The sequence below is a fragment of the Periplaneta americana genome, chromosome 12, assembly GCF_040183065.1.
Source record: "Periplaneta americana isolate PAMFEO1 chromosome 12, P.americana_PAMFEO1_priV1, whole genome shotgun sequence".
Classification (NCBI taxonomy): Eukaryota; Metazoa; Arthropoda; class Insecta; order Blattodea; family Blattidae; genus Periplaneta; species Periplaneta americana.
In genome coordinates, this window is record NC_091128.1 from 49,999,785 (window position 1) to 50,143,963 (window position 144,179).

General features: G+C 35.2%; 1 protein-coding gene across 1 annotated transcript; it reads right to left on the bottom strand.

Moving 5' to 3' along the window:
* Positions 1-6,023: 6,023 nt before the first annotated feature.
* LOC138710396 (fatty acid synthase-like) lies at positions 6,024-113,202 on the bottom strand. Its single transcript, XM_069841286.1, has 32 exons — positions 113,062-113,202; positions 101,899-102,139; positions 96,293-96,442; positions 92,120-92,293; positions 89,421-89,621; positions 85,392-85,630; positions 81,262-81,492; positions 77,166-77,357; positions 76,821-76,949; positions 74,946-75,176; positions 70,184-70,373; positions 68,323-68,558; positions 64,203-64,507; positions 63,908-64,061; positions 61,652-61,768; positions 56,131-56,239; positions 54,908-55,168; positions 53,022-53,198; positions 48,229-48,389; positions 42,806-42,985; positions 40,177-40,467; positions 37,955-38,151; positions 34,421-34,666; positions 31,649-31,748; positions 30,639-30,815; positions 25,905-26,280; positions 24,464-24,641; positions 22,378-22,523; positions 18,728-18,975; positions 15,240-15,372; positions 11,483-11,833; positions 6,024-8,643 (listed from the first exon to the last, which is right to left on the bottom strand). Exons 2-32 carry the CDS (start codon positions 102,113-102,115, stop codon positions 8,471-8,473), a joined length of 6,270 nt encoding a protein of 2,089 aa, XP_069697387.1. The 5' UTR covers positions 102,116-102,139; positions 113,062-113,202; the 3' UTR covers positions 6,024-8,470.
* Between the last annotated feature and the right edge of the window lie 30,977 nt (positions 113,203-144,179).

A 144,179-nucleotide genomic window follows, 5' to 3' on the forward strand; every position in this document is an offset into this window, starting at 1 on the left:
GACGAAACATGTGGCTCTTGAAATAAATCACTCATCAGCAATCGAGTACGAGGTGCTGTCGGAATGTTTCTTACAAGACGATTCGGACAGTTGTATTTTAAATGCTCAGTACTACCACATAAAAAACACGTCTGTTCTTGTCCATGATACGATATATATGGTCATATGCCTCATAGTTTGCTATCAGTAACGTAACTGGAATATGTTTGTCCATTGACATTTTCACTATTCTAATTCCGGTTTCAACTTGAAATCTATACCGTGAAGACCATCTTTCATTTTCAATACTGTGTATTTTGCCATAGTTTGTAAGTACATTTTTGATCCGGTCGTTAGATATTTCCGGCGGCACATTCATTACCCACAATGTAACATAATCTTGTTCTGCTGGACCTATATTAACTCGAACTGTTGAACCATTCATTAATTCGAAGTTAGATTCATCACTGTGTTGTTGTAAATATTGTTCGTAAAGGATAGCACACTTAAATTTTATATATAATTACTGCATACGGGCTATTCCATATGAAATCGATCAGTAAAAAATCTCGCATTTTTTATACTCTAATTTTTTCCCTACTTATACAAGATGCTGAGGGGAGTGCATTTTCAAAAATATACTATCGAAAGTCAAACGGTTTTCGTACCATTGAGCGACAAATTTAGCGCATTTTATAAAAACAAGCTTCTTTAAGCGCTCAGAACTCTGGAACCATTTACTGCAGAACATTGAACGAGAGCTTATTTTGAAGCTGACATTTGGTAAGTTATGTTAAGAAGTAATCCTTATTTTTGTTGTACACAGAGAGACAGATAATATGATTTTACTTGCTTTTAGGCTTTTTGGCCATTTGTAAAAATATAAAAAAATATTGAGAAGAAAACCTTGCATTATTAAGAGGGATTCGGCATTGTTTTCTTAGTGGCTCGGCAATAAGTTTCGAGGGTATTAAATATATTATTTTCACACGCCTGGACTTGAACGGCGCAATACCGCACGCACTGACCGAGAGCTGAAGATAAGCGAGCGTTGGGCGTCATTTTACTCCTGTGTTTATGAAAACCTGTGATAAAGCTAGCCCAGCCATGACTGTTAGACGACACACCACGTGTTTGTCTCCTGGCCTTCCTTGTCTCGACTACCTCCCGTCTCACAGTCAGCTGGTTAGTTCACGCGCGTACTATTTATTTTCTTTATTTGACATTTTCAATACGTTCTTATCAACGGACCACCAGTAAAAAATATGTGTTTATTTGTACTTTCAATGCGGAATCTAACCATATATTTTAAAAATATTTTTTCGTGGCCAAAGGCGTCTTAATGAAGAAAAATCTAAAATTTCTCCATTTGCATAAAAAGTAAGAAAACTGTTTACATGTCAATATAAACTTTAACTTCTCAGCTTAAAAATAAACCATGATTTTGATCATTGGGTGAAAGGGTTTCGGAGCCACAACAGTTTAAAGTTGCTAATTTTATGAAAATACGATAAATTGAAAATATTTTTAATTTAAACACTATGAAATTCTGATGCCTCAAACTTTGCACAAAGCATTATATCACAGTTGTCTATGGACAGAAAAAGTTTCATTGTATTTAAAAATTGCAAGGTCAATTTTTTTATATTTCGGTCGATTTGAGATGGAATAGCCCATTCTGTTTCGAGACCAATTGCAAAGTTTGTATATCACTTTCACATACCTTAAGCTTCTCATCCAACCACGTATGAATTTCCACAGCAGATGGTCTTGGATCTTCTTTATTAAACACCACTTGTATTGTATTCGTACGTATAAGCTTGGTTATGTTATTCATTGTTCCTAATAGAGTATACACTCACTGATGCAATCAAACCGTAGAGACCAGCTGAGTTCCTCGCAACAACCTTCCGCTACGGCTGCCAAACAACTACTCGTCCACTAGGGATAGAGAAGGATAGACGATTCACCACCAGCAATTTAAACACTGGAATACTCCCCAACTCCACAGCGGATTATGCAACGATCCGTATTTTATTTAAGTCTGAGCCACAATTATAAGAATTTTACGCCAGCTTTATTCACAGGTTTTCTTTTAGTGAACTTTTGTTACAGCTTCATCATTATTCTTTAATATTTCCTTATAGATCCCGAGTAAATGATTTTGTAATTTCTTTCATTGCTAATGGACAGGTGTCTAAATAAATGTAAACTGAGCCAGTATATTAGCGTTTTTACTGCAGAACTATATGTTTTTGTAGATATTAATTGTGCCAGGTCGACCACCTCGGAACAGATTCATTATACCAGGCATGTCAATTGATGCCCACAGGAGCAAGCGCGCGCTTTAGAGACCAGGAGAGCCTGAGCGCTTAGAGCGGAAAGGAAAGAGATAGACGGAAGAGGTGGTATATGCCGCTTGGTCGAGCAATATTCAGGGATGGCCAGCACTGATAGATAAAGGGAAGAGAACTTATTAAAACTGTATCCATGTTAATTTTTAGATTTGCCTGAGAAGTATAAGTGCATTATAAGAATATAAGTTTTAATTTTAATGCTCATTTTTCGCAAGTTTGATTTTTTTATTCAAAAGAAATATTTTCTCAACTTTTCATATAGAAAAGTGAAATTTTCAGGTATGAGCCTAGGCCTCTTTATTTAGTAGCCTTACAGAATGTTTTCGTAAATCTAATATACCGTATACTGTATACGTATTACTGAAGATAGTGTATTGAAAATTTTGAAAATATTCGCATGGAAATTGTTTGTAAGGAAATGAATTAACAAAGCAACTACTGTACTACTGTTACATCATAAGCAAAATATACGTGCCCATGTGTTGTAAAAACGTCAGCTCTATAGCTTCAGCAGATTTCGAGAAAATAATTTAATATTCTGATGATAGGAAGTTGCTCACAAATATCACCTTAAAAGCATAATGCCATAAGAGTTTTGTTATGTAATATTAGTTACACTTAAAACAGATACAGTACCTAGGTAACTTTGCTTTGTATTGTAATATTGTTTTGATTAGTTTATTGATTACTTTTGTAAGGCTAAAGATACCATCAATATAACTTCCAACTTATGTAATACTCAATCTCTTTCTTTGGAATATCACTTTCTTTATGAATGATGTGTTTCATCCACTTAATACAGTATAATATTATACTACTATGGAATTTAAGTGAATATTCCTTCTTAACTCTCTATTATGTTATTAAGATTTAAAACACAAGTGCAATATTAAGAAATCAATGTTAGTACTTTTGTTTTACAGACAATATAGATAATATCAATCAGAAAGAAGCCATATAAAAATAACGACATAAATTCACGTTCCGTTTGAAGTTTGTGCACCACTGTTTTCTTAATCCAACAGGTTGGTTATTCATATACACAACCCTTCCTCTTTCCGTACTTAGCGCTTGCTGCTCGCGCACGACGTCAAGGTCAGAAAAATGCGCTTGCTTTGACATCACTGCCTTATACGTTCAAAATATTTAACCGCCATTCAGTATGTGCTGTCTTTCCCGTCTGATGACCCGCTTGCGCTAAGAACCTAGGAGCTTTTCCAGACTTCTAACATCTAATTTCGAAATTGGATGTGTGTGGATTGCAGGCATGCTACAATCTTGGTAAAGAGTACGAGGCGCATCCTGCACCGGGGACGGTGTTGTGAATGTCACACGGGTATATTGGCGTGAGATATGAAAGTATATCAGACATTTTTAAGGAATTGTATTTAGTGGCAATGGGAAGGAGAAGATCTGCGCAAGAGGGAAATTAATCACGAAGCATAAAGAATACTGTATGAGTTTCGGACTCGTCCACAGGAGCTTCACGATGCGAAGAAACTTTGCTTTGGCTATTGCCGTCTGACATACGATCGCCTTTTGTTTGGCGAAGCTTCCCAGGAATATGACATAATATCATGTTCCACTTACAGTGCAACATATTTCATTAGATTAGTCAAAATATGATCGAGTTCGTCGGCAATATGTAAATAGGCCCATACTATTGTTCCGGCTAGGAAACCGTCGTTGGTATTCTCAAACAGCAGTGCTACAAAGATGCTAACGCACTCTATTAAACATCACTATCACTAACTATAGCTCGACCAACTACAAAAACACCTTCAACTTTTCCAATACTCACGTGGCCATGGAGGGTGAAACGTCATCACTATGCCAGCAGGTTGCTAGGCCAGGTTACACTAATCCCCCATTTCAGTTTGGTTGATAGGCTTTCCTCTCTACTCACACTCTTTATCATCTGTGAAGGGGAAGATGCTACTGTCCATCTTACTAACGTTCGACTAACTGACTTTGAACTTAGTGAAAATCCTTATTGTTGAAAAGGTTTACCGGTAATCTATATTTCGAAAATCTATACTAAGCGTTTGTATTTAATTTTATTGTTCTTTATATCAACTAGCACATTAAAAAGCTACTGACAGCAAAAGATAAATGTTTTTTTTTTTCACCGCTAGTTGCTACTCTACAGCACACACAATGGGACAATCTGCACTGTGTCTCTTTCCCCTGACTTCATAATACAAACTTACATTCCTTAATTTAATTAATTATTAGTTGAAAATATTGAAAAAATATACTCAAACATGTAATTGTCAAACATCTGTGTCACTGTATTTTATATCCATTTATGTACTTCATTTAAAATTTTATTTTCTTGTGTGTACAACTTGGGGGGTGCAGGTATAAGAGGTAACAGCTACTGGTCTGTTACAGACGGACTCAGGGACAGTAGAAGGGGAAAGAAATACCTTAGCATCCTCTCAACTTGCATGAAATGTCGTTTAGTCAGACTCCAATTGTGAATCCGATTCAAAAGCTGTGTCTGTAGCGGAGCTTTCACTTTTCAAGGGCCTGCCGCGCACATTTGGTTTCCCTTCCATTATTATAAATTACAATCTGTTTTAACTATATACAATACGTCGAAATGGAATATTAATAATTGATTGAAAAGTGAAAGAATGGACGCGAAGACGACTGTTGTTTCGAATAGTTTAAAACGCACTCGCTGCGAGACGTCGATCAGGGACCGCATCTACAACACGACTGACCCCCACTACGACAACCTTGCGCACGAACGAACACTGGTCTCTGGCGCAGGTTTTAATGTCAGTGGTCAGGCTATATCACTTTCATTTTCTCCAACTGTAAGGCAAATACAAAGATGCTGACGCACTCTATTAAACATCACTATCACTATTACTATCACTTTCATTTTCTCCAACTGTAAGGCAAATATCAGATTAATCTCATGGAATTTTTTTTACGACGCTGTATCAACATCTAGGTTATTTAGCGTCGGAATGAAATGAAGGTGATAATGCTGGTGAAATGAGTCTGGGGTCCAGCACGGAAAGTTATCCAACATTTGCTCGTATTGGGTTGAGGGAAAACCCCGGAAAAAACCTCAACCAGATAACTTGCCCCGACCGGGATTCGAACCCGGGCGACCTGGTTTCGCCACCAGACGCGCTGACCGTTACTCCACAGGTGTGGCTCATGGAAAATCCTCGGCCTCACCTCCCCAATGCCGTACAGCTATTATCTTTACATTCGACGCTATCCAGTAGTTGATTTTTTTACTTGATTATTTAACGACGCTGTATCAACTACGAGGTTATTTAGCGTCGATGGAATTGGTGATAGCGAGATGATATTTGGCGAGATGAGGTCGAAGATTCGCCATAGATTACCTGACTGTTGCCTTACGGTTGGGTAAAATCTCGGAAAAAACCCAACCAGGTAATCAAGCGGGAATCGAACCCACGCCCGAGCGCAACTCCGGATCGGCAGGCAAGCGCCTTAACCGACCGAGCTACGCCGGTGGCTTCTAGTAGTTGATACTGCGTCGTTAAATAAACTGAGAGAAAAAAAAGGAGTTGGAAAATTCATGGCGCACCCCGCTGCCTTGTTCCCTCATTAGAATAGTATTCCAGTTGTGTTTGTAATGCCAGTTCTTATGGATTACTAACTCTAATAAGTATGTAACGGATTAATAATTCATAGGAATGAAATCAAAATCATATCATTTTATTTTCTACTTTCTTACAACATGTAGTACAGTAAATGTTTATTTACAATTGTCTGTTTGTTTAGATAATAATAATTAAGCATAGTCAATTAATCATAAAGGAAGAAGATACCCACTTATTTCATTGAGCTATCAGAACAGGAATATAAAAAATTCTGAAATTATATCTAAAGAAGGCTATTTCTGCGAAACCTACCATTAAATAAATGTCTATTAGACATTACATATACATTTAATTAATATTAGCTGGGAACATAAACCCGCCATTACTACTATCGTTTGTATTATTATCTTTATTTTCATCGTTTGGAAAGTTAATTGAAAATAATGAGAAGAGAGTTAATACCATACAATGTTTTATGACAATTTCTCATTCTATTATATGAGTCAAAGAACAAAGAAGAAATATTTTTGTAATAAAGAAGCTGTTTTAGAAAAAAAATATGCATTAGGCCTACTGTCACATCACAGAGAAGTAAAAATAACATAATCATTACACTACAGAGTGATCACAAAGTGGGCGTACCCCCAATGTATTCTAATTTAATTGACTTTGATAATGTCGAATGTGAATGTTGGTACCACCATGTTTACGTTAGTACCACAGTCTACTATATACAGTCACGAAGCTTGAGTTTTGAGGGTGCTAGAAAGAATATACTGTGGCGGTACTATTTTGCATTGCCTGTAATGAGGCGATATTAGCGATCCTAGTGGTGAGCAACTATCTAATGTTTGCATATTTACTACGTATTGAGCTTCGAGACTGTATATAGTAGACTGTGTTAGTACCATACTATCACAGTGTAGTATATGAAGTTACGAAACTCAATACTTAGGAAATATGCATCCATAGAAAGTTGCTAACCACTAGGATCGCTACTATGACCTCATCACAGAAAATTCGAAATAGTACCGGTACAGTCTATTGTTCCTAGTACCTTCAACAACTCAAGCTTCGTGACTGTACTAGGCTGTGATGCTACTATGGTAACCATGCAGTTATAAACAAGCATGGCTGACCAGAGTCCGTTTACCATCGAACAAAAATTAGTGACAGCGGTTTGGCTTCATGAAAGACGTCATACTGGCGACGCCGTGGAAACAGTGAAGATAAAATTTCGTGATCGCTTTGGTGTGGAACCGCCAAGGAAAGCAACAATGTTGAGGTGGGAAAAACGTGCATTCGTAACGTGTAGCGTGAATGACCGTTCCAGAAGTGGAAGGCCAACAACGAGGGAAAAATGCCACGCTGTTGAGGCATCTGTGGAAAGGTCTCTTCTGAAATCCACTCGGAAAACATCTACAGACTTGACATTCCTCATACGACCATGACGGAACACATGAAAGTTGATTTGAAGCTCAAGCATTTCCATCCATTCCACGTCAGTGAATTACGCGATGCTGATATGGATGCACGTAAAGTGGCATGTGGGACGCTTCTTAAAACGTTCCATACGCAACGTTCCTGTGATAATGTCCTCTCCACAGACGAAAGTACTATCTACCGGAGCATGCATTCACGAAACATCGTTTTTTGGGGTAAACAAAACCTATTATTTTATGAAGCAGTGTAGAGAAATCCACCCCGAGTCACGGTATGGGCTGAACTAGTGAAACACACATTTTCGGCCCTTTCGCCTTCCAAGGCTCCGTTAATGGGAATTGCAACAAGCTGATATCTAAGACACTGTACCAGCACACTTCGCATTGCAAGTGTGCCGATACCTGAATACGACCTTTCCAAACTGGTGGATTGGAAGAGGATGTACGGATGATCAAGCTTCTTTTGCCTGGCCTCCAAGAAGTCCCGACCTCACAACAGCTGATAATGTTCTCTGGGGGCTCATAAACGACAAAGTGCGAAATCACAGCTATAACACAACGGCACAATAATTACGAGCAGATGGAAGATGTCTTCAACGAAGTGAACCTTGATTATCTCCACGAAACATCCGACAGGACATGGCGCAGGATTCAGCTGTGCTATGAAAATGAAGGTCTTCATACCGATGTCTTGGATCGTTAAACAGTCAGCTACATGTCCATATCAATCAATCAACCAAACCCATCGTAGTGTCGTAATACATGGGGGTACGCCCACTTTGTGATCTCACTATACTATAGGGGAAATAATGGGAATTTCAGTGGGGTAATCTATTTTGGAATGGTAACTTTACAATTTCATTCTTATATTTAGATAAACTTAAAGTATATGAAAACACTTTTTGCAATACTACTACAATAATACTACAATTATCTTGACTTTGAAGCTGTGTACAGAGATCAACAGAGTGTGTGTATGTTCCTAATATTAATGTAAAGTGATATAATATGAGAGCATTTCAACAAAGTTGAAATTATTTTTTACAGGATTTATACTTTAAGCTCAGCTTTTATTACTGCTTCATCTTGAGCGAATGAATTACACAGATTGTTCTTTCATGGTTGAAGCCATGAGATCAAATATCTCCTGTGGACTAAGTTTCATATTGTACTGGTTCTCAAAAGTGTTCATTAATTCTGTGCTTGTAATAGAGTCAATACCAAAATCGTCAGTGCCTGCGGGGCTGTACACGGATGAAATGTTGTCAATACCTGAAACAACAATATAAGTGGCATTAAGTATTGTGCACTAGTTGTAAAAAGAAATCAGACAATATTTTTTATGCAAAAATATTTTTTGCTGAGACATATGGTACGAAATTAAAATATGAATAGCTATTATTACTGCTGCACTCCTGAATCTTATGCAAGCATATCCAATTCATTATTCACCGAATATAGCCTACAAAGTGATTGTGTGGAGATTAACAGCTCTTGCAAAATTTCTGTTACTGACAAGTTAGCAATAGTTTCGTGCATTAGGGTAGGGGAGTAGTGGGTACAGTGAGACACAAAATATTAAGACATATGTATGCAAGTGAAATTTCAAGTATTTTTAAAATCAAGTGCAACAGAAATATATATTAAAACATGGAGTGCAATAATACATAAAAAGAAATTTTAATAGATAAATGACATAATATACAATGCGTGTTTGTCAAAAAAAACCCAAATGTCTCACTGTTCCCATTCAGGAGGGTACAGTGAGACACCACAGTGTCTATTAATGGACATTGAAATGATTTACATTTATTTCAAAAGAAAAGAAAGCTTGCCATCTCTTTATCTTGACATGTTCTGTAGACTTATTTAGAATCATTTTGATATCTGACTTCGAAACCATTGAAACATCTGGAAAATTTGGAAAAGTGAATTTTCCATGACTTTTCAAACTTTTGCTAAAAAATAAAATGAATTTTTGGTGACAACAAAGCTTGTAATTATAAGAATTTAATTTAATTCTTGATTATTTTTAATATTTTTTAAAATTTTGTGAATAATTTTTTATTTAAGAAACCATTAAAATGTAATGTAGCCATTATTTTAAGCTATAGTTTCTAAATTGGTTACTAGTATGTTCATTTTTAATGTTAGTTACTGGTAAATGTAATATAATTACAGTTTGTTTTTGCAAATCATTGGTAAATGGGAACAGTGAGACGTCTCAGTGTACCTTCAATGGCATGTCTCACTGTTCCCTTTACGCATAGTTTGTTTAAAAATGGCGCCATCACTTCAAAATCAAAACAAGAAATACGAAACTTTGCAAAACGTAACGTCAAATACCATAGTATTAGGTAACAGAACATTCATATTTCTATTTAATTTGTATATCCAATATAACCTTCATTAAACACAAGCCAAAATTTTACTTCTAGAATGAAAAATTACTAATTATTTTTTCATCATTCACCTTTATAACTAGAATCAAATCGAGTATTAAAATACTGTTACTTTACTCATGCAACATACAACTCCACTGTTACAAACATTTCAACATCAAAATTTACCATCTAATTAAAAATGTCTCACTGTTCTCCCTGTCTTACTGTACCCACTTCTCCCCTACTGTCCTGGGAACTGCCTGGGAAGGAGCGGACAGCAAAAACGTGTGCTATCATTGTATTAAGTTCCTTCCATTCTGAGCAGGGAAGACCTCGATGATGTTGAGTCCATTGATTGTGTATATTACTCACAAGCAGTTACTTTATTAAAATTTTACAGAGTTATGGTTCTACCAGCATTCCTTTATGGCAGTGAGAGTTGGATATTAAGAAAAGATCAAGAACATAGAATTGTAGCCAGTGAAATGAAGTTCTTAAGGGGAGAGGATGGTATTTTTTTTAATTTTTCCTATTTGGTGTAAAATATTAATTTTTTGTATGCAGAGAGCTCATAGCTGTAGCAACTCAACCATATATATATATATATATATATATATACATATATATAATTGGGGGCCCAAATTTGAAAAAAAAATATACCCAATGCAGGATTGTATTAAAACCGATATATCTAAACCGTTTTTAAAGATAGGTTCAAACGGTTTTTTGCAATGTATTTGCAAAAGCATGTTCTACAAACTGTCTGTAACAGAATTTTGATATTAGTCCCTACGTTTGTAAAATAAACAATTAAAATTTAATAACAATTTTCTGATTTCCTTTCTTGCAAACAAACGGACGTAATTTTAAAATGAAATCAATTAACAAAATTCTGTTACAGAGAAAAGTTTCCTAATAGTCTAAAGAATGTGTTTTCTAAATTTTATGCATGTATAGCCTACAATGACGACTTAGATATTTACAGCAAAACTGATTTGATCGGTTTAATCTGGCCTACCAGAGCCTAAATTCTAAATTCCAAATCTCAAAATGTTCATGAGAACATCCTCTACCTTCTGTTTAATTTTGCATGCATTTACTGAATAACTTTGTATATTAGCCTATATTTATAATCGGGTGAACGAAGGCAGAAATGGAGAGGATATGGCAAATTAAAGTTTCATAATGACATTATACCATAGTCTAGTAGATACAGTCACGAAGCTTGAGTTGATGAGAGTACTAGGAGCAATAGACTATTTCGCATTGTCTGTGATGAGACGATAGTAGCGATCCTAGTAGTTAGCAACTATCTATGGATGCATATCCCCTACGTATTGAGCTTCGTGACTGTATATACTAGACTGTGATTATACTGTAACTTACAAGCCAACAGATATTTTATATTTCTTAAATGTCCTTAGGTTTTTTTTTTTCTTTGGGAGTCGAAATATGTCTAAAGTAATCCGCGGAAAAAGAAATAGAAGTTAGAAGGTAGGAAACAAGGAAACAAAGAAAGGAATAAAGCAGGAAAGAAAGAAAGGAAGAAAGAAGGAAGGCAGGCAGGCAGGAAAGAGAGAAAGAAAGAAACAAAGGAAAAAGAATGAATGAATGAATGAAAAGAAAAAATAGACTTAGATCTAGGCCTATAGTTATCTTAATATAGCCCTTTTATAGGCTAGGAAAACTGTAAGAATAAATTTTCATGAAATGGTATGTTGGCATACCTAACACATTTGCTACAGTGCTCATGAAGTCCTCTGTTCCAACCCCAGAACTGCTTTTGACTTCTTTGTCTGGAATGACGTGAGATGCCATCACTGCATGGGGATGTCTCAGAATCTTCTCTAGAGACGTTAGGACAGACCTTATGTGTTGAGGTACTGCACCCATGAGTTCAGACTCGTTTCCAATTGTGTTAAATATAACTCCCACATCGGCGATTGGGCCCCATTGTATAGCTGTTGCAGGTAGACCGGCGGCTCGCCGTGCCTCACACATACGTTCCATAACAGAGTTTGCCATTCCGTAAGGTGTCTGTCCAGAATTGCCTCTGCCACATGTCATACTTGAAAACACTACAAACGAAGGAGCAAAACAACGTTTTAGTATAATAATAATAATTATTATTATTTATTTATTTATTGATATTTATGTGCTGGACAACAGCCATAGGCCAATAAAAGTCCAGCACAGTGATACAAATAATGCAATAAAATGAACAACTATCGTACACATTACATAACAGAGATAACAACAAAAAAAGAACATAGATTACAATAACTAGTTTACAAGAATTAATACTATTATATTTTATGGAAAGGAGTTGATTCATACAAAAGTATTACCAAAATGTGTAGAAAGATAATGCAATTAATATTAGCAAAGACATTGCCATGTTCTAATACTTATATACATTGAATGGATCGAAATCGCCTACATGTAAGTTAGCATGTTTAATATACCTGGAGACCGACGAGGAAGATTTAGAATTTCTAATATAGAAGAGTTTATGATGTCTCATGTCCTTCATAGGAATACGAAGGCTGACACTGTTTAAGAAAGATTGACAATTAATGTCACCTTCAAGGACCTTGCATAAGAATAAGTAATCGAGATCATGACGTCTGGCATACAGGTTTAGATATTTAAAGTGCTCGCATTTGTTATCATAGTTATACTCAGAGCTATTAAGCAGGAATCGGTAAGAACATAATGAAATAAATTTCCTTTGAATATTTTCAAGTTTTGCGGAATCAGAACTAGTAATAGAGTTCCAAACTACAGACGCATATTCCAGTTTCGATCTCACAAATGTATAGTATAGTATTAAAAGAGAGTCAGGTGTTGAATAATAATAATAATAATAATAATAATAATAATAATAATAATAATAATGATGATTTATAATAATAATAATAATTTATAATAAAAATAATAATAATGATTTATTATAATAATAATAATAATAATAATAATAATAATAATAATAATAATAATAATAATGATTTATAATAAAAATAATAATAGTGATTTATAATAATAATAATAATAATAATAATAATAATAATAATAATAATGATTTATTTTTGCTGGCAGAGTTAAGGCCGTTAGGCTACATGTATACAAGAGTTATTTACGAATTAAACAAGAAAATACTATGAACTATTAATTAAACACTGAAATACAAACTATGTATGCTAAAATACATAGAATGTTAATATATTTCAAATAATGCTAGATAATAGAAAGAGATTATTATGACACAATTTTGAAAATACAGCACTATCAGGATGCATGTCTAAAGAAAGGAGTAACAATGTAGACAGTGATAATTTAAGTCAGTATGGTTGGAGTGAAATGCTAAGAAGGTTATCTTTTAAGCTGTTTTTAAAAGTGTTTATTGTCTTGCAGCCCCTAATACTATGTGACAGGGAATTCCATTGTCGCGAGGTGGATACTGTAAAAGATGATGAATAACGAGATGTTCTATGAAGAGGTATACTTAACGCACCACAGATAAGTGATCTGGTATTTACGTCGTGGTTAGAGTATAGATAAGAGAAACGAGACGAAAGGTAATTTGGTGTTGGAGTGTGCAGAATTCGAAAGAGTAAAGACAAAGAGTGTAAAGTTCTACGATCTTTAAGTCGGAGCCACGAAAAACTTGCGAAAGACGGTGATATGTGATCATATCGTCGGATGTTGCATACGTATCTGACGCACATATTCTGAGCACGCTGTAACTTGACTGACAGTTCAGAACTTAGGTCACTTAACAAACCGTCACAATAATCGAAGTGCGGCATTATAAGCACCATTCTGAACTATAAACAATGTTATAAGGAAACTATTTTCAGAAAAACGAAATACGATCTTAAGGAATTACTGAAGTGTAAATTACATAAGTTACAGTACAAAAATATGCGTAGTCTTATGTTATATGATTTCATGAATTCCTAAACATAGTTGGCAATTATTTATTCTTTATTTGTAGTCGTATCTTGTACTAACACACAACATCTGTTAAGATGACCATATTTCACACTCATTCAATGTAGTATGCATCTGCTTAAGGTTTTTCAAAATTCAGCTGTTCTTATAACATCTATACTGTCAGAATTTACATTAAATAAAATAGTGACAGGGGATTTGAGGAACTCCCATGGAACGCGTATACAGCAATTGGGGTATAGGGTAATGGAATTAGGAAAGTAAAATTTTCTGTAATATATGTTGTCTAATTAATGGAATGAAAAAGTGGGCCTATAACAGCTAATAATAATAATAATAATAATAATAATAATAATAATAATAATAATAATAATAATAATAATAATAATAATAATAATAATAATAATAATAATAACAACAATAATGCATTAAAACAGTATGCACTATTAAGAGAAGACGCAAAGAACTGTTTTGTCAGCCATACACAATTAACTACTATATTGTATATAAGCACATGAGAATATCCTACAAGTATTCTTATTGTTTATCCATCTGTATATAATTCTAACCTTATATTATCTTCATATATGATGAAGGATGAGTGGAACGGAGAAAAATTCTCTCCGGCACCGGGATTTGAATCCAGGTTTTCAGCTCTACGTGCTGACGCTCTGTCCACTAAGCCACACCGGATTCCCTCCCGATGTCGGATTGAATCCTCTCAGTTTAAGTTCCACCTCTTGGGTTCCCTCTAGTGGCCTACCCTCATGCACTGCGTCATAAATGTATGACAGTGGCACAAAGTCCACACATGTGCAGAGGTGCACTCGTTATGAGTGACTAAGTGGCCGGGATCCGACGGAATAAGCGCCGTCTTAAATCACTAAGGGTGCTATTCATAGACATTTCGCAGCACGCGCTACGAGCGCACTAAGCTAGCCCCGGCTATCCACTGGTTACTTGTACAGAAGTCAAATCATATCCTATCGCTAACACTGGTTTATGAATACGAAAAACGCTGATCATCCACCGGAAACTCGCGCTAAAAAGTCTATGAATACGGCCCTTAAGTGATTATTTTTCGCATATCATATATTATTATGATGTACCGAAGTACATATGATATTTCCGTGGCTTACTGGATAGCGCGTCAGCACGTAGATCTGAAAACCCGGGTTCAAATCCCGGTGCTAGAGAGAATTTTTCTCCGTTCCACTCATCCTTCATCATATGATGACGCAGAATTTCTGCACGGAAATATCATATGTACTTCGATACATAGTCTAATAATAATAATAATAATAATAATAATAATAATAATAATATATTATCTTTTTAATATATTTACGAATGCACTGTACATACGGTGCACACGACCTTTACGCGTCCATGTCCAAGCATAAAAATGGCTTATTCTCATATTATTTACTCAAAAGTTCAACAATAATTTCAATATCAACATGAGTACCGGTGTGTTCGTTTTAATATATCATACATAGGCCTATATTATAATATAACAATCTCTCTTACCCACAAAATGCCGCAGGTCTGGGCATAGCCTCTGAGATGCTACATCAAGACTTCTTGTTACATCAACTTTTGCTTTGCACACTTCTTTGAAGTTCTCTTCCGTCTGATTATGAAATAGTGCATCTCTCAGTACCTATAAAATATATACATGTATATACAGTACATACAGGCTACAGTAAGCAGTATGGGATGAAGAAAATATCCAAACAAGACGAAGACCATGGTTATCGAAAGAAAAGTAAAGAAAGTGGAATTTCGAATTCGAAATCAGACAGTGGAACAAGTGGACAAATATGCTATTTAGGGTGTGCTCCTCGTGGGCTATAAGTAGTAACATGAGCTGCTGCCAGGAAGTCAAAAAGAGGACGGCAATGACAGGAAAGGAGCATCTTCTGTGGACCTCTGGAAAAATAACTAAGGAAGAGACTGGTGAAGTGTTTTTTGTGGAGTTTGCATGGTATGGGGCAGAAACGTGGATATTACGACGAAGTGAAGAGAAATGACTAGAAACATTTGAAATGTGAATATGGAGGAGAATGGAGCGTGTGAAACGGGCAGACAGAATAAGAAATGAAGCTGTGCTAGAAAGAATGGATGATGAAAAAATAATGCTGAAACTGATCACAAAGAGAAAAAGGATTGCCTGGGTCACTGGCTGAGAAGAAATTGCCTGCTGAAGGATGCACTGGAAGGAATTGTAAATGGAAGAAAAGTTCGGGGCAGAAGAAGATATCAGATTATACACAACATTAAGATACATTGATCATATGTGGAAACTAAGGCGGAAAGTAGGGGAGATTGGAGAATTCTGAGTTTGCAGCGCAAGACCTGTCCTTGGGCAGTTCAATATGCATGAATGAATAAACATCTATAGGCCTATATATATATATATATATATATATATATATAATTTGAACTGGTGATGGAATTTACGGGAAAACGGCTGAACGGATTTTAATAAATGACCCCTCATTTTGAAGCTTGGAACCCAACGTTCTTCAGAAAAATGGTAGTTTTCAGTAAAATGTCAATCTTCCTACATCATTTCCCTATTCTCCAAAATCCATCTGTCGTCAGTTTTGAGAACTAATTGCATTTTAGCACATTTTAGAATAAAACAAAACACACATTACAATAAACAATAGGCTATTACACGAAGGCCATGATGACCTGCAGGATCGCTGACATATTTAGAGCTAATTCAATTGGTTATTAAATCTTCAAGACGGATGATTTGAAATACATCTTAGTAGTAAAATAATTTACAGGTCTGATTTTGCTCTGTGTAATTTTCTGAGTACAGCTGAGTACAAACCTTGAGGTGGTTTGATGACATTATTACAATTAGAAATGAAATATTATTATAGTTAATGCCATGATGTGACTATTTTTCATTAATTATACATATTAATGTTATATTGATGATATGAAAGTGAAACGTTTTGGGGGGTTATATAAGTAGATGTAGAGAATATGTTAAAATAGATTTTCATTTCTATAATTTACTGAGTAGCGGCTATATAGTGTGTGTGTGTGTATGTGTGTGTGTGTATATATATATATAACTGCAAAACTTACGTAAGATGATAATATTGTTATTAAAAATCAAATGTTTTTATAGTTATTAATCAAGTGGGGTTGGGTCTTTTTCATGCATTTAATGGCGGTGTGGTGTAGATATTTATGAGTCATTCTCTTCAGTATTGGCTCAAGAGAGCGTAGAAATTACAGTTAATCAGAAAAGACCAAAAGGTGTTACTGATAAAATAAGAGACCTACAAAATTTTGTAACTGATAAAATAAGAGACCTACAAAATTTTGTAGTCTCTCGATCATTTCAGCAAGATCTCTTAGCAGGATACATTTCAAGGTAGTTCACGAAACATGCAGCAGCTATACCAAGATGCTATGTCTATTGTTCGAAAGCACAGCAAACCTGATTTTTTTTTTAACTTTCACCTATAATCCACAATGATCTGAAACAGCTATTGCTTTACTCCCACATGAAAAACCCACTGATCGTTCTGACATTGTTACTTGCGTTTTCGCGTTGAAACTCAAAAACTGAAGGTGGACAGGTTCAAGAAAAAATATTAGGCATAAAAAACCATTCAGAGGGAGTATGTTTCATTATTATGGAAGCAAATAACTTTCAAAATGTCTGGTATTCTTCATTGAAAATAAGTCTGAAAAACATTTTTTTGGACGTCTAATGAACTTAGTTTGCAGCATTTGCTGCACAAGCCACTAGTATTTATATAATTATATGAAAGGGATAACACAGATGTGACACACTAAATTTGTGCATATATATATACGTACGTACGTTGAAACAGTATAAATTTGTCTTACCTCGGATATATATGTGCAAAGTATATAATTACACCAGTGACAAAGATCATTACGATAAACAAAGGATTAATATCACTGTTAGGGTGATGCATTGTTATTATTCGGAAATATTATTACATCCAACAGAGAACGCATCATGAAAGAGAATGTCCGGTATATTTCAAGGTTCCATCAGATCAGATCTTTTAAAATTATCTTTTATACATACTTAATATTATGTCATATTGGTTAAATGGAATATATAAATAATAAACAACGAAATCATGATTACACTAGTTTTATAGGCGAACTTGTGATTAATGTGTCCTCAATCAGCTGTTAATTGGATAATGTCATTATGTCATAATATGTTAAAACACAAAACAATAATTGAGTAAAACAGATCTATAAGACATTAAAACATTAAAAGTTGACACTTGATATAATTCTTAATAGAACAGATGTCATTTTCGTCGTTCGTTTTTTGCTTACATATTGTGATTAAACAAGTTAGAAACAATTAGATAGCTTTGTTGGATGGTAGATTGTTTGACTATTATATCAAGTGTTGCATTACTAGTATTAACAATCAAGTTGAGATACGATGATATTAATATTAGATAACAGCTTGAAGAAGGTAGTTACTCTCTCACTTGCACACAGTGTAGACATGGCTATTTTATAAGGAATGAGGGAGACGAATCCCAGAAAAGTATGTATTTCATATGATAGGAAAATGAGCTGACAACAAGGTGGAAGTTTTCTTGGAAAACCATAAAACTTAATAAGGGTTTCGCATTGTGTTTCAACTTTCAATAGAGGTAGACTAGGTCACTGTCCTCATATCTCCATCTCTTTCTGAAGTGTTTGGGCAAAGATTTTTCCTACGCTACATGATTTACAGTTAGAAAATAACAGTACTATTGTGCTTTTAAGTAAGCAATTTCAGTGAGAGAAATATTATCGGAATTTTAGTGTGAGTTTGTATTAACAAAATAATAATTAATATCAACTACAACCGATTAATTTTAATCGACTCGATTATTCGATTAAATATTTTTGATCGATAATCTTACAAAAGAAATTGATCGATTAATCGATTAAATCCCACAACACTAGTCATAATGCTATTCATTTTAGATGTATTGGTTACTGACCATTGTAAGAACGAGAATTCCTTCTACTGATCCAAGCTTATTGGCCTCCTGGAGGAGTTTGTTGGCTCCTTCTTCAGTGGTAATATCTTGTGTGCTAGTGACAACTGACACGCCAGAGTCACGCCAACGTCGTATTAACATGGACTTATACCCCACGGTGACAGCTCTTCGAGAGGTTAGCAGAAGCTTCCTAACTCCACGTTGCACCAACCATTGAGCAACCTCCATGCCCACATTACCTAGTCCACCTGCAAAACAAAAGTTTGCCGTTAACCACCAAACTTACAAAGCGTTATTAAATGCGCATCCAGGGAGTAATTAGTAATCTAATGCAGTGAAATAAATGAAGCATCAATATTTCAGTATACAGTAACAAAACCTGTGTAATATTTAATTACTATCTCGTTCAATAAACAGAAAATTATATATAAAAAATAAAATGTTGAAAATTGAAATGTAATGTGATACAAATTCATATTTTGGATATACCGAGTCATCATTTTGTTTTTACTAACATTTCTAATATTAACCTAGCTATACCTTTGGATTAACGGTTGAGAACCGCAAACACTATGTTACCCACTTCCACCACCGAAGTTTGATGATATTAGAGTGAAATACAAACAAATCACTTTACTATAGTCCCGTCGCTCTAATTTCCGGCAGCCAATCACGTTGCAGGTCGGCTACATTTAAACGTGTGCGTCTTGTGATTCGTTGATGAAGATGTAAAGCATTTCTTAAGGCTGGATAAATATTAATATATAATCGCCCGCCATTTTGGCTCTTCGTTGGCGTTCGTAGAAAGCACACGAGGACGTTATTTGCCGCTCAAATATTTGCTGAATTACAGTGCGTTTGATTTATTATCATAGGAGCTACGATATGATAATGTTTAACGGTGTGGCAAATAGGTCCCTCGTCTGGTAGCTCGGCAACGAAAGAACAAAAATGGCGAACGATACTACCTACCTAGACTTTATAGAGCCTTGACTTCCTAAGACGTAAGCAAAAAGGAGGAGTCACGCCGGGAATAACAGCGTCGCGACTTATAGGTATACGAGGGAAGAAAAGTAGTGCATCCAATTTACGTAAACTAGGAACTATTACGATTTTCAATTTGATAATTTTCGTTAGGTTTTTATTTACTCAAAATACAGTACAGTATTAATAAGTGTTTTTACTCACTAACTGAACTATCCAGGCGGACGTATCCAGTATGCAGTGTATAATACACTGTCTACAGCATATTAGCATACAATATGAAGAGTGCATTTAAATTGAAAGATAATCAAAATCTAGATATTTAAACAAATTCTTGGAAATGATTGCCGTCCATGTGTACATATTATCGAAAACGTTTTTAAGCATAACTTCTCAAATTGAATGTATTGTTTCTGGAATGTAATTCTTTAATTCTTCTATTGTTGTCGGATGTTTAACAAACAGAATTGTTTTGAAATAATGCAAAGCATCAGTCGGCATGGGCGGAACAATCCTGTGCCTCTTGAAATAATTCTTTACCTACCCTATAAGAGTAACTTACGTAGGCTACTGTAAATTCAATCTTCACCTCTGCTCGATTCTCACACAGATAAATTTACTCAGATGCTATCTACTGTCCGTTCAAGTTGTTATGTCGCGTATCGTAGAAAGATGGGAAATCACGTGACAATTACTTAACGAGGCCCTTTTATTTAAATTATTTTAAACAGTTGTATAATATTACGTAGACGTCCAATTCCTGACAGCAAATGTTTTCAGAAAAGAGCTGACAGCCCAGTCACTAGCCTTTACAGAGGGGCCAGCAGAAACGTGTGGGGGAAACCGGGAAGCGACGTAACCAAACGGATACAGTACCTGTGCGAAAATATGATTCAATAATGAATGCACTTTATTTACTGGAAAATACGACCATATTTCTGGAACGTACTATGTTCACTCAGTACTGGTGGTGTATGGGTGGAAGTTTACTAGTAGAAGGGGTGAGAGGGAAGTACATACTAAAACTTAGGTACAATAAAAGTTGAAGTAAAAATAAAATGATGTCCCTGTACTATATTCTTAAATTAATTTTCTAATAAAAATATCTGATATGAAAATTATACGTAGCAATACTCTAATGACAAAGGACAAAGCGGAAGAAGAACTATTACGATCTTATTTCTAACATAATTCAAGCTGTGGCACATCTGAAAATTCTAGAGTACTCCGCAATCATGTTTCGGGTCTCTTAAACTTGTTAAGAAGCAGGTATCCTAAGTCGCCTTTTTGCTATACAGGGTGATTCAGACCACCCGTAACAGTAATTTATTTCGGAAACTAATGCATTAAAATTTTCGAGACAAAAATATTTATGACTAAACCACAAGTGAACTTTCACTTGAGCTTGGTTCCTCACTCCGCCCTAACAGGAAGTAGGGTCAGTGGCGTATGACTTTAAAATTTCAAATGGGAGTCGGGGACAAATAGGTACCATTTGATATAACTCTTCAAAACAAACAACTTTCATAGGAAACGTTTTTATTAATTCCTACTCTTTCAATGAGAAAGTGTACGAAAAGGCAATGGATAATTCGGACCACACGTGTCATTTCTTTCGGAAACTAGTGCATTAACATTTTTGAGACAAAAATATTTATAACCAAGGTACATGTGAACTTTCACTTGAGCTTGAGTTCATCAATCAGCCCTAATAGGAAGTAGGGTCAGTGGCGTATCACTTTCAAATTTCAAATGGGACGCGGGTTAAATATGGTACCCATTTGATAGAGCTCTTCAAAACAAACAATTTTCATAGCAAAAGTTTTGATTAATTTCTAATCTTTCAATAAGAAAACATACGAAAAACAATGGGTAATTCGGACCACTCTTAAGTAATTTATTTCGAAAATTAGTGCATTAAAATTTTCGAGACAAAAATATTTGTAACTAAGGCACATGTGAACTTTCACTTGAGCTTGGTTTCGTCCAGTCTTTCAGTAACATAGCAACATTAATTGTCTTGTAACATTTCTCAATATTGATGGCATTGTCTTTTAGTACGTTTTCTCATTGAAAGAGTAGGAATTAATAAAAAACGTTCCCTATGAAAGTTGTTTGTTTTGAAGAGCTCTATTATATGGTACCCTATTTGACCCCGATTCCCATTTGAAATTTTAAAGTGATACGCCACTGACCCTATTTCCTGTTATGGCCGATTGTTGAAATAAATCTCAAGTGAAAGTTCACATGCGGTTATGTTATAAATATTTTTGTCTCGAAAATTTTAATGCACTAATTTCAAAAATAAATTACTGTTACGGGTGGTCTGAATCACCCTGTATGATACAAGATAGATTAAGAACACAAAAATATGATTAAATTAAGAGATATCTGAAATCTTGAAGCTCCCAGTCCTATGCGGAGCCCATCGTGACACCACTGAATGTAAGAAGTTATTACTGATGCGTCATTATCATTTTTCTTCTTGGCAGTTAACAGAATAAGCTTATTCTGTTAACTGCCATTGTTTGTTTGTTTACTTGTTTGTCATTTTTCTCACTCTGTTATCTTTCATCATCTATTTGTTCTTGTATTGTTTTGTATGCTTTGTCTAATGGCAGCCTCTAATTTGAGGAAGCTGTATCAATAAATAAATAAATACTAACCTGCAATAACGTAAACTTTCTCAGGATTGACAATAAACTTGGAAATCGCTGACACCAATTTTACTTCTGGGCTCATCAATTTATCAGGTCCCTCTGTCTGGATTTTTACAAGAACTTTGCCTGCATGTCTACTTGAACTGACAAACCTGTCAACAATTTATAACTATGTTAATTTATTTCAGATAACATAGTTCATCAACAGAATTATAAGAATATTAATGCTACATCATTCAACAGAAAGTTTTTTAAGATTGGAGTATGTATTGTGTATCTGTATTAATCTTTTTAATTATACTTTAGTTTCTTATACCATGGTAAAATATTTTCTTCTAATCTACACAGTACCTCATGACATGATATGATATATTTAGTATAGTTCACAGGCAAAAAAAGAAAAATATTCATACATATAATCATTGAAGTCTTACATTACATAACTTATAATTTGCATATAGATATACAATTTTTAATATAATTTCTAAACTTTACTATTTAATATAAGATGTTTTATGCTCGACCATGCCGAAATGTAGTAATTACACACCTGGTAGCAGCCCTTTAATGGACCTCATTAAAGTACACCTATTCATTAAAGTTCAGGTGTTCCACCAATCAGAAAATACCATTGTAGCGATATGAAAGCGCAAGTGTCGATTATTCTATTCTATTCATTCTATTCTATTCATTGAAACGTCACGGAGGCTGGAAATCCAATACTGTCGCAGAAGGTTATGTTGAAGAATCGATCCAAAATAAAATTGAAATCTCAAATACAATATTAAACTCAGTCGAAAAAAACAACACACAAATTAACATCAATTCATCGTCATCTTTCAGTCTTTCACAAAGCACATTCCCGCAAATTCATTTCACCAATTGCACAATAAATCAATATTAAAGTCAATGTCGACATTTGTTTCTCGGAAAGAATCAATACTTTCGCGTCTGCACACATCTCACAATTTACGAGGTATTGCACAAGGTCAGTTCCGCTCCTCAGTCAGATAAGAATAACATGAATACTTATGAATAATTTCAAGTTAGAAATATGGTCGAGCATAAAAAAGTCGAATGAAACTTGACTATAATGGCAATTAAGATGCTCGTATGAAAATTATGAAACTCGCTTGCGCTCGTTTCATAAACATACTCGCGTCTTAATTACTACCATTGTAGGCTCGTTGCATAATGTACTATTATCTTGCACTTTCGACTAGTTTTGTGCAAAACTCAACTCATTTTAATATGTTGATACAATTAGTTTTTTCTCACTTGGCTAAGATGCACTTCACGTTTCAATCTGCAATGTGTAGCTAGCATATATAAATCTTTCATTATTCTAGTATATTTAAAACATTTGAATATATGTTTTATTTTGTTTATTGATAGTACTACTGAAAAAACTAAACCTTTTTTCTTATCCATTTTTTTCTCATTCAATTCTACCTATTTCATTTATCTTTCCAATCTAATTTTTTTTACCAAAAAAAGATATAGATCTATTTGCCTTTGTAACTTTACAGTATGTTATTATTATTATTATTATTATTATTATTATTATTATTATTATTATTATTATTATTATTATTATTATTTATAAGTTTTCTTATAGCTATTTCTTTATTCATTTGTAGGAACTTTTCATTTATGAATTTCATCTGTATTTCTTTTGTATATGGGCATTCAAAAACAATATACACAATATTTAAGACTTAATCTACATAATTGGAGTATTAGGACCAGTGATAAATAAAGAACTAAAATGATTAGGCCTACACGTAGTTTCTCAGTCAGAAAATTGCATATGTTTCATAGTTAGAATTTACTCACAAATTATCTTTAAAAAGTATTGTTAGATGACAGTTTTCCTGTTTCTCTTATGTTGAAGTACGGTTATAAAAATCACTGGTTACTGCACACAGAAAGTAATGAATATTTCCAATGAATTCATTAGTTTAAAATATATTTAAAAACGTAACTGAAAATAAGACAACACATAACACGTGTAAGTGGAAAACAAAAGTTATAAAATAATAATAATTCCACAATATACAATTTCAGCAGAACATATTGAAAAAACAGTTACCTGAAAGCTTCTTTCACGTTATTTTCCGGGTATACTTTAGCAGGTAATGGTGTTACAATCCCCGACTCAAGTGCAGTCTTCATCAGCCGTGTTACTTCATGTCTGTCTTGGTTTTGGGAGTTAAATAAATTATCCACCTGTATACTGTGGTACGATTTGTTTTTCAAAGTCGACACACCTGCACAAAATAAAACACAATCTTAATAGAAAAGTGCGACTTCGTGTGCGTATATAATCCATTTTCAACCGGTGTGCCGCCAACTATCCATTGTTGTGCCGAGATAAAATGAAAATTGTGAAGGTTGTAGTAAATTGGAAGAATAAAAGTGAAAAGAGTGGTAAAATAGTGAGTTCACAAGAGTCAACAATCAGCGAACGTAGCACAAGTCAGCATTCAGTAAACACGTTCCTTCTGAAACCCTCAAAATTCCTCCCTGGTTGAGAACCACTAGTTTAGATTATATAGAAATAATTTATTTATTTAATCTGGTAGAGCTAAGGTCAGTAGGCCTTCTCTTCCGCCCAGCCAGACTCTAATTCTAATTGAACACAATTGGTTACATAGTTATTACATTAATATCTAGACCAGGCATGTCAATTGATGCCCACAGGAGTAAGCGCGCTTTAGAGCCCAGGAGAGCCTGAGCGCTTTACAGCGGAAAGGAAAGAGACAGAAGAAACAGGTGGTATATGCCGCTTGGTCGAGCTATATTCAGGGATGGCCAGCACTGATTCAATAGATAAAGGGAAGAGAACTTATTAAGATCAACAAGCGGATGCATAATTGATCCAACTGTAAGGATGGAAACATATGAAAATCAACCTACTGTGGTACATCAGGAAAAATGCGACAAATACGATGCCAATATACCATATTATAAGGAAAAATATCATCTAACGTCGATCGAAGTTATTGGATTACTGATTGAGGCTAGAGGGACCATCACAAAAAGATTCGCGCATTTTTGCAAGCAGTTTGGTCTAGGACTAACTCTTGTCACTGAAATATCTCTGTCTGCAGTGAAGGGATCTATAAAAGTCTTAAGAAACCATCTCTACACTTAAATAGATTGATCTCTTTCCTATGGCGATCTGCTCACTTAAGTTAGGTCTTGCAACTAATACTAAATAGACGACTGTGATCACTTGATAGCAAATAGATACCGTACTAGGAAATTTTATGTTTCTTCTGGAATTAATTAGGTTTTGTTTAGTCGTCTTCAATTATTTATAATTGTGTTATTTCTTTTTCTTTTCCTTCCCTATTATTTTCTTTTTTCCATTATAATTGTTTTCCTACCATTTACTAAACAACAATTTTTTGGTAAGCTTTGTCTTCTAGGCAGCCTTCACTTGGAGGAAGCTGAATAAAATTTATTCAAAATAAATGTAAATATAGACAATACATTATTACTTAGTTCGTAGATCATTCGATTCTTACCTAACTTCTTACTAAGTGGGACGTCTGACAGTGCCACATCCAGAAATCGGCCACCATGAGCAAGACAGCGGAAGAGAACTTGATCTTGATCACTGGACGGCAGAGTATTGAAGACCACATCTACTCCTCGACCCCCAGTTAGGGTCAGCACCTGTTCCTCAGCTGCGCTGATATGAACGACTCTAGATTCACTCAGATGTTGAAAGAGTAATTTCAAGCGATCGTGTTCTTCTTCATTACATACAGTAACGATCACATGACAGCCCATATGCTTACAGACAGCAATGGCAGCTTGACCTATTGCACTTCCTTCTGAGTGAATGAGCACCCATTCCCCCGACCGAATGTGATCTCGGATGAGAAGGGCGTAGAAGCTCTGGAAGGAAAAGATCATAATATTGTCATGAAAATGTATATGTAAATTCATGAACACACACTTAAGAGGTATAAAAAGCGTCCACACCAGTATCTAAATATGATTATGTTCTGATAATTCATTTTTTTTTTATTTTAGTAGGTTATTTTACGACGCTTTATCAAAATCTTAGGTTATTTAGCGTTTGAATGAGATGAAGGTGATAATGCCTGTGAAATGAGTCCGGGGTCCAGCATCGAAAGTTACCCAGCATTTACTCACATTGGGTTGAGGGAAAACCCCGGAAAAACCTCAACCAGGTAACTTGCACCGAACGGGAATCGAACCCGCGCCACCTGGTTTCGCGGCCAGACAAGCTAACCGTTACTCCACAGGTGTGGACTACATTCATTAATAAATGTTAATAAAACATATATCTTTAGATTATTACACTATAATCTAATACTAAGTTAAACAGGTTTCGATCCCAGGTAGTCCATTGAGAGTTGAAAGAGAAGATAAAAGAGACAAATAAGAAGAAAGAAAGGTAATCATGTGTAACGACGAAGGTAACGACTAATAAACGTTTACAATATTCTTCGCTATTTTGTACTATACAATAATTCCAGAAATAGCTGAAGATCAGAATTCCTGCGGCTGATATTGACAGGTACTAATTGATTAAGGAGGCGACGAAATATTTTTGGTTGAAGTGTTTAATTCCAATGCCATTTTCATTACATGAGCATGTGTATATTAATCAGTGGCGGTTCCTCGGGGGAGGGAAGGGAGGAATGTCCTCCTCACATTTTTCTTCTTTTGAAAGTAAATACCAAATGAAATATATGCCTTGAAATTCGTGGAAGATTCGATAATTTTTAAGTTCACAGCTATAAGAAAACCCCGGTTGATTGAGTTTTAAACCACGCGCATTCATGTGCTGCTAGAAAACTGTGAGAAAGATGCGAGATTGTTTGTGTGGAGGAAAGTCAATCCTTTCCTCCTTTACTGCTGTTAACTCACATAGACAACAGCGCACTAGCGGCCAGAGAAAGAAGCAGAGTTTTAAAGCAAGTAAATGAACGGACAGGGAGGAGATCCTCCTCTGAATCAGCGCATGGGCGGGAAATAGAAGCAAGCTCGCTACCGCTGCCATCTAACGATCTTGCATTCAATCAGACTATAACACATCTAGGAGGAGGCACAATAAAAACAGTTTTAACGCAAAGCTCTGAAAGACACTATGTAATTTTTTTTTTAATTATAAATCAAAATATATTATTCATTACACTTTATATAAGCTATATTCGTGGTTTGAAACTTTCGAGGATATCTGAAAGTTGAAGTTAGATTTATATAAAACAAAGAGGAAGTAGTTCTAAGTTAGTATCGCAGATCTTTTTGGCTTCTGAAATTCACTTCCATTCATTGTCTACTAGACAGGAAAACAGCCAAGTTATCAGTTTTGTACAAATATATTTGAAATTGAAGGTACTACAAACTACATTATTTTTAACATAAAAAATTTAATCGGCCACCGGCAGCTTTGAACAATAATGGTATGGTTTTACAAGAACTGATATTCTTCAAAAGCATGTGATGCTGAACTTGTAAAATGTACATGTGGCAACACAGACCACGTGGGTGGGTGCAGTGTTCTCGCTTTCCTAACAGATTATTTCTCATTCCCACTTCCATAAAACGGTTCCGGTTACGTGTTAGTAGCTGGTGTCTTCCAACACGTGCGATGCTGTAGTGTGCGTGAAAAATGCTGCGAGGTTGTGAATTTCCTTGTAATATTGTTAATTTGTGCAATTATTAAACAATGAATAGAAGTGAAAACATATTATATTTTGGACAATTTAGGAAACTCAGTTTACAAAAACAGATTATTGCTATACAAAAGAGAAGGCCAACCCCAACACTATCTGGTCTTACATGTATGCATGTAGGCTAATTTGTAGCATGTTTCTCTCAAGAAGGTGTCATTTTGCGCTGTTAACTTCTTTCCTCCTCTCAAGAAATATACAGGAGCCGCCACTGGTATATTTACAATAGTTACATAAAATACAGAAAATCTTGTGCGAAAACGCGACGCAAGTTCCGATAGAAACTTCCTAACAAATTACTTGCCCGTACCTTGTGTAAAAGCAATAAAACCTAGTTAAAAAACTCAAAGAAACATGTTCAATAAATGATCGTAAGAGATTATATAAGAGTTGAAATGGAGTCAATCAGTGCCGCTGAACTTGTGAAAGTTAATAATAATTTTATAAAAAGGTGTCAGCAATGTGTAGCAGTCAACGGGGGACATTCTGAATATAAAATATGAGCTGGGTAAGAACAAATAACTGTACATTGCTTGCCTGCCAGGCGAACAGCGGGATACAGTCGTTGTGCGTCAGCGACCGGGCAATTACAACTCTCCAGGACAGTTAAAAGATATTCCCTATATAATACAATGGGTCTTACAGAGCTATCAACTATAACCAAATATAGCTCGAATGTTGAATCACCACTTTATATTTTACTGGTTTGTCCAGGCTTAAGCCAAATGAGGCTTGGAATTCCTCGGGAAACACATCTTGTCTCCCGAGGTCATACCAAATTAAATTTGGCATCATTGTGAAGCTGGTCATCAACTACGGTCTCATATGATAATTTCTACTTTATGGAAAGTACAATGGCCATTCGTGTCAAAGTTTATCGTATTTATCTACACTTGCATTAAAGAAGAAGAAGAAGAAGAAGAAGAAGAAGAAAAAGAAGAAACTGAAAAAAGTTAAGAGGTGAGATTGTACCGGGACATCATTTTCTTTTTACTTCAATTTTTATTGTACCTGAGTTTTTGAATGTACTTCACTCCCACCCCCTCTACTAGTAAACTTCCAACCGTCCACCGAGGCCGCGTATGCAGTACTGAGTTAGTGAGTATAGTACGTTCCAGAAATATGTTCGCGTTTTCCAGAGACGAAAGAGCTTTCAATATTGAATCATATTTTCGCACAGGTACTGCCCGTTTCCCTACATCGCATCCCGATTTCCCCCACCTGCATCTATTCGCCCCTCTGTAAAAGCAGGGCTGTCTTAGCTCTTTTCTGAAAACATTAATTTCTGTTAGGAATTGGACGTCTACGTAATATTATACAACTGTTTAAAATAACTTAAATAAAAGGGCATCGTTAAATAATTACCTGTCACGTGATTTCCCCCCCCCTTTCTACGATCCTACGGCATAAACACTTGGACGGACAGTAGATAGCATGTCTGAGTAATTTTATCTGTGCGGGTCGGGCAGAAGTGAAGATTGAATTTACAGTACGTAAGGTAGTACTCTTTTATGAAGTAGGTACGGTACATAATTATTTCAACATGAGTTACTAGTACAAAGGACGAAACTGGTACAGAAATTGGAAATAGGTACAATAGTCTATAGTGCGATAATATGCACAAAAGAACTGAAGCCTGTATCGAAATGAACGGCCACCATTTTCAAAAATGTGTTTAAATATCCATATTATGATTATTTTTCAATTAAACTTCATTCTCTTTATTGTACGCTAATGTGCTGTAACTGTACAATATACACTGCATAATGAATACGTCCGAATGGATACCTCAATTCGTGAGTAAAAACACTAAGTGTTAATACAGTACTGTATTTTGATTAAACAAAAACGTAATGAAAATTATCAAATTCAAAATTGCGATATTTCCTAGTTTACATAAATGGATGAACTACTTTTCTTCCCTCCTATACCTAGTAAAGTGATTTGTATTTTACGCCAGTATCATCGAACTCCAGTCTTGGAAGGGGGAGCAAGCGGTGTTTCCGGTTCTAGACATTTAATCCGAAGGTATAGCCAGGTTAATATTAGAAATGTTGGTAAAAATAAAATGATGTCCCTGTACAAGAAGACCCAAGGCTATTGGTCTTTTCGATCCGAAAAATATTATGTATAAGAAGAGAATGAGTAAAAGAAAATGAAACGATTACATCATAACCATTTAATAACATAGAAATAATGTCAAAAAATAGCCATCTAAAGTGATATTTCCTTAAAAACGAGTAGGGATAAAAGAAGACTAAGAAAGAAAGTGATACACTCTGAAAATGGAAGAGACACGCGTTTGAACCATAGAATGTACAGTAGATAAGAAAGATGTTAGATAAAATGTCAAACAGACGAATACAAGGTACCTATGTTGAATGGGAGCTGTTACATGACACAGTATTATAAAGGCTATTTTAATAAGCAATATGATAGACATTATGTAGAAACAAATACTTTCAAAACAAACAGGCATGCTTTCATTTATCTACTCTGGCCATGCAATGGGTAATAATTACAAACGTGATTAATTAAGACGAAACTTACCGTAATGTAGGCAGACGGAATGGTAGCAGCCTGTTCAAGACTTAAGTGATCGGGAACTTTCCACAAAAAGTCGCTGAGCACAGACACATGAGTAGCTAACGCCCCAAACGGTACAAAACCCATTACCCGCTGCCCAGAGGAATTATATCCTGAAAACTCCTTCCCCGGCAGCAAATTCTGAAACAAACAACATTATATTTAATACAGTATTAAGGTGGACACAGAATTTGAAGGCGGGTGTACTTCATAAACGATAAGACTTCAGTCTATAGGAAGCCTCCGCCGTTCCCGAGTTAGATTCGGCCACGCTCTAGCTGTATTAAGGTAAGCGTTCATTACATCGTATCGCACGCATCGGCTCTCGGTAAATCCGTCCACGTTTCTCGGATGAGCAACTTTTCCGATGCGTGCGATCATGGCCGTCTCTAATAAATCAATTTTAATTGCTCAACTGTTACTATTATCAAATACCTAAGTGGCCACGATGAGACGGAAACGTCAGATAATCCTGGTGTGTTCATAGGTCTTACTAATCTGATAAGCAGCGTGGACAGTGTAGTGAGAGAACACATTGGAAATAACAAAGTGTTTAAAGGCATTTTTAAGTCGATTCAAAATGTCGACGGATGGATTTCATCTCCAAAAATTAGGAGAGTCTAAAAATATTTTTAGCACACTATTATTGAACAGCGACAGAAACAAGCGAACAATATCAAAACAATGCAGAATGTGAATCAAGTGAACAATTTCAAGCATGTAAACACCTCTTACGCGGAGTAGCTCACCGCGTGAGACAAATAGAGCTCTCCCTCTATGTCCCTTCACGGGACATTTTTAGGCTAATAATTTCATTTCATTATTTTCAGGTACAAGCCGTCACTGATAGTAAGGAACAAAAAGGAGTATTTGTATTTGTACGACATTATAGCTTATAATAATTGTGCCTTAATTTAACCCTTAAGTTAAGAACATTCCAAAATTATGTTCATTATGAAGTCTTTCCCACCTACCTGTTGGGTGTCCAGCCTGACGTCACCTTTAATAAGAAGGACATCTGTAAGATCCACAGATGCATAATGAACATTACATAACTCCTTGCAGTCTTCAGTCCTAGAACAAAAATCATTAACCACTTAGAAGTTAAAAAAATATACGAGTTAATTTCTATTTCAGTGTCTTTATGTAAAGTATATTGAGAAAGTACTGTGACGCCAAATTCAACATTTCTTATATCTAAAAGTATTTCGGTATGCGGTTTGTTCGTACAGTATATAGTGATTTCTTCTCTATTGGTCACATTTTATTAATATCAATTCAATATCCGCAAATTGTTCTCAACAGTAATAAATACGGCGACAACAAGATAATTTTAGTAAATGAAACTACTGAAAGTGATAACATCACTGTGGACTATTGCGCATGTCTGGTGCACGACTGTGTGTAGTAATAGCTTAGAGGAAAAATGGAACACGATGATTTAAATTAACTTTGCATAGATGCAGATATATGTAAAAAGAACATATAATCACAGTCTAGTATATACAGTCACGAAGCTCGAGTTTTGAGGGTGCTAAAAACAATAGACTGTGCCGGTACTATTTCGCATTGTCTGTAATGGGGCGATAGTAGCGATCCTAGTGGTGAGCAACTATCTATGGATGCATATTTACTACGTATAGAGCTTAGTGACTGTATATACTAGACTGTGATATAATGTTAATGATTACATAGTTGACCGTTACAGGCTAAGCTGTTTGCTACGCTGTGCGATGAAATGAGCGTCAACAACAAAACGCTCTCTTTTCACGCAGAGATCAGGTGGATACCGCGGAGATAAATTTTAGCTAGACCAATTGAATTGCGATATGAAGTCATATTTTTGCAGCATCAACAAATTTCATTCATTGATTTTAACAAGCTAAGAAGTTATATTGCTGTTGACTCAGTTGATTGTTATCGTATTTCAATGAACTGAATTTGAATTTACGAAGTCAATACCGTAATTTCCCATAACTATGGTCCAGGCACCCAACTATGGTCCAAAACGCATTATGTTCTACTTAGTCCCCCAAGAGTTCGGTGTTTGCCATTTGAAGCGCCACTGTGATGGAATTATGTTCCCCATAGATGCTTCTATCTACCATACATGTGGCAATGATATGGATGCTTAACAAGGTCAGTGTGCATCGTTCTATTGAATGTGTGAAGACAAGAAAACATTCATTTTGTGTCTGTCTATTTTATTAAGCTCTCCTCTGTAGAACTGGTAGGTTATAGATACATTATCGTTTGTACAATTAAACCTGGCTATTTAGTGTTTACTTTCACGTAATAATTAGACTGGCAGAGGTTAGGGACTCTTCGTGAAAAATGTTTAACCTCAAGGCTAGAAGTCAGTCCTCAACTATGTACCATAATTTTTCGTGGACCATAGTTGTATTTCATTTTGAAATATTTGTTTTAATAAAATGTGATCAATGTGATTATTTACTTCTTCAAATACGGTATCTCAGTATATTCTAAAACACAATTTAACATTATAATCCAGTAAATAAAGAAACAGGCTGTTCTAGCATCAATGGTACTAGCACGAATGATGGTCCGGTAAAACGAAAACTTCAGGGTAGAAGGAAAACAACCTCCCTGTAAGTGACTATGAGAGCGATGAAATTGAATTGGATATAGATTATGATGTTTCCGGTGTTCTCTCCATGTTTACAGACAGTGAGTCAGATGTGGAAAAGAAGACGAAATCTGTTAAATTAATGCTAAAGGCACATAGTTATATGGTAGTTACTTATGAGGAGGAATTGTGGCCAGGGAAAGTTTTGGAAGTGAAGAACAATGGAGCTGTTGTTTCATGTATGGTAAGAAGGGCAATTACTGAGGTGGCGAGAAATGGAAGACATTTTATTCTATAGAAAGGAAAACATAATAAAACAAATTGAAGACCCCAAATGCGTCTCGAAAAAGAGAGATCTATTTTCAATTTCAGAATTACAAGAGAAGTGGAGATTCGAAGGATCGAAATAAGCCTACTGAATGTAGTTCTCAGTATGGTAAATAAACATTATCAGTGAATTTATGTGCATAATATTTTGTTAAGAATGTGTTGGTTTATTTTGATACCGTACTTTCATTCTTTAATATATTGTAGTTGTTCATTATTGCAGGAAAATGACTTTCAGATTCCACTTGTTTATTGTCTGTTTATGTAATGTGTACTAATAAAAAGAATCCATGTACTTTTCATTTATTTTTAATATTTCTGTGCTAGATTATGTTTCTACCCTTAAATTAGAAACTCAATGTATTGATTTACGAATAATTACAGCTCCAGCTATAGTCCATTCATGCTTTCAAGCGTGAATATATGAGTGGACCATAGTTGGGCAACTCAGAATACAACTATGTACCAATGCTTATTATTTTTTTAACACTTGTAATTAAATAATTTCAAACACATATATCAATATTTATTCAATATACACTTAGAAGAGTCCGAACCCAAGATTTCACTTAATCTGGATGAATAGTACTGAATATACAAAGAAAAATGTGAAAAATGTGGACCATAGTTAGGGGAAACTACGGTAATTAGAAAGCTTCGTATTTGGATTATCCGCTACATTGAAAGCTCTTTGTAGGCCTACATAAAAACTCACATATGCAATGTCGCAGCTCAAAACTTCGTTGACAAGCATTATTGATTTTTGAAAGTAGGCAGCATTCTAGATTCTACTTTGATTCAAGTTACTTAAAACAAAGGTAGCACAACTTACTTGTAAAATTTAAGTGGCGACTCGACCCAGGAGATGGATGACAGGTCACCTGTGTTTAGAACTTCCATTTGTGCAAACTCTACCAGATCATTCGCGCCATTCTGCAGATGAAGCTCGATGTGTCTCATAGAGCCCCATGTTCCATTTCGATACACATTTGTTCGCAGTTGTTTGTCGATCTGAGAGGCGTACATTGGTTCTTGTAGTGAAAAGAGAGGCGCCTTTGGGTCTTGTATAAACACACAGCTGCGAAAGACATTATCAACCTTGATCATCTGTTAAGTACCTTGGAAATACAATACGAACTTTTCAATGTGGAAAAGCGAATTAATTACGTATATTTTAGAATACTTTCTGTAAACAATAATCTATAGCAGGCATGTCAGAAATCAGACTCTAAATGTGCAGTTATGTGCGCGGATCGCCGGTCTGTGCAGGTTGCATCAATCAAGTGTTGCTCTTACCCCTTCTTAGCTGGAGGGGTGTACAATAATCTATTCTGCGCTTCTAGGGTTGGATTAAATAGACATTTGGACATTATAAACATAGTTAGCAGAACGAAAAAAACACAGTTATTATCAGTGTCTTGTAATACAAGAAACTTTAGGCTTAGACTTACTCAGTTATAGGCCTACTTCACAAAGTAATGTTTTGTAAAGCATAATTTATTACTATGATTTTTTTACAGTATTTGAAGAAAAAAATTGCAGTAATTTCCAAACAACAAGAAACGAACAAGTATTTCATTTTACGTAGTAGTAGGTATTCATTATTTTAAAGTATAGACCCTACTATTTCATTGTTCGTCAAGCATTATTATTTACTGTGATCATTGGTGCACAAATGTTGAAGAAAATAATATACTCCCAATTAATTACATGCAGTAGGACATTGTGAAGTTTTTACACTGAAATAATTTCCTTGTTGTATGTCAATATAAATTAACATTAATATTAATAAATGTTATAAATTAAGCTTAGAATTTAAATTGACATATAGTTTATTTAGAAAACGTTGAGAGCAAGTATCGACAAGTTGGAAGCGTTATTGAAAGAAATTAAAAGTGTAGTTCACAAGCTGTGAAGCGACGATATTCTATTTATGTCAGGTTTAAAGATTTATTAATGTAAGTATATTGGCATAATATAGTGATGTGAGACGGAAAATTTGCCATTATATATTTTTCCAGAAAATTTTTCCGCCTTGCAAATACTGTAGTTGCTTTCTTCGCTCCTCACATGTATTCCTCACTATATTCACATCACTTACCAGCTTATGAAATGACAGTAAGTCGTCTAATCTCTGATGGCTGTGTTAGTACAGACTCTAAAACAACGCCATTGTCAAGTACGCTTTGCCGTGAGAGTACTGGTTAACTTTACTAATCTGATCTAAACTGTCACAACACTATTACCTCGATATCGGCTGATGAAAGCCTTTCTTTTTAAAATAATTATTGTTGGCTAAGGAAAACATTATAACAATCATGTTATAAGATTCATAATTTCCCTTCTTCGTTATCTGTGAACTCCTCACTTTATTTATCAAACTCATTCACAGACAGCCAAATCAGTACCCGTCCTGAAACTGAGTTACTGAAACAAAAGCTGATACGCTGCTGCAGGTCTGTACAGCCCTGTCGCGTTCCCCTCCAAGGCGATTCACTCCCTCCAGGTAGGGGAATAGAAAGTGCACACCGCACAGAGACTACTGTACAATGTGCGCGACTGCTTAATGTGCAGGGTTTTGAAATGCCTGCACTAGGAGAAAAGTTTTCCGGGCTATGAGGCCGTGGTCCGTTGGTTGTGTGACCAAACGTTTCGTTCACTGCTGCGGTGAACATCTTCAGTGGTGTGGAGTGCTGGTGCGGCTGGTCCTGCTGCGCGTGCCGATGGCAGTCTGCGCTGGCTGCACCGTCACTATAAATACGATGCAGCCACTTCGCAGGTTGAGGAAGGCTATCTTTTACCGAAAACCGCATTCCTGTATCTAGTGTAGTTTTTGTAGTAACAGATGTTTATAATTAGGGAAAGACTATCAGTCTTACTAATAAAGCGTGTATAGTTTTTAAACGAGATTTATGCAGAGTTGAGACAGAAAACATTACTAATAAACTGTGAATAAGCTATGGACGTATAAACAGGCTGTAACCACAGTCTACTATATACAGTCGCGAAGCTCAATATGTAGTAAAAATGCAAACATGGATAGTTGCCCACCACTAGGATCGCTACTATCGCCTCATCATCGCAGATCTCACTCCTAGCAGCCGACAAAATATGTTACACTTACGTTGTGTTCTTTTGGAAAAATTAACACCTTCCTTCCACTATTGAAATATTAAATGCATAAAGTTAATTTATTATTTTAATGAAGTATATTAAATTCCACCATAAACTCGAAGATACCTGCAAGAAATAGGTTAATATAATTTTTGTTTGTGCAAAACGAACTGAAATTTACTATAATCGCTTCACTCATTCAAGATTATAGCGATAATTAACTATGAAACCAATAAATATTAATTTGCATTTCCCTTTACAACAATAATAATGGAAATATGAATTAATGGATTAACTTATGTACGTGTACCGGTACTTGTAGTGTAGGCTTACGTAGTTTAGGTTAAGCAATAATAATCACACCAGAATTGGAAATAAAACGTGATTAATAAATTTTATTGTAACAGACTTTTTCTACGTCTCTAGTAAAGTAACAAATAAAAATAACAACAAAATTAACAGTTATAATTAAAAACATATCCTTTGAAAAAAAAAAGTAGGCCTAAGCAATAATAATCCCACCAGAATTGAAAATAAAACGTGAGCAATAAATTTCATTAAAACAAACTTAATTTTTCTACGTCTCTAGTAAAATATTATTATTTCAATTATTGTATTTTAGCCATTAGCATTTTCATTACAACCAATAACGAACATTTCACAAGCATCAATGTGAAATACGCAACGAGATAGCACTCGATGGAAATACGATTCAGTCCAAAGTCGACCGTGGACAGTCTATTGTTTCTAGTTGCTAACAGCTTGGAGCGCTTTATCACGAGATTTGCAAAAAATCACCTCAAGCTTCGCGACTGTATATAGTAGACTGTGCTACAGCAATATTATTCTATTTATTCTGTGCTCTTTAGTTTGTTCTTCTGTGGTTACAAGGCATCTATCATCATAAAAATGGCAGTCGATACGAACAGCTGTTAGAGAGGCGGCCATTTTTTTCTCTATATACAACGCTTAAACAAGGGGTTTCGTGTATATAACTACTACAAAGCAATTCCCATTGTATAGTTACAGACTGTTTATACATGGTTTATTAGTAACGTTTTCTGTCTCAACTCTGCATAAGTCTCGTATAAAAACTATACACGGTTTATTAGTAAGACCGTTTGCATTTTAGGTCTACATATCCTATACCTGAATTCTATGCAAAGTTAATTTAAATTACCGTCTTCCATTATTCCTCTAAGCTGATGTTCCTCTTTCTTTCTCTATACAACGTGACAACATTCTAACGTACCTGATATGATTACTGATTGTCTCGCGCATCAGACACGTAGTTAAGCCCAGTAGTCCACACTGATTGTCATCTTCTGCTACTAGAATTATCTTGCTGTCGCTATATTTATTATTGTTGATAGCTGTTTGCAGTTTCTTCACCCAATTGAAGTTTTGACTTGTGACTTTAATCACGATAGAATTTGAATTTCTCTGATCCTGCAAGAAATATACAAATAAATTTGTTGCAAATGATAGGTGGACAATAATTATTTTACCATTTAATACAGCAACACTTAGAGTGTTGAATCCTTCTTTTAAAGTTTGAGCGTTCTGGCGCAATTATCAGTAATTAATTTTTTTCAGTGGTGGGGAACCCTGTAGTGTTGCGGCAACTGTTCCATGATTGGCTTAACAGGAAAAAAACATTCATAGAACGAGGAAGTTTTTAATCCACTGTGTGAGTGTTTTAGGTCTGCAAAATTATTCACATGACATCGAACGTCAGGTTAAAAATATATACTGGACGCATTTTTATCTAACCTTAACAAACGCACCGTGGATCTGAACGCAAATATAGTAGCTGAACAGAATTAATAATTTCTCTCCATTTTAACGAATTGTTATAAAACTTTGTATAGGCCTTACAGGTGGCACAATTTTTTTGTGTACAAACTATGTTTTTAAATGAAAAACTACCCCTTTATAACTGGTGCATTTAGACAAAATTAATAACTTCTCTCCTATAACAGATTTTTATTAAATATTGTACGGAAGTTAAGCGTAGCATATATTTGTTGTGTACAATAATTATCGCGAGAAGTGATTAAAGGTGTCTTAACCAAAGGAACTCAATTTGACAACAATGTGACCGGTACCAGTTGTGTAAGGCGCAAGTGACATGCATGGATTATAGCAACCAAACGAGACAAACCGGTATTTTGTACAGGGACATCATTTTATTTTTAGTAATATTTTTAATATTAACCTGGCTATACCTTCAGAGAACAGGAAACACAGTTTCCTATCCCCTTCCACGACTGTAGTTCGATGATACTGGCGTAAAATACAAACAAATCACTCTACTAGGTATAGGAGGGAAGAAAAGTAGTTCATCCATTTACGTAAACTAGGAAATATCGCGCTTTTGAGTTTGATCATTTTCATTAGGTTTTTATTTAATCACAATACACTACATTATTAACAATGAGCGTTTTTACTCACGGAGCTGTCCATGAGGACGTATTTATTTTGCAGTGTATATTATACTGTCTACAGTACATTAGCATACAATTGAATTGAAAAATAATCATAATATGAATATTTAAACACATTTTTTTTAAAACGGTGGTCGTTCATTTCGATACAGGCTTCAGTTCTTTTGTGCATATTATCGCACTATAGACTATTGTACCTTATTCCAATTACCAGTTTCGTTCTTCGTACTAGTAACTCATGTTGAAATAATTCTGTATCTACTCTATAAAAGAGTACCTTACGTATTGTAAATTCAATCTTCACTTCTGCCCGATCCGAAAAGATAAAATTACTCAGACATGCTATCTACTGTCCGTCCAAGTGCTTATGCCGTAGGATCGTAGAAAGGGGGGGGGGAATCACGTGACAGTTAATTATTTAATGAGGCCCTTTTACTTAAGTTATTTTAAACAGTTGTATAATATTACGTAGACGTCCAATTCCTAACAGAAATTAATGTTTTCAGAAAAGAACTAAGACAGCCCAGCTTTTACAGAGGGGCGTACAGATGCAGGTGGGGGAAATCGGGATGCGACGTAGGTAAACGGGCAGTACCTGTGCGAAAATATGATTCAATATTAAAAGTTTTTTCGTCACTGGAAAACGCGAACATATTTCTCGAACGTACTATACTCACTAACTCAGTGCTGTTTACTGTATGCGGCCTTGATTTTGTGTGGAGGACGGTTGAACTTCATTAGTAGAAGGGGTGGGAGTGAAGTACATTCAAAAACTCAGGTACAATAAAAATTGAAGTAAAAATAAAATGATGTCCCTGTATAACTCACCCCTTATTCACTCACTCACTTGTTCGTGTATTTCTTTAAGGATGTGGTTTTCAACATGTTAAATTCTATAAAAAACTCATACACGACTTAATTCGAATTACATATCACGCTCTTTGACGTACAGTGCATGCTGCATGTACGTTTATTTACACTAACATGTTATTGCTAACAGATCAGTTTAATAATAATTTCTCTTTACCTTGCGTAATAGAAGAAAAGCGCTGCTTCCAGTACATTGTTTAGCCACTAATGAAAAGTGTGACATTTGTGTTTCCTCGTTGAACACATTCCTTTCTAGTAAAAGGAAGCTTCCACTCTTCAGATGGTTGACAGCTTGCGGTAAAAATTCGCTTGAAGACCCAAGTAGGAGATGGCATTCCATATCGCGAAGAGTACTACTATTCACATCTTCCACTTTAATACCTAATGACTCCAGTGAAGCACTTTGCTGGAGAGCTTGTGGATCGTCCGTCACCACCGTAACATTTGCCTAATGGATAATACATACGATAAATAAGAATATATTGAATTAAATGACGAGGCTGAGACATGATATGTCAACAATATACAGGGTGTCCGGGAAAGACCTGACGAAAAAGAAATAACTATATCTCTGAAACTATTGCATTTATTATCGTGCTGTTTTCACAGATAGAAAGAGAAACACGATAAGTTTTAATTTGTCTCTATATGAGCACCATTTGTGGCCCGGGCTATGCCCAGGCGATACTCAATCTCCTGCCACACACGCGAAAGCATCCCGGTGTTACTAGTCCTATTGCTTCGTAGATTCGGCCACGTAATTATGTAATATCGGTCACAGGCTTGCGATACTGTTTATCCTTCACGAAACCCCACAGAAAGAAATCCAGTGGGGTCATGTCCGGCGACCGTGGTGGCCATGGTGTAGGTTTGCCTCTCCTAATGCAACGGTCAGGGAACGTGTCATCGAGGAAAGCGCGCACATGGTTAGCATAGTGTGGGGGGGGGGGAGAGCTCCGTTCTGTTGAAACACGGTTTCTGGTGGTAGTTGTGGGACAGCATAATCTCGCAGCATATCCAGGTTTGTGTTACCTGTCACTGTGAGTTCTTGTTCGTTTGAAAACGACGTTGTACACGCTTGACTGACTTAAATTCAGCCAGCCATAAAACGCATTTCTGCTTTCTGTACTATGGTAAATATTGTTCGGCTGTTTACTTGGTACACTCACAACTTGCATTCCCAGCTCTCAGAGCAAGACTGACTACATACGCTGCGCAGAACGAGCTTTTTCTCGTTTTCTCCTCGCGCAATTGTATGCGCACGCGCGTAACATGCTGGTAAGTAACAAAACTTATTGAGCTTCTCTTTCTAACTGTGAAAACAATGAGGTAATAATTGTAATAGTTTCAGATATATAATTACTCCTTTTTCATAAGGTCTTTCTCGGACACCCTGTATATTACATAATTTATGCAGGAAATAATTCAATTACTACTTTCCATATGTGAAATGAGACATACACGACCCCTAAGCCTACTTCACAGATTATTTTGTATTAGCAAATTCATAATAGGCCTACTTGTTCTCGTTCACTTCATAACTACTAAAAGAAACAAATTATTGAAAATCATTACACACTATTTCGGATATTCCTCAAGTAGTTTTCAATTCAGCTAAATTCAGAGAAAAAGTAAATGTAATATCCTTAAACATACGACTTTCTCTTTGTTCTCTATTATTTTCATAAGTGTACGCTGAAAATATTCTTAAATAGAAGCTTGATATTATTGCTCTCATATCCTTTAAACTTAATAAAATCGTATCTTAATGACAGAATTCAAATAATGAAAATTGACAATTATTCAAGTGAACCTTCAATTGTTAATATAATATAGATGTTCCCCAAGGCACAGTTCTAGGCCCTATTCTATTTTTTAAATATATATTAATGACTTATTAAAAATTGACTTACAACAATACAATGGTGTTCACTATTCTTATGCAGATGACACAGTTTTACTTTTTGGTGGAAAAATCTGGTACGATGCATATAATAATTCAAATAATTGACTTAAATTAATAAAAATGGTTTGACATAAACTATCTTTCTATCAACGAAAATAAAACCATAATTATTCCATTCTCATTATCTGAAAAATGTAACAAACCTCCTACATCTATATTAAGTATTAAATTACATAATTCTGATTGTTGTCTTATACAGTGTAAATGTCCGATTATTAAAGAGTCCTCTGAAGTTAAGTATTTAGGCATAATTTTCGATAATAATTTAAAATGGAACCAACACATTAATTACCTTTGTAATGAATTACGTAAAATAGTATATTATTTTGTTTTATTGAGGAATTACTTGTCAATAAGTTTATTACGCACAATATATTTAACTTTATTTCAATCGGTAATTATGTATGGAATTATAGGATGGGGTAGCTCATTTAAAGCCAATTTTAATCCACTTTATTTATTACAGAAGAAAATAATTAAAATATTTCTTCATAAACCTATTGATTTTCCATCTCAAAAATTATTTTTTAGACTTTAATGTGCTTAACATAAGACAAATTTATTATATTGTATTAATCAAATTCATATATAAAAATCGAAATAATTTTGAATTGTATTCTCATAGTTGTGAAACAAAAGGTATGAATTCTTTAAAATTGTTTGAACCAAAATGCAACACTGTTACAATATTTAATCATAGTACTAATTTAGGCAATTTACTCAATTTTCGACACAACACTTTTTCGCTGGATAGCTCATGCAGTGAATGGGATTACGAAGAAAAAAAAGGTGGATAATGTAAAAGTAAAAATGAACTCACGTTCAACATTGGCTCTCTCATCAACAGTGGAACCAGTTCCGGAGCAAGCAGAGAGTATTCCCTGCTCTTATCAGTTAATTCCACGATATTCTTGATGGGGATTTGAGGCAGGTTCTCATGGACAATTTGTACCATCACACTCAGTGCATTGACCCGTGAAATCTCCGTGGTGTCACCTAGCTGTTTGATTGCGAAATTTCATTAAGATTAATATACAACATTACTTTATAATATAGGCCTCCTTAAACAAGTAATTCTGATGTCAATATGTAAATCATATAACCTAATTGCATACCATACTCATTTAGTATTTTTAGTGTACATAAACCTTTCTGTAAATTATCCTCAGAAGTAGCAATCACAAATTGATTGTCATCAAATAATTTGTTGTTAATTTTTGTATTCGAACATAAAAATTAACACCAAGTTATTTATTTGCTGACGATCAGTTTGTAATTGCTACTTCTAAGGATAATTTACAGAAAGGTTTTTTTTTTATCTTAAATACGAATAATATAATAAATGAATATGGTATGAACATTTTTCAAGTAAAACTAAAGTTGTGGCATTCAGAGGCACAGATCCAATGCGTAGTAAAATAGTAATCGAAAATAATATTTTAGAACAAGTTAATAACTTCTGCTGTCTAGGATGCAGTATCTCTTATGAAGGTGAAAAATGACAAACAGGAAAATCACAAATTTTCTGCAAATATTAGGACTCTTAAATTATACACTAAAAGATACACCTATAGTCCCGACGCTGTTATTTTCGGCGTGACTCCGCCTCTTTGCTTACGTCTTAGAAAGTGAAGGCTCTATAAAGTCTAGGTAGGTAGTATCCTTCGCCATTTTTGTTCTAACGTTGCCGAACCATACGAGGAATCTATTTGCCACACCGTTAAACATTATCATGTCGTAGCTCCTATGATAATAAATCAAACGCAATGTAATTCATCAAATAATTGAGCGGCAAATAACGTCTTCGTGTGCTTTCTGCGAACGACAACGAAAGAGCTAAAATGGTGGGCGATTATATTAAATATTTATCGAGCCTTAAGAAATGAATCAGCGAATCACAAGATGCAACGTTTAAATGTAGTCGACCTGCAACGCGATTGGCTGCCGGAAATTAGAGCGACGGGACTATAGTTCCTCGCTTCACACTTTTAGCATCCCACCACAACCGTGATACATGTTCACAGCATAACCTTGTTCTATCAATACCATATCATCAAACATCTCTTTATTCTGCTTCCTTCACAATACACACAGCTCGTCCCTGGAATTCCTTGTCACAGGAAATCAGAGCAGTCGGAGTCTAAAATCTTTCAAGTACACTCTACTTAGAAATGTTTTTATTGAACAGAACTAGACTTTTGCGGAAGTTTCTCAATAGTCTTAAATGACCAAGTTGTTTTTTTCTCCTCTCTCTTCCTTTTTTATTATCTTGATATATTACTTGTCGTTTGTATCAGTATGCTATATAGTACGATTTTGCTATTCAACGTTTTATGTCTTGTAACCCAAATGTATTTTCCTATTAGTATATTAATTGTATATTATAAGTCAATTAATCGTCGAATTTATCTCGAGCAGTTTATGTCTTATAAATTGTATATATTTCCCTTATGTTATGTAATTGATTTTGATTGTATGTAATTTTCTACTTTTTTATATTCTCCTTATATTATGTAACTGATCTTGACTATTTGTAATTTTCTACTTTATTTTATATTCTCCTTATATTATGTAACTGATCTTGACTATTTGTAATTTTCTACTTTATTTTATATTCTCCTTATATTATGTAACTGATCTTGACTATTTGTAATTTTCTACTTTATTTTATATTCTCCTTATATTATGTAACTGATCTTGACTATTTGTAATTTTCTACTTTATTTTATATTCTCCTTATATTATGTAACTGATCTTGACTATTTGTAATTTTCTACTTTATTTTATATTCTCCTTATATTATGTAACTGATCTTGACTATTTGTAATTTTCTACTTTATTTTATATTCTCCTTATATTATGTAACTGATCTTGACTATTTGTAATTTTCTGCTATATTTTGTATAATCTCTAAGGTATCTCATTTTGTGTTGTTTTGTATCCTATAGCATAATTTTGTGTCATGTATATTATTGAAACCTGGTTGAGTGGAAGAGAAGAACTTATAGCCTTAACTCTACCAGGCAAAATAAAACTACTACTACTAAAGCCACATCTATTACAGCAACATTCCAGACTAAAATTGTATAAAACACTAGCCGTCCCTATTCTCCTATATCAGGGATGAGACGATATTAGCTCCCAATCATGGTAGAAGAGCTCGACCTTGATCACGAGCGTATAGCGCATCCACTACATAGCGTCGTAACGTAGCCAACAGGAATGTACATGCACATGCAGCAAATAAATGCACCAATTATTACAATAACTTGCGTTATTAAATTTCTACCTATGTAATAGGGCTAATTACTAAGTTATTTATTATACATGTACATATATATATATATATAAACAAATCGCAACGGGAAGTGTTTTTAGGAACAAAAAGAAAAACAGGAAGAGTTAATTGTATGTAAACCATTTTCTTGTTAAAAGCAATTATTTATTATGTAAATACTTCACTTCATTGGTTAGGAGAAACTAATAGGGTCTACCTGCTCGACGTGCGTGATGTCTAAGTACTTTTGAGTTTTTGTTGAAAAAATAATAATGACAATATTGATTGAAATAGAGTATATTGATTTTGTGATTGTAAAATGTAGTCCTTACTCTCCAGTCGTGATTATGTAATGAGTTTTCTTAGAGTGATTTGTGAATGCACGTAACACGAAAAAACAAATTGATTAAATTAAGATATTGAGAGCCATCGTAATTTTTGGGGTCAAACATTTAAGGGGATATGTATGACTTATAAAACTTCCACAATTTTCGGCCAAAATTTATGAAATTTAAACTATATAAACAAATCTATAATAATATCATCTGTACAAAATTTGGTGCAATTAGGTCTAATAGTTTTGAAATTATATTTTAAGTATATTTTATATTGACGTTACTAAAAAAGCTCCTTGCATCAAAGTTTTCAAAATGTTTAGTTCATATTTGCTCAAAATCTTGAAAATAGTTATTGGAATGAAAGTGAATTAGCTTTTTGAGCTTAGTAATAGTATAAGTTAAAGTGCAATCAAAGATAAAATATTATTTCTAAATTAAAGAAACACGTAGTCTAATAAAAGTAAATGTTCAGAAACAAGCAACAAATAAAACATCAACAATGCATTTAAAATAGAGAAATAAAAGGAATCTAGATACAGTCTACTGACCCAAATGTAAATTAATTTACCTTCGATGTCAATTCCGAAATCAATTTATTTCTCTCTTCTCCTGAATAATGCCTATATTTTTTTTCATGTTGCGTCTCATAATGCCGTTTTATGTTGCTTTTTGCAACACTGGACTTCATCATCATGTTCGAAGCATAAATATTGTATCTTCCATTCTTCCTTGAAAGATTTAAGCGCTTCCGTTCCGTCATGATGCGCAGTGTTCTAAGATCTGTACATTCTTTAGCAATGTTTACAGGCAAAAGAGCTCCGCGCGCGCAGCGGGCATAAAAGAGCTCTCGCTCGAAATTATTAGTCACCATCGCAAGACTGTCCTATATGAAAGTGAAATTTGGGCTCTGAAGAAGAAAGACATCAGATATTAAGAGCTGTTGAAATGAGATTTACGCTCCGAACATACTCTGCTCGACCATCAGAGAAATGAGGAAATTTTAGAGGAACTCCACATGCAGCCATTAGAAGAAAAAACGTTTCAATTATAGGGAAAGATGGCTCCAACATGTGTCACGAATGCCACCAACTGGGATACCTAATGCTGTATTACATTACCATCCATAAGGAAGACGTCTTCAGTCCTGTCTAGCTGAGACCGAAACAGATCAACTTATGGTCTAAATTCGTGTTTGCTGACTGATGATTATATAACCTAATTGCAAAAGTGGACCAAACTCGGTATGTTGCTTAACCACTTCCCTGATTAACCCGAGTTAACTCGGGTTGCTAACTTGTGTCAACATTTATTAACCCGAGTTAACTCGTTTGAGTCCCATTTTCGCTGCTAAGGATTACATCCCGAATATACGTTTCCATTCTTTCATTAACCTTTTCCTCACTAGATGGCTACAAAAGTTAGTGATATTGCTATATCTGGTGGTGTTTTTTGTACTTCTTCCTTGCTCATATAGCATTCACACTCAGTAGTGAGTAGATGCTAGTTAGTTTTGGCGGTTTCTGTTTGTGTTTAGTGTTTTTTGTGCTCTTTTGTGTAAAGATGGATCAAGTTAGTGATTCCGAAACTTTTGATCAGGAATATATTCCTATAGAAGATTAGGAAATGAAACATCGGTATCAGAAGACGAAGTTATAGACTAACAAACAAATTCAGATCAGTTGATGTCGCGTCTTTTCGACAGTGGTTTGAATAGAATACATCTGGCACCATTTCTTCTGCACCTCCGGGGTCCCCATTCCCTGAAATTTTGACATTGTTTCTGATAACGATAATTCTCAATTTTTTTAATTATTCTTTAATAATGACCTCATCAACATTATATTCGAGGAGACGATTCGGCATGCTAATAAATGTTCACAGAATGCTGAAAATAATTCGTGGCTGCCTACTACAGACTCTGAAATACCTGTACTTTTGAGCATAGTGATAATGTAGAACATTATTCACAAACCTGAAGGACAGATGTACTGGTAAAAATATTCAATGACTGCTACACCATTCTTCCCAAAACGCTCTCATATAGGAGAGCAGATACTACTATCCGGAATGCAATGTGCCACTGTGCGTAATACCCTGCTTTCGAGTCTATCACACGACAAGCAACATTTAACGCCTTGATAACAGCACTGGTATTGTACCTCATAAATTAATCCATAAAAAAACATAAGTTGGTAAATAGTTCAGGAGAAAATCAAAGTGGGACAACTACCAGAGCTGGAATCAAGGTGCACGAGATAACTCGGGATAATAATTCAGGTATGAATGTATGTCTATTTCATAGTGATTTTTAGGTATGTAAGAAAATTAGTGATTTACAGTGATTCTGTAATATTAAATACCTCTTTACGAAAATAAAAATAATATGACACCTTTTTCACAAAACTGGTAAAATATATAGTAAGGGAAGAGGTTAAATTCCGTAGTTGTGAATGTTATGATTCGCGACTGCTCTGTTTAAAAGTGGACCCATATACAGAGTTTCACCTTACTTTTTTCCTCACTTCATATTATAATTCCATTACATTAACTTCTGAACTGTATCAGTTCAAATCAATCACACTTTCAATTATCCTAAAATCATTTATCGGAGAATGAATGCATACTTACTAGTGACATTTCTGTGCTGATATATGGGACGAAAACCACTTTTTCTAGTTGTGGATCCTTCTGTGCTGTGTCAACTTTTTCCAAATTAAATTCCAGTCCTTGAAGTTTTATTCCTCCTGAGCTCACAAGCCCGGTGGTCTGATTCTTCTTAATGGACACTCCTAAAAGAATGCACCATGCTTCAATAACATATACTGTTACCATGAGAGTTTTATTATCTAACACTAGCCGTACCCGTGCGCTCCGCTGCACCTGTTAGAAATAAATATAAAGTAATTACATAATTAAAATAGGACGTTTGATCCCGGGAACAACTTTTACAACAGCGCAAGATAATCTGCTTCGCTCATTACCCATTTTTTTTGCATTGCATTTATTGCATATATATTTTATGTATTTTAACACGATTCAATTGAGCATAGTTAAAATTTGAATTATAAAATAATGGATTGCTAAGCTAACGTACTATTACTGCATACTAAATCAATACACTCTCGTTGTTCGTTAATTCTCTGAGATTAAAATGAGTGTACATAAATATTATTTTAAGAAATACAGAAAACGATGTACAAAATAGCCTATCAAATTTTCTGTGCATAAGAAGCTATTTTAATCTTACCTGTCCTCGATTTACTCAGATGTTACTGTAATAACATTATAGCATTATGTCCATCTAGAGAAACTACACTTTCCAATGGTGAAATAATAATTAATTATACAAATCGATTAATTTAGCTTCTGATATTACTTCATACAAAAACAGAAACATTTTCTGTAGGCAATATTTAATAGCTTTCGATTGTTGATGTCCAAGGCCCCTGTTTCGATTGTTGTTGTCCAAGGCCCCTTATAGACGAAGTCATTTGTTCTTAATTCATTGCACCGTCTTAGACGGCGTTATTTTAATTTTAAAACTCATTTATCTCATTAAATATCAGTCCTATCAAAATTTTATAAAGAATAAAACTTATCGGAAATCATTTTTGAAGAAACTTTTGTTATGTAATATTTTTCATAAAAATCAATAATAAGCGAGATATTTCGATTTATTTAATTCAGGCCCCCTTATAACCCCCCTTTTAAATAAAGTATTTTGAATGCCATATAGCCTAAAATCTAAGTTACAACGAACTTAATTTATATTCCAATTTTCATATAAATCGGTTCAGCCATTATCGCGTGAAAAGGTAACAAACATACAGACAGACATAAAAAGAAAAATTTCAAAAATGCGATTTTCGGTTTCAGGGTGTTTAATTATATATGTTAGGACCAATTATTTTTGGAAAATCGAAAATTACCAGAAAAATTTCGGTTACAGATTTATTATTAGTATAGATTACTTTCCAGCACGACTTGTAACATATTCATTGCTGTAAAATGTTGGCTTTCATCGAATTAATCAATATTTCAAACTTAATATAAAGACGTGAACAATATAAGTGAAATATTGAGCAGAAGAATCATTTACAGACAAGCCAATTTTTCATCAAGCACTATTCCCTTACTTGAGTATTGAAGTGAATCATTTAAAGCACTTCATGCTTTATTTTATGACTTCATAAATAATTCCATAGTAGTAAGATCGAAAATTGAAGAATACAAAGAATAAAATAGGTGATTATGGTATACATTATTTAGGCTCTAATCCATATTTTTCTGGACAGGTAATGAAAATTACAAAAAAAAGTAATAAATCTTATTTCTTTAATGAACTAAGGTAAAATAAAAAAATATATAATAACAATAAATTATTTATAGTAATAGTAATAACAACAGTGCATATGAATGTAAACGCAACTGTACCATAAAGACACTATCATTGGCAGTAATATTCATAGCATTTTCATTAAAATGAAAAAGAAACACGGCAGATGACGATTGTGACTTCTTAAAACTGAAACTTCTATGAAAAGAGAAATAGTTACACGTCTGCAATACGTTTGTTTCAATTTTATTATTCAAGATTATGTATTTAGTCAAACTGAAAACTCATAGAATCAGATTTTTTTTAAATATTATGTTGCCCGAAAAATCTTCTAGATGCAATTTCATGAACATCAAGGTAACCAAATTATTTGCTAAGCAGGAAGACAAAGGAGATGGTTTTTGTAAACTTATAATTTCTTCCGACCATAAGTAAGACAGGACTGTTGGAAAAGATACCAAAGGACTTTTTTAACTGTTTGATGATGAAGCATCTACTTCTAGAGACTCAATTTTCTCATTTTTATTAATAATAATAATAATAATAATAATAATAATAATAATAATAATAATAATAATAATAATAATAATAAATTCTGAAAAGACAAAGTATATGATTATGTTTCGTGACCAGAATATTGTACGAAATGGAAACATAAAAATTGGAGATTTGCCCTTCGAAGAGATGGAAATATTTAAATATCTTGGAGGAACAGTAACAAATATAAATGCCACTCGTGAGGAAATTAAACGCAGAATAAATGTGGGAAATGCGTGTTATTATTCGATTGAGAAGCTTTTGTCATCTAGTCTGCTGTCAAAAAATCTGAAAGTTAGAATTTATAAAACAGTTATATTACCGGTTGTTCTGTATGGTTGTGAAACTTGGACTCTCACTTTGAGAGAGGAACAGAGTTTATGGGTGTTTGAGAATAAGGTTCTTAGGAAAATATTTGGGGCTGAGAGGAATAAAGTTACAGGAGAATGGAGAAAGTTACACAACGCAGAACTGCACGCATTATATTCTTCGCCTGACATAATTAGGAACATTAAATCCAGACGTTTGAGATGGGCAGGGCATGTAGCACGTATGGGCTAATCCAGAAATGCATATAGAGCGTTAGTTGGGAGACCGGAGGGAAAAAGACCTTTGGGGAGGCCGAGACGTAGATGGGAGGGTAATATCAAAATGGATTTGAGGGAGGTGGGATATGATGATAGAGACTGGATTAATCTTGCACAGGATAGGGACCAATGGCGGGCTTATGTGGGGGGCGACAATGAACCGTCGATTTCCTTAAAAGCCAGTAAGTAAGTAAGTAAGTAAGTAAGTAAGTAAGTAAGTAGTAATAATAATAATAATAATAATAATAATAATAATAATAATAAAGCTTATTTATAAAGTTGGAATACCAGTGAAACAAGGATAATATTAATAATCTGTGAAACTGTGTTTTGAAAAAAAATTCACCAGTTAGAATGGTCTGAAAGATATTATGGTGAGCCATTAAATACTTGAAGGTCTACAGAACATTTAATACGGTACTTAGAACTATATGATTAAAATTAGATATTGCAAATGGTTATCATATCGTCGTCGTTCAGGCAAAAGTCACTAAGTCGAAAATTGACGAAGTCCATTATTTTGGATATTTTAAGAAATAATGCGTATCTACATGGCAACAAGTTCACATTTATGCCGATAAAATTAACTAGGAGATGTAATCAGAAGAAAAAAATAGGTTAAATTATGGTAAAACAGATTTTTAAAGTTCGATTAAACTTTAAAATCACTATAACTCAAAACAAGAATTTTGGATTTAGTGATTTCTGCCAAAACGAAGACGATATATAAATCTGTTTAAATAATTTATCTTACTTTCCCTTTATTTTTTCTTTCTCCCCTTTGTTTACAGCATTGGTTTACTCGTGATATAATTGGTGATGAGAAGGATGTATATTGTTCAAGTTTTAGGGTACTATGCATAGACATTTCGCTAGCCCGCACTACGAGCGTGCTAAACTAGCCCCGGGCTATCGACTGATTATTTGTACAGTATTCATATCATACCATGTCGCTAACACTAGTTTATGAATACGAAAGACGTTAGTTCGCTGATCATCCACCGGAAGCCTGCGCTAAGAATGTCTATGAATATGGCCCAAAATGACTCAGTTATCATGTATTGTATTAAATCATGATACAATTCTTTTTTCACTGCAAACTACACGTTACTTCACAAACAAAATAGCTTTTCTTTCTTTCCTTTTAATAGATTAAATCAAGTAGATAAAAATAAATGAGCTAAATAAAATATTAGGAGGATTAAATATGTAAGGAAAGTTAATATGTATAACACAGAGTTGATTTGAATTACGCGCAGTAAATATTTTTCTTGTTTCATTATTTTATAATAAGTAAATCCATGGCGCTACAACCCTGAAGGGCCAAGTCCGACCAGCCGGCTGCTGACCTCACGTTCACATGCCGAAGCAGAGGTGGACGATCATCCAACCAGAATGGAGGTATCGTGTGGTTAGCACGATCCCCCCAGCCGTTATAGCTGGTTTGCTGAACCGGATTTTCGCTACCCATCGTAGCTCCCCAAGTGCATCACGATGCAGGGTGGGCACCGGTCCCATACACTGGCCGAAATTTCATGAGAAAATTTCTTCCCCCATGAGAACTCGAACCAGCGCGCATTCCGTAACGCGAGTCCTGGACAGGATGCCTTAGACCGCGACGCCACGGCGCGGACTTATTTTATAATGAAATGTATGAAATGTAACAGTAAACTTTGAAGTCCTCTCATTAATTGTAACGTGTGACAATAATTTATTCAGCATAATTTGGAATTCAGCGTATGGATCTTAATAACAATAAAATTCTTCACTTATCTTACTGCCTTGAGTGAAAATATTGCCTATGTATTCAAATGTATTAAAATGAAAGTAAAGTTTATGGTAAGACTCAAATGACATAATCAGTATCAAAATATATTATCAATGGCTAGACAGTAAGTAAACCGTCAATTTTTCGTCGAACATTCTGAAATCGAGGAAATTAACTTCAAACTGGAACTTACCTTCGTTACGTAATAGAGTTGACAGTTCCTGATCGTGGATTTTAGTGTTGATTTTGAGTTTCTGTAGTCCTTTAGGTAGACAGAAATCTCTGGTGTTGATTCCCAGTTGGGTAAACTGAAAGACTGAATCCAGGAAAGTTATCCAGTTCTTCTGCCAAGTTACTTTTCCATGTGTACCTTATAGAAACAAAGATGCAAAATGTTAATGAATGGTTGTTTCATTTTTCTACGTTGTAAGTTTATCTATAACTTTAAAAGATCGGAGCTCTTCTTGGTAATACTAATAACTAGACTTCGAACTTTAGGTAAAAACCTACTTTAATCCTTAAAAGATAAGTTCATAAAAACTTGCAAGTACATATTTTATATAAAACTATGCCTAAAATTGGTATTTTAATAGCACCTAAAATGCCTATTTTGACGAAAAAGTCTAGTTTGACCTATTAAGTGTGTTTTATCTCTAATAGGTCAAAACACGCATTCTTATTTCGAAAATTTGTATTTTAAATTCCAAATGTGTTCCGGTTTCTGTTGGAAATAAAGTACGGGATAAACTGGAGCAAGTTCTGCAGAGAAATGTAGGACTGAAGGACCTGCGTACTGCTTCAGATATACTAGCACGAAGGAACACGGATTTAGAATATAACATTCCTGTCCAACTAGTGTCAAAATTGAAATACGCTCCTGTTACTTCAGTGGATGTGAAGCGTTCATTTTCAGCATACAAATTTGTGTTGAGTGACAGACGGCATGGATACAAGCCGAATAAAATGAAATAAACAACTAATGCCCTACAGAGTACGTTACAACACCTGTACAACTGAGAACAGTAAGCCTACTAGCAATGATTGAATGTAGGGATGATGGATACAAGCCGAATAAAATGAAATAAACAACTAATGCCTTACAGAGTACGTTACAACACCTGTACAACTGAGAACAGTAAGTCTACTAACAATGATTGAATGTAGGGATGATGGATACAAGCCGAATAAAATGAAATAAACAACTAATACCTTACAGAGTACGTTACAACACCTGTACAACTGAGAACAGTAAGCCTACTAACAATGATTGAATGTAGGGATGATGGATACAAGCCGAATAAAATGAAATAAACAACTAATGCCTTACAGAGTACGTTACAACACCTGTACAACTGAGAACAGTAAGCCTACTAACAATGATTGAATGTAGGGATGATGGATACAAGCCGAATAAAATGAAATAAACAACTAATACCTTACAGAGTACGTTACAACACCTGTACAACTGAGAACAGTAAGCCTACTAACAATGATTGAATGTAGGGATGATGGATACAAGCCGAATGAAATGAAATAAACAACTAATGCCTTACAGAGTACGTTACAACACCTGTACAACTGAGAACAGTAAGTCTACTAACAATGATTGAATGTAGAGATGATGGATACAAGCCGAATAAAATGAAATAAACAACTAATGCCTTACAGAGTACGTTACAACACCTGTACAACTGAGAACAGTAAGCCTACTAACAATGATTGAATGTAGAGATGATGGATACAAGCCGAATGAAATGAAATAAACAACTAATTGTTTACAGATTACGTTATAATAGGAGTCATAGAACAGCAGGCCTACTAACGACTACCCAATGCAGAGAACACAGATGATGGATACAAGCTGAAGAGCAAGAAATAAATAACCAATTGCTTATAGAATACCATACGTTACAACACGTTTTGAACTGAGAAAAGTAGACCTGCTCTCAAGGACTCAATGTAGAGAATACATTATGAGGGATACAAGCCTAGGAGCATGGATAAACATCCAAATGGTTACAGATTGCGACAGGGATAAGCATAACACTCGATATAAACGCAGAAGCGTAATTTGCATACCTCTGTTGTCAGATTCCATCAGACTTTGGAATTGACCTGTGTATTGAAAACCTCTCATGCGGAACTCTGTATAGATGTCATCAGTATTCAGAGGCAAGAGATTTGGTTCGTGTGTAGACTCTGGTAAATGGAATGACTCATCCTCTGATTCACTCTGTTTGGAAATGAATCCTGACGCCAGTAATCTGTTACTCTCATACATCTCGAAGGAAGATGAGTCACCAGTGTTGCTTGAAAACTTCACGATAAACGTTAAAACACCTGTAACAATGTTACGTACATATATATTAATAAAATGTAAATTAGTAATAAAATTTGTAACAATGGCCAAGTAAAAATTGTAAGAAATGTTGTAAATAGAGTGGAGGATAGAAAAACAATGGTAAAAACGTAATACGGCCAACGCTAAGCTCCGCCCACGACCCCTTTCCATTTTTTCCCTACTAGCTCACCACACACTCTACGTGATAGGCTAGTGTTGTGTCGAATGCACATTTCATGTGGGTGGGGATAACTTCCCCTACTGGCGTTCGCCGTATTACGTTTTCGCCAAACGCTGTCAAGGTAACATATATATTTTTTTTGCACAATCGTCTTTTTGTTGTATTTACAGTTATTGTTGTTAGGCCTTGAAAGTTAGAATTGCCTCACAGAAAGTTGTTGCTAGGGAAACCATTCTACATAACATAAAACTGTACTGAAATAGACCCATTACAGTGTACTTATTGTTACTTACTTACCATTACAGTACAATTAGGCGAAGGTTTTGGAATAATATTGGATACGCCTAATATTGTTCTAAATTTTCAATGCAAAATATATTGTATTTGTAATTTCAAAAACATGATCGTGCAAATATGTTGTAAAATACACGTTTGTGAAGTGCATTACAAAATCTCGAAAACTGAAAAACTCGCTTTGCTTCTTTTTCAAACTTTTCCTCTAGTTTGTAAAAAGAGCTTCCCAATATCGTAATATATTATTATATACCACGTCTGTGACATATTTCAAGTACGGTATGGTGTTCTAAGAATTTTAAAAAAGTTTGCTAACCTGAATTAATGTCGTCATCATGCATTTCAGTGTTAGTATACTATTTATAAACCCAATTCCTTTTCACATCTTATAAATATAAACTATTACTATATATTGGTAATATAATGATCAAATTGCGGAAAAATGTTCTTCAATTTTCTGTTTTAAGATTGATTGTTAATACAAACCTGAGTCAGGAAATAATGTATGATCATAGAATTCCACATTCTCCATTTTCACTGAAAGATTTTCGAACCATTCTTCTCTTATCTCAGCAAATGCTTTCCAGGCTAACACCTACAAAGGAGAAAAATTTTTTTGTTTTATGAATAATTGTTTATTTGAAATATCAAAATAATTAAGTCAGTGTAATATTTAATTGAAAGAAACATTTTTCTCCAATCAGCAATATGAAATATGAAACAAGTGGATAATGTGGACGCATACAACAGCGCCGACTACACTCGCCACCAGTCACCGGGCCGTAACGAGCCACGTCAAAAAAGAGACTCGAAATTTGCTAGTAAAATCCGTGACTTTAAGAAATCATTGCATTAATCAAGTGCAAGATTCACGGAGTACAGCGGCGGATTGTTTAATGTACCAAAAGAAAATGCACGTTTTCCAAGATATAACACGTCATCACAACAAAATGAAGGAGAATTATATTATGATACATGGATTACCGTTGAAATCGACTAATTCGAGGAACGAAAATTTTATATCAAAGGGATAATGGACCTAACATTCACTTGTGCCATTTTTGCGCGAAGTACTTGTCACTAATATTATATCCCCTACCTAACACTGCCACTGATAATGGACATACAATATTTGTCACTAATAATATCCCCTCATTAAACCCTACCTAACATTGTCACTGACAGTAGACCTACTTGTCACTAACATATCTCCTCATCAAACCCTACCTAACATTGTCACTGACAGTGGACCTACTTGTCACTAACATATCTCCTCATCAAACCCTACCTAACATTGTCACTGACAGTAGACCTACTTGTCACTAACATATCTCCTCATCAAACCCTACCTAACATTTTCACTGACAATAGACCTACTTGTCACTAACATATCTCCTCATTAAACCCTACCTAACATTTTCACTGACAGTAGACCTACTTGTCACTAACATATCTCCTCATTAAATCCTACCTAAAATTTTCACTGACAGTAGACCTACTTGTCACTAACATATCTCCTCATCAAACCCTACCTAACATTGTCACTGACAGTGGACCTACTTGTCACTAACCTATCTCCTCATCAAACCCTGGCCAATCTATCACTAATAGTGCGTCTATTTGACTCCAATAAAACTGCTCATTAAATCCTACCTAACATTGTCACTGACAGTAGACCTACTTGTCACTAACATATCTCCTCATCAAACCCTACCTAACATTGTCACTGACAGTGGACCTACTTGTCACTAACCTATCTCCTCATCAAACCCTGTCCAATCTATCACTAATAGTGCGTCTATTTGACTCCAATAAAACTGCTCATTAAATCCTACCTAACATTGTCACTGACAGTGGACCTACTTGTCACTAACATATCTCCTCATCAAACCCTACCTAACATTGTCACTGACAGTAGACCTACTTGTCACTAACATATCTCCTCATCAAACCCTACCTAACATTTTCACTGACAGTAGACCTACTTGTCACTAACATATCTCCTCATTAAACCCTACCTAACATTTTCACTGACAGTAGACCTACTTGTCACTAACATATCTCCTCATTAAACCCTACCTAACATTTTCACTGACAGTAGACCTACTTGTCACTAACATATCTCCTCATCAAACCCTACCTAACATTGTCACTGACAGTAGACCTACTTGTCACTAACCTATCTCCTCATCAAACCCTGTCCAATCTATCACTAATAGTGCGTCTATTTGACTCCAATAAAACTGCTCATTAAATCCTACCTAACATTGTCACTGACAGTAGACCTACTTGTCACTAACCTATCTCCTCATCAAACCCTGTCCAATCTATCACTAATAGTGCGTCTATGTGACTCCAATAAAACTGCTCATTAAATCCTACCTAACATTGTCACTGACAGTGGACCTACTTGTCACTAACCTATCTCCTCATCCTACCCTGTCCAATCTATCACTAATAGTGGGTCTATTTTACTCCAATAAAACTGCTCATTAAATCCTACCTAACATTGTCACTGACAGTAGACCTACTTGTCACTAACCTATCTCCTCATCAAACCCTGTCCAATCTATCACTAATAGTGCGTCTATTTGGCTCCAATAAAACTGCTCATTAAATCCTACCTAACATTGTCCCTAACAGTGGTGCTAACTCTTAGTAATGTTAAGAAAGATGGAAGAAGGAGGGAAAAAACAAATTTCTCCTGTTAACGACGCCACAGATAAACGTCGTGCCTGTATGTTGGCGACAACGTGTGCTTAGTCCAATTGGTTATCATTGTAACGACACGTTTCAAAGGTCTTGTTCCTAATTCTCCACTTTAGCGTAAAATAATCTACCGAGTATGGAGAAGTGATGGCTACCATTCCCGCGCTTTATTAGGGAGTTTCGAGTTCGATCCCTGGGGGGCATTTCGTTGTTCCTCAAGTTTCTTCAGGCGAATGCTGGGAATTCAAAGGCCACGATCCGTCTCCTTCCCGATCCTAATTAACACTTAACCATCACTTTTCATATATAATGTCATCTACCAAGATAGGCCTGTAATCCACCTATCGAAATGTCTCACCCAGCAAACGTGCCCTCTGTGAATATAACGGTTAACCACGCCAAAGTGGAGAAAGCCGGAAACAACAGTGAAATATTCCCTTCATCAACATCACACGAGTATAGTAATATTTGCTTTGCATTCTGTGTTATGTATTTATGAATTACGCATTTAAGTTTTCCTTCTTTATTCCCATTTCCTTCTTTCTCTTTTTCCTTTCTATCTTACTTTTCTTTCTTCTCATTTTCATTCATTTCTATCCTTTCTTCTCTATTATATAAGGATGATTCGCAAAGTTTTACCAGAAGTAATGGAGCACTTTCCTGAAATCGTTTGGAACATAGGCCTATTCGTATTTTTCTAATAAGGTTTTAACCTATCTCACATTACTCAGAAATAATCACTGATTTTCTAATGATGTGAATAGAGCTCTCAAATGTCAGCGCATGCGTTTATTTTGCAATGCATCGAGAGTCATTTGTCACATGTTCAGATGATGGACATACATTGTGGCGTTAGCAGCTTGTTAGTTTTCTCAAGATATCGTATAAATACAGAATTGAGGAATATGCGGATATTGTAGTGTTATGTATGATCAGCTGATAGAAGCATTCATTTTATTTGGAAACGTAAATGGTGACATGTACCTGCACTTTCTACAAAACGAATTGCCACATTTACTAGACGATGTTCCTCTTGCATATTTCCAACTTGATGTGGCGCCTGGTCATTTCACTCTCGCCGTGAGAGATAATCTAAACCATACCTGCACAAACAGCGCTTAACGAGCGCGCGCGCTCCCGAGAGCTGTGTTTACCGCTCGCAGAATCGGAGAGGAAGATACGTCAGAATGACATAGACTTGCTGTGGGTAGAGGATAGGGAAACGACAACTCAGCTATCTGGTGGAGTGCAGTGCGTATTCTCAGTAACTGTTTCACGTTGCTTACCTACTGCTACAGTACGGTATGGAGGAATCTAAAAGACGGAAAAGTAGTGATCAGGCAAATTCTTTCAATGTTGCATGGGAAAATGCTTGTTTTTTCATAGCTGCTGGAGTAAATACTCAGTGCTTTATCTGCACAACATTTTGAAAGGTAGAAAGAAACATAACATAATGCGTCATTACGAGTCCAGACATAAAGATACTAAAGATATTAATCTTCAACAATTTAAATATCTCTCTTCAGGGAAAAGGCCAGCTCAGTGTTGATATGTTGAATAAATTACGGGATTTCAGTCGTAAACTTACACTTTTCGTAAGTCAGTTTCGGGAAGGTAATATGGCTTACTTTCGAACGATAAAAACTGCTCGTGATGAAGCCATGTTAAACGATTATGTGCAAATATTAATTGAAATTCAAAAAGAATTTAATTCTACGTTCCAAGATCTTGTCTTAAGGTCCACACCTGTGGAGTAACGGTCAGCGCGTCTAGCCGCGAAACCAGGTGGCCAGGGTTCGATTCCCGGTCGGGACAAGTTACCTGGTTGAGGTTTTTCCGGGGTTTTCTCTCAACCCTGTATGAGCAAACGTTGAGTACCTAACTTTCGGTGTTGGACCCCGGACTCATTTCACCGGCATTATCACCTTCTTCTCATTCAGACGCTAAATAACATAAGCTGTTGATAAAGCGTCGTAAAATAACCTACTAAAAGTCTTGTCTTAATTGGAAAGAAGTTTAAAGTTATCATAATAAATTCCTTCAACACCAGTTGAAACAATGTCATATAAGTTACAGGTGGGCTGGTTGGCGCAGTTGGTATAGCGCTGGCCTTCTATGCCCGAGGTTGCGAGTTCGATTCCGGGCCAGGTCGATTGCATTTAAGTGTGCTCATATAACCTCGGCAGTTGTGAGCATTGTTAAATAAAACATAACATTTAACGATTTACGGCTCGGACTTATTGATCTTCAATGTGGCCTAAGGGCTAAAGATCGTTTGAATAATACTATTAGTCTGGTTGAGTTTTACAAGACTAGACATTAGCAATAGTATCCACGACTACACAGGTGGCTGTGAAAATGATTGCTATGTTTGGCTCAACATTTATATTTGTGAGCAACTGTTTTCTATAATCAACATTAATAAAGGCAGCAATCGAACATCTGTAACTGATGTTTCATTACGATCAGTAGGCTACTATTCCTTTCAGCTGCCAACAGCATAAAACCTCATTTTCATGTACTGATAAATAAAAATATAAGAAAATGATATTGTACATTTAAGTAGCTATAGAATTTCTATTATTTCTGTAAAATAAATATTTCTGTATTAATTAATAATAGTCCAAGATAGTTTTGCAAACACTGAACGGGAATTCATTTCATGAACCTCGTAATAGTACTTCCTTTTGTGTATATTTTGTACGAGATCACCCCTTCTTCCAGTCCCCCCTTATACAGAGCGCAGCTGATATCTGCATTCCGCTCATGAGCTGTGAGCCGGCTCGGAGGGCGCAAACCTTGTGCAGGCCTGATCTAAACTAATATTTGCCACATCGTTGGTTTGGTCGCAGAGGTCCTCATCCCTGACCAGCCTTTGACACCCCTTTATTATTGCTTATGCGGGTGAATGAAGGATCTTGTGTAACAGATTAAGGTAAAAACACACGTGAAGAATTAATTATGCGCATTATGGATGCCGCAGCAATAATCAGGAACAGCCCTGATAGATTTAGGAATACGAGCCGTCACAATGAATTAGTTTTCGCTTTCATCATTAGGGGCTAGGTCCATCATACTCAGTTCCAAAAAAATACAAAAGAGAAAGATAACCTCACGCAGGAGTGTCTGGGTACAGCACAGGCTCTGCGGAAATAAATTTTATACTGTACCAGCTAGTCCTGACATATTATTGGTTTATAGTCTATTACTACAGATCTTGGATGGTATATGAATAATTAATATGTTGTTTTTTAATTGTATATAGAAAAGTTGTACCATATCTTTCAAGATCACTTACCAAATATCCGGCTTGAGGGAACACGTGCTGGTGATTAACAATGTGCCCTTTAAGGTATTTGTCTTTCTCTGTCGTAACATCTACAGCAAAGGAACATTTCTTGGGCCGGGAACCGTCCTAATGAAAATAAAAGTATAAATTATAGTTATTTCTCGACTCTTCAATACACTGAATAACATATCGATGGCTAAGAAGTGATACGTCATATCCACGAGAATGGTCATTTAGTTTATCTACATAATTATTATTTAGATTAACTACATTATTATTATGTTATGTTCATAAAATTGGACGGTTAACTAATATTTTGTCCTAGAGTAAAAGATTTGCAATTATATAAAAATATTGTCCATTTTGACAAAAATTAATTTTTAAAACGTTTTTCTTTCGTCTACAAATTTACAGATACGAGGCACCATTCTCTTAGCCAACGATATCCTGAGTCATAAAGTAATCAACACAAATCTTTAAAATTAGTGTGTCTATGTGTCTGTTCGTCTATGTGTGTGTATATACAGGGACATCATTTTATTTTTACTAACATTTCTAATATTAACCTGGCTATACCTTTGGATCAGCGGTTGATACTCCCTTCCACGACTGGAGTTCGATAATACTGGCGTAATATAAAAACAAATCACTTTACTAGGTATAGGAGGGAAGAAAAGTAGTTTATCCATTTACGTAAACTAGGAAATATCACGCTTTTGAGTTTGATAATTGTCATTAGGTTTTTGTTTAATCAAAATATAGTACAGTATTAACAATAAGTGTTTTTACTCACGAACTGAGCTGTCTATGTGGACGTATTCATTATGCAGTGTATATTATACTGTCTACATCCCAGCGTACACTATAGAGAATGAAGTTAAATTGAAAAATAATCATAATAAGGATATTTAAACACATTTTCAAAATGGTGGCCGTTCATTTCGATACATGCTTCAGTTCGAATGTGTGTAATTCAAATTACCAGTTTCGTCCTTCGTACTAGTAACTCATGTTGAAATAATTTATTCTATATCTACTCTCAGAGTACCTTACGTACTGTAAATTCAATCTTCACTTCTGCCCGATCCGAAAACATAAAATTACTCAGACATGCTATCTACTGTCCGTCCAAGTGGTTATGTCGCAGGATCGTAGGAAGGGGGTAAATGACGTGACAGTTAATTACTTAATGAGGCCCTTTTATTTAAGTTATTTTAAACAACTGTATGGGTATAATATTACGTAGACGTCCAATTCGTAACAGAAATTAATGTTCTCAGAAAAGAGTTAAGACAGCCCAGCCACTAGCCTTTACAGAGAGGCGAATAGAAGCAGGTGGGGAAAACCGGAATGCGAAGTAGGCAAATGGATGACAGTATCTGTGCGAAAATGATGCAATATTGAAAACTCTTTCGTCACTGGAAAACGCGAACATATTTTTGGAACGTACTGTTTACTATGACCGTATATACGGTCTTGGATCTGTGTGGAGGATGGTTGAACTTCATTAGTAGAAGGGGTGGGAGTGAAGTACATTAAAAAACTCGGGTATAATAAAAATTGAAGTAAAAATAAAATGATGTCCCTGTATATAAAATTTAAGATCGTTATACAGGAACAGTCTTACTAATAAACCGTGTATAGTTTTTGTACGAGACTTATGCAGAGTTGGGACAGAAAACGTTACTAATAAACCATGCATAAGCGATGGACGTATAAACAGTCTGTAACTATACAATGGGAATTGCTTTGCAGTTGCTATATGCACACGAAACCCCTTATTTAAGCGTTGTATATAGAGAAAAAATGGTCGCCCTTCTAACAGCTGTTCATATCGACTGTCATTTTTATGATGATAGCTGTCTTGTAACCACAGAAGAACAAATCAAAGAGCATAGAATAATTAGAATAATATTGCTGTAGCTTGTACTCTTTGACCAAAATATAGTGTGTGGTAATCGATCAGAGTCAGTTGTACTATCGATACTTAACACGGCACACTAGAGCGCTCTACCGAATGCAATAGAAAACCTCAGATATTGTTACCTTTCATAACGAAGTAATGACGAAACTATGACGTATCTGTGTAAAAGTTTTACTGTTATACAAGACGTATGTAGTGATTATGGCTAAGGAATTTACGTACGACTTATTAACAAGCTACTCATTATGTAAGTATAAGACAGTTAAACGTCTGTATATAGAGTTTTTATTAGTAAGACCGATAGAGAATAATAATCCATTCTTATATAACGCAACAAATACCTTTCGCTTTTTGAATCCCAACTTTGGAACAGTCCATTCTACAGAATGGTCCCATCGCACAAGTGACCCGATCATGTGTGTTCCGCTTGGGACTGGATATTGTATTTTTGAATACAATTTCGCCAAGTTCATTTGCACTCCAGCGTTATACATTCTGGAACAGATAAGAATATGTGACATTACATTATGTGAATATGAGGTGAACATGAAGTGTAGTGATCGAAGCTACTGCGCTGCTACATGTAGAGTGACTGAGCAAATATCAAATAATGAGCCATGCACTTCGACTACTCACTTTCCAAGTCCAGCCAACAAGTATTCCACCTGATTTGCTTCGTTTCTCGATGCAAGTGCTATTTTCACGGTTGTTGCTGGAAGTACTTTCTGAAGAGCTGATTGCAGGGCACAATGTGGTGAGATTTCCACCACAATGGCATTATCAGGAATGTGCTGTAGGGCTTCTTTTGTCAGAACAGTGTTTGTAACAATATTCATGAAATAGTCAGCTGCAAAGTTCTTGACCAGAGGTAGGTCTCCGTTCCTAGTTGGAAGAGACGAACTGATCCAATGCTTTCTTGCTTTCTTGGAGTCTGGAATTATCTGAAAACAAAATGTTTATTATACATTCTTTGATCTTATAATAGAAACGTATAAACAAATACCTTACTATAATAATACCGGGCAGCTGTATACTAGCAGCATTGGCGTGAGTGCGAAAAATCTCGGACCTGACATCTAGCGCAGAGGGGTGGAATTACGTCCACATATACAAATATTAACATAGCGAGATTCGGACTGTTGTTTAAAACGTGAGTTATTAATGTGGAATTATATTATATGAAACACTTAAGAAATGTTGAATAGTATTTAATGCAAAATTATTATCTTATATCAAAGCTGCATATTATGATAAATATTGTATACTTCATATTACTTTCCGTAATTAATTGTTACATATTTTTTCTTTGGTTTACCGAGACAAAATCAATCTGATATTAGGAATGAATTTACAGTAATGTTTTATATACGCATTGCTGGCAACTGCAAAGATAAACTTGATAGTAATCTGATGCTTGTAATAATTAGTAAAGGCATGTGGACAACAATAAAACAATTTGATAAAACCTTAAAATCCAATACATTTTAACTTCTATTTATTTATTAGGTCTAAATAAAAAACTAATTTGTATTTTTCTATCAACACAAAGACGAAGGAATTAGGCCTACTAAAGAATGTTGTTGACTCACGTTTTATGAACTGTCGGAAACCGAAAGTACGATTTGGAGCAATTTGTAATGCTGCAATTTTCACAATTATAAACAGCACATATACACCCTGACATTTTAACACTAGTACTAATTCATAAAACTATTAACAAATTAACTAGCCCAGTAACAATATACATTGCAGTTGATTACAGCTTGTTTCGCGAGTATCTCCATCCCGGCAGGTAGGTAGCAGCACCATCGTCGTTCGCACGTAAAACTGCTGTCCGGTATTATTATAGTAAGGTATTTAGTATAAACACTTATACATGGTAAAGTGGTTGTCAATGATAAGCAATCGCTAATTTAAAAGTAAAATTATGGAAGACTACACATCATCATTATCATTGTCATTGTCGTCGTCGTCGAAATCATCATCATCATCATCATCATCATCATCATCATCATCATCATCATCATTATACCTCCAGCACCACCTAGTCAGTTTGTAATTATTAGGCCTATATGAGAACAAAAGGCGTAGCTGTTCTCCTCTCCTTTGACCCAAAGTAAGTTGTCTTGTCTTCCTGAACACGCCAAGCTACTGCACCAAGTTTTCCCTCGGCCACTCGTTTCTTCCAACACAAATAGGCTACATTGCACGTTTTTGCGGTCTTTCACTGCTTCTCCTTTCCAGAGGATTCCAATAAAGCGCGAGTTTTCGAATGACTCTATCTCATTACTAGGGACCGGATTTTTATGTAATATCAAGGTGTGAAATATGTACATATTTATGTAAGAAAAATAAGCTGAATATGTACCAAAAATATGTAAAATCATGAAAATATTTAATATCAATATGTGCAGTGGTTTGTATTGTTAAGCCTAGATATTTGTAGTCGTACAATTTTTAATTTTCTGTTCTTCATGACGATTTCTACTGTTTCTGGTGCTCTTCCGCCATTTCTGAGTATCATCATTTCTATCTTGTTCACATTTATACCAAATTTGTTTCTATTGCACCATTTTACCATGATGTTTATTGTGTCTTTTAACTTTGTAAGATCTTTAGACCCTACTGCTATACCGTCCGCTTATGCGTATGAGATTATTCCCTCCTTGATTTTTACAATACAGAGTAGTTGTATGAGAAAGGTTGCCTTTTGTTCACTCATATTTACAGTGGGCGGTATGGGGTGAGTGCCTCTTTTACTTCCTGGAACTTAGGTGTCATGTTTCGTTCCGAAATATATCCTTTCTCGGGTAGGTAAAAAGGCTTATTTCAAATTGTAAACGTCCCTAGCAGCAGTTTTCTTTTTCCTTTTAAAGAAGTAAAAATGAATAAAACCCCTAAATATGTAGATTTATGTAATACCAAGCCATAATATGTAATGTGGGGTAAATATGTAAAAATATGTAGTATCAAATTTTAATATATTAATGGTAATTACAATATTCGCAAAGATTTGTTATTTATATACTGTTAGGTTCAAAGGAATATAATATATAATTACATAAAAATCCGGTCCCTACTCATTGCCTTTGAGAGTGATCTATCCCTACGTATTTGTTTTTGTCATTACCTAGAATTCAAGACGACTACATGGATGAATATAATATAATTATAATAATTATAATATAATTATATATTTATCCATGATGACTATTTCTAAATAAAGAATAATACATGCACGTTACATTTCAACAAATCAGTCATCTCTTCAACTTTCAGACAATGATTGACTGAATTCTGATTTTCAGAATAAGAATGGTCTGTGTTATAAGCACGTGTTTATACAATTTTCTTCTTCTTCTTCTTATCTGGTGTTATATTTAGTTGTATGCACTCTCTGACGCTTATGAGAAAATATATGAACATTTAACTACAGTCCTATTCTTGAGAATACTCTACTGTGGACAATATTCTCCTTGTTTTATGAAAGTGTATAATTGATTCAACCGATTTATTAATAGTACATTGTGCAACGAGCCTGTAATGGTAGAAATTAAGACGCGAGTATGTTTATGAAACTAGCGCAAGCGAGTTTCATAATTTTCATACGAGTGTCTTAATTACCATTATAGTCAAGTTTCATACGACTTTTTATGCTCGACCATATTTCTAACTTGAAATTATTCATAAGTATTCATGTTATTCTTATCTGACTGAGGAGCGGAACTGACCTTGTGCAATACCTCGTAAATTGTGAGAAGTGCGCAGACGCGAAACTATTGATTTTTTCTGAGTAACAAATGTCGACATTGACCTTGATATAATCTAGAGAGTAAAATAAACATTAATCTTGATATAACCTTGAAATTGAATTAGACATTGAAAAACGAGATGACAAATTGAATTTATTTGAATATTATTTACAATTAACGCTAATTATTATAGTAACAGAACTGACTTTATTTAAAATATAGGTGATTTATTGTGCAATTGGTGAAATGAATTTGCGGGAATGTGCTTTGTGAAAGGCTGGAAGATGACGGTGAATTGATGTTAATTTGTGTGTTGTTTTTCTCGATTGAGTTTAATATTGTATTTGAGATTTCAATTTTATTTTGGATCGATTCTTCAACTTAACCTTCTGCGACAGTATTGGATTTCCAGCCTCCGTGACGTTTCAATGTTGTGATGTCGCCGCCAGCGTCTACTAAAATTGTCGCAGAACTCCTGCGAAAACAGTTGTCTTTCGATTGCATATCCGAGAATAATCGATACTTGCGCTTTCATATTCCTACAATGGCATTTTCTGATTGGTGGAACACCTGAACTTTATTGAATAGGTGTACTTTAATGAGGTCCATTAAAGGGCTGCTACCGGGTGTATGATTACTACATTTCGGCATGGTCGAGCATAAACATAAGAATAACATGTTTATTCCTAATGGTATGAATGTCCACTTCTGGCGTCAGTAATACTCGTTACCACATTAATATTTGGATAGTGAATTGCACTTTTGTTCCTATTTCAGAAGAATACATTTTCACATCATCAGCCATGTGAGTTCCGGGTGGTCATATCTTAGAAACAAGCCATTGTAATCCATTGATAGATGGTCAACTAGGCATAACTTCCTTTGTAAACATATTTTCTTTTGCTCGTTACGCCTATCATTCGAGACCAATCAGAAAACTAAGCATAAAATCTCTACAGAATTCTATCACTAAATTTGTCGGATTTTTTTTATGGTTTACTTACATTTCGAATTTTCTTGGCCAGCACATTTGCTTCTTCAGCAATATGCGGGCTGTGGAAAGCAATGCCTCCTGAGCTCTTTATCATCTTGGCAGAAATTCCTCTTGACACCAGAGAGTTTACAAAATTTGGCACTTGCTGTTCTGGCCCTACTATTGTACAAGTCTTTGCATCGTTGTGTACTGCCACAACAATTTCTGGAGGACATAGCATTTTCACTTGTTCAATGGTCAGACCACCTGCAACAACAAAATTAAATAAATATTAATTAACCCATACATTTTATATTAAGTAAATGGTAAATACAGTGTAATTGTGCAAAACAATCGAATTCGAAATATTTACGTGATGAAATTGTTAGCATCTCTGATATCGTAAAAGTGTTTTCGACGTTCCATCTGTCTCTCTGTAGCCTATATAGCGATTTCACTTATCTAATGAACAAATTTTACTAATATTCGGCACATACGGGTTAATTAAACCGGGAATGATGCACAGGAAACACGATCCATCTACATACAGATATAAATATGAATTTATAAGACTATTTTACGATTGATTGCAAACATTAATTTTTTTGGATTTCTGAACATAGTTTCAATTGAGGGGTCAGAAGCAAAGGGGTATAAGTGCATTTAAGTTATTTTTGAGAAAATATGGTTGAAAGTACTTAAGGGGAGAGGATGGTATTTTTTAAAACTTTTTTCCTATTTGATGTAAAATACTATTTTTTTGTATGTAGAGAGCTCATAGCTGTAGCAACTCAACCAAAAATAAATATTTTGAAAAAAAAAAATATTTGGGGGCCCAGATTTGAAAAAAATATACCCATATATCTAAACCATTTTTAAAGGTAGATTCATCCAGTTTTTTGCAATGTATTTGCAAAAGCATGTCCTACAAGCTGTCTGTAACAGAATTTTGATATTAGTTCCTACGTTTGTAAAATAAACAATTAAAAATTAATAACACTTTTCTGAATTCCTTTCTTGCAAACAAACGAACGTAGTTTTAAAATGAAATCAATTAACAAAATTCTCTTACAGAGAAAAGTTTCCTAATAGTCTAAAGAATGTGTGATGTGTGTTCTAAATTTCATTGATGTATCTTTAATAGTTCAGAAGTTATATCCATTTTTGTCTGACAATGTAGCAAAAAAATGAAGTTACCGTAAACAGATAAAAGGGGGAGAGAGATTTAAAAATCCATAGCGCAGGAAGTTTAAAAATGGCGTCTCAACATCCCATAAGGGCACAAATACCCACAAAATGTTATGCAATACATTCCACACATATCAAAGGGTATTTCAAAGATTTTTTTTTTTTTTTTTAAATTCTATTTACCGGAAACAACAATAAAAGTGGGCGAGTGATTTAAAAATCCATAATGCAGGAAGTTTAACAATGGCGTCTCAACATCTGATAAGGGCACAAATACCCACAAAATATTATGCTATGCATTCCACACATATCAGAGAGTATTTTAAAGAAAACATTTTTTTTAATTTACTCATTTTTCACCAAAAAAATACCATCCTCTCCCCTTAAGCTTTCGTAAATTCCGTAATTTTTTTTTATTTCAATGTTAGTGTGTGGTGTGGTTAAAAGATATAACTCTTTGCCACTAAAATTTTAAATGCTTTAGCTTGCCCTGGATGCACTTAACTCATTTTCTTAGATTTGTCACTTGTACTCCTTTGCTTCTGACTCCCTCAATTTTCGGGTAATCTCAAGTTCGATTAATCTTTTAAGGGGTAATCTCAAAAAGTGGGTAACTTCCTTTTATCGGTAAACTAATCTTTCAACATTGTGTATACATTTTCACTTGTTTCTTTCTTATTGTAAAGTATACAAATTTGTCTTACCAACAACGGCCATGGCAGCAGCTGGGAGATTGGACTCTCTAGTCCAACGACCAGTATGGTATGCAATTTTCATCACTTGTTCTGCAGTCACTGCACCATCAGCATAGGCACATGTGAGTTCTCCTGTTGAAATGCCAACTAAGGCATCTGGTTCAATTCCCAGAGATCTCAAGAGATCCACCAAAGCCAACTGTAAATGTGATTATTTATTTTATTGTGTCATGAAATGACTACTGCTATTTCATTACAAGCTTAATTTTTCTCACATTATGACTTTCAAGACAGCTTTATTACCATGCACTACTGATATTTACTTTTTTCTCTTTGTCTCTCTTGTGTACGCAAACAATCTAAGCATTCTAAGATGCATTGACATATCCACATGTAACCACAATAGTACATTATGCAACGAGCCTATAATGGTAGTAATTAAGACGCGAGTATGTTTATGAAACGTGCGCAGGCGAGGTTCGTAATTTTCATACGAGCGTCTTAATTACCATTATAGGCAAGTTTCATACGACTTTTTATGCTCAACCATATTTCTAACTTGAAATTATTCATAAGTATTCATGTTATTCTTATCTGACTGAGGAGCGGAACTGACCTTGTGCAATACCTCGTAAATTGTGAGATGTGCACAGACGTGAAAGTATTGATTTTTTCCTAGAAACAAATGTCGACATTGACCTTGATATAATCTATAGAGTAAAATAAACATTAATCTTGATATAACCTTGAAATTGAATTAGACATTGAAAAACGAGATGACAAATTGAATTTATTTGAATATTATTTACAATTAACGCTAATTATTATAGTAACAGAAGTGACTTTATTTCAAATATAGGTGATTTATTGTGCAATTGGTGAAATGAATTTGCGGGAATGTGCTTTGTGAAAGGCTTTGTCTAATCTCGCGCTAGTTGTCTTTCGATTGCATATCCGAGAATAATCGACACTTGCGCTTTCATATTGCTACAATGGTATTTTCTGATTGGTGGAACACCTGAACTTTAATGAATAGGTGTACTTTAATGAGGTCCATTAAAGGGCTGCTACCAGGTGTATAATTACTACATTTCGGCATGGTCGAGCATAACATTAAATCTTCTACATGAAAACGCGTTTTTACTGACAAGCAAATAAAATAATGAAAAGCTGAAACTTGTTATTTTATTCACATATTTAGAGGTAGAAGGGGAAAAGTAATGAGTAGGGGGCGGATGTTGATGAAAAATCATCTTCTTATTTTTCCATTAGGACGATGCCTCTTAATATAGAAATCCTTTCTATGTTAATATCAACGTAAAAAAGTAATTCCTTATATTGCATTTTTTTTGCATTTTTTGACGTTTTGGAAGTAATAGGTAATTTTTATATTTTTTCGACATTTTTTGGTCATTTTTAATGCTTTGAAGAACTTTTAGATCATTAGGAATCCATTATACTTTCTTCTTTACCAATAGATCTTTAAATCATTTTCTAATCAAATAGGTCAGTAGTAATTACCTACTGAATAAGTGAATAACAGTTAAGTTTGAGTTTTATAGTTTGGAACAGACTCTAAAGTCCATCCCTCATTCCGCTGAAGGCTTCACTTCACACAACGGAAGTAATATAAAATGCTTTACAGGAGCTTAGTTTAAGTGAGGACTTTGACCGCTAATGTTCTTTTGTCGGTACTAGGGTGTCTTTAGAATTTATATTTGAAAGGGGGGAAACTTTCACCGTGTTCTGGACGGGATGTTGTGTTCTCAACATAGTTCGGAAGGGATTTCTACTGTAGCAGACAGTATTTTTAACACAAAGATTGCAAGAATGCACGCTGCGCCCACAATTTGTTTTGTCATTCACACTCTCACATATGGAATATCTAGTAACAAAAGTGAAGCGCGGAAGGTGGAGGAGACAAAGAATGAAGGCACTGACATGGACCACCCCTTATTGAAACACATTGTAAACCCTCATTAAAACATATAGTTTTTCCCTTAAAACCTCCATTTTTGTTACATGTTCTTTTCCTTTATCTTAGCCAAATTCCAGGAAGTTGCCTCCTTTCTCCGAGATTTGTAGGGCAGTCATTGGAATAAGGTGACTAATTTTTAAGAAGTTGTGGTGCGAGTACGGTGAATAATATTTAAATGTCATTTTCTTTTAATTTCATGCCATTTTTCCATTAGTTTAAGGGCATTTTAATGATCATTTTAAGTAGATCTTTAGATCATCAACATCCGCTCCCTACTAATGAGCATAGAAAGAAAACAAATCAAAAGGAGAGAAAAGGTTAAAGAAATAAGAAAAATAAGAAGGAAAGCACTGAACAGGAAAATAATGACAAATGGTTAACATGGATGGATGGATGGATGGATGGATGGATGAATGGATGGAGAGACAGATGAATACATGGATGGATGGACAAATAGATAAAGGTCGGGCGTCGGAAACCGCACACCAAAATTTTCTACCTGGATTTTGGTCATATAGGAACTGCACACCAACATATTCTACCTGGATTACTGTCATATGGAAACTGCACACAAAAATGTTTTCTACCTGTTTTGCCAATACTACACATAGTTTTAATTTACCAAACTATTTTAATTTTGTTCGAAATGGAGCGTTTGTTTACATCTGAAAGTAAACGGGGAAATATAGTGCTCGTATATGAGGACTGTAAATTTTATAAAGCCAAGGAATTGAAAAACTATGAAGTGATGTGAAGATGTTGTGTTAGAAATTGCAATGCGAAAATTTATAGCTTGCTGAACAATATGGAAGCTATCAGAGAAAGCGGTGAGTACAACCATGTGGTGGACATTAGGAAATTAAGTCGCCAAATAATTAATGCAGCTACGAAAAGAAAAGCCAGCTTTTCACAGCAGTCATCTTTCATTGTATAAATTCGTGAATCAACTTTTGGACATAAAACTGATACTTATATTAAACTTAAAGCAATGAAGGAAGAAAATAAACGAAGTTTCAATGTAGTAAAGTCAGTCAAATTCAAAATAAACATATTTTGTAAATTGTGCAGTTTCCGAGTAGTATTAGTAAAACCCTCGTGAATCATTGTGCAGTATCCGGATAGGATTAGTGGGCCCCTCGAAAAGCAGTGTGGAGTTTCCGGATCGAAGTGTGCAGTTTCCACCTACCCCTAAAAGTTAAGGGAAGGAGGGCACGTGGTGCCAAATTACAATTCCATTTCCACGCAACTATTTTTGCTTATAACTTTCGACTCAGTCATTTCCGGACCAGGATTCCTTATCTCAAATTGATACATGTGCTCTTCGTCATCATCCTTGAAAGTTTGTAACACCACCTCGGAAACATTCTGTGGTCATAAAAATGTCCGAATGGACTGTAAAAAAATGTCTTCTTTATATTGGGACTTTATCTACAAAGCCCAGATAAATGGCCCGCCATCAGGTCGGATTCACAAATCCCACCTGGACCATCCGTCGACTTAAGACAGTCATCGCACGTAGGACGTACAATGGGCTAAAAGCTAAGTGCAAGATTCCATCCCGTATCCAGTCCTCGTGAAATTCATCAAAAGTGACGTCAGCGATAGCGCCCTGGACAGTGTAGTCAACGTATAGTTTGTGAAACCTTTGGGACCTAGTTAGTACGAGTATATGCCTTGGGACTATCTCCGGCAGCCCTGTGTTTACAGTCTGCCCCAGTCAGACTCAGTCGCAGTGTTGCCATATTTAGCGATAAGTTGCTAAATATAGGGAATTTTGAGTCAGTCTCGGCGACAAATTTTGTAAAATACGATTAGCGACTTTTCTGCTGATTTTTATATTCTTCCACTTTTTCCTTTCTTTTAAGTTAAAACATTCAACAGAAGTAATGCACTTCTTAGTTTTAGAAGAGGCACGGGTTCATGACTGAGTCGTCTAATGATTCATACGTGAAAGCCCTGATCTCATATATTCGTGATCAGTGATCAGGGGTGAAAGATGCTGATTCATGATTCTCACGGGTTAGGTCTCTCTCTTAATGCTACTGCTTCAACACCCATAAACGGTGACAACTTTGATTGACACGTGACGAGTCGCGAGCTCCAACTAATTCTTGGTTCTTCCCCGCAACGCGGAGATTTTCCACTCCGAACCGACCCCAGGCAATTGAGTTTTGGAATTTTGTGCCTGCAGTTCTTGTGAAGCAAATGAGACTGTAGTTTTTGCTGGTTTTAATAAATTTTAATATATAAGATTTAATAAGTGTTAGATTTCAGAAAAAAAATTGTGGTCAAATGCTTGGGCGAAAATTTCCACACTTACAATTTGCCAGAAAGTGTAGTGTCAATGATCGGATCAAGTGCAGTGTATTCACAATCAGCTGTTCCCACACCTTCCACCTCAACATTACAGCCGTCAACAGCACAACCAGACTCGGCATAAGAGGGTGATGGCGAAGAAATGATGTTTTACTCCGCATATGTTATTTAGTGATATTTATTATTAATTTTTAGCGACATTTCTGGGGATTTTTTAAACAAACTTTGGAGAGATTTAGCTACTTTTTGTTGAAAAGTTAGCGAGATTATAGGGCGATATGTTGGCAACAGTGCTCTGTCGTTACTCGGATTCCAGTTTGTATGCACCCAGGCAGGGAGTTAAGCCTGCAGGTAATCAGAAAGGAAGATAGCCAGGCAGACAGATAGGTAGGAAGGCAAGCAGGTGAAATAAAGTAAGGAAGTACTGAATTATTGAGTAAAGGTAGGAGACATGAATTTCTGCAAAATTCAAATCACCTGAGTTGCTCCAATAATGGTAAATATTACAACAATATCATCAGGAATTTCGTCGCAGCCTTTCTTGATGATGTCATATATGTTGATGCCTTCGCTTTCCAAAACCATGGAACATAATCTAATTCGATTTTCAAATACTTCAAACTTCATGAGGTCCTTCAATACTCCTAGCCATTGAGCGCCCCAACCAGTGCATATAAACCACAGCGGACGTTTCTCCTCGACCATTTCCTGAAATCAAAGCATTTTGTTCGTAACATACAATGTTAACAAAGATATAGGCTAAAATTATAATGCAATTGAATTAGCAAAATAAATTCATAAATACGGTGTATAAGAAATTAATTATTAAATATTATTGACAGTTACTGTAAGTTTTAAATACTACAACGGTATTCCTTTACATCAGGCATGTCAATTGATGCCCACAGGAGCAAGCGCGCGCTTTAGAGTCCAGGAGAGCCAGAGCGCTTTACAGCGGAAAGGAAAGAGATAGACGAAAGAGGTGGTATATGCCGCTTGGTCGAGCTATATTCAGGGATGGCCAGCACTGATTCAATAGATAAGGGGAAGAGAACTTATTAAAACTGTATCCATGTTAATTTTTAGATTTGTCTGAGAAGTATAACTGTATTCTAAGAATGTAAGTTTTAATTTTAATGCTCATTTTTCACAAGTTTGATTTTTTTATTCAAAAGAAATATTTTCTCATTTTTTCGCATAAAAAAGTGAAATTTTCAGGTATAGGCCTATTTATTTAGTAGCCTTACAGAATGTTTTCGTAAATCTAATATACCGTAAATACGTATTACTGAAAATAGTGTATTGAAAATTTTGAAAATATTCGCATGGAAATTGTTTGTAGGAAATGAATTAACACAGCAACTACTGTTACATCATAAGCAAAAGATACGTGCCCATGTGTTGTAAAAATGTCAGCTCTATAGCTTCAGCAGATTTCAAGAAAATAATTTAATATTCTGATGATAGGAAGTTGCGCACCAATATCATCTTAAAAACGTTTTGGGGTTATATACGTAGATATAGAGAATATGTTAAAGTAGATCTTCATTTCTATAATTTACTGAGTGGCGGCTATTATGTATATAAAAGTACAAAACGTACATAAGATTATAATATTGTTATTAAAAATAAAATATTTTTATAGTTATTAATCAAGTGGGGTTGGGTCTTTTTCATATACTTAATGGCGGTGTGGTTTAGATACTTATATGCGTCATTCTCTTCGATATTGGCCCGAGAGAGCGCAAAAATTAGAGTTCCTAAGGAAAGACCAAAAGGTATTACTTACTGATAAAATAAGAGGCCTACAAAATTGTGTAGTCTCTCGATCATTTCAGCAAGATCTCTTAGCAGGATAAAATGATTTTACCCTGTACATTTCAAGCTCTACATGCAGCAGCTATACCAAGATGCTATGTCTATTGTTCGAAAGCAAGCAAAACTGAATTTTTTTGTTTAACTTTTACCTACAATCCACAATGACTTGAAATAGCTCATGCTTTACTCCCATATGAAAAACTCGCTGATCGTCCTGACATTGTTACTTGCGTTTTCGCGTTTAAAGTCAAAAACTGAAGGTGAATAAGTTCAAGAAAAAGTATTTGGCATAAAAAAAACCATTCAGGGGGAGTATGTTTCATTATTATGGAAGCAAATAATTTTCAGAATGTCTGGTATTCTTCATTGAAAATAAATATGAAAAATTTTTATTTGAACGTCTAATGAACATAGTTTGCAGCATTTGCTGCACAAGCCACAAAGTAAGCTATAAACGAAATGACACGTAAAATTTAATAATACGATCTTCGCACTAAATAAAACTTTTATAACAAAAATGACTGAAATACTTACAACCACTTCACGTGCTGGTGATTTTGCATTTAATATTGTGTATCCTCTGTAGCCATGCCTATGAATACTGTTCTGATGAATATCATGGAGAAGACCCACAAAATTGTCATCTCTTGGCAAGCTCTCAATCTAAATCAAAAGTTAATGTACAATTACAATGCATTATATCACAATTACTAGGTTGTACATAAAATACGAAATTTTAGAGCATAATGCTAAAATTAACTCACTACGCATTCATGACGTACTAATGTATAATCTAAGCACAACAAAATATTGCAAATAAAAATCTGCACTACTCAAATGAATTAACAATTCTTTCGTCAGCAACATACAGGTACCTACCTTGTCTAAGAAATGCGTAACAGCAAGTTCAGTTCTGCCGGAGACACCTACTAGTCTAGGAAGATCATCTTTGGTTACTGTAGCTTTTTCTTTTTTGTACTTTCTCAGAAGAACATGACCGTTAGTGCCACCGAAACCGAATGCATTGATTCCAACAAGATCGTTTGGTAAAACCTGGGTTCTAGTCACAACCTGAAGAAGCAACAAAGTTTAAAAATCAATAAGATTTCATAATATTACTGGAAGCGTTAGGATTTTTTCTCCAGTTAACAGTAATGTTGTTGCGCTACGAGTTTGTGTGGAAAGTTAAACACATTGAACTGGAAGAACAGGGACTGCAAAGTATACTAGGCAAGGCTAGACTGGGTACTGGGGGAGAGACGAAATAAGGGGGACATCATAGACGAAATTATAATAAAATCGGCAACTCGGGAGACAAAAGGAGCAGTAATGACAGAAATAGTGACGACACGGATGACGAGGAATCCTTTATGTCTGATTTCGCTCCACCGTAGTCAGTCTGTGCTTTTAGTAGAGGACGCGCAAAGAAAGCTTGCCCATTTGACTGATGCGCAGAGAACGATATTCGGTCCTCGTGCCGCCATGCTCGTTACAGGGCTGCTATGAATCACCTGATGCTGATTACAGGGCGCATTCAAAAGCGCGATCTTGAGCTGTTCGTATCGTGGAATGTATTGTGCAGAGTGGGTAGAAGCTAGCGTTTGCGTTACATATTCTGCGTTTTATCCCTGATATCAGGAGTTTTATGTAGTTCAAAGTTGCCGATAGGAAAATAACAGAGTTCTGTATAACATTCTATGTACTTAACAATGCCCCCCGTTTCGCTCTAAATTAGGAAGTGCTAATAAAACGTTACACAGTCAAACTAGGGAATTATTTATAACGTTCATAAATTTATGAAAGACGAAACAGGCTCCGCTCGTAACATAAGTAGTATAATACAGATTAAAATAAACCGACCATAGTACCCTAGTTACCGGAACATTTTAATAAAATCACACAGTATTAGTGTTTTATTACAACGTCAAATATCAATTATTACACGATTACATATTTCTTATAACAGCTTCATCATTTCATTCAGTGATTTTATATGTAAAAAAATCGTGCTTCTGTATGTTCAACAATTACATTTTTCTTATAACATCTTTGACGTTTCATTAATTGATTTTATATGTAAAAAAATCGTGCTTCTGTATTTTCAACAATGTAATGTTATTAGTTACTCTGCAACAAGGTTTACGTTACGTTACATGCGCTATAATAAATCTCACTCGAAACATCAAGCCAGCAGACGACTGAGAACTGTGTACAGTTTGCCAATCGAATCGAAGCGAGGTCAAGTGAATCCGAACGTTTCCGAAAGTTCGCGCAGCTTTCCGTGGCAAGCTCTTCTTGCGTCTCCTCTACGTCTATGGAAAGTAGCGCAAAACCCTCCGATACGCCTAGAAGATTTCCACACCAACTCGTGGCGCGAGGGTAGTATGCACTTCTGACTCTTAATGTGACTGAGAATCATGTCAACATTTACTATTTTTTGGGAGTCTAAGTAGGCTATGTATTTGGGAGGACTTAGTAAAAACTTTTTTAAATTAGTTTGAGATTTCGGAGAACTAATCATTTAGCAACTTAATGAATATCATTTTAAATTCTTTTCTTCTCGAACTTGTGAGGTTGCCTTATGAGTTATGACAAAGATTTGCGAGATGGGAATGTAAGCAAACGTTTCGATTAAATTATTGTACATTCGTAACAATTACGTAAAAGCAAAGAAATCAACAGGTACTGTGAATGTTAAATAAGTTTCATGGTAGGCCTATTAAATTTAGATTTAAAGTGGTTATAGTGTAATAAATAATGTTAAAACTAAACAATTTGCATAAGTAATTGATTCAATACTTTATGTTTCCATCTACAGTAATTTGATCGAAATGTATTTGATGAGACGTTTTTGTTTACATTCTCCTCTCGGAAGTCTTGCGGAGTGGATGATTGCAGTTGGCAATGACCTCAAGGAGCGTTGCAGCATTACAACACGTTATATTTCGTATTATCAAAAATCTTGGACGTACCAAAAAATGTATTTGACAAAACTTGTTCCCATTGGCTTCATCTAATACCACTGTGAATTAAGTAATAGGTTCCTTTCCACTCTATATATCGTGTAATGATTTCCACATAAAATTATTTTCCAACAACGAATTAAACTGTAATATTCATTTTCTACAGATATTTCTCAAAAGCACTCAAGTGCCCTAGTAAGCAACTAGAAACTTCTTATAGTAGCCCAATCCATTAAATTATTTAATTGGAATGCTTTAGAAATTCCACTTCACACATCATCTCTGTATTCCTCATCTTTCACTGTTGTTACCTCTCGTCACTGGAACTCTCTGCCGCCTGAAGTCAAGGGCCGCCGAACATTCAAATCCTTCAAATCCAAGTTAGAAAATTATCTTATGACGAGTTGCCAAACTAAGTTACTATTATGACAAGTGTTGTATTGCATGTTTCCACGTATTCACATTTTTTTATGTTCTAGTGATATTTAACTTATTTTATATTTTTGTTTTCATATTTTCCGATAATGGTATATCTATAATGTGATAAGTTGACCTATATATAATCATAATTTTCCTTACTGTATGTACCTAAAAATATTGCATTCATTGTATGCCTTGTACTGCACTATTTTATTATTATTATTATTATTACTATTCTTATTTATCATTATTATTATTATTATTATTATTATTATTATTACTATTATTATTATCATCATCAATAATTGTCTTATTTTTTATACTTTGTCTCATTTATTTTGACCTGCTGTTCACATTTTATTATGCTTTTTGCTTTCTTTCTGTGTTTTATATATTATGTATGATTTCTACTTACTCGTTGTTTACATTTCATTGTTATTATCCTATTCAGTTTTGTGTGCAAATTGTAATGTACTTTGTAAATTTGTAGTGTTTTTTGTAACGCAGTTTTACTCCTGGTTGAGTGTTAGAGAAGGCCGTATGGCCTTAACTCTGCCTTACTTACTTACTTACTTACAAATGGCTTTTAAGGAACCCGAAGGTTCATTGCCGCACTCACATAAGCCCGCCATCGGTTCCTATCCTGTGCAAGATTAATCCAGTCTCTATCATCACACCCCACCTCCCTCAAATCCATTTTAATATTATCCTCCCATCTACGTCTCGGCCTCCATAAAGGTCTTTTTCCCTCCGGTCTCCCAACTAACACTCTATATGCATTTCTGGATTCGCCCATACGTGCTACATGCCCTGCCCATCTCAAACGTCTGGATTTTAAGTTCCTAATTACGTTAGGTGATGAATACAATGCGTGCAGTTCTGTGTTGTGTAACTTTCTCCATTCTCCTGTAGCTTCATCCCGCTTAGCCCCAAATATTTTCCTAAGCACCTTATTCTCAAACACCCTTAACCTATGTTCCTCTCTCAGAGTGAGAGTCCAAGTTTCACAACCATACAGAAGAACAGGTAATATAACTGTTTTATAAATTCTAACTTTCAGATTTTTGGACAGCAGACTGGATGATAAGAGCTTCTCAACCGAATAATAACACGCATTTCCCATATTTATTCTGCGTTTAATTTCCTCCCGAGTATCATTTATATTTGTTACTGTTGCTCCAAGATATTTGAATTTTTCCACCTCTTCGAAGGATAAATCTCCAATTTTTATGTTTCCATTTCGTGCAATATTCTGGTCACGAGACATAATCATATGCCTTAACTCTGCCAGGTTAAATAAATTATTATTATTATTATTACTATTATTATTATTATTACTATTATTATTATTATTATTATTATTATTATTTAATTCCTGTGAATATTGTTATTCTTAAACTTTTTGTTACATGCATATATGTACTGTACGTGTATATTGTGTTAAGAAAGCCACTCACTTTAGCTTTTCAGAAACTAACAAACTAGATATAATATTATGTTGATATCTCAGTGATGGCCAATATTACCTAATACTAGAGAAACTAAGCAAAACAGCGGAGAAGAATTGTGTTAATAATATCATTCTACTTCACCTGCAAACGTCCATCTAGCAAACTGGGAACTGCAGTATTAGGCTCCTTGAAGTTGATGTTTGGCGGGATAAGACCAGTGTGCATGGCAAAGATGACCTTCACCATGGAGCACAAGCCTGCCGCAGCCTCCGTATGCCCCACGCTAGACTTCAGGGAACCTATAGGGAAAGCGCTCTGTCTATGTTTACAGAAGAGCTCTGCAATCCCATTCAGCTCTTCTCGATCACCCACCTATAGGAAATTCCAACATTAGATATGGTGTAGTAAGTCTCGTACTATCATAATGTCATTTTGTTATAAGTTGACCTGGAGTATAGTGTTTATTGAAGTTGAAGTGATGCAGTGGCGGTTCCTCGGGGGAGGGAAGGGAGGAACGTCCTCCTCACATTTTTCTTCTTCTGAAAGTAAATACCAAATAAAATATGTGCCTTAAAATTCGGGAAGATTCGATAATTTTTAAGTTCACAGTTATAAGTAAATCTTGGTTGATCTAGTTTTAAACGACGCGCTCTCATGTGCTGTAGAAAACTGTGAGAAGGATGCGAGATTGTTTGTGTGGAGGAAAGCCAATCCTTTCCTCCTTTACTGCAGTTAACACACATAGACAACAGCGCACTAGCGGCCGGAGAAAGAAGCTGAGTTTTAAAGCAAGTAAATGAACGGAGAGGGAGGAGATCCTCCTCTGAATCAGCGCATGGGCGGGAAATAGAAACCGACTGGTCTTGCAGCAAGCTCGCTACCGCTGCCATCTAACGATGTGACATTCAACCAGACTAACATATCTTGAAGGAAGCACAATAAAAACAGTTTTAACGCAAAATTATAAGACACCATATAAACTTTTTTTTAAAATTATAAATGAAAATATATTATTCATTGCACTTTATATGTATAGGGTACTATTCATGATTTGAAACTTTCGAGGATATTTGAAAGCTAAAGTCGGGTTTGTATAAAACAAAGAGGAAGTAATTCTACATTAGTATCGCAGATCATTTTTGCCACTGAAATTCACTTCCATTCATTGTCTACTAGACAGAACAACATCCAAGTTGTCAGTTTTATACAAATATATTTGAAATTGAATGGAAGTGAAAACGTATTATATTTTGGACAATTATTTAGGAAACTCAGTTTACGAGAACACATTATTGCTATACAAAAGGGAAGCCAACCAGAACACTATCTGCTCTTACATGTATGCATGTAGGCTAATTTGTAGCATGCTTCATTCAAGAAGGTGTCTTTTGTGCAGTTAACTTCTTTCCTCTTCTTAAGAAATATGCGGGAGCCGCCACTGAAGTGATGTGGCATTGGGTAGCATAAGATGCGTAAACCTATTACATAATAAAATAATTGAAAACTTAAGCTTCTATATGCTCATGAGTGTTTCGACTTGCTCACGCTTCACGCACTTCTTTAGAAGAACCTATTGACACCATATTTCAACATCTCCAAACTTAAGGCAGCTGTCGCAAAAATCACATATATTTGGTACATAAATAGCTCTGAAAATTTCTCGTAACTCTTCTTCCATTGATCCATCATGGATGACGGCGTTTGAATAAATCACAGCATTCTTAGAATGCGAGCTAGAGACAACCAACATGTATATTAGTTTTTAGTAGTGTTGTGGGATTTAATCGATTAATCGATCAATTTCTGTTGTAAGATTAATCGATCAAAAATATTTAATTGAATAATCGAGTCGGTTAAAATTAATCGGTTGTAGTGGATATTAATTATTATTTTGTTAATAAAAACTCATATTAAAAATTCCGACAATATTTCTCTCTCGGAAATTGCTTACTTAAAAGTATAATAGTACTGTTATTTCTAACTGTAAACCAAGTAGCTTAGGGAAAATCTTTGCACAAACACTTCAGAAAGAGATGGAGATATAAGGACAGTAACCTAGTCTACCTCTATTGAAAGTTGAAACACAATGTGAAATCCTTATTAAGTTTCATGGTTTTCCAAGAAAACTTCCACCTTGTTGTAAGCTCATCTTCCTAGCATATGAAATACATACTTTTCTGGGATTCGTCCCCCTCATCCCTTATAAAATAGCTATGTCTACACAGTATGCTGTACCACAGTTGCAGTTTCTGTACTGAGTTTGTATATGAAGGTTGTGTGTTTAGTTTGATAAAGAAAAAAAATCAGTTTTCTGTGGTTTGTGAAAAGTGTAAACTCCCTTATGTCATATGAGAATTTGAGAGGTAAACTCGGTGAAATGTTTGGATTTAAATTGAACGATCGTGGAGAAGTCCTTGACAGAAAAAAGTTTTTCTTGTTTAGTGATGCAGGAAACATTTTTACTAAACGTAGAGCGGCTCTTAATTCGGAGCATGTGAATGCACTCACATGTTTAAAATAATGGATGAAGCAGTATTAATTAGGTGAGTCTTCATACTTTTTGTTATTTATGTTTGTTTCAAAAATTCCCGGAGAAATTGACACAATAAATTATAAGCCTCATAATAAATATGTTAGCAAGTAATTAAAACAGCTGTTTTGTAAGATAACGATACAATATATACAGATATACAACATTTAATAGTTATGCTTATCACAGAACACAAGTTAAATTTAACAATAATTGTGTATTACAGTATAATAAAACATTTTTTTCAACTCGATCAAAACTCGATTAATCGATTAATTTCAATAGTTAATCGATTAAATATTTTGATCGATCAATAGCACTAGTTTTTAGGCTTTCACGGTGACTGATCAGAATTAGGTTTTTGGATATTCCAAAGCATCCTCTAACTTTACAATTCCAATGTTTTGGAATTGCTTACAGATTTCATCATCAGGGCAGATAAGTAAGATCAGAGGGATCGTCTACACTACAGCGAAGAGAGATTATATAGAGTGGACACTGAGTGAATTTCCTGTTCTGTTTTTCTCTGACCATGCGCTCAGCGTGTAATTCCACTTTCAAAATATAGAGGTCATTGTAGTCAAGCACCCACGAACGGTGGAACAGCAAGCTCCATTCGCTAAACAAGTCTGCTAACAACTAGTTCTGCTATTGATTGCTGGTACAATATCAGCGCCAACTACATGGGAAAAGATAGAACCTTACACTAGTGACAGACTACAGTCACTAATCGCGATTATCGACCTAATCGCGATCGGGGTTGTAGTGTGTCACCGTCCCGATCGCGATCAGGAGCTTAATCCTGTTTCCAGAACAAGATAATCGCGCTGAGGCACGGCCCAGTGGACGAAAGTAACATTTTAGTAATCTTTGGTTTCTAATCACCTTGATTTATATTATTTAGGAAGTCGTGATAGCTTCTGCTGTGGAGTTTTGTTACCCCTTCCATTGTATTATACGAAATAGAAACGAAAATGAATGGCTAGAAATTGCCTACTATTAGATGTATTGGAGAAATTTAATGCATATCTGAGAAAAATAAAAATAAATATATTAACAAATGGCAAACGAATTATTCATATATGGAGGGCAATAGAAAGATGCTGGAAGATATTTCATTTTAATAAATAATGGATTACAAACGAGAACTGATTCCTTTTTCAGATTTTTAACTTCAGTCTTCATTACGACGATATCGTTGAGGTCAGGGTTCATTTTAAAAATATGTTTTATTACAAAATAGTTTAAATCTTAGTCTTAATAATATAAATTATATAGGTTATAAAATCTCTTTCCAAAATTACATAAATGGTGTAAATTGTACCAGGTTAGATTATAAAACATGTACAAATTTTAAGAAATAAATTACCATATCAATCTGCAAGAAACAACAATAAAAAAGGGAAAAAACAATGAACAAACATCAAAAGAAGGTACGAACACAGTCTAGTATATACAGTCACGAAGCTTGAGTTGTGAGGGTGCTAGGAACAATAGATTGTGCCGGTACTATTTCGCATTGTCTGTAATGAGACGATAGTAGCTATCCTAGTGGTTAGCAACTATCTATGGATGCATATATACTACGTATTGAGCTTCGTGACTGTATATACTAGACTGTAGTAGTAGTAGTAGTAGTAGTAGTAGTAGTAGTAGTAGTAGTAGTAGTAGTAGTAGTAGTAGTAGTAGTAGTAGTAGTAGTATGGTGGTAGTAGTAATAGTAATAGCAGTAGAAGGTTACCTGAGTGCCAGTGCCATGTGCCTCAATGTAACCCACGCTGCTTGGATCTACTCCTGCTTCTTTATAGAGTGCTGAGTTGTTCTCCTTCTGTCTTTCTCCTGATGGACATGTAATGCCAGCTGTCTTGAAACCATCAGTGTTAGTTCTGACGTGCAGAAGCTCTGCATACACTCTTTTAGTTTGCGACTTTTTCTGCAGGTATAGGACAACTGCTGCCTCCGATCTCACATATCCCGAGGCTGAGAAAAAAATGTATTTCAATATATTGATTTCAGTAAATTCCTGTAATGCGTTACATTGTAGGTAAGACTGATCGGATAAGAATATGACATAAATTTTACGTCAAGGAAACATACTTACATTTTGCTTTTTAAATTGACTTTTGTAGAAATCTGTATATTTCACGAAAAATGTAAGTTTAATAACCCGTTAGTCCAAGTAATGTTTAATTTTGCTTAACGAATTTTAAATTAACAGTCTGTTTATTTTTAACGCTTTGTTAATGTATTTTCCATTTGTTCAACATAATTTTGTCTAAGATAATCAACACTTAACTATAACGTCTGTTAGCACTATTTTAACTACTCAACAGCAGTTGATAATGATTCTACACACGTAAGACAATTTTTGATTGGCTAAAATTAATCTTTAAATTCTATATTATAGAGTGAGTCATGAAACTTGCATAAAATGACAACCTGTTATAGTAGGCCACGCTCCATAAACAAACAGTTGACAAATGAAAGTTGTAGGTGACGTGCTGAATAATAATTACAAAGTAACGTTATATTTCCTTATTGCTATTATGGATACGAAATACGAAGGAAATAAAATAACACTGATATATTTAAACAGTCCAAAGTATTTTTTAAATGTTATATTCCCAGTCATATGCTAAACATTCCCTGCAAAGAGACACAAAATATTAATTTCGCAACTTTTGTTCGAACAGCTGTGGGGACATCGGCCATATTTAACTAACTGTTAAACGAGTTAACTGCCCGAAATCCTACATTTAAAATTAACAAACTGTTAACAATCTGTTAAACCAAACTGGTGTTGAAAACATACAATTTTATTAATTAACAAACTGTTTAGATGAAAGAGTAATGGAACGGAGAAAAATTCCCTCCGGCGCCGGGATTTGAACCCGGGTTTTCAGCTCTACATTCTGATGCTTTATCCACTAAGCCACACCGGATACAACTCCGACGTCGGATAGAATCGTCTCAGATTAAGCTCCAACTCTTGGGTTCCCTCTAGTGGCCGCCCTCTGCACTACGTCATAGATGTCTATGAACGTAGGACCGAAGTCCACACATGTGCTGAGGTACACTCGTTATGAGTGACTAGTTGGCCGGGATCCGACGGAATAAGCGCCGTCTTAAATCACGAAGTGATTTACGCATATCATATATATTATTTTAAGTACCGAAGTACATATGATATATCCATGCAGATATGCTGCGTCATCATACGATGAAAGAGTAATGGAACGGAGAAAAATTCATGGAAATATATGTACTTCGGTACTTAAAATAATATAAACTGTTTAGAGTTTAACAGTCGTTAAATTTTCTAACAATACTTGGAAAAACCAGCCATAAGATTCACACAGCAATACCTTGTACAAAGTGAAGATAGTAAATTAAAACTACAATAATATCAATACCTATGGGTATCCTTGGATGAATATTGTATCACTTAATAAAGGAAAGTACGTATGAAACTTATATATTGAAGGAGATTCTCAGTTTCAGATATTTTTGGGATTTGTTTTACACTATATACAGAATTATAATTTTAACAATTCCCATTACTTCCAAATTTCATATCATAAAACAATGTAACTTACAGCCTAATTTATAATCTAAATTTCAAAGAAATAGATTAAAGAACTTCTTGTACAATTTACAAAAAGTTTTAAGACTATGATAAAAATGTTCTCTCCTTTGTGCAAGGCCTGTGATAACTGATAAGAAATAAAAAAATTGTAACAGAAAGATAATAAGCCTGAAATTATCTTGTGCCATTTTCCGCGAAGCATATGTTTCTAAACAAGCTCCTAGTCATTCCCAAACTAAACTTACATTATCTCTAATAGTAGGACGACCGCTAATCTATCTTATCACATATTATCTAACCTTAGCACTGACAGGTGCTACTTATCGTTAACTTACCTCCTCAACAAAACCTACCTAATTTTACAACAGACAGTGGGTTTACTTGTTACTTGTCACAAATCTACCTCGATTCATCAACACTACCAAACTTATCACTGACAGTAGGGCTACTCGTCACTAATCTATCACCTCATCAAACTTTACTTAACCATATCACCGACAGTGGGGCTACTTATAACTAATCTATCTCCTCATAAAACATAACCTAACATTATCAGTGACAGTGGACCTACTTCTTACTACAACAAAACATATCTACTATTGCCCCTACTACTAGGGGCTACTTGTCACTAATCTATCTCCTCATAAAACACTACCTAACATTATCACTGATATTGAGACTACTTTTCAGTAACCTATCTCCTCGTCAAATTCTACTCTTTTAATTAAGAGTGGGGCTACTTGCCACTAATCTATCGTCACATCAAAACCTACTTAACCTCATCACTCACAATGGAGCTACTGGTCACTAATCAATTTACTCATTAAACCTCATCACTGACAATGGGGCTTTTTCTCACTGATCTATATTCTCATCAATTCTATCTAACCTTTGTAACTGAAAGTGGGCTACTGACCACTAATCTAACCTCATCAAATTCTATCTAACCTTGTAATTGATGGTCGGATAATCTTTAAGTAGATTCTTTGCATATTACTGATGAAATCCCGGCCACCAAGTCACTCAATTGAGTTCCTTGTATAATGGCAATTGACTTAATATATATCAACATATATGTCGAAATTGGAGTCATACCACAAAGGGAAAAACACTATAGGAGAGGGATTCGATCCGGTGTTGTGGATTGAACTTCGGCGTAGCTCAGCAGTTAGAGCACTTGGTACATAGAACCAAGGACCCGGGTTCGATCCCCGGCGCCGGAGCGAATTTATCTTCTCTAATAATCATTGTTACCATAACAGATATATTCTATAGGACCAAAAATTAGTCTTTACGTAGATTCTTTGCCCAACAGTGCATATTACTATGGAATCCCGGCCATCAAGTCACTCAATTGAGTGCGTTCCTTGTATAATAGCAGTTGACTTAATATAATATGTGAACATATATGTCGAAAACATACATTAAAAATGATATGTTACAGTTATATGAACACATTATAAATTTATTCAAGATGATAGACATGTTTCGGAGAATGCTTCTCCATCTTCAGTGACAAATTACATCGACACAGTGGTCCAGATATTCGAATTATGTTCTTGCTTGGCTTAAAGTAAACCTGACATGTATTTCATCAAAACTATATATGTCAAACTTGGAGTCAGACCACAAAGAGAAAAACACTAGAGAAGAGGGATTCGATCCCGTGCTGTGTATTGAACTTCGGCGTAGCTCAGTAGTTAGAGCACTTGGTACGTAGAACCAAGGACCCGGATTCGATCCCCGGCGCCGGAGAGAATTTGTCTCCTCTAATAATCATTGTTTCACTAACAGATATATTATGTAGGACCAAAAATTAATCTTTAAGTAAACTCTTTGCCCAACAGTGCATATTACTGTGGAATCCCGGCCATCAAGTCACTCAATTGAGTGCGTTCCTTGTATAAAAGCAGTTGCCTTAATATAATATATCAACATATATGTCGAACTTGGAGTCAGGCCACAAAGGAGAAAAAACACTAGAGCAGAAGGATTCGATCCGGTGCTGTGGATTGAACTTCGGCGTAGCTCAGTGATTAGAGCACTTGGCACATAGAACCAAGGACCCGGGTTCGATCCCCGGCGCTGGAGAGAATTTTTCTCCTCTAATAAGTTAATCATTGTTACCATAATCATTAATAACCATTTCACTTGATGGTCACAATATTGGACAAGACTACTTACCACTGGCATCAAATACATTAGACACACTATGAGGAGACAAAACTCCAAGTTTAAACAGATGTTGGGTGTAGAATGGGTTGAGCATAAGATTTGTAGAACAGACAATGGCTGCATCAACGCGACCAATCCGCATGTCTATCACGGCTTGGTTGAGAGCTACCAGGCTTGTAGCACAGCCTGAATCCACAGAAAAGCTGGGACCTGTACACAGTACAACACCAAAGTAAACTGTTGTTAATATTTAAGTATCATAATGTTGCAGAATTTGATTCCGTATCTTATTATCATACATACATATCTTATTATCCCACCTCCCTCAAATCCATTTTAAAATTATTTTCCCATCTACGTCTCGGCCTCCCCGAAGGTCTTTTTCCCTCCGGCCTCCCAACTAACACTCTATATGCATTTCTGGATTCGCCCATACGTGCTACATGCCCTGCCCATCTCAAACGTCTGGATTTAATGTTCCTAACTATGTCAGGTAAAGAATACAATGCGTGCAGTTCTGTGTTGTGTAACTTTCTCCATTCTCCTGTAACTTCATCCCTCTTAGCCCCAAATATTTTCCTAAGCACCTTATTCTCAAACACCCTTAACCTATGTTCCGATCTCAAAGTGAGAGTTCAAGTTTCACAGCCATACAGAACAACCGGTAATATAACTGTTTTATAAATTGTAACTTTCAGATTTTTTGACAGCAGACTGGATGATAAAAGCTTCTCAACCGAATAATAACAGGCATTTCCCATATTTATTCTGTGTTTAATTTCCTCCCGAGTATAATTTATATTTGTTACTGTTGCTCCAAGATATTTGAACTTCTCCACCTCTTCAAAAGATAAATTTCCAATTTTTATATTTCCATTTCGTACAATATGTATTATGTGTGTATTTAATTTTAAGTAGGTTATTTTACGACGCTTTATCAACATCTTAGGTAATTTAGCGTCTGAATGAGATGAATGTGATAATGCCGGTGAAATGAGTCCGGCATTTGCTCATGTTGGGTTGAGGGAAAACCCCGGAAAAAACCTCAATCAGGTAACTTGCCCCGAGCGAGAATCGAACCCAGGCTACCTGGTTTCGCGGCCAGACGCGTTAATCTTTACTCCGCAGATGTGGACTGTATGTATGTATGTATGTATGTATGTATGTATGTATGTATGTATGTATGTATGTATGTATGTATGTATGTATGTAGTTAAAAAATAAATCAGAAATATGAATATCATTGGCAACAATGAAAAATTTATAATTTCTGCAAAACGTATAATGAGAAATTGTATGTACAATGGCACCATTGTTTCCAATAGGATTCTATATGAGGTGCTCGGCGCACAAATGGCGAAACCCAGAAAATTGTTTTCCACTTTACATCGCTGTAATGTAACAGTGCGCGAAATGCAATACACAAACGAAAGAAAATTGAGCTAAAATCTCAAGGAAAAACTGGGGATTATGATTAGGCCGATTTACGCTTTGAAAAAGCAATATGAGGAGCTCTATAAAGCAATAAACTCAATTTGCAAATTTTGTGGGTTGGACCATTTATGAGCTGAGCCTCTCATATCTATACTAATAATAAATCTGTAGCCAAAATTTTTCTGGTAATTTTCGATTTTCCAAAAAATAATTGGCGTTAACATGTATAATTAACCATCCTGAAACCGAAAATCGCTTTTTTGACATTTTTGTCTGGCTGTCTGGATGTTTGTTAACTTTTCACGCGATAATGGTTGAACCGATTTATATGAAAATTGGAATATAAATTAAGTTCGTTGTAACTTAGATTTTAGGCTATATGGCATTCAAAATACGTTATTTAAAAGGGGGGTTATAAGGGGGCCTGAATTAAATAAATCAAAATATCTCGCTTATTATTGATTCTCATGAAAAATATTACATAACAAACGTTTCTTTAAAAATTATTTCCGATAAGTTTTATTCTATACAAAATTTTGATAGGACTGATATTTAATGAGATAAATGAGTTTTAAAATTACAATAACAACGCCATCTAAGGCGCTGTACTGAAATAAAAACAAATGACTTCGTCTATAAGGGGCCTTGGACAACAACAATCGAAGACTATTGAACATAGCCTAAGAGAATGTTTCTGTGTTTGTATGAAGTAATATCGGAAGCTAATTAATTGTTTAATTATTATTTTACCATTGGAAAGTGTGGTTTCTCTAGATGGACATAATTCTACAATGTTATTATAGTAACTTCTGAAACATATAGCAAGTAATATAAAGTATACACATTAAAACTAAATGATATGTCAATCTTCATTAAACTATGGCTACATGTAATAACAATTAAGAAACATATTAAAGGAATTGTCATTGCATCAAATGAGTGCTCTCTGGACCAAAATGACCGCATTTTAATTATTTAAATACAATTTAAATTAAGTAACATATTAAACGATTTATCCTTCTAACAAACACGAATGTTCCCTGGATCAAACGTCCTATTTCAATTATGTAATTACTTTATATTTATTTCTAACAGGTGCAGCGGAGCGCACGGGTACGGCTAGTAGTCTAATATATACATCATTAGATATTGAATTCATTTTTACAAAATGCTGTGAGAGACAGTTTTCATCCCCGCTATGCACCAATGATAAAGAGAGTGATGAAAATGGATTGAAGATTTGAGCAGTTATGGATATACAACAGAAACTTTACCTGTAAAATCAAATTGGAAAGCGATTCGGTTAGCAAACATAGTTCTGGAAGAGCCAAGCATCCCGATGCCATTAGCACGCTCTTCTGTCGTGCCCCAGTAGATGTCTGCATCAGATGCTGATACTGCATAGTACACTCCTGTGTTGCTGCCACGCACGTCGGCGGGGTTCCTCCCTGCATAACACAAAACCATAACATGCATCATGTCCAGACCATAGACTAACTAAATAACCGCTAGACCGCCCACTGGCGCTAGTGTTATGCTCCCAAATTGAACAGCCGACGAGCGGCCATTTGTTTGGTAGAGGTGATTAAGTATGGTTCTTTCGCGTACTGTTTTTAATTGCAGCAATGCACACGGATGTAAAGATAAAGAAGGAAGGAATGTTACATTTCAATGATTAGTTAATTTTTCATTTCTACAATGATTCTTCCTCCGTATTATGTTACAGAAGACAAACTATTGTGCTTAAACGACTGTATTATGCTTCAGGTTTCCTCTGAGTAAAGATTCCCTTAACCGAATGTGGATAGGTAAATTCCGCAGAGACAATTTCTACCCTACAACGAATCATTCAATATGTTCAACTCATTTCGAACTACTTTCAAACTACATTATTACCTTATAGATTATTATTGTCCTTCATCCACTTCATATCCTTCATTTTCTTCAAACAGATAATTATTCGCCGAATTTAAAGATACAAAAACTGTATAAATTATAAAAAGTTAATTTTTAATATGATTGATTGAAAGTAATTCTTGTCTTAGTTACGAATTAATTCAGTTTCTGCTTCTGCTACTGCTATTGTACTAGGCTTACTGCTGCTGCTGCTGCTAATAGAAATGCTTTTTGATTTCATACAGCAGTTTAACCTACAGATTAAATTAAAAGTAGACATTAATTCTTTTATTAACTGTGATTATTAATATTCACATTCAGAGTTCCTATGAAAATGATGCGAGCCTGACAGCCAGAGTTGCCGGGTATCCCCAATTTATGCGGAATTTCCTGGTTGAATCCCGATAAAGCGAATCGGGATTGATAAAAATTCTGATTTGAGAGATAATAGCTTAGAACGTAATTAAAAAAAAATAGTCTGCATTTCCTATTATCCGATATTTTTATTGATATATTGACTCTAATGGTTACATTGTAAACATAGAGGCAACCCGCGGAAATTTAGTAAGTTATTTTATTGGGCTATTTTACGACGCTGTTTCAACATCTAGGTTATTTAGCGTCTGAATGATATGAAGGTGATAATGCCGATGAAATGAGTCCGGGGTCAAGCACCGAAAGTTACCCAGCATTTGCTCGTATTGGGTTGAGGGAAAACCCCGGAAAAAACCTCAACCAGGTAACTTGCCCCGACCGGGATTCGAACCCGGGCCACCTGGTTTCGCGGCCAGACGCACTGACCGTTACTCCACAGGTGTGGACGAAATTTAGTAAGTCTGTGAGGTAACCCAGCTGATTGCCGTAAGACAACTCTACTCGCAAGATAATAGTTCCCCTAATTCTACCGCATTGTTGATTAATCTGTTTCGGTACCTAGTTGCTGCTCTCTCAATTAATAAACATTGTGTAGTTTAGGTGCGTTGAATGACAAAAAAGATAGCGTCTTGATATCGTATTTTACACTAATAACAGACACAATTTCTGCGTTTTATAGTTTAGTGAACTATGTTTAAACATGGATTCATCGTCAGATGTACTGTTGCAGTACCGGATCCGAAAAATAAAAGTTGCAAAGTTAATTTAGTAGTGAATGGTTAAAACATATTCGTGGTCAATAAAAGAAAAAACGATTAGCCTGTAGTATTCACTGTACTGTGTGTCCTTATTTTAGTGTTTCTCAAGGAGGCGAGTATTACATTAAAAACACGCGAACATTACTTTGCAGAAAACAACTATAAATCTTATGATAAAGTGATGACAAGTCTAATGTCTTCAGTTAGCTTCTGATATCCCGATTTCCCTCGCAGAAAACCTAGCAACTCTGCTGGCAGCAGAAACACGTTATTAAAGGTATATCGCAAAGGAAGTATTGTTCCTGTAAATAAAAGCATTTAGCTTTCGGATACGCAATACAACGCACATTCAAATTTCGAAATCTCGCGCGTTTTCTTCCAAACAAATGGGGGTTTTCTGCTGCTTCAATCTGGGAACATATTTCTCACTTTTCCGCTACGGCTTGGTAGGGGCTCGGTCCCCCACTCTTCCTACAGAGCTGCGCACGAGATCGGATGAGTCTACTTACGAATTATAGGGGAATGGGTTTGTCTTTGCCTAGAATTCGGTAGACACACGCCCCACCTTCCCTTCTATTCTTAACCTCGCTACAAAAACGTTTTTCCGTACTGTACATCGCAAGTATCTTGACAAAATGCATGAGCTGTAGTTCTTTTCATCATCATCATCATCATCATCATCATCATCATCATCATCATCATAAGGACTACCAATAATTCCTAAGCGTCGTTGTAGTAGTCATTACCGTCACCATGATCACTTTTATAGTCATCTTCTTCACTCATGAAACTTCCTGGTTTTCCCGACTCAGTATTATGCCATTTCCCCAGTCTGTCTAAATTCCTCTTTCCTATTGGTAACTTACTTCCATATCGATTTGGTAAGTGATCATTTTGAATTTTTTGCTGGTGTTCAGTCGATTTATTTTATGTTTTAGACTTAGTTCATTAAATAAATACAATGAAATTCGGCAGACGCAGGAATTAATTTGTCAGTCACAATTACTTGTATGGGAAATTGGTCTAGTTTTTCAATTTCTATGAAAAATTCTTGTTAGTAATTGAGTATTACGTAATTCTGTGGAGGAAACTGTCTGCAAAGCTTTACTGAGGGTCAGATAACTGAAATCCGCCACATTGTTAGCAAACAGCGGCGTCGCTTCGGTAGGCTGGTGTCCAACCATATATAAATATCTCAAACGAATATAGAAAGTTCAGCTATCGTTTTCATCGTCGTCGTCGTCGTCGTCATCGTCATCGTCATCATCATCACAGTCATCGTTGTTATTAAAAATATCTATATATGTAACCGTCTTTTTGTTCACAAATTAATTTACTGCACACTTTTACAGTACAAATTGAGACAGGGAGATCAAAGCCCACTAACTCCAATTTTTGACAAAATTGAGTTATGGGCTGGATAATGCTTTTTAGTTTGTCCCGCATGCGTGGAAGGCAAGAATACACTAATTTCGACATTCATCTGCATTCTGGGGGCTGTTTTAAAACTCGTGGAAGTCAGAACTCCACTTACTCCATGGAATAAGAGAGTTTTTGCATTTTAAGCTTAATTTCCCGGTAGGTGGCAACACTATCGCTCAACCAGCTGAGTAAAGTGATACGTTATGGTATTCAGAATGTCACAAAAATCTATGAAATCCATGTAAGTAGGACTATTAAAGGCACAATATCGAGTCTAACTTCCAGAAACTCAATACAGATGCATCATTCCCCAATCAACTAAAGTACAATTCAGCATTGCCATTGAAAGAAAAAAGCAAAAGGACTTGCAAAATTTAATGCAGTTATTTCTGAGGAAAGTAGGATGTACTACCAAACTCTGTTCGCGGACAGTAATAATCTAGAATCTAGATGCACAGGAAGAACATGAGAGTGAGAGAAAAAAAAAACAATCTGTAACATGAATGAGACTGTGTTAACATTTTAATATTGTTTGTGGTTTTATTTGTGTATTTTGATTTGCTTTATGGTAATTTGTGATTTTCTGTCTCATATATTTGAAATTTAAAAAAATGTAGCAATGTTAATCTTAATAATGAACTTCCATTTTCTCGTATATTCCAATGTTTCATAAGGGAATTATGAGATACTTATCTTCTTTTCTTCACATGGCTCATATTTATTCACTTTTCTTCATTCATACACTGTGGAAGTCAGAAAACCACTAACTCCAGTAGTGTTCATTTCAAATTGTAGCGTAAGATAATGTAAAAATGTAGGTTTTGAAGTATTTAATTGATAAAGAATGTAATTTTACACAATATTAATAGATAAATGTATAATATTTAAAGTTAGTAAGAGAAATAATAAGTTTTTTCTCTCTCCTGTAAAATTTGGTTTATTGGAGTTAGGGTGTTTTTGATTTGCCTGTCTCAGTTCGTATTATGAACTACTCACCTGCATCAATGAGAGCCTCATAGGTGAGTTCCAATGCAATGCGAAGTTGAGGGTCCATCACTTGCACATGTTTAGGTGGAATGCCGAAATAGGCTGCATCGAAATGAGAAATATCTTTCAATGTTCCAATATCAGGTAGATTGCAGAAACCTGCAAAAAATGGTAGAAACGAGGGATATGAAAAGTATGAATTATGTAATTATATTTACAGAAGTGTATCTTTTCTTTTTTTTCCTTCTAGTTATTTTAGGAACAAAAGTTTCTGAATTATTTATTTTTAATTAAACTTCATTTCGTTCACGGCCTGCCAACAATTTTATTGTTTTATCAACCACTTCCTTTCTCACTGTATAATTATTATACCCAGAGATATTTTTAAATCAAAATCACTTTCGTTACTCGAACTCACCATTCTTTTTCATGAGTGTTTCAAAATTGATTATTAGTTTGCTGCATTCTACGTGTCACTTCTCCGACCGAAAAAAGAAAACAGATTTCAAACAACCAATAGGCTTTTAATTAGATTATACATTGTGATCTTTTATTCCCTTTACACTACAGCAGGTATAGCCCGACCACTGACATTAAAACCTGCGCCACAAACCAGTGTTCGTTCGTGCGCAGGTTGTCATAGTGGGGGATCTGTTGTGTTGTAGATGCGCTCCCTGATCGACGTCTCGCAGCGAGTACGTTCTAAACTATTCGAAACAGCACTCGTGTCCGCTTCCAATCTTTCACTTTTCAATCAATTAATTATTAATATTCCATTTCGACGTATTGTGTATAGTTAAAACAGATTGTAATTTATAATAATGGAAGGGAAACCAAATGTGCGCGGCAGGCTTTTGAAAAGTGACGCGCGTAAAATTATTTATAACGTTGCGAAGTATTTATGGGTTTAGGTACAGCTTACGGCAGTAAAATTTTTTGGAAATATTCAACATTTTTTTCCTCCATTACTGTATCTTGTACAATAATGAAAATTGGACATGTAAAACACTGTTCTTCTGATATATTAGAAAAATATTTTTACGATTTAAAAAAATTATATATATATATATATATATATATATATATATATATATATTTCACAAATTCAAAATGGTGGCAGTTCACTGTGCAGTGATGAAGCGTTTCCCTCATAATTCATACACTTGTTAAATTTTTCATGTTCTCTCTCTTTTATTTTATCACTGAAATTCATGTTTACAATATCATACTCTTTCAACTATATTCCTTAACAAATAATATATCGTTTTTATTTTGTTTTAGAAGACAGTACTGATAATTGACCATTCTTAAATGAATTTATTTTTTATCAGACAGTCTATCAAAGGTAGAGAAGTGATCTGGCATCATATTGTAGATATGACATGTATAAATACACACAAAAATGTCATCACAGAATGTTGGAAGGTTTTTGAGTTATGTGGAAAATACTTCATCACTGCACAGTGAAATGAATTTTGAAAAAAAAAAATGTGAATAATTTTTTTTAAATCGTAAAAATATTTTTTTCATATAGCAGGACAGTGTTCTACACATACCAATTTTCATTATTGTATAAGATACAGTAATGGAGGAAAAAATGTTGAATATTTCCAAAATTTTACTGCTGTAAGCTGTACCTAATCCCTTACAAGAGAAAAAAAATTAAGATGAAATATAATGTTGTCACATCAACAAGGAAGCTACGGGAATTTCGCCCAGCTTGATAAAAAACGTTTTGAAGGAAGGGGCAGTGTCATTGTCTACCACAGTTGGAGTCCGACTAGTGTAACCCGGCCTAGCGAGCTGCTCGTATAGTGATGACGTCACCCCTTCCATGGACACGTGAGTATTGCAAAAGTCGAAGGTATTTTTATAGTTGGTCGAGCTGTAGTATGGCGGTCAGTATACCCGCAGAGAAGTTGTCAAGGGCAAGAAAACTTTACCCTCCCCCTTTGTAATAAGTAGACTTCGTTGAATTGCCACACGCAGCATGCAATCAGGTTGCCGATGTACGGTAGTATAGAGGAGGTGAGCGACCGCCCGGTCTCATAGTATAAGCAGCTCATGTTAAGAGTTGTGACCGGTCCAAATAGATAGGGCAGCTACAGCTAATGTATACCTATGTAAGCACTTGTTTTAGCATTACTGTGGTTGGAATAGTCAAAGCTTAACATTTGTTCAGTGCAGACAAGAATTCAATCAAACATGCTACAATGAGTGTGTTCCTGTTCCAAATAATTGCCCGTGTAATACACTTACCCCCGCAGCCAGTCTTGGCCCGTTGGGGAACATGGTTGGATGCTGTTAATTATTATGCAGAAGATTACGGCAAAATAATGGAGGTAATTGATGCATTGGATAGCACATACAGTTCCGCTGTTGCAGCTGTAAAATCATTGCCTTCTGAACAGCTATTGGAAGATATTCTGTTCACTTATTCTAATTTTAAAATCGTGTCCAAAAGCATCATCCTGTTAGAATCGTCTAAACTACAACTCTCAGAAGACCTTAATATAGTGGATAGAGTATCACAAACCGTTATCCAAAATAACAATTCACTAATTTCAGAAAAAGTGAAATGTAAGTTTAGAAACATTATTGCTAAAAATTCTGCCTATTCACAACTTCGTATTATAAATGATGTACCATCCGGTCATGACAAGACATCTGAAGTTGGTGTACTAAAAAGTAGTGACTTTCCGTTCTTCAAGTAAGTACGCATTACATCGTGAGATTTTGAACATACATTTTCCCAAAATAAAAACTTTTTAAGTGACCATCGGAGAAGATTACTTTGCAGTCGCTCAAAATGTACGTAACTCTTCACTGCAATGCACATATTCAAGGATGATGTGAGTATCTTACATTAAATTTTAAGAGTTAATATATCTCACTACAAAATAATGTGTATTTATACATTTAGACATTTCCTACTTCAATTTTCATTCATTATATTTCTTGAATGCAGGATACAGGTTTTATTGTAACCGCAGTATACTGCTCAGTGTTTACATTAGAGGCATACTCCATCCGTTGCACGCCCCCTTCTCATACAGTCTATACCGCGTGCGCAGTAAACTTTGCGATTCTCGTGGCAATTGCACGAAGTCTAGTAATAAGGATTGCAGATAACGGTCAGGATTGGACCATCCGAATGCATGTCTAAACGCTACCGTCTGAGCCAACTCGCTCGGTTGTATATCATTGTTTATGCAAATAAAAAGTGAGGAACTCTACATAAATATTATTTTAAGAAACACAGGAAACAAATATGAGTAAATTATGAGTGCAGGAACGCTATTTCGTGACGCCTTTTAAAATAACTGAGCTCCAGAATACCTGTTCCAGTGTGTCTGTTGTGACAGAGTTGAAAATGCTTATGATAGAACAACCAAATCGCGGCCATGACAAGCACATCATTACTGTGAATGGTTGCAGGTCGGCAGCATGGTGTTGAAGTCCTGGTTCCAACATTTTTACATTTTTACGGATGAAGCCTGGTTTCACATATCGCGTTACGATAATTCTCAAACTAACAGAATCTGGTCATCTAAGAATCCGTATACAGTGAAAGAAACGAAACTGGATCCAGAGAAAATAGGCGTGTGGTGTAAATCCTGAATTCATTTCTCTAAATTCACTTCAACCAATCCGTCATTGTCCCAAAATCAAAAGTGATTTGCAATCGTTTGTGAATGGTTGTTTATGCTAATGCTAACACACACAACTAAGGTTACCACTACACTCCTGGTATCTAGCGGGTTCTCCCTTATTTCACTACTGTGGAGCGACTTAAAGATCAGACTATGACTATATATATATATATATATATATATATATATATATATATATATATATATACAGGGACATCATTTTATTTTTACTTCAATTTTTATTGTACCTGAATTTTTGAATGTACTTCACTCCCATCCCTTCTACTAATGAAGTTCCAACTCCACACAGAGACAAGACCGCAGATAGTAAGCAGTACTGAGTTACTGAGTATAGTAAGTTCCAGAAATATGTTCGCGTTTTCCAGTGACGAAAGAACTTTCAATATTGAATCATATTTTCGCACAGGTACTGTCGTCCGTTTGCCTACGTCGCATCCCGATTTCCCCCACCTGCTTCTGCTCGCCCCTCTGTAAAAGCTGGGCTGTCTTAGCTCTTTTCTGAAAACATTAATTTCTCTTAGGAATTGGGCGTTTACGTAATATTATACAGCTGTTTAATTTAACTTAAATAAAAGGGGCGCGTTAAGTAATTAACTGTCACGTGATTTCCTCCCTTTCTACAATCCTGCGGCATAACCACTCGGACGGACAGTAGATAGCATGTCTGAGTAATTTTATCTGTGCGGGTCGGGCAGAAGTGAAGATTCAATTTACAGTACGTAAGGTACTCTTTTATAGAGTAGGTACAGAATTATTTCAACATGAGTTACTAGTACGAAGGACGAAACTGGCAATTGGAATTAGATGCAATAGTCTATAGTGCGATAATATGCACAAAAGAACTGAAGCCTGTATCGAAATGAACGGCCACCATTTTCAAAATTGTGTTTAAATATTCATATTATGATTATTTTTCAATTTAACTTCTTTCTCTATATTGTACGCTAATGTGCTGTAGACAGTATAATATACACCGCATAATGAATACGTTCGCATGGATAACTCACTTCGTGAGTAAAAACACTTATTCTTAATACAGTACTGTACTTTCATTAAAGAAAAACCTAATGAAAATTATCAAACTCAAAATCGCGATATTTCCTAGTTTACGTAAATGGATGAACTACTTTTCTTCCTTCCTATACCTAGTAGAGTGATTTGTGTTTTACGTCAGTATCATCGAACTCCAGTCTTGGAGGGGGGAGCAAGCGGTGTTTCCGATTCTCTAAAGGTATAGACAGGTTAATATTAAAAATGTTAGTAAAAATAAAATGATGTCCCTGAATATATATAATTCTTCAGTTACCACGAACTCAATAGGGATTTTAATTCTGTCTTTCTTTCACCAGTTTCATAATGTTCTCTAATAGAATAAGTAGCATTTCTGCGGATCTCTGGAGAAAGAACTAAGAAAGAGACTAGTGAAGTGCTTTCTGGAGTGTGGCATTGTATAGGGCAGAAACATGAACATTACGACGAAGTGAAGAGAAGCGACTAGAAGCATTTGAAATGTGGCTATGGAGAAGAATGGAGCTTGTGAAATGGACAGACAGATTAAGAAACGAAGCTGTGTTGGAAACAATAGGTAAAGAAAGAATAATGTTGAAACTAATCAGGAAGAGAAAAAGGAATTGGCTGGGTCACTGGCTGAGAAGAAACTGCCTTCTGAAGAATGCACTGGGAATGGTGAACGGGAGAAGAGTTCGGGACGGAAGAAGATATCAGATGATAGACGACATTAAGATATATGGATCATATGCGGAGACTAAGACGAAGGCAAAAAATAGGAAAGACTGGAGAATACTGGGTTTGCAGTGAAAGACCTGCCCTTGGGCAGAACACTATGAATGATGATTCCTATTATTAGGTCTACTATTTTCGTGTGATGTACCAGCATATAATAATATTGTGGAGGAATTGACTAGGTAATTTGTCACTTACCATTTGGCCAACGGCGGTCTGTAACTTTAGCAAATTCTACTCCTGCATAGAGATTGTCCATGAATTCCTCTACATTGTCGCATTCTGGGAAACGTCCAGCCATTCCAGAGATAACAATGGGATCATGAGGGTCCCAATATCCATGAAACTGATTATAGTCGTGTCCATTCATCACAGCTTCTTTGGTAATAGTGTAGGTCTCATTTTCAAGCTTCATGTTGAATTACTTCTGATCTGAAATCTAAATGTAATATTATCACTAGAGACAGACAAAATATGAAATTTCATATTCTAAATCAGTGGTCGTCAGCACTCGCTGAAATGTGCAAAGGGTAAGCAGAGCTGTCCCGCGTGTCCCGTCGTGCAGCAGGAAGAGGTAGAGAGCATACCCGCTAGCAGCTACGAGGGCACCATAGTGCAGTGTGTTTTCCGCGGGTAAGAGACGCTAGCCCCAGGGTGCTCTGTGCTGACAACCGCTGTATCTAAACCATCCCTGCTTGCGGTATGGATACAAGAATTTTCACGATTCACGATTGCAATAAACGTCCAAAAGTTTTCATATTTCATATTATTTTGTTGAAATGTTTATATTTCATAAAGATAGTTTTTTTTTTATTTTACACGACTTCTCTTCCATTAATATTTCTATAACTATTAGACCTACGTTTCTTTCGAAAATTCATAAATATTGATATATCATTTCAACATAGTTACAGAAAAATAAGAATTATAGTCTCAAGGAACGAAAAACAGGATCATCCTCTTCTATAAATAATATTTTCCTTTTGGATGTAAAACTTCTGCGAATGCGACAGGTTTGACTACAAATAAATGTCTGATGTATTCAAATGATCACTCTACAGACACTATTTCAACGATTCGACAAGCACTTGCACACTTCAGGTAGAACAGTTCTGTTTAATTCAGAGAAATACACGACTACATCCATTTATTTATAATTCTTAACAACGTGTGCAGGTTTGTGAAACACTTTAAAGCACAGAAACTTCGTTTGATTGTTCGTCTATGTTGAAGACGTTGTTGGGAATAGTGCACATTACAAATGAGATCCATTTAATATCCCGTTTGGACAAAAATAACGAAAAATCTTATAGTTGACAAACGATATAGTTTAACCGAGTATAGTAAATGTAATTAATTTAAAATTACGTACGGTACTAATACATTTTTTTTAGTAGGGTAACTCAGTCTAAATCGGGTCAGAGGTTAAATCGGGTCAATTTCAAAACCCTGTCTCCATATTCAAGCGTAAACCAGTTCAAGCAAGTGCTACCATATACAGGTCAGGAAGAGAACTTCCTGTACACGTTGAGTGCCATTGATGCTAGCTGGTGTGTGTATTCTTTGTGTTGACAATAAAAGAATAGAGAGAATATAAAGATGAGTTAAGAGTATTTTAAATAATGCTTTACGGTTCCTTTATTATTTTACAACAACTATTGCAGAGAATTTGTGCGATTAACTTTCAGTATTAAGTTTAAGGTTTTTAGAAGAGATTATGGCTATTAACGCCTTCGTCGAAGCAATATTCAGTACTACCAACCTCTAGCGCAAAACAGTTCTAAATTTGGGTTAAATAGGGTCAGTAATTTCGGACAAATAGGGTCAACATGTTTCAAATCAGTCCACTCAAATTAAGTATTTATTTTCAATTCTTTGTGACAGATGGTTAAATGTAAGAGGAAAACGTCAAATTCGTGGACTGAGAAAGACATGCAGAAGGCTATTAAAGCATTTCGCGAGGGAAGAAGCCAACGTCATGCTGCTGAGTTGTTAGGAGTCCCTCATTCATGTCTGCAACGACGTCTTCAAAGTGCCCAGGACAATCCCTTGAAAAGTAAAGGCCGTCGAACTACGTTTACTCCAGTACAAGAAAATGAACTTGTGTCTAGAATTTTGAAACTGTACGCATGTACGCATGTGGTTTTGGACTACACTGCAGCACAGTTCCTTGGTGCAGAAAAGAAAACAGTGTTTGTTTGTGGAAGGTGTAAAGTGTTAAATTAAATCAATTCAATATTGATTTTAAAGTTCCGTGCAGGTATATAGAGGGAAAAATTGTGACCCGATTTGCCCTAAACACTGACCACATTTATCCTTATACAGAAGGGTAAAAAGGGTCACTGCAGTGAAATATTTCAGTTCATGTACAGATAGTTAGTTTAGAGTAAAAAAGAAACATTTTTGGGGAAGTAGTACTTACATGTGGCTGTAACTAATTATATGTTATGTGTGTAATATATTATTACATTAACAGTAAAATTAAGGATTTGTTACTTTTTGACCCCATGTACTCTTGGTTACCCTAATCATAGGCATGCTTAGGCAGCGAGAGAGATTAGATCAGTAATTGATTACATCTTTACATCTCACCAACAAGAACGTGTCTCCATCTGTGAATGAATTTGCGATGTTTGTTGAGATCAATTTACGGTAGTTTATGAATTATGTAAGTATATCAAGAAGAGACACTATAATGAAAGTGAATAATTGTCTTTCGTAGAGACACTGCAGAACACTTTTCTCGCCTTGACTGACTGACTGACTGACAGACTGACCGACTTCATTCGTATCATTGCCTAATAACCACTAATGAGATTCCTATAAAGAAAAATGGTAATGCTATAGATATTATCCTGAGTACTGAAACGTCTGTGACAATGAATGCCTGAATGTTCACAGAATACAGAAAAGCAGTCGCTAAGCGTTGAGTATTGTTACTGGTGACTAGACATGTACATTTTTTGAACTCACAAGTAGTAGTGACAGTTTAACGACGCCTTCAACTGTGGGTTTATTTAGCGTCCAAATTCAACATGGCAAAGAATGGTGGGCAGATATTCTTTGGGGGAAAAGACAACCTCCTAGAAATTTTGCAAACTTCTAGAAAATAACTCCTACAAAATCTTACTTGTCGACGTTAAGGGTATAAGCCTAATGTAAACTCTTAGAATTATTCCGAAAATACTACCATGTAATCTCCGAGGAATATTGTGATTTGCAACACTGCATTACGTTATAAAATTTCAGCTAAGTTTGATAGCATAAAATGTTCCTTTCCAACGTTGTGAGACTTAGAACAGCCAGTCATGTACCTGTGCGGGTTAAATACTATAATACTATGGTAATAAAACAGTTCACACAAATACGATTAATCTGTCAGTAGTAACGAATATTTTTATTATGTCACTGATGTGGTTAAAAATGTTATGTTTCACTCTTCCGTTATAGAATAAAACATTTCATTGCAATCACAGTTTTCTTTGCTTACAGAAATAAGACATTCTTTTCACATATGAAAATCGGGTAATTCTATAGAAAACGTTGGTCAATATGGCGGACATAATCGAGGATTAGTGACAGATTAGATGTCGTTTGTTCAGGTTTTTGGTACACTACCAAAAACGTAGACTATGTGCAAGACATGCCAAAAACCTCAACAAATCAAACCTAACCTGTCACCGATTCTCATGATATTGATGTCAATCATATTGACCAATGTTTTCTACCGAATTATCGAAAATCAATATCCCGGATTGCACTTATATTTTTCCAACTACGTTTCCATCATTTTATTTATTTATTTTTTTCAGGTGAGACTATCGTTTAAAGGTAAGCGTTCACTACATCGTCTCGCACTCCTCGACGAATTGCACGCAACGGATATTTTAAGCGGAGTGCGTTCACTATAACGGCTCCACCTCATCGTCTCATCGGATTCCCCTATCAGCTATTTAAAACTTATGACGTACGATATTGACTGCTGAAAGCAGAGGAGCTTTGAGGTTAGGTCTATTATCCATGAGTGTTAGCGAATAAGAATTTGTAATTGTTTCATGCTCTTAATTTAAGAGGAAGAAACGAAAGAGATATGGTTACATAATATATATGTAAAAAAACGACTTGATTACTGTAATGGGAACGCCTCAAATTACATAATTTTTCGCAGTTTTCTACAAGCGAAATAAGTTTCCGTCTGCCATTTTGGCGCGACACTGAACAAGACACATCATAATTAGTAACAGTTGACCAATTAAAATTGTTTTATCAAAGAAGGCCATGATCGCACGCATCGGAAAAATTGCTCATCCGAGAAACGTGGACGGATTTGCCGAGAGCCGATGCGTGTGATAAGATGTAGTGAACGCGGTTACATAACAATTACAGCAAAGATAGTCTTTTTCCGATCCGTGCGATTCGTCCGATGAGTGCAATACGATGTAGTGAACGCTTACCTTTAATTGAAGTTCAACTAATTTATTTTGTAACCACTGGATATTCAGGTGCAGCACCGTCAATTCACTATTAGAACTTTCTTGCACAGATTGTTCAACAACAGTCTGTTTACATCCACCATCCTCATGCTTAATTTCATCTACGCGTAGCATTTCCGTATTTCGTTCCTTCTGTCTTTGTCGCAGTTGTAAAATAAGACAAACGCTCGCATTTTCAGGCCTAAACCGAGGATCCATTGCAAAATTAAAATTCATTTCAAATAAGGTAGGTGCTCCTGTTATGGCCATGTTCCTGATATGGCCACCCCCCTATTGTGAGTTAGTTAACCAAAAAATCCGCTAAATTGCAGCAGCATCCATTGAAAGGGCATCCTGGTATGTCACTTGATCGTTTCCCATCCAGTCAGGTTGAGCAATATGACGTCAGTTGCCTGTTTTGCGTTTTTCATGTGACCTCTTCTTATTTTGATCTGGTAAGTCTCCTTTGTTTTATGCATGTTTTTCAAATACTTGTTCCATGAAAACCATCGTACTCCATTCAGTTTTTAATGTTCTGTTGATTGGTGTTGTCGTTGATGGCGTATCTTTTATGAGTTTTTCATAATCAAACGATTTTCGTGAAAGCTTATCTGCTCCTGATATGGCCATATCAAATGCACCATGGCTATATCAAGTTCATTTCACTTTTATTTTTTCACCTGACAAATTTACGTGCCTTATAGCTGGGATTACGCAAAAATTTTTTATTGTAAGAAAAATGACGTCATAATCATGTGTTTTTAATCTGAATCGGTAGAAAATACGTTACGTTGTAATGGAAACTTTTTTCTTTTTGCAAATGTGCTGGAAATGTTTGGCATTAGTAGACAATAGAGTCCATATAACTTAAGTATTCGCTTTAGTGGAAGCTTTAGAAATTTTGTTTCAGATATAAAATAATGAATAAGTCCACACCTGTGGAGTAACGGTCAGCGCGTCTGGCTGCGAAACCAGGTGGCCCGGGTTCGAATCCCGGTCGGGGCAAGTTACCTGGTTGAGGTTTTTTCCGGGGTTTTCCCCTAACCCAATAGGAGCAAATGCTGGGTAACTTTCGGTGCTGGACCCCGGACTCATTTCACCGGCATTATCACCTTCATATCATTCAGACGCTAAATAACCTAGATGTTGATACAGCGTCGTAAAATAACCAAATAAAAAAAATAAAAAATCATGAATAAGGGGGGATTATGGGCTGAAGAAGCCATGTCCAAGGCAGTGAGCGGTATGAAGAGTAGAAAGCTCTCAGTTCAAGGCGCAAGAAAATTTTTTGTGTACCTAAACGTACTTTACGCCGCTATTTGGAGAAAGATGGGCCATTAAAGAAGTCAAAGTTAGGTGGGAGAACCACCTTTGCACCAGAACAAGAAAACAGCTGTGCCAGAGAATATTCCGTTTGTCTTCTGTAGGTTATCCATTGACTCCTAACATTGTGAGCCCGGGCTGGGTTCAGTCTTTGAGCTTTGCGTCGTGCAACATCAGGGTTCCTCTTCAAAAAACTGTCGAAACACTTACGACCAGCAGTCCCTTTAAAACGGTTTGTCAGGAGGACGAAGTCAAGGACATGCGACTGTGCGGAGTCTGTGAGAATTTCTACCACGAAGAGTGTGTTGGCCTCACTGCTGCTAACAAAGACATTTTTATTTGTCCTAATTGCGATCAGTAATTTGTTTTCAAAATCTTATTTTTGTCTTGTAAGTAGTCTTCTCTTGAATGATTATTCATTTTTGTTTTTTGAAGTTAAATCTTTATGTCAATTTTGTAAACAACTTAATTGTTTATGGAAAAACCTGTTTTGATTACACTTTTGAATTATAAAAAAGATTATTAAGTATCATGTTTATTCATTTTACACCAAAATTATTTAATTTTAGCACAACTGCGCTATCAAACTGAAAAAATCACGATTTGTAGAACATGGAACAAGGGTGGCCATGTCATGTGCACATGTTCCTGATATGGCCACTAGGTAGACTTTTTGAATTTGGGACTTTTTGGACAATTAAAGTTATTTTTATTGGGAAAGGAAATTGTTTAAAGAAAGTCCATTAGACTGAGAACGAGTAAGAAAAAGTGGTTTAAATTTTTTTCAAAATGGCAGCTAGAAAAATTCTCAAACCTTACCATGGCCATATCGGGGTCACCTACCTTATATCCATCTTAAAAGATGGCTGCCTAGACTTCAATGTTCACATTTTACTTCAAGAAATTTAATTTTCATAAATTTCGTTATCTCTACTGTAGTTCTAGGTTTCAACCTGAGAACACGAAGGGATACAATTTTCCGAACACCCCGTAGTTTTAATGCACTGACATCACATTAATTTGTTGTTCCTTTCACTAACTCGTCTATAATTACGAGCAGTTATTGTAGCCCTAGTATCATTCTTTTGTTAATGAGGAGTCATACTCCTGTCGTGAGGCCATGGAACTATTGACCTTTATGTTTCTAGGTATACAATCCAATGAGTTATTAAAGCCCAGTTCTTCATTTGCATGTAGTTTAACAGTTGAAAGACCTTATTATGCAAGCCCGAGTCGTGAGCTTTACATATAGTTTTAGGGGTTACTTTCAGTTTTCATTTGTAGGTACCCTATTTGAAACGACTCTCATTTGAAATTTTAAAGTGATACGCCACTGACACTACTTCCTGTTAGAGCTGATTGATGAAATCAAGCTCAAGTGAATGTTCACATCTGGTTTAGTTATAAATATTTTTGTCTCGAAAATCTTCATGCACTAATTTCCGAAATAAATTACTGTTACGGGTGGTCTGAATCACCCTGTATATTGAAGGAAATAACAAAATCATTAATCGAAGTATATATTTCTATTCTGTTTCACTAAGGACATGGTATTTAACTACATATTGCTTTAGAATTTACTTATTTATTACTTAATAACTCGAAAAAAATACAAGCAATATGAATGAAGATTGTAGCAAGTAATACGCACTTAAATTTTGAGGTAAATTAACCCTTTGAAGCATAGTGGTTACTCAGAAGAACCACCGTTTTCTTTCTTTCTAAATTTTATGGCACACATTATTCCAACAAGGAACCACCTCTTGAGTATCCATAGAGGTGCCATCTGTGTTTTGAAATTGTGTGCAGAGTTAAAATGTTGAAAAAATTGATTGAAGCTTTGGTCAAATACCTTACTATAATAATACCGGACAGCTAGCAATTTTACGTGCGAACGACGATGGTGCTGCTACCTACCTGCCGGGATGGAGATACTCGCAAAACAAGCTGTAATCAACTGCAATGTATATTGTTGCTGGGCTAATTAATTTGTTAATAGTTTCATGAATTAGTACTAGTGTTAAAATGTCAGGGTGCATAGTTATGTGCTGTTTATAATTGTGACAATTGCAGTATTACAAATTGCTCCAAATCGTACTTTCGATTTCCGACAGTTCATAAAACGTGAGTCAACAACATTCTTTAGTAGGCCTAATTCCTTCGTCTTTGTTTTGATAGAAAAATACAAATTAGTTTTTTTTATTTAGACCTAATAAATAAATAGAAGTTAAAATGTATTGGATTTTAAGGTTTTATCAAATTAAGTTTTATTGTTGTCCACATGCCTTTACTAATTATTACAAGCATCAGATTACTATCAATTTTATCTTTGCAGTTGTCAGCAATGCGTATATAAAACATTACTGTAAATTCATTCCTAATATCAAATTGATTTTGTCTCGATAAACCAAAGAAAAAATATGTAACAATTAATTACGGAAAGTAATATGAAGTATGCAATATTTCTCATAATATGCAGCTTTGATATAAGATAATAATTTTACATTAAATATTATTCAACATTTCTTAAGTGTTTCATATATAATTCCACATTAGTACCTCACGTTTTAAACAATAGTCCGAATCTCGCTATGTTAATATTTGTATATGTGGACGTAATTCCATCCCTCTCCGCTAGATGTCAGGTCTGCAATATTTCGCACTCACACCAATGCTGTTAGTATACAGCTGTCCGGTATTATTATAGTAAGGTATTTGCTTTGGTATGATCCATGATATGAAAAACATAGAACATTAAATTGTGTTTGTTTAAGCAAAGCGAAAAAACAGGTTATCAGTTACAACCTCTATTGCAATTGGATAAAGAACTAATTAGCTGTCTTTTATACCACTGAATTCAGAATAGTTTGTTGTATATCCATGGTAATTTCTCTTTCACTCGGATTACTGAAATCCTAGAAATATTGAACTAAACTTTTAAACTGAAATGTTTTAATCGTTCAGGAATCATTATCCAGTCTCCTTCAGTATATACGAGCAATTTATTGGCACAAAATGGTGATTTACTCAAAATTACCTCTAACAGTTTTCCTCTTGACTTGTTCTCGTACATGAAATAAATAAAACTGACGAGTGAAACTGACACGGTCTAAACTGTGACTCTTGTTGCAAGAATGCACTCGGAACAAATTTTGGAAACGTTGAAGTTTAATGAGAAACTAATACATGAAATAGAAAAAAATACCTGAAATTTTTCAAAATAACAGTGAGGTTAATAAACACACAAACCTATATTATATTCACTACAGTAAAATTATATAACGCATAGTCCGTTCTTTACTGCGTGTGTCAAGGAATATTGACACCTTGGGAGCAAAAGATTGTGTGCTAATGATTATTTCTGGTCGCAATGTCATTCTTGGGTTCAATAGCTGCGTTGCGTTATGCAACTTTACGAGTTTGTTAGCCTTCATTGATATTACCATAATTAGTTATAATATTCCTACTCGTTATTAAACTACTTTCGTTACATATTATTTATGTCATTAACGTATCTATGTGTAGTGGGTGTATTTATAAATACTTACGTCGGATTTCAAGTAATAAACTGTATTTACTTTAACTCGATAAGAATATAAAGAACTGAAAGCCACTTTGGAGCTATATTCTGCTAACTCACAAGTCAAGAAGAACAGCGTTTCCACTTCCTAAGCACGAGTAGGTGATACAATGGTAAAATTAAAAATAGGATTCTAAAATAAAATTGTATGTTAGTGGCAGTGCACGTAAAGCATAAGTAGTCAATGCGGACAAGCAATAGTGTTCGAATACCGCCTGAGAAATGGTGTGATGCACCCTGGGGCCCGTTTCACAATCCTTACAAATTACAAATTAACAATTTACAAATAACAAGTAAAAGATTACAAATGCTTGTAAATTATGTTTCACAATGCTATCTTATTAGTTTGTAAAGTCTGACGAACTTTACAAAATCAGCTAAAGAAATTAAAAATAAGCATTATTGGTTACACAATATCGCCAACGACAGTTTACAAAAATCGCTAAGGAGCAGAGCTAAAGTCGCTGTATTTTTACCACTATCGATTATGTTTATATTTTATACTAAAATAGATTATTTCAAGCTTGCTGATTCATATTTCACCAACAGAAAATATAAAGTATTGTTAAAGAAAATTAAAAGTATTTAGATTTTTATATATTGGCGACAATGGAGTTTCATGTGATGTGATTGGTCAAGTATACCAATACGTCTATTACTGAAATGACCAAAGTTAACACCAAACTCAGTCAAATAAGTAAATAACAGATTTGTCCAAGTACTAATAAGCAATTTATAAAATAATTACAATGCCTACCACAAAATCAGGTTAATTTTTTTGTGTTGATCCATCAGTATTTTTAATGTTGCATCCATAACCTCACAAACATTAGTGGTCCCAGAGGCAGCATAAAAATTCTGTGCTACAGTAAATAACATTTTGGTGATCAAAAATCTGCCTCGAATTTAATTCTTTTAACATCAACTACCCTGTGGGCACTTTTGCACACTGACATCTTAGAAATTCCGTGCTTATCTGCAAATGCACGGAACTGACAGCTAGAATGCAACCAATGCAAAACAATAATTCTCGCTTTGAGGTTAGGGCATCACTTTTCCCTTTTTATCCTCGAAGCTTTACCCTTTTGGATGTTGGATGTGATGTCCCATATCTTGTAGGAGAGAGTCCAGCGAAACGGGACTCGAAACAAACTCACAATATCGCGTAACTAGTGTCGTTATTGAATTATTTATTTTTGGTGCAGGAAACTTCTTTTTTAAGTGCGAGTATTTATTAAATACAGTCTTCGTATATAAATACTTACGCGGTCTTCTTAAGTATAGCGCGGGACTCATTCGAAACTTTTCATTAAATTCATTCATTATGAACGCGTTAATAATATTCTTGGCCGGAAAATGTTACGTATACGTCTTTGTTTGATTAGGCCTAAATTCAATATCTTCGTCTGAGTCATTAGAACTACTTAATAACGTCAAAACTGCTTTAGTTTAATTCTTAATATTACCTAGTTACTCAAAAATGAATGTAATAAATATATCTTTATTGTATTTACTCATAATATGTTGCACTATCAAACTTTACACATCTCAGAGCTATTGTAGAAAATGTAATAATTTTACAATTAAGTTTACATGTTTGTAAAATTACCCTTCATTGTGAAACAGAATACTTGTAAAGTAAGCAAAATTTAATTTGTAAAGATTTGATTTCCTTTGTAAAGTTCAACATTACAAACAAATATTGTGAAACAGAAGTTTACAATTTACAAGCAAAGTTTACAATTTACGAAGAGAGAAATAAGAGAGATATATAGTTAGTGTACAAATTCTATTTCAAAATTTAGCACGCATATTTCATAAAAGTGTGTTGGAGCAATCAAATTGATTACAAAATATTCTTTGGCAGAATATAATCTGAGTACTTACTGGAGAAGTACTGGTGCGAAACTCTACGTGAATGTCATCAAAGAAATATATTTATAGGCCTATTAATTGGCACAATTCAAATTTATAGTACACACTTACCTCACACTATAAGATGAAAACGATCAAGTCAATCACTTCTTTACAGTTTCGCTAACTCAAAACGTTATATTTCTCACTTCAAAACAATATAAGTCACAAATGTACTCGTTACAGCCCGTTAAGAGTGTTGCTTCCGTACACTTCTGACGACGAAGGAACTCTGAATTATAATTTCAATATTGTCTCATTTTATATAGCGGGTGGTAAGACAGATGCACTGTATATGCTACAGGGAAAACCTCGTATAGGAAAAGTTTACACATCGTCCTTATTCACATCTAAAACGTAACATGATATCCGGCTGGCCTTTCCAAGATGGGTTTTCCTCAAATGTATGTCATTTATTTTGCATTGTATGCTGATCGCATGTGAATTTACAATGGTAAACAGTTTACTTCCTTCTTATTGGTTTTCCATTGTAGCTTCGTCTTCTCTACACTTCTACAGTGTTGAAATGTCAGTTACGTATTTCTCCTGTGCTTGTAGTGATGTTCACTGACATATTTCCAGCTGTGTTTACCGGTTTGGACTGCTGCGAAACGAACGGTAATGGGATCGATCTTGGTTGAGACAAGTTGCTTGGTTGAGGTTTCTTCCGGTGTTTTCTCTCTACTCATTAAGAGCGAGATTTAATGTTACTTATCTTTCGGTGCCATCTTCATCTATTCGTCTTACTTCCATTCCCATGTTATCCTACCATATGAGGTCAAGAAAATTCGACCAAGTGGGTGTCCCAACATTAGAACAGGATTCTTTGTCATAATTATCTAAATGTTAGGTGACGTTAGAAAAAATATTTCCAAACGTAACGTAGCTTAAATAGTTTTCCAATAAACTATATTGGATAGTTAAAGGTATCATCAAAACATGGACTTTCGCGAAAAACTAAAAGTAAAGTAAAGATTTATGCAAACAGTGTGCTTAAGAAGCTCTATTAAGATGGGAGGCTGTAAGTTTTAAATGCTGACGTACTTAAGGGAGCTAAAATTAAAATTAAATTTTGAAAGACATAAATTTATATATCTTCTCACCATTCGTGAGCTGCCACAAGGGACAAAGAGTACTTAACCATAGAAATGTTTACAAGTTCATTGAACCATTGATTTTGTTTTGACAATGAAACTCCTACAAGTACATAGCTGCAAATACATTTTGAAATTAGTGGAAATATACCTATTTTTGGAGAGGTAAGTGTTACAAAAAAAAGTAAAGAATGCTACTGAACTTAGTTTGATTTGGAATATAGGTGATGCTTTAGAATTGATCCTTCCAATGCAGCTAAGGTTACAATCGGAATAGTAGATGTAGGTATTCCAAGCCTCTTAAACACATCTTTCATGAAGAGAGTAGCGGTACCTCTTGCTCCAACCAGAAGTCCGATTACTTCAAGCTCTTTTAGCTGGTATTTTTGGAGGTAATAGGGAATGGTAGGATTGTAGATATTCTTTTTTTCATTATCCACTTCTGCTGGCTGTTCCTCATCCGTTTCGAAACGCATAGTGGGATCAATTATGTATCCAGATCTTGTAGATTCCTTGAAAGCTATTATATCTATGCGCCGTGTACTGCCAGTGACGGAGAGACCATGTACAGTTCATTTTATAACGAATAACAGTTCAGTCATCCCATGTAAAGAGGACATCTGTTACAAGCAGGGTTGTAGTCCCAAACTTTACAGTGCCGGAGATCTTTATGTTTTTTAACTTTTGGGGAAGGGGAAGGTTTGGATGCAAAGACAAAGAAAGAAGTGTCATAAAGTAAGAATTTAAGGAGAATGCAAGGCAAAACCAATCAAAATCTACTCCATTTAGCTTCTGAAGCTCAAGTAAAGCGAAATGGTCACTGTAAGGGTGATCATTCTGCGCAATGTTATAAGCTGATCTGAATTTCGCTTTTGTTGCTTCACGGTGGGCTGCACTCGTTTATTCGCAAACATTTTCAATTGATTGCTTGTCAGACATATGAATCATTTTTGTGCTATATTATGAGCATTGGATTTCTTGTGTTCAATGATTTTTTTCGTAGTGACTTAAGCTGATCTGATCTGTTCGATCCGTAGCAATTTACTGAATATGAGCGCCATTCATTACATACAGGACTACACTCTTTTTTAAATGCACCTAATGTAGTTACTTCATGACACACTTTACAGCCTAGCTTACATTGCTTATACTCTATCAACGGATAAGCTTCTTTTTTCCTTGACCACACATTTTCTTCATTCTATACATTCGGCCACTCACTTCGCAGGCCGACTTTCTGGCTTTCACTGTTTTGAACATTATGACGTTGAATATTCTTCGCAGTCATACTGGAACTTTATCTTTTATAACATTATCTCTGGTTGAATTACTAGGTTCATCAAGTAGAAGCGATGGGCTTGAGATATCAACAATATCAGGAGAGGAAGCTTTTGTAACTCCACTAGTAACAGCAATGACACGAGAAAAGAAAGAAGTTAATGTTTTTTGTCTATGTTTATTTTGTTCCATATTTACTGAAGGACAATAGATAAAAACAAAAGTTTGAAGTACTGTTTTAGTCACGATATAGGCAGTAAATTAACTGTTTAAAATTTACTTTGTAAAATAACTGATAAACAAACACAATACATTTCCGTAAGTAACACCATAGACAATCTCTTGTATCGTACAAAGACGTGAAAACTAACGAAATACGATACGAAACGAAAGTGAATTAGGAACGTGATCATTTCGCGCAGGCGCACTATGAAGTTTAGTTTGGTGGTTGTCCTGTCACTTATAGTGGTCTCGCGACCCTCTACTTCCGAACTTGTTCCGATTTTCTAAAAGAAGCACAGAAAATATAATCACTAAATATTCTGACATTAACTAAGATATCGTTAGCTGGGAAAGTATTGTGATGTCAAAACAGATTTTAAAATTCCAAATCAGTGCCGGAGAGTCGCTCCACCTCCACCACATCCCTGCCACAAGGAAATTATAAAGAAAATTTGAAAATTCAACTCAAACATTCATCAATAAGCGGCTTTTTCCAGGAACGCAACTCCCACATATAACGAAAACAGACTACTGTATTTTAAACATTTAAAAAATCGCAACCCTGTGTCAAAATGTCACGCGACGCCACTGGTAAATACATTTGTAATTCTAAAATGTAAGGTATCTGATTTCATTTATACGGTTTGTATAGGCAAGTGCATCAATTAATGTTCGAAAATCAATTATGTGCCTATATACTGTAGTTGCTTACAGTATTACTTCGCTGTTTACGAAAATATATATTTAAAACTAACGGCTTGTGCAGCAAATGCTGCAAACTAAGTTCATTAGAATTTCAAATAAAAAATGTTCAGATTTATTTTCAATGAAGAATAGGCCTACCAGTCATTTTAAAAGTTATTTGCTTCCATAATAATGAAACATACTCTCTCTGAATGGTTTTTCATGCCAAATACTTTTTTTTAATCTATCCATCATCAATTTTTTAGTTTAAAAGCGAAAACGCAAGTAACAATGTTAGGACGATCAGTGGATTTTTCATGTGGGAGTAAAGCAGTAGTAGCTATTTCAGGTCATTGTGGATTCTAGGTGAGAGGTAAGAAAATGTCAGGTTTGCCATGCTTTCGAACAATATACATAACATCTTAGGATAGCTACTGCATTTTTTCGTGAACTACATTGAAATGTAGAATTATTTTATCCTGCTAAGAGATCTTTCTGAAATGATCGGGAGACTAAAAAATCTTGTAGGGCTCTTATTTTATCAGTAAGTAATACTTTTTTGTCTTTTCTTAGGAATTGTAATTTTTGCGCTCTCTCCAGACAATACTGGAGAGAATCACGCATATAAATATCCACACCCCACCGCCATTAAATATATCAAAAAGATCCACACCACTTGATTAATAACTATAAAAATATTTCATTTTTAATAACAATAATTTTAACATAGTAAGTTTTGTAGTTTTCAGTAACATACTAACATATACTGCATATATTATACAGCCGTAACTCAATAAATTATAGAAATGAAGATCTAATTTAAGATGTTCTCTACTTATACATATATAACCCCAAAAGGTTTGAGTTTCATATCATCAATAGGCTATATCCTTAACCCTCAATTGGTATTGTTTTTTTAATGTACGTTAACGGTATCTATCCATATGGGTCTATATTGACCCATTGATACCAGTTGAGGGTTAATATGTATATTAGTGACAAATACAGTATGGCATTAACTATAATAATATTTCACTTTTAATGGTGATAATGTCATCAAACGACCTCAAGTTTCGTACTTTTCAATATCCAATACACAGCTGTATTCATAAAGTTACACACAACAGAATCAGACTTGTAAATTATATTTAGTAAGCTTTGAAAATTTTTAATAACCAATTATAGAGATGTTTAAAAAAAATACACAAATGAAGATCGACATATTGTTGTCATTATGTCGTCACAGAATTTGCTTTATTTGCTCTACCTATGTCTCAATCCTGCAGGTCATGGCCTTCGTGTAATATTGTTTATTAAGTGTGTGTTTTGTTTTATTTATTAGTTCTGAAAACTGACAACATATGGATTTTGGAAAACAGGAAAATTGTGTAGGAAAATTGACATTTGACTGAAAACTACTATTTCTCTGAAAAATTTTGGATGCCAAGCTTCAAAATGAGGGGTCACTCATTACAATCCGTTCAGCCGTTTCTCCGTAATTTTCATTACCAGTTCAAATTTTATATATATATATATATATATATATATATATATATATATATATATATATATAGAAATAGTAGGCCTACGAGTTGACTCAACGTTGATCTACCGTACTCAAACATGCATTGTGTTTTACACATGAACTTTCTCCACAGTAGGCCTACAGCTAACAATGACAAGATTGACGGTTTCCCAAGTAATAGCATGGTAACTTATTAAGAATGGCGCCGCATTGGATAGTATCTTAAATATTCAGCACGACCATAAATCCTTATAAAACCGGGGTTCGGCAAACCAAAGAAAGGCAGGAAGACTGGGTTTAAATAGGAATTGGAAACAGGCCAGAGAGACTATGCAGTGAGTTTTATAACGATGACGATGTTGATGCTATGACTACTACTGTTAATAATAATAATAATAATAATAATAATAATAATAATAATAATAATAATAGTTATTTACTCAACTGCCCGAAGACAGGTCTGATAATCACAACTGATACTAATAAGACACCAATTATGAGACAACTAAGCCAGGTGATAAAGGGTTAGAGTGGCCAGTTCCTTTCCCCTCCATTGCACACATCGCTGACTAGTAATATATTACACCAGTGATGTCAAAGCAAGCGCATTTTTCTGACCCTGACGTCGTGCGCGGGCAGCAAGCGCTAAGTATGGAAAGAGGAAGGGTTGTGTATATGAATAAGTAACCTGTTGGATTAAGAAAACAGTGGTGCACAAACTTCAAACGGAACGTGAAATTTTATGTCATTATTTTTATATGGCTTCTTTCTGTTTGATATTATCTATATTGTCTGTAAAATAAAAGTACTAACACTGATTTCTTAATATTGCACTTGTGTTTTAAATATTAATAACATAATAGAGAGTTAAGAAGGAATATTCACTTAAATTCCATAGTAGTATAATATTATACTGTATTAAGTGGATGAAACACATCATTCATAAAGAAAGTGATATTCCAAAGAAAGAGATTGAGTATGACATGATAATTTGGAATTTATATTGATGGTATCTTTAGCCTTACGAAAGTAATCAATAAACTAATCAAAACAATATTACAGTACAAAGCAAAGTTTCCTAGGTAGTGTATTTGTTTTTAGTGTAACTAATATTACATAACAAAACTCTTATGGCATTATGCTTTTAAGATGATATTTGTGAGCAACTTCCTATCATCAGAATACAGTATTAAATTATTTTCTCGAAATCTGCTGAAGCTATAGAGCTGACATTTTTACAACACATGGGCACGTATCTTTTGCTTATGATGTAACAGTAGTTGCTTTGTTAATTCATTTCCTTACAAACAATTTCCATGCGAATATTTTCAAAATTTTCAATACACTATCTTCAGTAATACGTATATACGGTATATTAGATTTACGAAAACATTCTGTAAGGCTACTAAATAAATAGGCCTATACCTGAAAATGTCACTTTTCTATACGAAAAGTTGAGAAAATATTTATTTTGAATAAAAAAATTAAACTTGTGAGCATTAAAATTAAAACTTACATTCTTATAATGCACTTGTACTTCTCAGGCAAATCTAAAAATTAACATGGATATAGTTTTAATAAGTTCTCTTCCCTTTATCTACTGAATCAGTGCTGGCCATCCCTGAATATAGCTCGACCAAGCGGTATATACTATACCTTTTTCGTCTGTCTCTTTCCTTTCCGCTGTAAAGCGCTCAGGCTCTCCTAGGCTCTAAAGCGTGAGCTTGCTCCTGTGGGCATCAATTGACATGCCTGGCATAAAACATTTAATGAATTGATAAATATTGAACAAGCTTCAAAATCATACTATGATGATAATGCAGAAATATCACATTTAAAAGCTTGGAGATTACTCTTAACAAATATAGCTGACCCCTCATGCTGACCACTATTGGGTCTAAAAAAATCAGAAAGACAGTAACCAGGATATTAAGTAAGGATAATTCCGAAGCACACAACCAGTGCTCAGCAACACACAATACATCTAGCCTATATTGAAATGTAAACCACTTTGTTGGAGAGACTTTGTACATTCCAATATATAATATTCAAACCACATTTCGAGGTAATTTTAACTTGATTACTATCAGAATTATTAGAGATTTTCAAAGGTACATGATTATATCCAATATTCATTTATTGGTATTTCTTTCTTGATGTGAAAAAAATGTCTAACACAGACATTTTAGGCCACTTTTCAGAATTCAGAACTGACTGAACATTATCTTCATACGGTCTTACTAATAAAAACTCTATATACAGACGTTTAACTGTCTTATACTTATACAATGAGTAGCTCGTTTATACGTCGTGTGTAAATTCCTTACTAATAATCACTACATACGTCGTATATAACAATATAACTGTTACACAGCTACGTCATAGTTTCGTCAATACTTTGTTACGAAAGGTAATAGAATATCTAGGGTTCTCTATTGAATCCGGTAGAACGCTCTAGTGTGGCGTATTAAGTATCGATAGTACAACTGGCTCTATTCGATTACTCACACTATATTTTGGTCAAAGAGTACAAGCTACAGCAATATTATTCTATTATTTTGTGCTCTTTGGTTTATTCTTCTGTGGTTACAAGGCAATCATCATCATAAAATGACAGTCGATACAAACAGCTGCTAGAGGGGCGGCCATTTTTTCTCTATATACAATGCTTAAACAAGGGGTTTCCGTGTATATAACTACTGCAAAGCAATTCCAATTGTACAGTTACAGCCTGTTTATAGAGTATATCCATAGCTTATGCATGGTTTATTAGTAAAGTTTTCTCTCTCAACTCTGCATAAGTCTCGTATAAAAATTATACACGGTTTATTAGTAAGACTGATAGACACTCATTTTAAATGAAGCATGGAGGTTAGAATTCTTTGAGTCAAATTTTTCACAAGTAACTTCAGGATAGTCACTCTTTAAGAAATTAACCATATCATCAACAGGTGTATCTATTCAAGTCTATAAACATGAAGATAACTTATTTTAGGAACACCCTTTAAAACTGGCATATTAGGGTCATCATTACGAATGTCATTAGCTTACTACCCACTACCACAGGACGTTTCACTTGTCCTCTTCACCACTGCTGATCAAGAAACACCAGTAACAGAGTTGTTTATATCATTGGATTCACCTAGGTGCACTATTCTCTTTCCTATGCCTTATATACATCATTTTGAATTTGAATATTATCCACTTTTTATAAACAGTACTACGTGATGATTTCACAACACTACTGTACGTAATTACTGGAGAAGTTTTATTCAATACATCTAATTGTGTATCGTTGCAATTACTGTTTTCTTTAATTGAACTATTAACTTTAATTTCGATGCTGCCAATAGAATTATCGGGGGCCGTTGCACATGTTCCAATTTTACTTACGAAATTACATTTACCTTGCAGCAGTTGAATAACTAATTCTTGATCTTGAAGACGTTTTTCCATTTGATTAGCAAGTTTACACAGCAGTTCAATTTCACATGTTCATTTCACAGAGGCTTCACTAGAACATTCTCTAGCCAATGGCGCGTCAAGTATAAGGACATCATTTTATTTTTACTAATATTTCTAATATTAACTTCGCTATACCTTTGGATTAACGGTTGAGAAACGGAAACACCGTTTGCTACCCCCTTCCATGACTGGAGTTCGATGATACTGGCGTAAAATACAAACAAATCACTTTACTAGGTATAGGAGGAAAGAAAAGTAATTCATCCACTTATGTGAACTAGGAAATATCGCGATTTTGAGTTTGATAATTTTAATTAGGTTTCTGTTTAAACAAAATACAGTACTGTATTAACAATAAGTGTTTTTACGCACGAACTGAGCTATCCATTCGGACGTATTCATTATGCAGTGGATATTATACTGTCTACAACACATTAGCGTATAATAAGAGAATGAAGTTAATGGTATTTAAACACATTTTTGAAAATGGTGGCCGTTCATTTCGATACAGGGTTCAATTCTAATGTGCATATTATCACACTATAGACTATTGTACCTAATTCCAATTACCAGTTTCGTCCTTCGTACGAGTAACTCATGCTGAAATAATTCTGTACCTACTCTGTAAAAGAATACCTTACGTACTGTAAATTCAATCTTCACTTCTGCCCGACCGCACAGATAAAATTACTCAGTCATACTATCTACTGTCCCTCTAAGTGGTTTTGTCGCAGGGTCGTAGAAAGGGGGGAATCACGTGACAGTTAATTACTTAACGAGCCCTTTTTATTTAAGTTATTTTAAATAGTTGTATAATATTACGTAGACGTCCAATTCCTAACATAAATTAATGTTTTCAGAAAAGAGCTAAGACAGCCCAGCCACTAGCCTTTATAGAGGGGCAAGCAGAAGCGAGTGGGTGAAACCGGGATGCGACGTAGGCAAACGGACGACAGTACCTGTACGAAAATATGATTCAATATTGAAAGCTCTTTCGTCACTGGAAAACGCGAATATATTTCTGGAACGTACTATACATACTCACTAACTCAGTAACTTACTGTTTACTATGACCCTAAGGCAACTTTGACTGTATACGCGGCCTTGGTTCTGTGCGGAGGATAGTTGGAAGTTTACTAGTAGAGGGGATGGGAGTGAAATACATTCAAAAACTCAGGTACAATAAAAATTGAAGTAAAAATAAAATGATGTCTCTGTATAAGACAATTTTCATTTTTAATATCAACATAGCACTAGAATAATTTCTAAAAATATGTTTTCACTGTATCACTTATGTCTGTAGAAATAGTTCTAGTAACTAATAACTCCACAATTAGTTCCTTACTAAGTTTATTTAGTTCACTCATCAGGAGCTCTCTGATCGCGTATTCTTCCTTGTCCGCCATCTTGGCACAGTAATTATGTATGCTGATGACACTACTTTCCCATGTTCTAGCTCAGCCCTGAATGAATTACATGCTCTTTCCAACGATATTCTATCATAGATGGCTTTATGGTTTGAATCTAATGGTTTCTTGCTTAATTAAGAAATAATAAATAAGAACAATAGACAAAACTATACAAAATTTCTGGGACTTGTTATAGACTCCAGTTTAATATGGAATAATCATATATAATATAAATGCACAAAATTATCAAGAGTTTCATTTTGTTAGAGAAACTAATGGCTTGCGTTTCTCAGAATTATTTAAGATGTACAGTTTCCCTGGAAAAGAATGAGACGATTGAATATTCCGAAATCTCTGATGTAAGACATTGCGCATGATCGGAGACCAAAGCACTGATACACAAGATAACGAATATTGAGTTACTTAAATTCAGGCTATTTGGTTTGTTACTAGCATCGTTCCGAAATTCACTTCAAAAAACTGCAGAAAATATGAGCCGTTCAGAGCAAAAGTGCTGTAAGTCAAAATTGGATAATGAGGTTTAAAGTAAAAATTCTGTAAAATACAGCGCAAAGTAGCAATTAATATGTCCTTCTTGCTATCCACTGACCACTAATAGTTTAAATAAATTGAATATTAATTGCCACTTTGCGCTGCATTTTACAGAAGGTTTACTTTAACCCTCATTACCCATTCTTGACTTACACCACTTCTGCTCTGAACAGCTCATATGATAATATTACGTAAATAAAAGATAAATATATACATAAATCGTGTAGTTAAATCGACATTGGACCTTCATGACTAGATCGACACCGCACAGAAAGGTAAGCTTTCGTGTCGTTTCAATAGCTCAGACTCTAAGACTTCTGCGTGTTGTGTAGAAGAGTGCGAGTTCGATTCTTAGACTACACAACGATTTTTTGTCTAAATAACGTTGAAATAGCTAAGCAACGTTGAAATAGAGTTATGGGTTATACAGTGGAACCGACACGCTACTATATGAGCTACCGAGACAAGACAGTGACAGCAGCAGTCCAGAATGTAGATCCCTTAGCAGGCATTTGCCATTCGGTACAGAGAAGCAATGATATTTTGTGACTCGAGCTATGTTGTGAAATCGTGCCCTTAAATGGCCATCTTCTTCGTGATCCTCATTCTGGTCCTTGTCCTTGTTGTGGTCCTTGTAACAATTCTTGTATTTGTCAAGGTACTTGTCGTTACGTCGATATCGAGTGAACCGCGCTGTAGAACTTTAACTTCCGACGACCAAGAATCGTCTTATTCTTTTTAAGGGTAACTGTACCTACTTTTCTTTCTTTCAATCGATAATCGGATATGTTTTAATTTTCTTAGGAAATGGTACCAAAATTGGAATTGTCTTGATTTTTCAAAAGAAAGCCATTAGAATTTTATGTAAATCAAATTATCTTGAACAATGTCGACTACTTTTCATACAATCACAGATATTAGCATTCATAAATTTATATAGAATAAGATGAGGGAAGAATACGCATTTTGTGTTCAGTATTTCTTTATGGAGCTATAAATGTATACAAACATCCGTAAAAATTAAGATATAGTGCACTATTCTTTGCAAACATACAGGATATTTCAGTTGTTTCAGTAAACAATATCTGGGCACAAAAAAATAATGCTAACGAAAATGCGCGGTCTTATCCGCTGCATGGGGTAAGACTGCGCTCACATTCGGGTAAGAATGCACATACTAATAATACTAATGTTTCAACATCTTCATTGCAATCAATCATACATACACATTAGGATATCGGAAAACGCTAAAACAAATCACAAATTAAAGTCCCTTTTTTTAATAACAGGTGCAGTTTTCGTGCAACCATTCTTCACATGTTGCACACTGAATCCACTCCTCAACTGAGGATCGATTTGCTTCTCAGTTCAACAAAGAACGTACTCTTTTCTTCTGACGTTTGCAGCTCTCTATATTTTCTTCAATACGAATGTTCCGACTTGTTTCCCCTGCACTTATTTCGTCTAAATCTTCTCATCCAACGAGGCTTTGAATGGAGATCCAGTTAACACCTCCAATTTCTTGCCTATCCGTCGGCCGTGCTTTTGAAGTGACGATAACTGTTTAACGGGGATGTAACTACTTATGATCTAGTGCAGTGGTGGGCAAAAAGAACGCAACGCACAAGACAGGGTTTAAATGGCAACTACATACTGTGGGAGGGGTTGCACTCTACAGTGCAGTGACGGATTTACAGACAGTAGCGCCACTACACTCCTACCTACCACATGTACTCGTAATTAGAATAGTCCATTCACGTGATATTTAATTAATCATTTTTCAAAGCAATTTCTTCGAAATTGGGATTTATATCTGTGGATGCTATTTTCAGTTGCGCAAGGAGATGAGCATCGTTTAAGCGGGATCTGTGGCTGGACTTTATAAATTTCATTTTAGAAAACAGCTGTTCGCACTGGTAGGTTGATGAATACATACCGTCATTTCCCATAACTATGGTCCACGATACAACCATTCAAAGTTCATTTTAGAAGTAACATAGACCGTTCGTAGATAGCTGCAGTGACTTGAATTCAAACTACAGTACAGCAAAAATATAGATACACGAGGTACTACGTTATGGAGTACAAAATTTAAATAGTTGTATCGTGGACAATAGTTATGTTCCAGAACCATAGTCATGGGAAATGACGATACTCATTATTTTTAAGCAAACTGTCTAAGCAGTGGATATGTAGTACTAGACATCTTTTAAAAAAGTTTAGCCCTCAGTAGACCTTCTCATTCTGCTTTCAAGAAGCCATCATTCTGCAAATCCAGTACCTGTAACAGCAATTCTGGGATAACATTTTCAATTTAAACATGAAAAGGAGTGGCAAAAATATTGAAATCTTTCTCCATCCTTTGAAAATCACTGAATCTGTGTTCTTTGAACTCGTATAACAGGTGATCTGTTTTAAGAATGTACATATTTAAGTTCGCGTCCTGAATATTTGTAACTGATCCTAAACATGAGAAATGAAAGAACCGCCATTCTTGTGTGATATCTTCTCCATTCATAAGATTCTGCGAAAGACATTGTATCACTAATGAAGCTCCGAAGTACAGCAGTCCAGTATATTCCGCCACGTATACGCGCAGTATTTTCATGGAGTGGGGGAAGGCGAAGGTAGGGGGTAATTTTGATGCTTCGCTGAGCTCTGACACCGCTGCGGCAATGCCGCAGGAATGCCCGCCAGTGCTCTAGGGGCAACATGGGGATGTGATTTCGCCCGCATGTGTGATGCATGACTGTCGAGCACCAACAAAAGAACAACCGTGTACATTCCCTTGGAAATGCTGAAGGCGCTGTAGGAAGAGCACATTAGCTGCAAGAAAACTGCATTTTTGGGCATCCCGAAAGAAAGCACGCGATGCTATTGAGCCATTATAGTAAGACATGTAATCGAACACACAGATGTACTCAGCATTAGAGCAGTTTCCTTTATGAATAAACGCCGCAACATTATCCATACGTACAATAAAGAAATTTTACAAAAACTGATAAGCATAAAAAATAACGAAAATCTTAAAATTCTCCCCACTTCCGTCTCTCAACACAAATAACTTCAGAAATGTCTCCATTTCCATACACGACTAGCGTATATCTCTGTCTTTCTAACTCTCAAGAGAATGGTTGTTTTGTTGAAAGAAGTGCATCTTTTAATTATATTTCTTTAATTTTGTCATTATAATGGTGAAATACTATGCAGCATACGGCTGTAAACAGTTACAAACACCAGGAAGTGGAATTCAGTTTCACAGATAAGCTATTTGCATCAAAACATAACTTCGACATTATAGTATTGACCACCTATCTAGTCAATGATCTGATCAAGATATGATGTTGTATCATTATTACATTGCGGTATATTATAGTATTTAGGCCTATAGGTTAAGCTTCGATATTTCCCCACGCTACATAGATAACGGTGCAAATAAATTTTCAAAAGTCTTCAGCCAATTAGTCCACTCTTTATTACCTGAATCAAAATGAGGTACAAGATATTTATGCATTGTGACTATATTCATTTTGTTGATTAAATTGTAATAAAATGCCTAATACATCTGTTTAGGTCATTGATGTCAATTGATGCCCATAGGAGCAAGCGCGCGCTTTAGAGCCCAGGAGAGCCTGAGCGCTTTACAGCGGAAAGGAAAGAGACAGACGAAAGAGGTAGCATATGCCGCTTGGTCGAGCTATATTCAGGGATGGCCAGCACTGATTCAATGGATAAAGGAAAGAGAATTTATTAAAACTGTATCCATGTTAATTTTTAGATTTGCCTAAGAAGTATAAGTGCATTATAAGAATGTAAGTTTTAATTTTAATGTTCATTTTTTCACAAGTTTGCTTTTTTATTTAAAAGGAATATTTTCTCAACTTTTTTACAGAAAAGTGAAATTTTCAGATATGTTTGTTTAGTAGCCTTACAGGTACTAAAACAATGCTTTCGCAAATCTAATATATCGTAAATACGTATTAAAATATTTGAAAATATTCGCATGGAAAATGTTTGTAAAGAAATGAATTAACAAAGCAAATACTGTTACATCACAAACAAAAGCTATATGCCTATGTGTTGGTAAAACGTCAGCTCTATAGCTTCAGCAGATTTAGAGATAATTTAATATTCTGATAACAGAAAGTTGCGCACCAATATCACCTAAAAGCATAATGCGATAAGAGTTTTATTATGTAATATTAGTTACAGTTAAAACATATACCTAGGCAACTTTGCTTTGTACTATAATATTGTATTGATTACTTTTATAAGGCTAAAGATACCATCAATATCAATTTCAACTTATTATATCATATTCAGTGTCTTTCTTTGGGATGACTCTTTATGAATGATTTGTTTAATTCACTTAGTACAGTATAGTTGTAGTTAATATGGAATTTGTGTGAATATTCCTTCTTTACTCTTTATTATGTTATTAACGTTTAAAACACAACTGCAATATTAGGCTAAGAAATAGGTGTTAGTACTTTTGTTTTACAGACAATATAGAAAATAACAAACAGAAAGAGACCATATAAAAATAACGACATAAAATTTCACGTTCCGTTTGAAGTTTGTGCACCACTGTTTTCTTAATCCAATAGGCTGCTTATTCCTCCTAGCATACCTAGCGCTTAATGCCCGCGCACGACGTGAAGGTCAGAAAAATGCGCTTGCTTTGACATCACTGGTTTAGGTGTTAATAAAAACTTGATTTTTTAGGTTTTTACACCAAGTGTTGATAATTCGTATTTCTACTTGGTCACAAAAAATCCTAACTCAGTTCCGAGCAGTCTTGTATATAATACAATTCGTAACTACAGAACATGATGGTATAGTTCATGTGAAATAAGCTTGTTAAGAATTTTTTTGTGAATAAAATTTCGATTATAGTTAGGCCTACGTTATATAGTTTCACATTAAGCCCTCGAATTTGAGTACTGATAGTACAACGAAACTGTTTCTAACAGTACCGTATCTAAAACTGAGTAACAAACAAGTGACTATATAGCAGTAGCGGCCGGTGATCGAAATCCTCAGTGAGGCCATTATTATTATTATTATTATTATTATTATTATTATTATTATTATATTAATATCATTATTACTGTATTATTATTATTATTATTATTATTATTATTATTAGTCTATTATTACTATTAATGAAAAATAATAATTTCACTCACCACATAAGCTGTTATGCTGTGAATTTCAGTGATTGTTTCATTGTGATGAAGCAACCCATATTATGTGTTGAAAATCCCCTTTCCTTCTTTTCTTTTCGTTTTTTTCCCTTGACAGCAAAAAACAAGGCCAATTGAGAAGTTTATTTTGCACCACATTACCACTTAACCATTTATGTTGCCCATACCAGGATGCAATAGAAACTCGCCTTTTAAGATTATCTGTCAGAAAAATTATCAGCGATGTCGTTGGTATCTCGTTAGAATCTCTCTTTATTTAAAACTTCCTTTCTTTCAATATTATTTCTTCTCGAAAAAGGACACTCTAACAATGAATTAACTACACCAGCATTATTTGTCGCATTTGTTTCTGTTTATATTTTCCCGAAATGCATAACAACATTGGCCCAGATTCACTACTGTACTACGAAGTACACTAGTATAACACCCTCGTAAGACATAATGGGAGAGACTAGTGTGGGTCTCTGCCTGCCAAGAGCTGGAATTTTTGTTATTTATGGCATATTTAGGGAGACAAGTCACCATTGCTAATCCCTCCCCAGTCTACCCTTGAGGCCGGCCCATGGATGGGAGGAGTGAAACCTGACCAGGCCACGAGGCCAGACGAATTGTGCCTCAGCTACAACCAGGGATGCAGTGGAGGTGGAGAGCAGCGGAGCGACGCTCCGGCACTGTGTTCGAAGGTGGAGCGGAGCTCCGGCACTGATTTGGAACTTTAAAATCTGTTTTTACATCACAATACTTTCCCAGCTAACGATATCTTAGTTAATGTCAGAATATTTAGTGATTACATTTTCTGTGCTTCCTTTAGAAAATCGGAACAAGTTCGGAAGTAGAGGGTCGCGAGACCACCAAACTAAACTTTAGTGCGCCTGCGCGAAATGATCACATTCCTAATTCACTTTCGTTTCGTTTCGTATTTCGTTAGTTTCCGCGTCTTTGTACGATACAGGAAATTGTGTATGGTGTTACTTACGGAAATGTGTTGTGTTTGTTTCCCAGTTATTTTACGGAGTGAATTTTAAACAGTTAATTTACTGCCTACAACGTGACTAAAATACTGCTTGAAACTTTGTTTTTATCTATTGCCCTTCACTAAATATGGAACAAAATAAACATAGACAAAAAACATTAACTTCTTTCTTTTCTCGTGCCATTTCTGTTACTAGTGGAGTTACAAAAGCTTCCTCTCCTGATATTGTTGATATCTCAAGCCCATCGCTTCTATTTGATGAATCTAATAATTCAACCAGAGATATTGTTATAGAAGATACAGTTCCAGTATAACTGCGAAGAATATTCAACGTCATAATGTTAAAAATAGTGAAAGCCAAAAAATCGGCCTGCAAAGTGAGTGGCCAAATGTATGGAATGAAGAAAATGTGTGGTCAAGAAAAAAATAAGCTTATCCGTTGATTGAGTGTAAGCAATGTAAGCTAGGCTGTAAAGTATGTCATTCAGTAACTACATTAGGCGTATTAAAAAAAGACTATATTTCTGTATCTAATGAATGGTGCTCATTTTCAGTAAATTATTACGGATCGAACAGATCAGATCAGCTTAAGTCACTACGAAAAAAATCATTGAACACAAGAAATCCATTGCTCATAATATAGCACAAAAAATTATTCATATGTCTAAAAGCAATCAATTGAAAATGTTGGCGAATAAACGAGTGCAGCCCACCGTGAAGCAACAAAAGCGAAATTTAGATCAGCTTATTACATTGCGCAGAATGATCACCCTTACAGAGACCATTTCGGTTTACTTGAGCTTCAGAAGCTAAATGGAGTAGATATTGATTGGTGTTGCCTTGCATTCTCCTTACAGTCTTACTTTATGGCATTTCTTTCTTTGTCTTATTTGTTTTTGCATCCAAACCTTCCCCTTCCCAAAAAAAAAAAAAAACATAAAGAGCTCCGGCACTGTAAAGTTAGGGACTACAACCCTGGCTACAACGTTTTAAGCGCAAGCTGAAAGCCCGCGAAAATACAGGAAATGCAGAAACCAGACCAGACATGAGCGATCCTGGTCTCAGGAACAAATTTTACTGCGAAACAGGTTTATATACATCACAAAGTTTTCAAATGCTTCTACAGCGATATATGCTTCATTCAAATAACTAATACATTATATAAAAACACAAAATTTGATTTCAGTTAAGCCAAGTGACTGAGGCCCGGCCTCATTTGCCTCAGTCAATCAGCCGCCACTGTTATATAGACCTACTTTATTTTTTTCAAACAAGCCCGGACATAGAGACCCAGGGCCTCTGGGCACTTAACAGAGTAGGATTTATTTAACGTATATTTTGAATTTAGAAAACAGACAAGCAGGTACCAACTAAACTTTTTTACATTTATAATTACAAGATTAGGCTACCTTTGATTGAGATTTTGGCTGATACCCCTGATCATAAATACGTAATAAGGGCTGATACGTATGTATCTATTATTAGGCAGTACATTCCACTTGACGATATGTGTCACAGGAAGAACAATTTTGTTTGTATACATCTGAAGTCTGATTAGTGAAATATGTTACTAGTCAGCGATGTATGCAATGGAGAGGGAAAAGAGATGGCCACCCTATCCCATTATCTCCTGGAGTACTTGCTTCATGAGTGATGCCTCATTGCTGTCACTTATGAGGTTCAAACTTGTCTTTGGACTAAACAACAACAACAATTTATTACAAGATTATATTGCCACGAAAAAGTTTGTGTGCAACAAATAGCACTATTATTATTATTATTATTATTATTATTATTATTATTATTATTATTATTATTATTATTTTCTCTGAAGTTGGGGCCCTAGGCAGCTGATAGTTTGCTTAGGCAGAAGTTCGTCGCTGTTCCTACATAATGTTTGTATATTTCGTATTTTTCATGTATACTCATTTAACTATGGTCCTTTTGGTGCAATACCAGTATGATGTAATATTTTGTGTGTATTGGTATTTTTGATAAATTTGAATTTGTCTTCTAGTGCTTATGTACTTTTTTTTAATTTATTATGTTTATACTTGGCTTTTTTTTTTACTGATATGTATTTCTGTTAACAAGAGAATAAATTTTAACAGGAAACTCAGCTCTCATATCACATACAATTAAGTATAGCCTAACACATTTTTATATTCTAAGGTAAACTTAGTTACATTATTTATAGTAATTAAACTCGTGACAAAGCCAAAAATTATACACTTTTAATGGCAAATAAAATATCTTTCTACTTCAAAATATAACTTTCGGATTAGATACTAGCTACCAGTACTACAGTTATGCTTAAAAACTCTATGAATATAACTGTGTACTTTTCTTGTACCGTATTTAACGTTTATTTTAACTTAATCTTCACTATTCCTAACCCATATTTAGGCCTATACTTCTGATCTGGAGTAGTGCATGTAAATATGTGACGTAGAAGAGATTTCTTTTATATATCTGTCTTTAGCTTTGATATGTTGACATTGATATATATATTTTTTTAGTTAGAAATAATGTAGAGCACTTTATATATACTTAATTTCATTTATGATGTTTACATCCAACTTTAGGGTTTCTTCCACCAAATTTAATATACTATATCCTACTCTTTTCCATTATTTCGTTAGGGCGTTGTCTCCCATAGTTATGATAACCTGCAACAAGACTTCCAGTAACATGGACACTCTGACAGACTGCGATAAATGTCTCTGGATTTGGAATATTTCTCTCAGGATGTCGCTCTCCATAAAACACTTGAGCTGCACGAGAACTACATCGTGTTTCGTTGTAAATTAATATCATATCAAGATATTCGCTGTTTAAAATCATGGCATTTGATACTAACAAGCACTGAACAACAACTCACCGGCTCTCCAAAGTAGGAACTGATAGAACATAGAAACGAACTCAGGTTTGTCTGCCGAGAACGACCCTACCACGACCAACACTCAGGTCAGCACTAAACAACCATTCACCTGATCTCCACGCACTATGACAAGGAAACGAACTCAGGTTTGTCTGCCGAGTGAATGACCTCCACTAATCACCCCCTCAACTTACAATGTTGCAACTTCCTCGAATTTTAAGATGTTTAAGTTATCCTTACGTTTACATTAAATTTACTCGAAAACCGTCCACTCTATTGAAATACGCCAAAGGGAAAAGTAATTATTTATTGCATTCTCTATCAACATAGACATAAATCACGTTCCCTTTCGCAATAGTTGTCGAAACAGAGGGTGTTAAAGATTTTGGGAAAATTATATTTTTCTGCTAAGACTAAAAACTTTATACAGACCGATTATTTAGTCCTGACAGCTCAGCGACGCGAAAGAGGGGAAGTAATAGGAGTAGTGGAGATAGTTCCGGAGTAGAGATAAGGGCGAGCAGACGGTAAAGGAATTCAGTACAGCTTAACTGTACTGGAAACACAACGCTATACCGCATGCGTGACATCCGATCGCTCTGACTGCAGGCGACAGACTAACCTGAACATCCCTTGGCGTAACTAAATGGACTCGCCTGACCCAGGCGCACATTGCCGGCGACTGTCAGGACTAAATAATCGTACTGTACCAGTCAAAGACGTTATACAGTATACTAGACTCACACGGAGCGCTGGTGTGCTCTCCAAAATTGAAACCAGTCTGCGCATGTTCACGTCGCCATGAAATAGGTAGAAACAGCATTGTCATCAATGTGAGGAATCACTGTATGGCAACAAATCCCTCAAACACAGCGTTTTTATTGAGAAAAGACAATGGGGGTTTGACAATTCTATCAGCAGACATCGTAAAGATTTGTAGATTATGTGAATGTTGCATTAGACAGTTGTTAAAGGAAACAAATGGCATGCCACCTAAAGGTCCTGTAGGTCTAAAGATAAAGAGAACTATTCTAGAACAGATAAATATAGGCCTAAATGAAATATTTCCTGAACTGCTGTAACATGTATTAGAAAACGAGTTTCCTGACAATCACATCGTAAGAATTGTATTTTTAACAGTTGAAATGTACACTAAAATTAGATGCCATCACACAGCAAGATCTTACAACGTTAATTTACATAGAACAATTGTCAGGCAGCATATAACAAAATCCATCCTCTTCATGAATCGATAAGTATGTAACTATATTATCATGTGCATTTTTTGTGCTACTTATTAGTTACCGTTCATTTTTTTCTATGTGGTTTTTATTTGTTCCACTCTTTTCAGGGGTTCCCAGTTCTATTTTTCATTCAGATTGTAAATGTAAATAAAAACCTATGAGTATTATAACATAAATTAAATTGTAATGTAATTGTTAATCTCTACGTCATCTGGCAGCATCTATCAGAAACCATCCTTTCAAGAATTTAGAGGTAGCCCTATGTTGTTATCTTTTCATTTAAAATGGTTTTTTTGGGGTATCTATATTGTCAATTGCACATGAATTTGTTTTGCAAGCATTCCCAATATTATCTTTCTTTGTGGTTATAAATGTAAATAGTTACCTAACTTATATGAAGGCCTATTATAATATCTTTCATTTTAATGTGTCAATTTTTAAGTAATTATCAGGCAGCATTTACCTACCCTTTCAAGAATCAAGAGGTATGTTGTCTTTTCAAATTGGGTTAAAGTGCTTATTTAAAATTACTTTATATTTGTGAGAGGTCTATGCTGTCATTTGCACAGCAATTTTTGTTGTTGTTTTTTGCAGATATTCCTAGTGCATTATTTTTCACTGGGGCGTTATAAATGCATATAGTTCACATACAAATAATCCGTTTATATTTTGCCTGGTATATATATAATTAAAAAAGCAAGGAATGTCATCTTATTGATATAACATATGTGCATAAAATTACGTACTATCACTCCGCAAGCAATGATATATATTTATTTAAAATAACAATATATCATGTAAAGAAATCCACTCATAAAAAGTATGTTTTTTTTACATAATGTGATTATGCTTAGTTTTTAGGTCCTCATGGTACCTATTATTTGCAATGTATTAGATACAGGTAGGCTACTTTTTATAATTGATAGCATTCCCTTATTAATTGAAGAATGACTTATAAATGCGATATAATTTTACTACCTTTGCGCATTACATTTTGCGTGGTTACTTGTGTCCTGTAGTCTAAAAGTACCGGTAATATAATTTTCGATTCTCTAAAACTTAACAACATCACATATTTATTTCACTTAAGAATTTGATTATAATAAGAACTTGTGTAATCAAGGTGCATGTATTTACGTCTTGTGATCTAAGAGTAATATATGTTAATATAATTTTCCATTCTCTGAAACCTAACAATATGCTGATTAACGTAAAATTATACATTCTGTAATGTGTATTGCGTAGGCCTATTTATGGATGTATGAGCATGTTTTATATCAATTGCTGCGTACGTATTTTCTTTCCTTTAATGCTCTGACCCATATAAATGTAACTTTGAATATATTTATTTCGTCCTAATTTTACGTTAAACGTCCAAGATGGACATAATCTGTCAATTTTAGATCATCACAGTGTTAAATTGTGTGATTTACGTACCGCTCTGATGCGTCTGCTCTCCTACATCATGGCGGCAAGCGCAGCGTTCAATTTGCCCCGGTTTCCTCGTTCCGCGCAGCCGAGACTGTAGGGGCTTGGTACCAGTATGGTTCTAGACTTGTTTGTTATATGCAACATGAACAAGACGTCCTGGTAATGTTCCTGGTTACTTTACGTCCACTCTGCATATTTTAAGCTCAAACAACTTATCGAATGCTGAAAACGTGCATTTCTGTGGAAACATAATCGATTAATTTGCAGCATTACATACTTCCAGTAATGAAGAAGGAAAGAACTAATAATTTAATACAGTATACTCAATAATTTTAAGGAAATACTAGAAAAAATTGTAGTAAACATAGTTAATAAGACTACAGAAAACGAAAAATAGATTTTAGGCAGTTTTCGAGAACTGAAAGGAAAAAAAAAAGAGTCAAATTATAAGTAGGGGTACGTACACGTTGGAGCGACTACAAACGATAAAAGAAGCAGCGATGCTATATCAGAGAGAATTGAAGCATGCATTGTCATTGAGGTGTGCATATTGGAGTAACGATAAAAGCGAAGATGCACGATAAAAGCGACGAAAAAGAAAAGTTCCATTTTCTTCGCTCTTGTCGTTTATATGATCTCTGATTAAGATAATATTAATCTGTATAATTACCGGTGGTTGTCAATATATCCGAATATTAATCGATTTATTATTATTTCGGCATATTAAATTAATTATTGTAGAAATTGGCAAATTGATCAGTTGTGTATTTATTGGTCATATCTTATGTGATCACAAGAACCAATCACAACACAACGAATTTATACTATCTTTGGGATGAGAAACGGGTTTAATTTTGTACGTATTTAACTTATATTAACCTTGAACTTAGCAGCTGATATTTCCCATATATCTTCTTTCATTAAGTGGATGTATAGAATATCTTCTACTGATAAATAAAAATGTTCGCTTCCCGCGTCCTCGTTGCTCCGATATGAACACTTGATTCTTTGATAATACCAAAGCGTCGCTAGATCGTTTCTTTTATCGTTTATCGTTGCTCCAACGTATACCTACCCTAAGACTTGAGATAATAATAGCGAACGCTAACCTCCGCCCACGACCCCTTTCCACTTTTCCCCTACAAGCCCACCACACACTCTAGCGGGAAAGAGTGGAAATAGGGGTTTAGGGTTGGGTGACATCTAGTGGAGGAAAGTGGAACAAAAAGAGTGAATGCGGCATGTACGAAGCAAAAGAGGAACTTCGTCCTGTTTCCCTCTCCAGTCTCTTCTTCTCTCTTGCTTGATGTTTTTCTCTCTCTCTCTCTTTTTTTTTTCTTATTTCTTATGTCTTTGCGGAGGGCAGTATTCGATCCAGTGCTCTTCCTAACGAAACGCACGCACGCACGCTTTTTGGTCACGCTTTAGACCTCTCGGCTACCGAGACGAATTGGTGGTAGAAGGGAAAATGAATCTATTTATGTTCAAGGGAACTGCCATAACGTATTGCAGAAATGCAATGTGTGTCGTTGGATATGTCTTAGTACGTATGTGGTTGTTGTCTAATGCACATTAATTTGGTTGTATTGTGTTGTGTTGTAAAATATGAAATACGTGCGAGGCGGTAGGCAGTGATCCACCGAAGCGGGGCAGATAGTAGAGAGAGCAGGCGAGCGAGGTGCCGAGCGGCGAGGGTGGGGATAACTTCCCTTAATGGCGTTCGCTGTTTTACGATTTATCCATCATTAACATCATCTTTATAAATAAACTAATCATTGTCACATGTTTAAAAAAATGCTGACAGTACTCCTATTATAAAATTGTAAAAATGTCATTAGATTTTTTTTTAATTATAAATTTTCTTCAAATTGAATATTCCGAAACTAGATGGAACTAAATTACAAATTTGGGAAAAAAACATGGAAATGGTAAACTTTTTATCATGTTTGTTCGGAAGCATAACTGCTGAAATAATATTCCAATAAAATAGATTAGAACACAATAGACATAAGAGAACAAACATGATACTGTACCACAAATGATAAATTTCCGTGACGTTGTCTGATTGCGTGCACTCAACCTGCTCTTGCTTTAAAAATTTAATTATGAAACACAGAATAATGAAGACTTTGAGTTACTTTCCGTCAATATGAATTCGACGGTAGACTGAAAGGTTATGACATAACACGATTTAATAATGTAAAGTTCTTTGTATTGGTATCCCTTTTGACTAGTAATAAAATGAGCTATCTTTTATTACCCCAAGGTTCTGTTTATACAAGGAAATGATACAGATATGACAGTCAAATTAGTATGGAATCCGCCTGTAATGTCAACAGCAACATTTCTATTGCTGTATTTATGTCAAACTTCCACGTAATCGTGAGGTTTGTATGTATGTGTGTGTTTTAGATTTGAAGTCACGGAAATTTCAGATTAGGCGTAATATTCAACGCAAATCAATTAGGCGTAATATTGTCATAAAATCGTATACAAACTAATTCATATTGAAAGGTTTACATTCCTTTATCTGCATCCTCTCCTATAATACATATTTTACTGCCATTCTTAAAAGTACAGGGACATCATTTTATTTTTACTAACATTTTTATTAACCTGGTTATAGGCTACCCTTGGATCAACCGGAAACACGTTTGCTACCCACTTCCACGACTGGACTTCGATGATACTGGCATAAAATACAAACAAATCACTCTACTAGGTATACAAGGGAAGACAAATAGTTCATCCATTTACGTAAACTAGAAAATATCACGCTTTTGAGTTTGATAATTTTCATTAGGTTTTTGTTTAATCAAAATACAGTTCAGTATTAACAATGAGTGTTTTTACTCACGAACTGAGCTATCCATGCGGACGTATTCATTATACAGTATATATTATATTGTCTACAGCACATTAGCTTAAATATAGAGAATAAAGTTAAATGGAAAAATAATCATAATATTGATACTTAAACACATTTTTGAAAATGGTGGCCATTCATTTCGATACAGGCTTCAGTTCTAATGTGCATATTATCGCACTATAGACTATTGTACCTAATCCCAATTACCAGTTTCGTTCTTCGTACTAGTAACTCATGTTGAAATAATTCTGTACCTACTCTATAAAAGAGTACCTTACGTACTGTAAATTCAATCTTCGCTTCTGCCCGATCCGAAAAGATAAAATTACTCAGACATGCTATCTACTGTCCGTCCAAGTGGTTATGTCGTAGGATCGTAGAAAGGGAGGAAATCACGTGACAGTTAATTACTTAACGAGGTCCTTTTATTTAAGTTATTTTAAACAGTTGTATAATATTACTTAGACGTCCAGTTCCTAACAGAAATTAATGTTCTCAGAAAAGAGCTAAGACAGCCCAGCCACTAGCTGGCGAATAAAAGATGGTGGGGGAATCCGGGATACGACGTAGGCAAATGGACGACAGTACCTGTGCGAAAATGATTCAATACTGAAAGCTCTTTCGTCACTGGAAAACGCGAACATATTTTTGGAACGTACTGTTTACTATGACCGTAAGGCGGTTTTGGATCTGTGTGGAGGACGGTTGAACTTCATTAGTAGAGGGGGTGGGAGTGAAGTACATTCAAAAACTCAGGTACAATAAAATTGAAGTAAAAATAAAATGATGTCCCTGTACTTTCAACACTACAGCAGTGCGAAGAGTACTTTCAACTCTGACTTTCAAGTTTGTAAAATATTTCCCACAACATGTCATATGGAAGAAATCACAACCGACTAATGAAACGATTAAAAAATGTTAGACATTTTTGAAAAATGACCGTTTTTTGGTTAAGAAATATGTACAAATTAATTAGTTTCTCTGACAACTATTTTATTGTCTGTCTATTCACACGAGCGGAATGTCTGCGGAACGGCATCATTCTGAGGCCACACGAGCGGATAAAAGACGGAAGGAAGGATTTGAGGTGGACAGTTGCCATAGATTAGGCATGTCAAAACCCTGAACATTTTGCAGTCGCGCACATTGTGCACTTGTCTCTGTGCGATGTGCAGTTCCTATTCCCCTACCTGGAGGGAGTGAATCGGCTTGGAGGGGAACGCGACAGGGCTGTACATTACCTGCAGTAGCAGAACAGCTTTGGTTTCAGTAACACAGATCAGTACGGGTGCTCATTGAGCTGTGATTGTGAATGCGTTATGAAAATAAAGTGAGGAGTCCACAGATATAACGAAGAAGAGAAATCACGAATCATATAACATAACTGTTATGATGTTTTCCTCAGCCAATAGTAATTATTTTAAAATGAAAGGCTTTCATCATATCATGTGGACCTAATAGTGATGTGAGAATTTAAATCAGATTAGTAAAGTTCTCAAAATATGATATTCGCTAGCTCTTATTTCTTAATTAGTACTCTCACGGCAAGACAAGCATGACAATGATGTTTTGGAGTCTGTACTAACACAGCCATGAATGGTTAGATGACTTACAACTTTTATTTGATAAGCTGATGAGTGATGAGAATATTGAGTGAAGAATACATGTGAAGGTCTTGAGGTTGTAAGGGAACGAAAAAAGCGGAGGCGGAAAATACTGTGAATTTATATTAATATACAGCAAGGAAATGATTCCAGTGTAAAAGCCTCACAATGTCCTATTGCATGTAATTGGGAGTAAAATATTTTCTTTCTTAGCATTTGTGCACCAATGGTCCCAATAATGCTTGAGGAACAATGAAAAAGTATTACTTTGAAATAATCAGTACCTACTACGTAAAATGAAATAATGTGTTTGTTTTTTGTTGTTTCGAAATTACTGCAATATTTATATTTTCTTCTAATACTGTATAGAAATCATGTAAATAAATGATTCTTTACAAACGACTGCTTTGTGAATTGTAACTGGGTAAGCCTACTGTTTCTTGTGTTGCAATTATTGTCAAATATAGACACTGACAATAATTGTGTTTTTTTCCTTCTTCTAAGTATGTTTATAATGTCAAAATGTCAATTTAATTGAACACTAGAAGTGCATAATAGATTCTTGTACATCCCTCCCGCTAAGAACTGGTAAGAGCAACACGTGAATGACGCAATCTGCACAGACCGGCGTTCCGCGCAGATACACTGCACTTTCAGTGTCTGATTTCTGACATGCTTGCCATAGATGCTAATCACCGTGCAGTACTAGTGTACTTCGAAATGCAATTATTGATAAGGAAAGTAAAAATAAAGATATTGAGTACATCCAATAGTCAACAGTCCTTTATTACAAGGAACTTTTTATGTGTTGTTTAACTAGTTGCGCAAGAAGGAATCAGTTTATTTTAATAAACTTCAAAATGACATTTCCCAGTTTCGATTAATTTTATTGTATCATACTCTGAAAAATGCCTTCAGAAAGAATATATTAAAGTAAGACAGGCTATACCTCCAATAGAATGTTTTCTATAACATTTATGACAAATTAATGCCAATAGTTGTATGCATTTAATTGTTGAAATGAATAAGTAATAAGTATATTTAATTTCGTATTCACTTCTTCTTTCTTTCCCGTAGTTTATCCTCTCCCTTTTAGGTGCATTTTACACGACCCACGCCACACGGGCCTTACAGGGCCGCTACCTGTCGGGAGAGGAATTAATCTATGGATCACATACATACTTTTTTGACCACACAAGGACATGGAGGGCCTCCCCGGACGAAGGATCAGCTCAGTGCCAGCACAAACATTTAAGACATTACACAGCATTCACTCACACATATGAAAGGATGAAGGAAAGGATCGCCGTCCATGGCCGGACTTTCAAGAGGTACAATCCCGGCATTTGCCTGGAAATAACTGAGGAAACCATGAAAAACCTTAGTTAGGATTGCCGGCCCCTGGGATCGAACCCCGGACCTCCCGAATGCAAGGCCAGTCCTCTACCACTCCGATAGCCCGCTAGCCCGCTCGGTAATTTCGTATTCACTTTGGAGAAAATATATTACTGTACGCATATTACCGTTACTTTAGTAGAAATGGATTTGAAGGAATTATCAATAATAAATAGAGTTTACTGGAGTGAAATATGTTACGGTTACCGTTTGTTTTATTTTCAGAAACTGAAATGTTATCAGTGTTATCACTTTTTATTAAAAAGTACATAGAGAAATTAATGAAGTAAAAGGTAAATGTCATAAATTAAAATAATTTATGTATTATTGCATAGGATTATGCGAGAAATATCTGACAAGGACTGTTTATTAACACATTTCCTTTCTGCGTCAGAATGTTCCAAGAAAGTGAGAAACAGTACACAACAAATTTCATGCCATGCTGAACATTTTTTGTTTCTGTCCTTGTACTGTTCATTTTGATTGACCTACATAAATATATACCCTTTTCTCATTCTCGATCACCTCAACGTCAACTTCCTCTACATCTATATCACTCATCGAATATAATCACAATGTGCAATACACCACTACAAGTTAAAAAAAAATTGCAACAGCCGGTACTACAATACACGTGTGATATGTCTCAAGCAGACGTTACAGAGGGTTTTTCTCGGGGTACTCCCGTTTCCCCTCTGTCATTCCACCAACACTCTCCACTTTCCCCTCATCTATAATCAGCAATAGTAAAAGAGCTTACTGATTTCCGATGCTGATATAGGAAGGGTTTGGGGCTCAGATAGGACGATGACAGGAAGGGCTTGGGACTCCGGCCCCTGAGACTTATCAGGCTACTTGTCCGTGAAATGGGACCTAGCTCTATTAGGGACTGATGCAGGATGGCCCACCTGTCAGCATCAGATTCACGAATGTCACTCAGGTCACCTTCAGATTTGGACAATCGTCGCATATAGGCTTACAGACACACAAAGGGCCAAAGCATACCTAAGGTATCGAGTCCTGCTCTCGTAAAAGCCAAGATACGTAGTCTGGACACTCGCAGCCAAACTGCCGCGTCCGCTCGTGTGATTGGTACAATATAATTCAACAGCCCACAGCGAACTTGCGGCCACCGCGCGGCGTCCGTTCCGCTATGGGCGACAGGCTGGCATGCGGAGACGTTCCGCTGCCGCAGGCTGTCCGTCCTGTGTGAACTGCTACATTTAAATTAGTGTGCCATAGAAAATGGTGCGGCCGCCGCGCAGCTGCCGTTCCGTAGACATTCCGCTCGTGTGAACCGGCTCACGAGGTGGATTCCTCCAAGTTAGTGACCGGCTCACGTGCTTTTATGTATTTTATTTATTTTTTTTCAATTTATCGAAATATGACCGTTCAATCCTATTTATTTTCTCTTCTTTTTCATGCCTGTCTTTCTCGCTACCTTTGCATGCATAATGTCCACCACATCATCACAATTATTATCACCGATCACTTCACGCTGTTTGCTTTGGCCACGTCCGCTTTATGACGTGTCTTGATAAGAATACCTGATTAGGCTGTATTTTTCTTCCTCTTCTAGTTCTTTATATATGTTTTCAGCGTGGCTTCCGACTTCTGTGACTTAATAGGTCGCCCAGCAACGATAGTGGATCGTTCTTACCGCCCCTATATGCAAGTACACTCATCTATTTCATAACGCTTACAAATTACAAATCACAAGTTGAGTGTTCACAAGTTACAAATTACAACTAGATGAGTTTCTGTTTCATAAAAGAAAAGTTGGCACTTTTCAATTAGATGCACTTGTGAAAAATTATAACAAGTCAGCTGATTAATCTGTCTTGCTGCATTCAGTTTTCTCATAACTTTAGTCTTGTGCTATATATAATTTGCTCTTATATTACTGGTGCCTTTTCACTGTAGTCAAAATGGAAAGTAGTAATAGGATTGCTACTGGTGATCGTATTTCTTTTTTCACATTAATTTGCCTTAGATTAATATGTACAGTTTTTCACTGACATTTTCTGACGGTGCTTTATACTTTGCCGATAAAACGTTTATACTCTTTTCTATTTCATTCCGCACTAATTTCTTCTTTAGAGTGGTTCATTCAAATAATTGAGCTTTTCATCATATTGGGTCCATTTCTTGATGTATTCCACACAATTAATGAAAAAGCATCAATATAAGTGCCAAATTGAGATGTAATACACTGCAGTTCTTCGTCTAATTTATGAAGTAAATCTTTCACAGCAGAGATGTCGACTATTCTCTAACAGTTGCTATGAATTCTGGATACTGTACGGAGTTGCCAACATATTTTCAGTGAATCGTATTACATTTAGAGAGCAAAATAAAACCGTTTTCAAAAACACAAGGAAACACTGTTTCAACCTGTACAAGGAAACCGGGACATTTTCGCGTCCAGAGGAAACTTTTCAGGACACCGGGACAAAGTACTAAATACCGAGACTGTCCCGTAAAACCGGGACGTCTGGTCACTCTGACTATGGTTATCAATAATATTAAACAAATCGATAATGGATAATTGACAGTGGCGGCTCCTGCATATTTCTTAAGAAGAGGAAAGAAGTTAACAGCGCAAAATGACACCTTCTTGAGAGAAACAAGCTACAAATTAGCCTACATGCATACGTGTAAGACCAGGTAGTGTTAGGGTTGTTCTTCTCTTTTGTATAGCAATAATCTGTTTTTGTAAACTGAGTTTCATAAATTGTCCAAAATATAATATATATTTTCACTTCCATTCATTGTTGAACAATTGCACAAATTAACAATTACAAGGAAATTCACAACCTCGCAGCATTTTTCACGTGATGGAAGAGACCAGCTACTAACACGTAGCCGGAACCGTTGTACGGAAATGGGAATGAGAAATAATCTGTTAGGAAAGCGAGAATACTGCATCGACATACGTGGTCTTGTTGCCACATGTACATTTTACAAGTTCAGTATCACATGCTTTTGAAGAATATCAGCTCTTGTAAAGTCATACTACCATTATTGTTCAAAGTTCCCTGCGGCCGATTAATTTTTTTATGTTAAAAATGATGTAGTTTGCAGTACCTTCAATTTCAAATATATTTGTACAAAACTTACAACTTGGCTGCTGTTCTGTCTAGTAGGCAATGAATGGAAGTGAATTTCAAAGGCCAAAAGATCTGCGATACTAACTTAGAACTACTTCCTCTTTGTTTTATATAAATCCAACTTCAACTTTCAGATATCCTCGAAAGTATCAAACCATGAATATAGCCTATATAAAGTGCAATGAATAATATATTTTGATTTATAATAAAAAAAAAAGTTTATACAGTATATTGTCTTTCATAGCTT

Excerpts from the sequence above, each read along its gene's own strand:
- LOC138710396 (XM_069841286.1), bottom strand. The coding sequence starts at position 102,115 with ATGAAGCTTGAAAATGAGACCTACACTATTACCAAAGAAGCTGTGATG. Across the intron at positions 75,177-76,820 it reads CACCAGCACGTGAAGTGGTT|GAAATGGTCGAGGAGAAACG; the intron begins GTAAGTATTTCA and ends CTTTGATTTCAG. Across the intron at positions 34,667-37,954 it reads ACAATCAGTAATCATATCAG|CTGTGTGTTTATACAAGACC; the intron begins GTACGTTAGAAT and ends TGTCTTTCGCAG.